Source organism: Arachis hypogaea, chromosome 18 (assembly GCF_003086295.3).
Source record: "Arachis hypogaea cultivar Tifrunner chromosome 18, arahy.Tifrunner.gnm2.J5K5, whole genome shotgun sequence".
Lineage (NCBI taxonomy): Eukaryota > Viridiplantae > Streptophyta > Magnoliopsida > Fabales > Fabaceae > Arachis > Arachis hypogaea.
The window spans coordinates 120,589,707-120,705,224 of NC_092053.1; the positions used below are offsets into that span (position 1 = coordinate 120,589,707).

Sequence of the window (115,518 nt, forward strand, 5' to 3'; positions counted from 1 at the left end):
CAAATGCTATCCATTGCATATGCGATTGTAGAGGCTGAGACTAAGGACTCATGAACTTGGTTCTTGAATTATCTTGCATTTGACTTTGGGATTGAGAAGATGGGAAGATCTACATTCATGTCTGACCAACAGAAAGTAAGTCCAGTTCACTAATGGCATCTACACATTTAGATTGTTCATTACAAAACATTATGATTTTAAATATAAAGTGTGACTAGCTATATGAAAAAAAAATATCACCTGTGTAGGGTTTGTTGCCAGCATTTCAGGATGTGATACCAGGTGTGGACAATTGATTCTGTGTGAGACACTTATACAACAACTTTAGAAAAAGGTTTCCAGGTTTACATTTAAAGGAAAAAATGTGGAAGTGTGCTAAGGTGACTCACTAGAAAGAATGGGAGAAGTACATAGCAGACCTCAAAGCTGTGAATCAGGAAGCTTTTCAGTACTTAATTGCTATTGCACCTAGATATTGGTCTAGATCTAGGTTCACATTTCATTCTAAAGTAGATACAATAGTTAACAACATGTTTGAGAACTTTAATTCTGCTATAGTAGATGTTAGAGAGAAGCCTATAGTTACAATGTTGGAGGAGATCAGAGTTAAATTAATGACTAGGTGGGCACAAAATAGGAAACTAGTTCAGAACTATTCAGGGGCAATCTTACCTAGATTAGAATGAGGTTAGAAAGAAGGTCTAGGTCAGCTGGGGACTGGCGACCATATTGGTCTGCAGCTCAAAAATATGAGGTTGTTAATGGTTTAGAAAAGTTTGTTGTGGACATAGGTACTCATGGGTGTTCATATAGAAGATGGCAGATGAGTGGCATACCTTGTGTGCATGCTGTTAGTTGCATCAAATTCAATGGACTTGACTTAGTAGCTTTTGTGGCCGACTGCTATAAAAAATAAGCATACTTGAAGTGCTACGAGTCAGTCATCCACCCATCGAATGGACCTGATCTCTGGGAGAGTACAGATTATGGTGATGTTATGCCACCACCGTATAGAAGGCCTAGTCACCAATCACTAAAAAATAGATGAACAACTACTAGGGAGGAAGAACAGAGCAGCTGCACTCACTTGTCAAGGAGGGGGTAGATCTAAAGATGCTCAATATGTGGTTCAGTTGGACACAAGAAAGGGAGATGTCCTAAACCTATTAAAGAGGTATGCTGATTTTTTTTATTTTCTTTACAGCTTGTCTGATGTTTACCTTAAGCCTAATAGTTATCCACTTAATTTGCATATGTTTATTAGGTCCAACAATCAAAGAAGCCTAACAAAGGGAAGAAGAAGAATTCAAGCACCAACTCACATCCTCCAGCTGCCAAGGGAGGAAGAAAGACTACATCCTCATATTCCATTGCTAAAATAGGTGTCAAGAGAAAAACTACTTCAGTAACACAACCATTATCTTCAACCCAATCTAACTCTGCAACACAGCCCAAAAGGCCTAGAGGCAGGCCCAAGGGAACCACTAAGCCTAACTGTTCAGCCCAAGAAGCACCCCAACCCAAGAAGCACCCCAGCCCAAAAAGTTCAGCATCTTCTTCATTCTCAACACAGCCAAACACCAAATCCCTTTTAGCATCTCAATCAATCCTTTCTACATCTTCAACACAGCCACCAGTCCAACATAAACATACAGTGAGACAGACTTCACGCCAACCAGTTGGACAATTTTCTATCAAGAATTCCGGAGCGCCTCATGTTTCTCCATAGAAATTGAGGTTGATGGCAAAGTTGCCTCCAAAAAAATGGGGATTACTTTAGGAAATTTGGACAATTAGGACATATTTTGGTATTTAGATAAAATGCATGTGGTCTTATTTTGAGTTAAGTTAGTATTAAATTTTAGTAATGTCATGTAGGTGCTGTTAGCTTGATTTTATTCTGGACTATTTGCATGTTGGTTATATTTTGGTTATGAGTAACTCAATGTTGTTCTGCATTATTGGCTTGGACCATTTACCCTATTGGGATTTAGTTGGTTGTAAAAAACTATGTTTATTATATATGTTATTCTAATGTTTACTATGTTAATGTTACTTAATTTGTTGTTTATAATTTGTTATGGAATTGTTCATTTATCAGTAGCAGACTTATAATAGGAAAATTACGCAAAACACAATAATGGAATCCATCTAATTGCCAAACTGAAATTCTAATCTCATTTCAGAAATCAACCATTATTACATAATTATCATTCATACATATTTGAAACAGATTCAGCTTAATTGAACTAGGGTACCTATCTAAATAATAAATCCTAACCCAATTTACTCATCTAATTCCAAGCACACACTGAAAATAACAAAATCCACATGGAATTCTAAACAAAAACAACATACTCTAACACACTGTTCAGACAAGATTCAATGGAATTACACACGGTTGTCTTGCTTTAGAAAAATTCCACAACAGCAAATAAATGAACCCAACCCACCTAATAAACCCTAACAGCAACGACCTTTAGCTTCCATTTTGCAACTTTCATTCTTGATTTTAGTGAGGAAACCTTTCTCCTTATTCTTGCAATTTTTGAGTGTTCTACTTCTGCCTCTGGGTCTGCTCAACGAAAGAAATTGCACCCTTCTTGAAGCTACACATATCCACCATTATCACTCTTCAATCCATCACACAAACGACTCAATTGAAACGAAAACAAAAAATATCAAAATAGACACAGCCACAGAATCTGCGACTAAGGTTCTCCTTTGTCCCTGAAGTTTGGAAACCCAGCCTCTCACCATGGGAGAAAAGTAGCGGTCTGCTATGAGGGGAAGATCGGCTTCGAGAAGAGGTTGAGCTTTGGGAAGCCATGGAATTCTCTCTCCAAGAGATTCACGATGGTGGAGTCTGCGATAGTGGATTTCACATAACTTTACCCCTTTTTTTTCAATTACTTATTTATAATATTTTTTATCATCATAACTACCGGTAACAAATGAAAGGGCATTTCTATTCGAAAAAATTAGAAAGAACGATTTTAATACCAAATAAAATATTAGGGATGATTTTAAATCGAAAACTAAGTTAGGGACGATTTTGATTTTGACCATAAACGTTAGAGACCAAAATAATACTTATCCGTAACATATAAGAGTGATAGAGTGAGTGAAGGAATGAGAGAGATAGAGAAAAGGAGAGAGAAGAAAGGAGAACTCTTTAATTTTGGAGGGAAAGATTTGATTTCAATTGTAATCAGAAAATAACGTGTGGCACATTTTGGTTGTAAAATTAGTAATATATAATAGAATAATAGATAATAGATATAATAGACTAGTCATTTTTTCTCTTTATATATGTATATATATTAAAAGTGAGAAATGTCGGGGTCATCAAGAATTTATTATTTTTAGTCATCACTTAGTCATCAACTCAATTCTTTTAGTCTAATTTCTTTAGTCTGGTAATCCAATAACATATTATATCCTATACTTTTAAATATTGATGGCTAATTGATTGTCAAAAATAATAAATTCTTATGGCCCTCTAATATTCCTCGTTAAAAGTATTAACCTGCTATCAAATTCAATAATTACTTGAGAACACAAATTTTTTTCAACCGGGTCTGATACCATATGGTACTGATTTGAGGCCGAGATTTGCATGCGGAGATAGAATCGGTGTAAATCCCGGATAATTAATAAATAATTAGCCAATAAATTAATTATTATTTAAAATAATTAGAAAATTAAATTGTATAGTTTAATGAGGTAGAAATAATTAAAATATGAAATTTGACACTAATTTAAAAAATTTAGGCCCAAAACCGAACCAACAGACTAAATCGGTCGAACCAAACCCAAAGCCCATTATATAAAACCAAACTCAGCCTTTTCCTCCCATTTAACACACACACACACACAGTAGGGGAAGGGGGAAAACGTGGAACCCTAAACCCTTTTCACCCTCAACCTTCAATCTCTTGTAACTTTCAATCCGAAGCTCCGATTGACAAGCCGTCAGTAGCCACGCGTTCGTCTCAGAATTCTCAAGAAAACCCACTGAATGATTTAGTAAGGAATTTGAGATTTTGTGTTCAGTTCTCCCCCTCTTCAATTCGTAATTTTTGGGTTTTGGATGTTGAGGGTTTTGATGTTTTGATGGTTTAGGTGAACTTTAGCGGTGTGTAATCACCAGATTTTGTCTATTTGACTCATGGATAATGGTAAGAAAATCCTAACCCTTGTGAATTGGTAACTTAGTGAGCTCAATGTTGATTATTATGATATTGTATAAATTAGATTGTGTATCTTGTTAAATTGGAGTTCAATTGGTGGATTGAAACGAAATTCTAGTAGTTGAACTTGTGGAATTGGCATTTAGAAGCTTGAAGCTTGTGAAAGAAGAGGTTTTTGAAGTATTCCAAGCTTGTTAAGGTTTAGTGATTGATGGATATGTTGATTTTAATTATGAAAATGTGTAGTAATGGATGATTGTAGTGATTGATGAGGAATGATGAATGTTTATGAAATGTATTATCAGTTATTGATGAATTATGTTGTTGACGACTATTGAAGGTTGGGTGAAAATTTATAAAATTGAGTATTGGAATGTTGTGAAAGGAATGAAATGGTTAGATAATTGCTTTGAGTGTATTTGAAGTTATTTTAAGGTGTGAACTTCTGTTTTGAAATTGAGAATTTGGAAAATAGAGGTTTTGAACTCTTTTGGTAAAAATGAATTTTTAACAAACTTCGACGGACCATAACTTGAGCCTCAAATTCTGGATTTGAATGAAATTTATTTCAAATTAAATATAATTTCAAGATCTTTAAAATTGTTTAAAGTTTGTGAAACTTGAAGTTTTGTAGAGGAAGTTATGAACCTCGGACGTTAGGTGTAGAAAACTGGTTTTTATGAGCAGCTTTTTGAGAAAAAGGAGGATTCGCGTACGCGAACATGCACACGTGATGCGAGATTCATTCACTGTCTTGAATTTCGTGCACGCGAACATGATCTCACGTACGCGGACCTGAAAATTGGGACGCTCGCATATGCAAGCAGTACACGCGATGCGAGCCCCCTGTTTTAGCCAAAAATGAGAATTTTGAATGTTTAACCAATTCTCTAGCTTTCCAAACCTCTTTTACACTTGTTTAAGGTCTGTTAGTGAGCTTTTAAGCCTTAGAATGAGGATGAATGTGTTAAATAAATTGAAGAGGATACTTAGAAGGGTTTTGCAAAGTATTAACTGAATTAGTGAGGCGTGCATAACGATGAATGAGAGGAGATTGATGAGGATGACGAAAGTAATAAATGATTTGTAATTGGATGAGATATATGTAACCCCCAGGTAAGAGGCAGTGACATTGTCCACTTGCTCTGAGAAAGAGATGAGGAAGAAGAATGATGAGAATTGAGTTTGATTATGAAATTAAATGAATATGATAAACGAGGCATGAATGAGGATGATTGATGACGAGTATGTTTGTGTTTTCTCTCTTGTTGAAAGGGTGATAGGGCACCTATTCCCTCTAATGGTGACAGGGAACATATTTTCTCTAATGGTGACATGGCATATATTCCCTCTAATGGATAGTCAATGTGCTAAGATATTTGTGTACAAAAGAGAGACAATGTCCGGGTTAGCTACCGAACATGTCAAGTTGGTTGGATAACCGACAAATGAGCTCGTTAGCCATAGGACAGGCATACATCATATGCATTTATTTGTTTTGTTTGGATGTGCCTTACTTGGATTTGCCTATTTGATTATCTCCGCTCAATTGCTGTACGCTCTATCTGCTGTAACTGCATTCTATCTGTGATTTCTTTGTCTGTATTATTTGTCTATGCAATTGAGATACCCCTTGTCCGGAAGAGGAGTGACGAGGGTTACGTTGTTTCACCAGAGTTTGGAGGAGAGTAAGAATTAAGGGGTTAAGTTATAATTAGACTAGAACCTAAATACCATAGATAGCTCACCTAGTTTTTGGTTTAAAGTATAACTCTAAGTTTTAAATCTGAGTGTCGGAGTTCTAGGATTGCCTCTGGCTTTTATGACCTTTTATATTAACTATGTGGGCACCTTTACCATACTAAGAACCTCCGGTTCTCATTTCATACATATGTTGCTGTTTTCAGATGTTGAACGCGAAGCACCGCACTGAGCATTCTAGAGACTCTTTGAAGTGAAGAACTATCTTGGGACTTGGTGGTTGTATTTGGTTTATTTTTATATATGTAATAGATTCTCCACCTTGCATTTTGTATTTGGTCCCTCCTAGAGGTTAATTTAGAGACATATTTTTTGACGGATTTTCCGTCGGTAATTAAAGACAGATTTCCGACGGATTTTTCGTCAGTAATTAGAGACAGATTCTCCGACGGATTTTCCGTCGGTAATTAGAGACAGATTTTTCGACAGATTTTCTGTCTGTAATTGGAGCCTTGGAAAACCATTCCAAACTCTGAATACAGACAGAAAATCAGTCTGAATTGCTGCTCTTAAATGTTCCTGTACTTTAAACATCTGGAGTAACAAAGGCATAAAATTTGTGGTAGAAAGAAGCATAATATAAGCAATATAAATTGATTTTGAGGATCAGTAAATTTAAAAAATCAAATACAATACTAAGGCTAGAACTTTCCAAGATTTAAATTGAAATTTCAAATAATATGATACTTTTGTTAAAACAAGATACAACACCCAAAAAAATATTGCTTTGACAAGTGGAAATGAAAATTGTAACAACTAAGAAAATTTTGCATTTTTGGGAATGAAAAATGAAAAATTATTAAAGAGGAAGCAATTAGTCAACAACCATTTGAACATCAACCTCATTCAATCATCCTGCTTGAATTAAAATTTCAACTTCTTTGGAAATAGAAAACAAGAAACTGAAGAAGCATCAAGAACATCAAGTGATCCTCACCATGAAGCAAAGCTATCAAAGCAATATTTTCTTGGCTCTTCTCCCCCTTGACTCTTCCCCTCTCCATTTTTACTCCTCCTCCTCCTTCACTAACTTCAATCATTATCCCTGAAGCTCCTACAATTTTCACATCATCTGGTTCAACTAACAACAAACTAGTTCTTTTTCAAGAATTAGTATTAAATAGTCTCTCACTACCCCATATATGTTGAACTTAAAAAGCATTGTAATGCTTGATATAAAGAATAAACATCACTACAAGCAACAGAAAATTTTTTAGATATATGCCAAACCAGAGAAGTAACACCATTTTTTATGTATAGTTTCAAAGGTTTTATGCTATTATAAGATAAAATTAGACAATTAGTAATACGCTCACAGTTAATGATCAATGACTTTCTTATGAGAAATCTGATCTAAGGTTAATTAGTATGCTAAAAGGATGAAGGAAACTCACTTGATCCATGTGTAGTTCGTATGCATATATGTATTTGATCAATTTCAACCTCCTTCACTTTCTATTACCAGAATAAACACCATGCTAGGTTCTATGCTGGCACTATACATTATCAATGAAATATATATATATATATATTAAAGGGATTAGTAAAAGTTTACCATAAGCGTAAATGCCTCTGAGGATATTCAGGTTCAGAAGTGGATGGAATGTTAAACAAATAAACTAGTTTTAAACTAACAAATTCCCAAATCACACTTTAGATCTACTCCTCTGTTTCTATTCCCAAAAAAAGCAAAAGGAGTACCTCTATCAACCCCAACAAATGTCTTAATTGCACAAAATGAAAACGAAAATGGAAATAAGGACAAGTTAATTCAACTAGTTAGCAATCAAGGTCCAAGAGATGCAATTGTTACCAGCCAAATTACTATTTTGAAATGTTTGCAAGGTTGTCAAACTACAAAGTTCAAAAGAAACTAATGACAGGGCTAAGGGCTAAGCCAATGTAAACTCAACTTCGATTAATGATGAAAACTCAAACGTTAACTCATAGCTAATGACACATATATTAATCAGGATTAGCACTTAAACCAGCTAATAGCATCAAATCAATCCTCATATGGCAAAGTATTGATTCATCCACAATGTCCTAAGCCAATTTTTATTTGAATTCCGGCATATCTCAAAGCATACCCAAAAATAAAATTGAAAAAAAATTCAAAAAACCATGAAAATAATTTCATATAGTCATTACGGGAGGGAAATGGATTGGAGAATAGTCATTAGCATGAAAACTTTCATTAATATTATTTAACCTGTCCCCACTCTCAACAAAAGACTATAAGTAATTTCAACTGACACCATATACCAGAACCAAGAGGAAACAATTTTGCTCTAAGAATATTATTACATATTTAAAGGAACCAATAGGATCAGTGAAGTGACTAAAGCAAAACAAGAAAAGCCAAAGTGTGGGTTTAGTTCATGTGATGCAACTCCTCTTGGTGTCATAATGCATAGGAACAGAAACTTTTCAAGTACAATACAAGGACACCATAGCTGTTCATAATTTTACCAATAACACCATATGTTCACTTTTTCATCAGCAGTTTTCCCTTTACACTTACTATTGCACTATAATTTCATTTTAACTGGTATTGAAAGAGAGGAAATTTCATTTTAACTGCAAATTCCTGCATATAATTTTATGCATCATGGAGGAACAAGGAGGTCATTAAACTAATAGTAACTTACACCAGTGGAAAACCAATCACTCTTGGGAGTAGGAGTGATTAAAGATCGTATGGCATCAATGATTGAGACAGCAGTTGATGCAGCCGACGATCTTCCCCATTTCTGAATAAGCACACCACCTCTCTGCCAACCAAACATATCCCTATCAGCTTTAGCTTGAAGAAACTACATATTGTGTTCTACATAGTTAACTACAAATGCTAGTTACAAATTTTACCTTTTGAACCTTTTCAGTGAACTCTTCTTCCAACCATTTATGATCCCTAATCACATCTATGACGAGCAGACCATCGATTTTGGCATTTAAGAAGTCGGGGACCTGTTAACAGTTTAACATCTCATCATAAAGGAGAATTAAAGATACTCAGTTCATGCACTCCAATATATCACCTAATAGGAAGGATTCCATGTGCCGCCATCTTTTTTTTTTCCCTCATTCTTCTCTACTTATTAATGTTCTTCTATAATAATATTAGTAATAAAAAGATGGATTAATGTATATTAGTCCGTATATATTAGTGTAATTGTAAGAAATCGGAATGTTTTTGTCAAAAACAATACCTTCCAACATTAACAGCTAGATCACCTCTAATAGTTTCAGGTGCAGATTTCTGCGGATCAGTGGCTCCAATTAATTTTCGGCCATAAGTTATGACTCCTTCTTCTTTTCAAACCTGTTTTATGAATTCAAGGAAAAATCAGACTAGTCTAGAAACAATAATATATTGTTTTGTGTTTTGTGTTTGATTCCGAAAGTAAGAAAAAGGAAGAGTCAGTTATAAATTGTAAGGTGTAAGCTGTAACCATTGCAATAACAGGACTAGAGTTTAAGAAGTCACAGAGCTTATTGAAAAAAGATCTTTCACTGAGATCATGGTAATGCTTCTTGGCAAATTCCTTTGAAAGAACCAACACTTTGATCCCAAATTATCTAAGCAGCAATAAGCAAAGTTTCACCGTGCATGACCAAGAACTCTCTTAATACTGCTATACACTTACAAATGATTTTTCTAATATCCAATAATAGCAAAATAAAATTAAAAAACTATCCACCACATTCATTTTTCACACAAATAGATCAGATATTGAAAATGACAATAACAATAAACTGATGAAGTAAATAATTACCCAGACTAGAATTAATTGAATTAAATTGATAGCAGAAAGAGAAATTAATGATTCCAATTAGCGAAAAAATTGAAAGATAGAGACCGAAAAAGAGATGAAGTGACCTATTCTGTGTATGTGTGATTCTCTGTAGAGAGTGAGAAGATTCTTTCCGCATGGCAGATTGGAGCCACAAAAGCTTAAAAATTCACAAAAGAACAAACATAAAAAATTTCAAATGAGAAGAATTTAAAAATTGAAAGCGATGCGAAACCATACCAATTTGAATTAGGACGAGTACAGTGATTCTTGAACCGGTGGATGATGATGACCAACGAATGGCTGTTGCTGAGGTCAGTGATGAGATCTTGCGACACGAGCGGCGACGGCAGCGGTGAAAGACACTACTAGAAAACTAGTTATTACAGACGGATATTTCCGACGGATTTTATCCCACGAAAATACAGAGGGAATTTCAGAGGAATTTTTTGTCGGAAAAATTAAAAAAATGGATTAGCATAAATTACAGACGGAAAACAAAATCCGTCGATAATTTTGTCGGTAAAATTAATTTTTTTTCCGTGGGAAATAGTTACAGACGGAAAATCCGTCTGTAATTAAATAGACAAAACGCAACATTTTATTAAATTATTACAGACAGAAAATCTGTCTGTAATTTAAACTTTTCCGTCTGAAATATTAGAATAAGGAGTTAGGTTCTCGAAACTCCCAATGCTTCATTTCACTTTTTCACGTTTTCCTTGAATTACTCCCTGCCATCTCTCTCCCTTGAAGATGTGACGTTTTCCGCTGTCGCCGCCGCCGCGGCTCGCGTTGCACGAGCTCCCTCCGTCGCCCTCATCACGTTTGCTCCCTTCAATGCCATCGTCGTACGAGCTCTCTCTGCCGTGCTCTTGTCTTATGAGCTCCTTCCGCGCCACTCTCGTCGCCGGAGGTTTGTCATCATCTCTTCTCGTCGCCGTTAGTTCAGGTAAGCCTCCGCCTCCTTCTCGTCCATATCCCTAACCCCTTCCATTGTGAATCTATTCTGATTTCATTATCCCTAACCCTAGTCCTGTCCCTTCCCTGTTGTTGCTGCTAATTTCACAGAAAGTTCGTTAATCCCACTTTCTTTGTCTCACTCACACTTTCCTTCACATTCTTAGTCGCTTCTTTTCCCTAACGAATTGCTGACCTTTCACTTACTCGCAAGCAATACGGTGTTGTATCATAGCTAACAGCGAAATTCAGTCAACAAAACCCTAATTGGTTGTTTCTTCTATTTTGTTTGAGGTTTTAAGGAAGAAGAAAGAGCGGAAAAGAATGGGTGAGGAGAATAAGGTAGTTGGAGAAGGTGAGAAGAAGAAAGAGGAAAGTGTTGGTGCCACTGCTATTGTTGGTGATGGAGAGGAAGAAAAGAATAAGAAGAAGAAGAGTAAGAAGCAGGGGTTAATTTCTCGAATTTGGAACGGGATATTCAGAAGATGTAGCGATGATTTCGAAAAGAAGCTGCAGTATATTTCCAAAGAGGAAGCTGCGGTTATGGCCAGGGTCAATGGGAGAAACTAGTCGTGGCGGAGAACTTCGCGCCAGATCATCATAATTTCTGTTATATTTGAGGTACATTTTCCATTGCTGGATGAATGGGTTTATCTTTGTGTATTTTTGTTTGTCATGAATCATTTCTCACATGAATAGATTTGTGTATTTTAACATGCCATTCTATGCTAGAATTTCTTTGAACTTGAAGTGCGAAAAACTACAAACTATGACTCATGATAGCTATTTGATGTGTGAGCATATTTCCTATCTTTTCCTAATGAATTTGCATCTAACTTGTTGAGTTTAATTAAGAATTAATTATATTTTAGCCACTATGGATGCTATTTTGAGTTTTGTGCAATTTTATTCATTTTAGGTAGCATTCGGATGGATTTGATGAAGTTTCTGCAGAGAAAGAGAAGAAACCAAGGAGATGACCAGCGAATACCGACGCGGACGCATGGCTCACGCGACCGCGCGGAATAGAGGAAATCGTAATGACGCGATCGTGTGCTTGATGCGAACGCATGGACTGGAATCTGAACAAATGACGCGAACGCGTGACCGACGCGTCCGCGTGACTCGCGAAAAAGGACCATCGACGCGTGCGCGTGACCGACGCGTTCGCGTGACATGCGCCACGTGCAGAAAATGCAGAAAGACGCTGGGGGAGATTTCTGGGCTATTTTGACCTAGTTCTTAGCCCAGAAATCACAGATTAGAAGCTGCAGAAGGGACAAATCAAGTGGTCCCCAACCCATCAGCTAAAGACTTGTTAATTAATTCGAATTGAAATTTAAATCTTATTAGAGGAAAAGATATTATTTTAATTTTAATTTTAGAAATTTGATTTTTAAATTATTAGGATTAGTTATAAAAGGGATCCCGGGTGGTTCCAAAAAAAACATTCCACAACATTATTCCATACAAATTTACATTCCATATTCCATGAGCAACTAATCCCCCATTGTTAAGGTTAGGAGCTCTGTCTATTGTATGGATTGATAATATTATTTTTCTATTTTAACTCATGTTTTGATTTATATTTCAATAATTGTTTTTGTTCTTTATTTTATGAATTTGGGTGGAACGGAAGTATGACCCATGTTCTATTTGAGTTCTTGTATAACTTGGAAAAGCTCTTTACTTGAACAATAGCTTGAAAACATATTATCTTGAATTTCTAATTGTTTGTATTTAACGGGATACGTGACATATAATCCCTTAATTTTTGGATAATTAGGATTCTTGTGGCATATAAACTAGAATTTGATCATCACCCTCTAATTGGAATTAATTGACCAAGAAATTGGCAGTTGATGAATTTTAGAGGAGACTAGGAAGGTCTAAGGAATTAGGGTCTAGTCACAAATAGTTTGCCATGAATTAAATCTTACATGATTAAAATTAGTTAATAAGAAAAGTCAATCCAGAAAATAGATAACTCTGAAGCCTTAACTGCTTTTTCAATATTTTATTCCTCACCTATTCACCTGCCTGTCTTCAAACTCTTCTTTATTATTTAATGCTTTTGAACTCTCAATTACTATTTTCTGTTTGTCTAACTAAGCCTATCAAATACTATTGTTGCTTAATCCATCAATCCTCGTGGGATCGACCCTTACTCACGTAAGGTATTACTTGGTACGACTCGGTGCACTTGCCGGTAAGTTAGTGGGTTACAAATACCGCACCAGGTTTTTGGCTCCGTTGCCGGAGATTAATTGTGATTAACAACTATTAGTTGTTTGATTGTTTAGATTAGACGTTTTAATTTTAATTTTATTTAAATATTGTTTTATTAATATTTCAAAAAAAAATATTAAAATTTTCCTTGTTTTTTTTTTCCGTTAGCAAACTCCCCTGCCCCCGTTTTATTAATTTTGTTTACTTCCGTTAAAAATTTTTTAAAAAAAATCTCGTCGATTTTTTTGTTTTATTTTATTTCTCTTTTCATTTTCATTTTTTTTCTTTTTCTTTCTTCGTTTTACCTTGTTTATTTTTTTTATTTTTTTTACTTTTTATATTCTATTAGTTTTATTTTATTTTTATCTAAAATAAATAAATAAATAAATAAAATTTAAAATTATAATAATAATAAAATAAAATAACACTAAATTTTTTTTTTAAATTTAAGTTTGGTGTTATCCGATTAATTTTATTTGAATTTTTCTGTTTATTTTTTCTTTTAAATTTTCGAATTTTTTTAGTATTTTTATTTTATTATTTTACACAGGTTACCTCACAGGGACTTCTTTGCACTCTGACGTAGAGAGTCCCATTTTTTCCTTGTTTTCTGTTTGTGTATGCGCAGGAACAGAGATAAAGAACATCTCTTAGACTTTGATCCTGAACCTGAAAGAACTTTCAGGCGACGTCTACAACAAGCAAGACTTTGCAAGACTGCAGAATCCACTATGGCAAATAATAACGCTAATGCCAATGTGGTAAATCTGAATGGGGATCATCAACAGAGGAGAGTGCTTGGCTCTTATTCTGCTCCTACTACAGATCTTTATGGAAAGAGCATTGTGGTGCCTCCTATAACTGCAAACAACTTTGAGTTGAAGCCACAATTGGTCACCTTGGTACAACAAAATTGCCAATATCATGGTCTTCCTCACGAAGACCCGAATCAATTTATATCTGATTTTCTACAGATATGTGATACTGTGAAGACAAATGGAGTTAACCCAGAGGTGTACAAACTCATGCTTTTCCCGTTTGCTCTGAGGGATAAAGCAAAGCTATGGCTAGATTCACAACCAAAGGAGAGTCTGAATACTTGGGACAAGGTTGTTACAGAGTTTCTCACTAAATTTTTCCCACCAAAGAAGCTGACTAAGCTTAGGTTAGAGGTTCAGACCTTCAGACAGAAGGAGGGAGAAACACTTTATGAAGCCTGGGAGAGATACAAGCTATTGACTAGGCAATGCCCTCCGGACATGTTCTCCAAATGGACCCAACTAGATATCTTCTATGAAGGCTTGGGTGAGATGTCCAAGATGAGCTTAGATACTTCTGCAGGCAGTTTATTGCACAAGAAGAAGACACCAGAGGAGACTATTGAGCTGATTGAATTGGTTGCAAGCAACCAATATTTATACTCATCTAACAGGAATCCTGTGAACTCTGAGACCCCCCAGAAGAGAGGCGTGTTGGAAGTAGAAGCTGTTAATGCTCTTCTTGCTCAGAACAAGCTGATGTCTCAGCAAATAAATTTACTTACTCAACAGATGGGTGGCATGCAAGTCTCAGCTATCAACACCCAAAATCCACCACAGGAAGTCTCCTATGACATGGCAGGTAACTTTATGCAAAATGATAATTATGATTATGCTCAACCCTCTTCTGAACAGGTGAATTACATGGGGAGTGGTCCGAGAAATCCCAACAATGATCCATATTCCAAGACATACAATCAGAAGTGGAGAAATCACCCAAATTTTGGGTGGAAAGATCAACCTCAGAGACCTCAGAACTTCAACAATAGTTCTCATTGCAGTTTTCAACAGAACAACTATAATAACCGGCAATTTCAGTCTCAGCAACAACAACCACCTCAACAGACAAATTCTAAATCCCAAAAAGATTCTAATTGGGAGATGATGAGTTTCATGCAAGAAACCAGAGCCTCCATTAGAAACTTGGAGGTGCAAATGGGTCAAATGAGCAAGCAATTACCTGAAAGGTCTTCAAATACATTCCCTGGTGATACAGTGGTGAACCCAAGAGAAGATTGCAAGGCTATTCAATTGAGAAGTGGTAAGGTAGCTGGTTCTGAGACCAAGGTCAATGAAGATCTAGTTGAAAAAGAAACTCTAGAGGAGAAGAAGGAAGAAGTAGAGCACGCCCCTCCTAAGCGTGCAGACAACCTGTTTCCTAACTCTCTTGACACTTATCCCACCTTACCAAAGGCCCCTGAATACAAGCCAAAAATGCCATATCCTCAGTGGCTTCAGAAGGCGTCCAAAGAAAAGTAATTCTCTAAATTTTTAGATGTCTTCAAGAAGCTGCAGATCAACATTCCTTTTGCAGAGGCTCTAGAGCAAATGCCTCTCTACGCTAAATTTATGAAAGAGTTGTTGACCCACAAAAGGAATTGGAAGGGGCAAGAAACCATTGTGTTAACCAAGGAATGCAGTGCTATTATTCAACACACCCTTCCTGAGAAGATGCCAGACCCAGGAAGCTTTGTCATTCCTTGCACCATTGGAGAAGTCGGCATTCAGAGAGCTTTATGTGATCTTGGAGCTAGCATCAACCTCATGCCACTTTTAGTGATAAAAAAGCTTCAAATTGAGGAGGTAAAACCTACTCATATTTTTCTTCAACTTGCTGATCTTTCTATTAAATTACCTGTGGATGTGGTTAAAGATTTACTTGTTAAAGTATGACCATTTATTTTCCCTGTTGATTTTGTTATATTAGACATGGAAGAGGAGGTAAAACCCTCTATTATACTTGGTAGACCATTTTTAGCTACAGGTAAAACCCTCTATTATACTGGGATTGATGTGCAAAAGGGTGAATTAACCCTGAGGGTCAATGAAGAACAGGTGGTCCTAAATGTTTTTGAAGCCCTCAAACACCCCAATGATTCTGAGGGGTGTATGAAAATAGATGTTATTGAACCACTTGTTCAAGAAGTACTCGAAACTGAGGTACTTAATGATGTTCTGGATCCTATTTCTGAGTGTGAATTAGTTGAAGTTGACGATTCACCACCCCAAAAGGAGCTGACGAACACGCCAATCAAGGAGGAGAAAGCCCCCAAGCTTGAGCTCAAACCCTTACCCCCTTCTCTAAAATATGTGTTCTTGGGTGGAAATGATTCATATCCAGTAATTATTAGCTCTTCCATGAAGCCTGAAGAGGAAGAGGCGCTTGTTTCAATGCTCAAGAGCCATCAAACAGCTCTTGGGTGGACCATTAGTGACTTGAAAGGGATTAGTCCAACCAAGTGTATGCACAAGATCCTCCTTGAAGATGATGCCAAACCAGTTGTGCAACCAAAAAGGAGACTCAATCCAACTATGAAAGAGGTGGTCCAAAAAGAGGTAATGAAGTTATGAGAAGCATGTATTATTTACCCTATTTCTGACAGTCCTTGGGTAAGTCCTGTGCAGGTAGTTCCCAAGAAAGGAGGGATGACAGTGATCAAGAATGAAAAAAATGAGCTTATTCCTACAAGAACAGTCACAGGATGGAGAATGTGCATAGATTACAGGAGGCTCAACACTGCTACAAGGAAGGATCATTTCCCCCTCCCTTTCATTGATCAGATGCTTGAGAGGTTAGCTGGTTATGCTTTTTATTGTTTTCTAGATGGATATTCTGGATATAATCAAATTGTAGTGGACCCTCAAGATCAAGAGAAGACAGCATTCACATGCCCCTTTGGAGTATTTGCCTACAGGAGAATGCTATTTGGACTTTGCAATGCTCCAGCAACTTTTCAGAGGTGTATGCTTTCAATTTTTTCTGATATGGTTGAAAAGTTTATTGAGATATGTATGGATGACTTTTCTGTTTTTGGTAATTCTTTTGAATCATGCCTTAAACATTTATCTCTTGTCTTGAAACGGTGTCAAGAATCAAACCTTGTTTTAAATTGGGAAAAATGCCATTTTATGGTTACAGAAGGCATTATTCTTGGACACCGGATTTCAAGTAAGGGAATTAAGGTTGACAGAGCAAAGGTGGAGGTAATTGAAAAATTACCACCACCAACTAATGTTAAGGCAATTAGGAGTTTCTTGGGTCATGCAGGATTTTATAGAAGATTTATAAAGGATTTTTCTAAAATTGCTAAACCATTGAGCAACCTGTTGGTTGTTGATGTTCCTTTTGTCTTTGATTCTGATTGTCTGCATGCTTTTGAAACTCTGAAAGCAAATCTTACCTCTGCTCCCATTATAGCTCCCCTTGACTGGGATTTACCATTTGAATTAATGTGTGATGCTAGTGATTTTGCTATAGGAGCTGTTTTAGGACAGAGGCATGGTAAGCTTGTACATGTCATTTATTATGCCAGTCGTGTGTTAAATGATGCTCAAAAGAATTACACAACTACAGAAAAGGAATTATTAGTTGTTGTGTATGCTGTTGATAAGTTTAGGTCCTATTTACTTGGTTCTAAGGTTATTGTTTATACTGACCATGCTGCTTTGAAGTACCTTCTAACCAAGCAGGATTCTAAACCAAGATTAATCAGATGGGTGTTGCTCCTTCAGGAGTTTGATATTGAGATAAAAGACAGGAAAGGGTCAGAAAATCAAGTAGCTGACCATCTCTCCAGAATTGAGCCTGAAGCAGGAGTACAACCACCCACAGCTCTGACTGAGACGTTTCCAGATGAGCAATTGTTCCTCATTCAGCAGGCTCCATGGTTTGCAGACATTGCAAATTATAAGGCCATGAACTTTATCCCAAGGGAGTACAGTAGGCAACAAGTAAAGAAGCAATTAACTGATGCCAAGTATTACATTTTGGAGGAACCATACCTATTTAAAAAGGTGTTCAGATGGTATCATCAGGAGATGTGTCCCAGATGAAGAAACACAGCAGATTCTTTGGCACTGTCATGGTTCTGAATATGGAGGCCACTTTGGTGGTGAAAAGACAGCTACAAAGGTCCTTCAGAGCGGGTTTTACTAGCCGACTCTCTTCAGAGACTCAAGAGCATTTGTAAAGCACTGTGACAGATGTGAAAAATCCACGAATCTCCCTGCCAACCATGAAATGCCACAGTAGGGGATTCTTGAGGTTGAGTTATTTGATGTGTGGAGTATTGATTTCATGGGACCTTTCCCACCCTCACATTCAAACAACTATATTCTAGTGGCAGTCGACTATGTGTCCAAGTGGGTGGAAGCTGTGGCTTTGCCCACCAATGATGCCAAGATGGTAATGAGCTTTCTTCAGAGATATATCTTCAGCCGGTTTGGTGTCCCAAGGACACTCATTAGTGATGGAGGAAGTCACTTCTGTAACAGACAGCTGGACTCTCTTCTGCATAGATATGGAGTCCGTCATAAAGTGGCAACCCCCTATCACCCTCAGACAAGTGGACAGGTTGAAGTTTCCAACAGGGAACTTAAGAGAATTTTAGAGAAGACCGTCAGTATTTCAAGAAAGGACTGGTCTAGGAAGCTTGATGATGCTCTCTGGGCATACCGGACAGCGTACAAGACTCCTATTGGCATGTCCCCTTATCAGTTGGTCTATGGCAAATCCTATCACTTGCCAGTCGAACTGGAGCATAAAGCTTACTGGGCAATCAGGTACCTGAACCTTAATTCAGAAGCTGCAGGAATTAAGCGAATGCTTCAGTTGAATGAGCTTGATGAATTCAGATACTCAGCCTATGAGAATGCCAAGCTCTATAAGGAGAGAACTAAGCTATTGCATGACAAGAAGATAGCCATCAGAGTCTTTGAGCCAGGACAGAGAGTGCTTCTATACAATTCAAGGCTCAAATTCTTTCCCGGGAAGTTGAATTCCCGGTGGTCAGGACCATTTGTGGTTACCAGAGCTTCACCGTACGGTCATGTGGAAATACAGAAAGAGAATTCTGACAGGAAATTTACAGTGAATGGCCAAAGGTTGAAGCACTATCTTGGAGGCGCGATTGATCGCCAGAGGTCCACTCATCTGCTCAACTAGCAGAGCTGACTGTCAAGCTAGTGACGTTAAAGAAGTGCTTGTCGGGAGGCAACCCGATAATTTCGTATCCTTAGTTATTTTTTTCGTAGTAGTAGTTTTCTTACTTATTTGATTTTTATTAAGTTCTTACTAATTTTCTGATCATGCAGCTATTTTATCACAGGAACCGAACACCTCAAGCTATTTGAAAAAAAAAAAAAAGAAGGGGCACACGACGCGCAAGCGTCATTGACGCGAATGCGTCAATCATGAGTGCGTGTACAATGAAAATTGACAGAGAGTTGCGCGGGAGTGGCGCTGGACTCATGCCTTTCACACGCGGACTCATACCCCACGCGTTCGCGTAGTTTTTGATTTTCGCTATTCACGCGGGCGCATCATCGACGCGAACGCGTGACCTGCAAATTCGACGTAAAAGAGCGTTTGGACAGAGAGTTGTGCCGGCTTGGGGCAAGAAGTGTGCTAAAAGCACAAATTTGGTCACGTGGATGCGTGACTAACGCATTCGCGTCAGTTGCACATATGGCCATCCACGCGAGCGCCTGCATGACGCGCACGCGTCGTATGAAAATTTGGCTCCCAAGCCATGCGAACAGAAAGTCACGCGGCGCGCGAATCGCTCAAAATCCAGGGCACGCGGACGCGTGCCTGACACTAACGCGTCATTATGAAGAATGTGCGACGTATGCGATCGCGTGCTGTATGCGAACGCGTCGTTTGCGCTGCCCAGTTTTCTTTCTCTCTCTCTCTCTCTTTCTCCCAATCCCTATTCTCTCTTGTTCTTTTATCCTTTCCTTTTTCTTTCATAATAATATTTGTATCTTTCTATTTTCAGTTCTTCTTTGCTTGAGGACAAGCAAACCTTTAAGTTTGGTGTTGACGCTTCACTTAAGGGTTTTCTGTTTATTCCTATGGCACCAAAAGGGAGGCGAATCATCTTCACAAAGGAGCACAACCTGAAGAATAAAATGACCTCTCAGATAACTAAGGTGGTTGAGTTCCTTTCATTTTTTTCTTCCCGCTTTTATTATTTATGTTCTGGTTTTCTGCTAGTTTGCTTTGTTTGCTGCATGATCCTTTATTAGTAGATTCATAGGTTATAGTTTAATTTTTCTGTTAAGTGCTTTAATTCTGAAAGATGTCTCATGTATTGCCCACTAAGCTTGAAATCAAAAAGAAAGAAGAACAGATGTAGTGCATGAGAATTTGAATTTAATTTTTAGAGTAGTCTCATTTACTTAGATGTGGTGGTATTTTCTGTGATTCTGAATGAATGCTTGAACAGTGCATATTTTTTATAGTGAAGTTTATGAATGTTAAAATTGTTGGCTCTTGAAAGAATGATGAAAAAGAGAAATGTTATTGATAATCTGAAAAATCATAATATTGATTCTTGAAGCAAGAAAAAGCAGTGAAAAAACACAAAGCTTGCGAAAAAAAAGAAGAAGAAGAAGAAAAAGCAAGCAGAAAAAGCCAAGAACCCTTTAAAAGGGCAAAGGATAAAAAGGATCCAAGGCTTTGAGCATTAATGGAGAGGAGGGCCCAAAGGAATAAAATCATGACCTAAGCGGCTAAATCAAGCTGTCCCTAACCATGTGCTTGTGGCGTGAAGGTGTCAAGTGAAAAGCTTGAGACTGAGCGGTTAAAGTCGTGATCCAAAGTAAAAAGAGTGTGCTTAAGAACTCTGGGCACCTCTAACTGGGGACCCCAGCAAAGCTGAGTCACAATCTGAAAAGGTTCACCCAGTTATGTGTCTGTGGCATTTAGGTATCCGGTGGTAATACTGGAAAACAAAATGCTTAGGGTCATGGCCAAGACTCATAAAGTAGCTGTGTTTAAGAATCAACATACTGAACTAGGAGAATCAATAACACTATCTGGATTCTGAGTTCCTATGGATGCCAATCATTCTGAACTTCAAAGGATAAAGTGAGATGCCAAAACTATTCAGGATTGCAGTTATAAACCCCACTATAAGAAGAGACATGAGCTTAATCAAACTCTCATTCTCATGCAAATTCACATCCTAAGCTTATATTAGTTTTTGGTTGCTTGAGGACAAGCAACATTTTAAGTTTAGTGTTGTGATGCGTGAGCATCTTTCCTATCTTTTCCTAGTGAATTTGCATCTAACTTGTTGAGTTTAATTAAGAATTAATTATATTTTAGCCACTATGGATACTATTTTGAGTTTTGTACAATTTTATTCATTTTAGGTAGCATTCGGATGGATTTGATGAAGTTTCTGCAGAGAAAGAGAAGAAACCAAGGAGATAACCAGCGAATACCGACGCGGATGCATGGCTCACGCGACCGCGCGGAATAGAGGAAATCGCAATGACGCAAACGCGTGGACTGGAATCTGCACAAATGACGCGAACGCGTGACCGACGCGTCCGCGTGACTCGCGAAAAAGGACCATCGACGCATGCGCGTGACCGACGCGTTCGCGTGACATGCGCCACATGCAGAAAACGCAGAAAGACGCTGGGGGCGATTTCTGGGCTGTTTTGACCCAGTTCTTAGCCCAGAAATCACAGATTAGAAGCTGCAGAAGGGACAAATCAAGTGGTCCCCAACCCATCAGCTGAAGACTTGTTAATTAATTCGAATTTAAATTCAAATCTTATTAGAGGAAAAGATATTATTTTAATTTTAATTTTAGAAATTTGATTTTTAAATTATTAGGATTAGTCATAAAAGGGATCCCAATAGGGTGGTTCCAAAAAAAACATTCCACAACATTATTCCATACAAATTTACATTCCACATTCCATGAGCAACTAATCCCCCATTGTTAAGGTTAGGAGCTCTGTCTATTGTATGGATTGATAATATTATTTTTCTATTTTAATTCATGTTTTGATTTATATTTCAATAATTGTTTTCGTTCTTTATTTTATGAATTTGGGTGGAACGGAAGTATGACCCATGTTCTATTTGAGTTCTTGTATAACTTGGAAAAGCTCTTTACTTGAACAATAGCTTGAAAACATATTATCCTGAATTTCTAATTGTTTGTATTTAACAGGATACATGACATATAATCCCTTAATTTTTGGATAATTAGGATTCTTGTGGCATATAAACTAGAATTTGATCATCACCCTCTAATTGAAATTAATTGACCAAGGAATTGGCAGTTGATGAATTTTAGAGGAGACTAGGAAGGTCTAAGGAATTAGGGTCTAGTCACAAATAGTTTGCCATGAATTAAATCTTACATGATTAAAATTAGTTAATAAGAAAAGTCAATCCAGAAAATAGATAACTCTGAAGCCTTAACTGATTTCTCAATATTTTATTCCTTACATATTCACCTGCCTGTCTTCAAACTCTTCTTTATTGTTTAATGCTTTGGAACTCTCAATTACTCTTTTCTGTTTGTCTAACTAAGCCTATCAAATACTATTGTTGCTTAATCCATCAATCCTCGTGGGATCGACCCTTACTCACGTAAGGTATTACTTGGTACGACCCAGTGCACTTACCGGTAAGTTAGTGGATTACAAATACCGCACCACTATCTCAAAAATCAAATTAAAGATATAAAACTCTGACAGTATAGGGATATGACAGAATAGAATGGAGTCATCTGATCAATGAAGGTGACCCCCTATATAGTGGGAAAAGACGTTCTTCTCTTATTGTTTTGAAATGTGACAATTTGGATTTAAACGATTTCATCTCCCAGGCCGTTGCTGTAGGTTTTGCAATCATGACAACTAGATCAATGGATATGAATTGGAAGATGAGAGCAATCCGGGGGGTTTTTTTTTTGTATACTATAGTTCACTTAGTATTGGTATCATCACCATGGTGGGTGTCACGCATCTCATGATAAAGGTTTGTAACTGAATATGCTTATTTCACAATAGGTTTAATATATAACTAATTTTTGTTTCACTGTTTTTGTCACTTTTATGGTTGTATCTGTTTTCCTTTCTTTGTATCTTGAGTTGTGAGATATGATCTAAGGTGTTAAGCTTGGGTTACTTTCCATGTTAAGAAGCTTGTCTGTTAATCATCGCTCCAAAGATATTTATGTATATGGTATCCTAGGTGTGTTACTTTCTTAAGAGATGTCCTATTCTACTATTTTAATTCTACTATTTTCTTTCTTTCATTCAAATTCTATTATACATTGTCCTAAGGTCGTATAATGAGACTGCATTTTTGGTTAGTCAAAATTATCCTTCATTTCCTTTTCACATTTGTTTTATCAGCTACTTTGGATCATATTGGTGGCATCCTGCGCTGCTCTATTAATTCAATCCATGGTAGCCAATCTTGGGGTCGTCACTGGTACTTAAATCAATTTCATTTTATAGATACTTTTCAAGTACGCAAGCAACTAGCAATTTTCTCTTGTTTTTTGTTCACTCTCTACTGCTTGCAGGAAAGCACTTAGCAGAGCATTGTAGAAATGAATATCCTTGGGCTACCAACTTTATTCTTTGGTTTATTGCTGAAATTGCCATAGTCGCCTGTGACATTCCTGGAGGTATTCAGATTCATCTAGCAATTTTCTTTTATCTCATTTATTTGTATAATTACCATGTTTTATAGGATACAACAGAGTCCATGACTTTAAAACATGCACAACCACCAACATAAAAGTTAGATCCATGATTGGCAACCATATATTTCCATGTTTTGAAATCTTGATCTCTCACTCTACATGTGCTGTAATTGGGACAGCCTTTGCATTGAACATGCTTTTCAGCATACCTGTTTGGATTGGTGTTCTTCTGACAGGACTCAGTACATTGATCCTCTTAGCTTTGCAGCAATATGGGGTAGTTTTCTATGTTCCATTCTTCTCTGCTATTATACGATAGGAAATTATTTGTATCCTGAACAAATTTATGGTCGTCATTGCATGTTATATTAGGTACTATCTATCTATATAACAACAATATGAGCCTGTTTCTATGTTGTTATTGAAACAGGTTAGAAAACTTGAATTCTTGATTGCATTTCTAGTATTTACAATTGCTGCATGCTTTTTTGCTGAGCTTGGATATGCAAAACTTGTTGCTAAAGAAGTTTTGAAGGGTCTGTTATCATGTTTGACACTTCATGACCTTATTTGATACGAGAATTTTTCTCCGTATTGAATCGAATCAAATCCTAACAAGTGGTAACAGGATCTATGTCATTTCATACGTTAGGCGAAAGAATAGGTGAAGGAACTATAGAAACCACAAGAGAAACTGTAACTACATATACTTAATTCACTTGAATGACAATTGGTTCTGTTGTGGAAAACAGCTGCAAGTGTTTGGGGTCTAGTAGCATTATGGCTAGCAGATGAGGAGTTCTTACCTTTTGATTATCAATCCTATGCTAAGGAGCTCCAGGTGTGTTAACTTTGTACTTTTTACACTCAGACTGTTGTCACTGAATTCGACGTGGCAATATAGTGCCATATAATCTATGTAGCCGACCTCACATTATGAGATAAGGATCGTTGTAACTGAATTTTATAAAGATATTCATGAAACCAAAATGTTTGAATCACAGCTTAATGTAAAGAACTTGGAAGATGAGATTTCAAATAAAGACATGAATTTGTCTCCTATATTGAAGTCAATCAAGGAGCTTGAGAAAGCAGCAATCAAGATAAATGACCAGAGAAAGGTATCATTTGGCCAAGTTTAAACTTAAAACAAACACAAGTTCTTAAAATAACAACTATCATATAATAAAGTGTTTTCTTTTCTTTTCTTTTGTTTTTCTTTTTGTTCAGGAAATAGAAGCAAGTAAAGGTTGGAGAACATGGAAAGAGTACCAAATGAAAGTGAGAGATGTGAATGATAGACTTATGATGGTTGAACGTGCATTCACTGGCAGAGATGGCCTCTTAGGAATGACATGGCATAAGCATTTGGTGAGTATATAGTTTTTTTACTCTAAGAAGCAAGTATTTTCTAGGCCAGTTCCCTCATTCTTCTTCTGACTTATAATATCACATAGTCTCATTAACAAATGCCATGTGAACATTAGATGAATTCTACTGTTTTGAATGAAACCAGGGTTCTAACTTCTAAGAAAGATGAAATTGAAGAAACCAAGCAAGCAAAGCAGAGAAAAAACATCAAACATGGTTGCTACTGTTGGAATAACATAATTTATTGGAGCAGAGATGATTGAGAAGGCAATTTCTTAGTAGATGAAGCTATTTTGTCCAAGCTAAAGTCAAAGAAGGCAAAGGTCCTTGTTGAGGTAAATCTATATTGCGCGCTTCAATTGAAAGGCAAATTCAGTTGCCAAATATTAGTATAGTTGTGATGTATGTGTGAAAACCATTTAGAAGGATGAATTTTTGAAACTCTGCTTTGTGACAGCTTCTATATTAGCAAACTCTATAAATAAAGAAGAGAGCTGTGTCAATACAAACTGTGTTTTCTTCCCTTTGCTGATTAAAATAAATAGAATATATAGAATATTATCTCAGTATTTCCATTAATCAATGTCACAAGGATCTTGTTTTTAAGATTTCGCGAGTTGCCTTATAAGCCATGAAAGTAATTAGGTACCTTGAAATATATTCTTTTTCTGGTTGAATAAGCCATTAAATTTTTTTTGTGCCAGAATTTCTTGTGCCAAAAAGGGAAGCATCAGTGAGAATTTCTTTGTGCAGAATTTCTTGTATATCAAGAATGCTGTTGTATCATCAAACTTAACTCCTTGAGGCACCAAATTTAAGAGAACAGTGGTTTTCTCTAGTTGATGATTTGCTGCATTAGCTCCAACAATGCGAACCTGGTTGCGACTCAACAAAAGACTGGCTGCAATTTCCTCAGCTAGCTTGAAAACCAAAGGGAAGAACTTGTATATTGCAATGCTGATGTGGAGTTTAACTTGAAGTGGCTACACACAACCACAAGGAGATCCAGGAGGTGTATTTGTCAATGGCTCTGAGCAAGTCACCATCATGCAATCTAAAAGGAATAGGATCAATATAAAATCTTGTTTGTTTAAATTGTTGAAAATGAAGGAACTAGTAGTGTCAATGAGTAACGTAAATAGTTATAGTTCTGTTAATAGTTTATTTTTTTGGGTATCTTTTTATTGAGATAGTGAGATATTGGCCAATGATGTTGAAAAATAACATCTAATTTTATAGGTATCATGTAATGAATATTATGTTTATCTATATGATTTTTGGCCTCTTTTTTTTTTCAATTTACAGTGTGTTTGATGGAAGAAATTTAAAAAATAAACCTAAAGTATTCATTTTGCAATGGAAAAATTTAAAAAAATTTCTATTTTACTTTACCGACGGATTTACAGACGGATTTTCTGTCTGTAATCATAGTGTGAGATGATTTTCCAAGGTTCAAATTACAGACAGAAAATTCATCTGAAAATCTGTCTGTAATTACAGACGAAAAATCTGTCGGAAAATCCGTCTGTAATTACAGACGGAAAATCCGTCGGAAAGTTCGTCGCCTTTGGAAAATGGATAGAAAATTTACAGAAGGAAAATCCGTCGGTAACTGGTAAAAATTCGTCTGTTATTTTTCGACGGAAAAAAAATTCGTCGGTAAATAATTTTCGACGGGGCTTTTACAGAGGGACAAAATCCGTCGGTAATTTCGTCGGTAACCCAAAATCCGTCTGTAATAAAGACTAAATCCGTCTGTAAATCTGTCTGTATTAATCAATTTTCTAGTTGTGAGAAGCTCGTGCAATGATGGAGAGAGCGTGGACGGAGAGAGGAAGAAGCTCTTCACTTGTGTGGAGTGTGAATGGAGCTCGAGAGGGTAAGATCTGAGTTAGGTTTAACTCAATATTTCCGACGGAATATTTTAAATTTTTTGTCTGTAACAATTTAATAAAACGCAGCATTTTTGTCCATTTAATTACAAACAAATTTTTCGTCGGTAACCATTTCTCACAAAAAAAATTAATTTTTTCAACAGAATTATTGACGGATTCTTTTTTCCATCTGTAATTTATGCTAATTCATTTTTTTTTGTTTTCGACAAAAAATCTCTCGCAAATTCTATCTGTATTTCTATGGAATAAAATCTATCGGAAATATCTGTCTGTAATAACTAATTTTTTAGTAGTGTATCCCATGTAAAAAAAAAATTTATTTATTAATTATATGAGTATAATTATATAAAAATATTTTTTATTTATTACGTAAAAAATAATTTTTTTAAAAAAATTATTTTTTTAATATTTTTTATTATTAAAAATTTATTAAATATGTTAAAAAATAAAAAAAATTATTATTTTTTTATTAATTTAATAATGTCTAATTAATTTTTTTAATATTTTTTTAAATAAAAACATTTTCAATTAATACTCTCAGGTCTTTAACACGTTCTCTTACAACACGTATTAAGTAAAAGAATTTTAAACCTGAATTACATTATAGCTGTCAATGGTCGGTGGTTTTCTAAAATTTGCAATTCCGAGGTGGACTTTGTTATAATACAGCTAACTGGTTGACTGTATATTCCTAATGCTTCTATTTTGACCCTTCTTTAACAATTCAAATGATGATCTCCGAAGCTTATGCAATTGCCACGGGAGCTGACCTATTAGTAGAATGTTCAAAGTCAACACATATCTACGAAGCTTCTTTGTTATTCATTATTCACAGAGAAAATCAAATATGATGCACGCACGTTAATGTAAATACAGAATATGATAGGTTACAATACCATATAAGACATATTTTTATATGTATTTAAATTTATATAAGAGACGAAAATACGATATATATAATAAGATATAAAATATTTTTTAAATATATAAAATATTTAAAATATTTTTATTTTAATTATTAATAATATATATTATTTTTAAATTTATTTTAAAAATATATATTAATAATAAAATTAAATATATACGCTAACACGTGAAGGTATTTAAGTGTGTTGAAATATATCCGACAAAAAATTTTTATTTTTAATAAGATACTATTAAGTACAGAAAGAAAATATGTATCGGACGAGTGTCAAAAAGTATCGTGTCAAAAAATATCGTGTCCAATATGTATTACACACGTGAACACGACAAATTAAGAAAGTGCATGTCTATATTTCATAGAAAATCAACAAAAAAAACTATATTTTATATATACTATTTTTACATATATTTTTCTAATTTTTTACTTTTAATATTAACAGCTATTAATAAAAAATAAATAAAATAAAAATTTAATTAATATGTATCCGAAAAACACATAATAAATTTATTATTAATGAAAAATTTAAATATTTTTATTTAATAAATACAAAACAAATATATTAAAAATTTAAATTTATTTTTATATGAACTACACATTCAAGTCTTTTTAATAATTAAATTAAATTAAATTAGTTTAACATAACAAAAATTAATTATAATTAATATTATTCTAAATTTTATTATTTAACTTGATTAGACTTGATTCATAAAAAGACTTGAATATATATCATTATTTTTTTATATTTCTAATAATTTTTTTTAATTTTATAATCTTAGCATATTCCTTTAAGACACAAAATAGATAAACTTATAAAATAATATATGCAAAAACTAGCTAGTACAAACATTATTTCTCAATATTGCTTTCATGATATGCATGCTTACGCTAGCTAGTTGATTATTATTACGGTTTTTATTTTTAATATGACCATTAGATATGTGTAATATGAAAGAATTAGAATTTAAGTGTGTTATTTACAAATATAGAATTAATAACGATTTACATTTAAATCGTTATATACGATTTAAACGGTTTTATAGAAGACAGAAAATATGAAAAAAAAAAAAAAGGTCAAAAACCATTTGATTAATGATTAACGGCTGAAACTAAAAAAAATAAAATTATCCATAAAAAAAACTTAACTTTCGATTTCGCTACGGACAAAATTTTGTCTTTTTATAAAATAGTTAGTTATATTTTGTGATTTTTTTTTCTTTTTTAAATCGTAAATGACAATTTATTCTAATGTCGATTCAACCCATGTCCATGCATTATACCAAATCTACATAATAACCTCTATTACACCGTTTACTTTACAATTTCAAAAGAAATTAGCCTTAGATTTATGCAAACAAATATTCTAAGGGTAGTTATTAAATTATTATTATCATAATAAAAATGAAAATTTGTTAGCTTCTTTTTAATGAATAAATAAATATATTAAAAAAATTTATTATTTAATTTTTTGAAAATATATTTTTTTTTCAAACATCACTTTAATTAATACTCCTAGAAAAATTGTTAGCAAAATGCTTATTACTTATATTTCCTTTTGTTTGAAGCTGCTTAAAATCCTTAATGACATAAAAATTTATGGAAATATTTTTTCCCCTCTTGCATGCATGATGAAATGCCGTGCCCTTCAACGTGTGTACATACGTGTAATAATAATAATAATAATAATAATAATAATAATAATAATAATAATAATAATAATAATAATAATAATAATAATAGGCAAAAAGGAAAAAGAAAAGAAATCATCACTGTGGAAAGAAGCTAACCAAAACAATTCAGACTAATTTTTCCTATATATTTTAACGAGGCCTGAAAATATAATATATAAGCTATGCCAGATTTTCCTGTGGGATTAGTATCAATTAAATTTTTTGCTTGTCTGTGTATTTACTAATCCATAACTAGTTCTAGATTCAAAACTTCACAGTAATTTTATAGAAAAACAATCATCATACTAAAAACTTGTGTGTAACTATATCTTTCCTTGAAAAACTAGACATACTAACCTACAAAAGTTAGAAATACTCAATAAAATTTAACTGAAAAGACGATCTCTATTGCTAATTTCATAGGTAATCATGTGGATATTATCACTTGTTCCTTTAATTAAAAGGTTGAGAGTTTTAAATTTTATCTTGAATATATAAAAGGTTAAATTATTTTATTGTTAATTTTTATAAATTTTTTAAATTTGTAATTAAATCTTTATATTTTAAAAATTTTTAATTGAATTCCTACAACAATTTTAAATTTATAATTAGATTATTTTTAACAATAAATATTACAAAAATATCTTTATCTATCTTACACCATTAGCAAATATGTCTTAGTTTCTCAGAATATTTTGTTAAGTTAAATGTTTTTAAAATGATAATAATGTTACGTTATTAAAATTTTGAAACTAGTAGTTTACACAATTAAAAATTTTTAAAGTATAGAGAATTAATTACAAATTTTAATAGATGAAACTATAAAGATTAATAAAATAATTTAAATTTATAAAATATTACAAAATGAAATCATTAACAATAATATTAAAAAACTAACATATAGCAACTAATTTTAACTAACACTATGTAATATATAGGCTGTCAAATAAATATAATATGAAGCTCATCGTTAAGGAAAAAACAGATTCTCTCTCTCATATATATTAAACCTCCTTCATGTACTTGAATTTTAAATATTTTTATTTTAAAAGTGATAAATGTTAGCTGTAATAGACTCTCAATAATTAATTACTTTGTTCAATAATGAACATCTTTGGGGGGAAAAAAATACCTAACTTGATGGGTTGCACCAAACTATAATACGTTAGAGAAAGATGATCCACAAAAAGTAATAAAAGTAAAATACTAGTTGTGTTTTCCTTTTCCTTAAAAGAAGCTATATAGTATGTGGAATATAATACAAGTTGAGCATGTGAAGAGTCTTGAATTCAATCTTGACGATACACATTTTATGAGAAGGATGAAAGATTCAGCAGTGGTCCCAAAAATCAAAAAGTGTTTCATCCTCAAACGGCATATATGAGTTATTATATATGGCTGGGTAATACGACCTAATTAAGGTTGGTTAAATACTTTCTGTTTTTGTTATAAATTTTCCGTTTTTTTTCTTGGCGGAGGGTGAATATCTGCGGTTATTCATAGATTTTAATTTCTATTTTTTTTAAATTTAACATCATCAACATAAAGTCACCAAAAAAGCATCATCAACGAACATAAATAGTAAATATCCAACAAATATAATAAAAATAAAATAAAAAAGTTTTTAATATATATAACTTACAGCATTTAATTTTAGTAATTTCACTCTTCGGAAAGATTTAACACATCTCTATAAAACAGATACCTTTATTTACGAAAATAAATCCTCATTTTCATAGAGATTTGGCTAACCTCCCCAATGATAGATAATTTTTGAGGGTACCTGCTTTTGCAAATTTCTTTTTGCCATCCATAATTCCAAAATCTACGTCCTAGATTAATCGTTGCATTTTTTGCATGCCCCAACCGACACACCCACACCCCCTTATTCTCTCCCCTTAATAATTAATACATATTCTTCATGCACACACATATATATATAACTCTAAAATTATGAGGTGTTTCTCATAGATTTGATCTATTCAACGTGTTCGATCATATGACCAATTTAAATCATTTGAGTGCAGAGCGCATAAGTAGGGGCGACTTATTCCTAAGTCCTTCTATAATAATAAATAGATAAATAAATTATTAGTATTGTAAGGTTTATAGACAGCAAGCCAAGATGGGAAGTAAACTGTATGTTTATGCCCCATATTTATCTACACCACTTTTATATATTTTTCATTTTTAGTATTTAAAGTGATTAATAAAAATGAGAAAAGATAAAAAAAAAATTTATGATTTTTACCATAAAAAAAAGTTGAACAAAAATTGTGGATAAAAAGTATAGTTCAAATATCATTTTTCATATGGAAAACATAATTGCAGGCTTGCAGCGGTGCGGAGAGACGAACCAGTGTGTAGAGTGGAGCTTCTAGTGAAGAACGTAGGAATGTATTTTCTCATAATAACTTGTCAAAAACTAACTCTTAACATATACAAGTGGTTTAGCCTCATATAGACACGGGTAAAAATCACTTCTAATTGAATTAGCTATATCCAAAGGGAGCACTCAGATAAAGACGTTAAAAATGTCTTTTTATAAAAATATTTTTTAATAATTAAAATTTAATTTATATAATCAATTAAATTGTGTTATTTTTATTAAAATTAGGCTAGACAAATTGATTTGACTGAAAAATAGTGAATCAAATCTTGAACTGGTCTAAATTAATATTATTTTTTTATAGAAAATGACTAAAATACTTTTATTATATATATTAATTTTAAAAATTCTAAATTTCAATCCTTTTTTTATTGTAGGGTTAGGATTTAGAATTTTTAAAATTAATATATATATATATATATATATATATATATATATATATAATAAGAGTATTTTAATCATTCTCTATAATAAGAGTATTATAGTCATTTTTTATAAAAAATAATATTAATTTAGACCAGATCAAGATTTAATTCACCATTTTTTCGGTTAAATCAATTTGTCTAGCCTAATTTTGACAAAAATAACATGATTTAATCAATTATATATGTTAAATTTTAATTACTGAAAAACATCTTTTAAAAAAAACGTTTTAGGCGTCTTTATCTGAGTGGCTCCCATATCCAAAATAACTTGCTAACTAATTGGAGGATTACGAAGATATTATGTGTATCTATACCGAAATTGATTCTTGTTGTTAATTTTTTGACCAACAAATTTAATTGAAAATTTTTTTGTAATTCTTTATACAAAAAATTTTTCACGAAAAATTAGACTATTTATATAGGGTATGTCTAAAATGAGTTCAACACTTATGTGCTTATTGAATAGGGGTGGCAAAACGGGTCGAACCCGCCGGGTCAAACCGCCAAAACCGCCAAAAAAGGCGGGCCGGGGCGAGATTTTGAACCCGCCATTTTTAAAAAATCCGCCAGATCCGCACCGCCAAACCCGCGGGCTTTGGCGGGGCGGGGCGGGCTGGCCCGGCGGGCTAGCAAAATTTTTTTTGAAGGACATTCTAGTCATTTACACTATCATATATATATGGAACTAACATGAGTTTAGGGTTTCATTTGTGAACACCCACAGCCACAGCACAGCAGCGCTGCCTCCCTCTCCCTCTCCCTCTAGCCCTCTTTCTCTAGTCTTCACGTCACCAAACAGTAGCCTCCGTCTCCCTCCGACGACATCCCCGCTTTTCCTCGCATCGGCATGGCGGTGTTGCTGTCTCTGTCTCTCCTTCACAACTAGATTGGAAAGCGCGCTCTCTCTCTCTCTAAACCCTCACCGAATCATCCCTAATCTCTCCCTCCCACTGGCGGCGACGACGAATCGGATCTCTCCCTCGCACCGGCATCATTGGCTCTCTCTCCCTCACAACTTTATTTTGAAGGCGCGCGACGACTCGCATTCCCTCTTCACAACTTTAAAATATTTTTATAAAAATTATATTATATAATATTATCTTTAATAAAAATAATTAATTAATAAATTTTGAATATAATAATATAGTTATTTGTCAAGTAATATAAAATAAAATTTTAATTATTTTATATTTTTAAGTTATAATTTAAAATATTATTTTAATATAATTTTTTAGTATTATAAAAAAATTTTGTATAATAATTAATTTTAATAAATAAAAAATATTCAGATATTTTGTATTTATATATTTTATATTTAATTATTTAAAAATAAAAAATTTTGTTGTTATTTAAAGTATTTATTTATGTACTATGATATTTTGTATTTATTAGAGTCCATCAATACTCTTCTTTTATATTAGCCTTTGATTTTAATCTAATAAAATCTAATGGTCTATATAAATGTGGCACATTCAATAAGCACATAAGTGTTGAACTCATTTTAGACATACCCATTTGTATAAGAGGTAAAAGAAAAAATTAGTGTGTTTCTATTATCATGTATATACATATAGTATGAGATTAGTAACTGGTTTTAAGATCAAATCTTATGAAAAAAATTACAACTTAATTTAAAACAGAATCAATTAGAATCTTATCTATATTTAAAACTCATCATAGAATAAATAATTAATTATTTAATATTCTTAATTATCATATTATTATATTCATAGTGCTAATAAAGAATATAATAATATTTTATTTGAATTAATATAAGTATTTATTTGATCTAATAAAAATAATAATTAAATAATTCTTTACCAAGAATTAGGACACTCCACTACAATAAAAACGCTGAATACCGTCGGATTTATCAGCGAATTTGACAATAAATTCGTCGGGTAAAAAGTTACCGTCAGATTTGATTTTTCAACGGTACGTAAATTTGCCGGTAATAATTGGAAGAAAAAAATAAAAATTGGCGTGATCATTACCGTCGAATTTAGAAAAAAAATCTGACGGTAAGGTAATTAAATGAAGCACGCCGTTCTGGACACAGGCTGTGCGGTACTGACAGATTTTTTCGATGGTATATCTGCTGGTAAAAGTGATCCTAAATTCAAATTTGCAAACCCTTTCCTTCCATTTTGCAACATCATTAACCTCACTCCATTCTCTCCCCTTTCTCTTTTCTCTCGCCGTCAGCCCCAATTGCCACCATTCGCTGCCATTTCGCCGCCATCGACCGCCACCACTACAAGAATATGGCCGATTAGCTACCACAAAAAAGATTCGTAAAATCATCACTAATCTGACGCAAAATATAATTTGGGACGGATTAGCTACCGCGTAGCAACTAATGCTTTCCTCGCTAATTACAAGTCGCAGATCAGTGAGGCAAACAGAACAGTCGTTAATTCATCGGAAAGTTTTTTAGCTACCGAATAGATAGTCGCAAATCCATCACTAAAGTAAAAGCTAATTCCATAGAAGAAATAGACTAAACAGTAGTCGCTAATTAGCGACAAACTCTGCTGCGACAAACTCTGCTGCAACAGACTCATCGCTAAATGCAAGCTAACTTCGTAGACAAAATGGAATGTTTAGTTGACACTAATTAACAAGGAATTTTTTCGAACCTAACTCGTCACAAGTTATCCGCTAATATGATCGCAAATCTGTCACATTTTGTAGCAAATCTATAGCTAATCTTTGAAAATCCTTAATCAAATTTGTAAGAATTTTGTCGCTAAACAATAGCTATTTTAAAGTGAAAGTAGAGTTATGATGTAGTCGCTAACTTGCTAGGAAATAATATGTAATCAATTAGTTATAATACTATCATAAAATATCATTGCAATTTCCTTTTAAACTAGTAACAAATCGATAAATATCTCATAAATATTTTAGTCGCAATAGAGTCTTTAATTTGTCACCATCATCAATAGTAAGTATGTCGCTATACTAAAATAAACCTCATTTTTTTATTTTAGTCATTAAACTAAAAAATATCACATACAGAATAAATTAATTCATCAAAATTATACACGTTTAAAAAAGTTCAAACCATGTTTCAAGAAAGTAAGTATTGAAGCTTAACCTGATAATAACCAAGCATTTGGGCTTGATCAAATGCCTACTCTATCTTTTCAATAGCTCGAAATAAGATGACTTAATTAGTAAAGTATGCAAGCAAAAGCGAAAAATACACATCTTGGTTCCTCATTTCACATTGAAAATTTAAAAAAAAAAAATCAAAAATGCAAACAACACCTAAAACTTGTAATATCAATTGCACAAAGAACATGTCCGCCAATTCCACCTTCAGTTTTACCAATATTGTCACTTATACTGTGATCAAACTGCAAAAATGTCACGAAAAAATAACATCAGTAAATAACAGCACATCAGTGAATGAAAACCAAAAACAGAATAATAAATTATTTAATCAACAATAAATTAATTTTTTTAAATTAATATAATTTATTTTGTTTTTTGAGTTATTAATTTTTTTCTTTTGTTTTTAAATTTTTATTTTGATTTTTTACAAAAAAATAAATTTAAAAAAATTATAAGATAGATAAAAATTTTTTTAATAAACATGAAAAATCTTAATTCACTATTTTTTATGGTTAATCGAACTAAGTCTATAACTATCAAAACCGAACCAACAATCAATCTAGTCAAATTACTAGATCATTGGGTCAGTGGTTCAACCGGTGGGTTATTGGTCGAACCGTTTAATCCAATAATAATTTAATAAATATATAAAATTATAATAAAATCAAATTTTAAATATTAAAAAAAATAAATGATAATAACATTTTATATTATTTAAATTTAATTTAATTAAATTATATGTAAATTATGATATAATTCATACTTTTATATAATAGATGAAATAATGAGTAAATATAATAAAAAAGGGTCGCACTAGTGTACAGATGTTATTCTGTACAGATATACAGATCTACAATCATCTTATTTCAGCATTTGACACGTGTTGTTCTCATGATCAGGAAGCAGCTGGCTCTGAAGAAGTTGAGGGCGCTGATGGAATGGGCAAATGAGCCGGCTTCGTTGGGTGAGATGGAACGGGGTTTTGAGAATCCTGCATTCCGTTGATTGGAGGCTTACAACGTGGGCCATGTTGGGGGGTTCAGCAAAAAAAGTGTAGGAAAGCTAGTAGTTGGGTCTTAGCTTCACTAGTCTGCTAACATTGAAGGAAACCCTATTAATTGCAAATACATAACTGACATAGGTAACTATTAAAAATAGAATCCCGTCTGAGTAATCCTAAAAACAATTATAACGAATTATTTTACGGGCATAAACATATTAAGGAATCAATAGTTACAAATGTTATTTAATCATTAAATTAATTTTTTTTCAAAGTATCCTTCAATAATTTTTATAATTAATAAATTATTATTTTTTCACAATTTTTGTTAACATTTTTTTTATATGTTACTATTAGTTTTGCGATATTAATGTATATTCTTCTTACATTAAATAAAAAATAGGGTAAAGTACTAAATTGGTCTCTTATGTTTGGGCGTAATTCTGTTTTAGTTTTTAAGGTTTAAAGTGTTCTATTTGAATCCAAAAAAGTTTCATTTAGCATCAATTTAGTCCCACAGTGAGGTCAAAGTTAAATAATTAACGGAATGTCCTACATAACAACAGTACAAGAACAAAATCGATAATTTGGAGAACAATACAGACTCTTGAGGCACAAAATCAACCATGGATACATCAATACATTTATTTATTATTTTTCTTACAATATAAATAAAATATTTTCTATAAAACTAAAGAGAATTATAAATAAATGTATTGATGCATCAATGGTTGATTTTGTGCCTCTGTAGTTTGTACTTGTTCTCCAAATTATCGATTTTGTTCTTGTACTGTTGTTATGTGGGATATTCTGTTAATTATTTAACTTTGACCTCACTATGGGACTAAATTGATGCTAAATGAAACTTTTTTAGATTCAAATAGAACACTTTAAACCTTAAGTACATGATACTATTACCGAGATATAACTACATTACTCATTATGAATATAATAATATAAATCTTAGGTATGTTAACATTAAAAAACAATTTAATTCTTTTAATAAATATTGATATTATGATATAAAAACTAATTTAAAAAGTATAAAGATTTAAGGGTATGATATTACATCAGTTAAGTGAAACCTATCAGTAAATTAAATAATTAAGACATAAATTTATCATGAAATATAAATTAATACAAATATGTCTACTAAGTTACGCACTAAACTGACAAACAGATTCACATACAATAATCACGACACAATAAATCAAAATAAAACACCACACCATAACATCAAGAGACAGACGAGACACGACAAGGCAGAACCAAGAAAGAACACTGACAGAGGGTGTAGGGTAGCGACTGTCGAGAAGCAGCGAGCAACTACCAGCGACGAACCGAGTCGAACTGAATTGGAAGTGTGTTTCAAAGTGTCTTAGTTTTCTTTTTTTGTTAGCCATTGTAAATTGTATTCCTTCGTATGTTTTACTGTTTGGTCAAGTTGAAATTGTCCTGAATTCGGACGTCATATACTATTGTTATTTTAAGTCACTCAGAGTTTTAAACTTTATTTTACGATGAATTCAAAGTGTCTTAGTTTTCTTTTTTTGGCTGTTGAAAGCTACGATGAATTCTAGTCAAATTCAGATTTGGTCAGAATCTGGATTTGTCCTAAATAGAATTGGGTAGATCCTATTCAAAACATTGGTGTATGTAATTATTGTTTGTGTTAATTATTGTCCTAGTATCTAAATTGTACATATTAACTAGTATGTAGTATTTATTAATTAAATAAAATCAATAACAAAGTATTAATTCAAAGTGAGTTCATGATCTTCATATTTAATTTTTATATCCTAAAGTAATTATTTTTAGGGTTAAAGTTTTTTAATTGTAATAGAAATTAGAACTTTAAATTTAATTTAAAAAATTTAAATATTTTTTAATTAATTTATATACGATTAAAAAATATTATAAAAAAGTTGAATTGTGCTTTTTACTCTAAGAATCAAAGACAACGTACATTATAAATACATAACTCTCCAATTTTTTATTCTAAATTTTTTCGCTCATGTAATTATTTCACTTAATTGTAAATTAAAAAAAAATCAAGTCAATTTTTCTACTGTCACACCCAAGGACCATTTGTATATAAACATTGTATAATTAGACTCTTCTTATAAAATTTTTCTTTGTTTGTATTTTTAGCTATTTTAATACATGTACCAATATATAAATTAAATACTATTAGACTTTAAAAGTATTTAGCAGATTAATAAAAAAAAATAGTTAAATAAGTATGTAAATAATTGAAAACATAATGCCAATTTTTAAATATACTTCATAATTGAATAAATAAAATGTTATTAGTATTATTATTAACAATTTTAAGCATTATATATATATATGGATAAAAAAATTTACAAGTAATTAAAAAGGATACAGAATTAGGGATAAAAAAATAGTAAGTTGAATTAAAATATGAGCAATGTTACATCACTACTAGCAAATATTATTATTTTTAACCAACAATAATTTATAATTATATTTATAGATATTTTACACACAAAAATATATACTTTACATTTATATTTACTAAAATTTTGTACACATAAATCAATACAGTTTATACATATATTTTTCAAAATTTATATACATAAAATAATAAAATTTATTTGTTAAAAATAATTTAATATTTGTACTAGCTAAATAATGACCAAAACTACTAAAAATTGCTAGTTCTCAAAAATTTCTCTCAAAGTATTAGTTTACAAATGAATTAAAGAAAATCATATAAATTACTTTTTATTTTTGAATTATACAAGAAAAAAGTTCTCTTCGATATATATTATATAGAATTAGTTATCAATTTTTCCCATCAATTAAATATGCCATAATTTTTTAAAAAATAATTATACCAATTAAAATTAAATTCATATTTTAGTTAATTAATATTTTTGTCTTAGCTAATTAATATTGTTATTGCCTATTGGTATTAATATAGTGTTACGGTGTTATTTCACCAAACGAGATACATGAATTAAGAAAGGGAATATTTACTGATTTATGAGAGTGAAAGCTGAATGAATAATGAGCTATTAAATGACATGCTTTAACTTCAATTCTGCTGTAGCTATGATCAAACTCTATAATGTAAATACGAACTTTGTTTTTGATATTGGAGTTACAACGGTATTTTTATAAAAATGTGGATTGATGGGGTATTATTCTCAAATGTGGAATTGCTTAATTAGAGAAGTAGAAATTGGACCGTCCGATTAGTAGATGGTACACAAATTGGACTATCCGATTTGTGTTAAAAAGAAATTAAATGAAATTGAGGTTCACTAATTGGACCGTCCGATTTTTATACCTTCCACAATTTTGTACAATACCAAAAATTATAGTGTTTCATTATATCACTACTCTTACTTCCATACCTAAAAAAAATAGTCGTCTTATACAACGTTCAATCATTATATCGCCAACCAGTATACTTACATATTTGAATATTTCACTATCTTATTTAGTCAACGTTCTAACAAATAAATAGAATTAACATATCTAAACTGCAGCTAAACTGTATTCACTTCAACATATTTTTATATCTCAACATTCCTGTGATACTGCATAAATTATATTTTTACTGTTAATCCAGTAGTGCCTACTCAGATATTTAATATTTGTTCAATCATATCTTTATTCATTACTTTTTAAATTATATAAAATTATCCTATAATAAATACAACACCAAAATAACTACTGCCTGCTAAATAAACTAAGTCTTCAGTGGTCACCAAAAATTTCGTGCAGGCGCATATATTCTTTCTCTTCTTTTTTTTTTTTTGGAGCCACTTAGCTAAAGACGCTTAAAACGTCTTTTTTTAAAGATGTTTTTAAGTAATTAAAATTCAATACATATAACTGATTAATTTATGTTATTTTTATTAAAATTAGATAAGATAAATTGATTTGGTCAAAAAATTGATAAACTATACCTTGAACCGGTCTAAATTAATAAGTTTTATAAAAAATAATTATAATATTTCTATTGTAAAAAATGACTAAATATTCTTTTATATATATATTTTAAGAACCCTAAATTTTAACTCTTTCCTTTTCTTTGTGTCGTTATAGGGTTAGTATTTAGGATTTTTAAAATTTAAAAAATATATAATAAAAATATTTTAGTAATTTTCTATAATAACGTTATTGCAGTCATTTTCTATAAAAAAGAATATTAATTTAAATCGATTCAAGATTTGGTTTACTGATTTTTTGACCAAATCAATTTGTCTTATCTAATTTTGACAAAAATAATATAGTTTAATTAATTATATGTATTAAATTTTAGTTAATAACAAACATCTTTAAAAAAAACGTTTTAAACTAGGGGTGAACACGGGTCAGTTTGGTTCGAGTTTATGATAAAATTAGAATCGAACCGATCAAAATGTAATTGGTTCGGTTTGGTTTGGATTTGCATTTTTTTGTACATATACCCGAACCAAACCAAACCGATTAAGAACGGATTGATTCGGTTCGGGTAATTGGGTACCCGATGACTTTGAAATTCATAAAAAAAACTAAATTTTTATCTTAAAAATTCAACAAGTACAATAAACATGTAACATCAATAGAAATAATCCAAACATGTTAAATACCAAATACATTAAAAACTAAACTCATTAAAATCCAAACATATTAATAATGAATAATCATTGTCTAATGGAAAAGCCATATCTATTTTTTTATTTAATTAATATATAATTGGGTTCGCGGGTTGGTTCGGGTTCCGCACCCCCAAAACCGATATCCGAACCAATCACTAACAAAAGCCATCGATTTGGTTCGAGTTAGACCCGATTACCCGTTGGTTTCAGAACCAATTTAATTAGTTCGGTTTGGGTTCAGACGGATAATCGGATACCTGCTACCTGTGCTCACCCCTATTTTAAACATCTTTATCAAAGTGTCTCTTTTTTTTTTCTGCCTTCAATTGGGTTATGCAAGCTTTTATTTATTTTTTTTCTTCTTTTTTCGGGTCAAGGGGTCATATACCCGTTACTTACTTACTGAAAACCCATCCCACCCTTTCAACCATGATTCTCTCACAGCCCACCTTCATCCAAGGCCTTGTATGGAATATGGAGTCCAGTCCAGCCAGGCCCAATTCCCCCCATCCAAGCACAGCACCTCCTTCCCAAACGGAGCTAATTCCCTCCCAACACGAGCTATTCGGCTTCGTGCACGCTTCACGTCACCTCTTTCAGCGAACAAGCGGCTCTTCCTGGACACCTGTCACCACAAAATAACTCCAAAAAAAATATCTGTATCCTCCAATCTGTACACTATAATTCTCCAATAAAAAATCTACTATTGGTACATATAAAATAATATGGTATATATATAATTATAAGCATTACATCTATTGAAGATTCACTTGTCACAATGAGATGGAGGCTAACCTTAGAGAGCCACTTTTTGAAGGAGATTCAAATAGATGCTTCTATAGCGATCCACACCCTGCTAGTCTACAAGTGGAGTGCGTGGGTCAAGATGAAAGTGTGGGATAACTGCCTAAATCGAGTTCGGTTTGTGATGAAACCGTTCGGTTTTTAACTATTTGACTGCCGTTGACCGAGTTAATTGCAAGTCCGATCTTAATAATGAACCGAATCGGATTGGACATCGGTTCACTGATTTTTCAGTCGAACCGGTCAGTCCGGTCCGATTTTGATAACTATGGCTAAGTCGTTTAGACTTGCATTTTTACGAGTTTGATTTTAGAGTCAAATATTTATCTATTTAAGTCAAATATCCATCTTTTACTCACTCTCAGGTTTAAGGATCGAACGCTAGAGACGCCACTTTTTGAAGGGGATTCAAATAGATGCTCCTATAGTTATCCACACCCTGCGGGTCAAGGAGGAAGTGCGGGTCAACCGACTAAACCGACTTCGATTCGCGACAAAATCACCCGGTTTTCAAGGGTTTGACCGTCATTGACCGAGTTAATTGCAAGCCCAATCTTAATAATGAACCAAACCGGATAGGATATCGGTTCACTGATTTTTTGGTTGAACTAGCCGACCGGTTCGGTTCTGATAACTATGGCTAAGTCGTTTAGACTTGTATTTTTATGAGTTTGATTTTAGAGTCAAATATCCATCTATTTAAGTCAAGTAAACGAGTTAGTCCGACAGATTTGACTCATTTTGACGATCCTAATTAATTCAAGAGCTAGCTCAAATTAATCTTTATTGAATGAATTCTAAAATGATTCTAATTAATAATAATCATATACAAATAAATCCTTATATATAACAATTTAATTATCTTATCTATTATATATTCTCTAGTATATTTTGTGATTGAAAATATCAATATTATGCTCCTATTTTTAAACTTGTCTTTAAAATATATTAATTTAAAACTTCAATTCAAATTAACAGCAAACTTTCCATTAAAAATAATAACTAATTTGTGATCTAACAGGAAAAAAAAATCTTTTTTAAGAAAAATCTTTTGATTTTAGTTGTTTGTAACATTTTTTAGAATTAACATCTTGCTAGAATACTGTAAATTATTAGTTATTAAAAATTAGCTAGCTAATTATTAGTCACAACTTTGGGACTTTAATTATTCTCTCATTTAAAATAACTTTAGATTAGTGACAAAATTATGACAAATTACATTAGCGTGCTTAGCAATTCCATGAATTTTCTATGGATTTATATAAAGGTTAGCGATTAATATTAACATGAAATAAGGACAGAATAAGGACTAACATTTTTTCTCACAAATTAGTAGCAACATAAAATAAGCAAGAAAAGTCTAACAGTTGTTAATCAGTCGCTAATTCCTCACTAAATAAGCTTTTGATTAGTGACTTAATTGCGACCAGTTACTTCTAAACTTTTCTCGGTTAGCTTTGGAGTTGTTAAAACTATGTGACGAATTTCCAACGAGATTAGCGAGTAATTTGCTACAAAATAGGTAGGATATAGCTTTTGCTTTGTGACAAGATTGCAGTTGCCAAATCGCTCGCTAAATTAAAATTGCGATAACTTAGCGACAAATGTATTTCGCCCGCTAATTAGCGACTTGAAATCAGCGAACGAAGGGTGTCAGTTGTTAAACGATCACAAATTTTTCGCTACTTAGGTACTAGGCACTCAATATCCGTATTTCCACTTTAGCGACTAATTAGCAAGGAACACTTCCCTAGCTGAATGATTTATCCGTTGCGATGAGTTAGTGACGACTGTTTTCTGTCGCTACCCTAATTTTGAATTTTTACAATATTATGCAACAAATTAGCGAGAAACTAGTTGCTCGCTAAAAATAAAAACTTTAGTGACAAATTAGCTAGGAATTTTTCCATCACAAAATGCATTTCAAGTCTTTGTGACGGATTAGCTAGTAACATTGTTTCTCACTAATTAGCCTTTTCACATAAAGTTTATTTAGCGATGAACTAGTGTGTGAATTGTTTCTCGCTGATTGTATATCAAACACTTGCGACGGAATAGTGACAATAATATCCCTCGCTACTTTACTTTTATTCGATTGAACCCTTAAGTGATTGATTTGCTAGAACATTGTCAGTCACTAATTAATTTGTGACAAATTAGCGAGAAAATTTTCTCCGCTCTTTTTTAGCTACAAAAGTCAATCTACGAGAAACTAACTTACTCGTGAATCTCTCGCTAATCACTCGCTTTTATCAAGTTCGGATATTTTGTGACCGCTCATTAATTTTGTCGTTAGTGCGTCACTAATTCCTCGCAAGTTAGTGGCAGATTAGTGACAAAAAATATTTCTCGCAAAAATTCGTCGCTAATTTGTCAAATTCTTGTAGTGCACTACTCCAGCCATCGTCGCCGTCGAGGAGTGTCCACCTGGAGCTTATTTCTGCCATGGAAGAGCTTGTTTCTCCCCTGCGAGTTGTTGCCTCTGTTTTTCGCTGCCGCCGCCGCTTGCCTCTGTCAACTACGATGCTACCCTTTCTCCTTCATCCAGGTATGTCATCTTCCCTTCCTTCTTCTATTTTTTTGACATTGTTGGCATTTTCTAAACCCTAACCCTACATTTATGCTTAATGTTTGCGTCACGGTCCTTCATTTGTGTCGTGCTACATTGTTCACTACCTCTGGCGCCACCGTTAGCATCGCCGGCGCACTTTTGACCGTCTCTGTTGCATCACTACATTCAATCTGTCTGCCCATCGCAATTGCTAGATACTCGATTTCTAGGTTCAAATAGCATCCTCCTCTTCCCCTGCAACTCATTTTGTCAATTTGCACCAGGTTCTATTTTCTTTTTTCTCTTGCAGCCAATGAAGTCTTTAGGTTAATTTTAATTTTGTTGTTTGGATTCCGTTTAAATTTAATTGGACTTAAATTTTTAGGTTAGCTTAGTTTGAATTAGGATTTTCAAATTAGAATTAGCTTTAGTTAGTAAATTTTGAACATGTTATTCTAATTCTTGAGTTCGGTAGTGTTTGATGATTTGGATGATAATTCTTAATTGATTTTAGACTATTGTGCTTAAAATTGAAAAATTCAGACATTTGATTTGTTTAAATTGTGCTAATTATTCTTGTTTAAATTCATGTACACTAAGTGTTCCGTGATATGCCTCTATAATATTTTAGATTTCGAATTGTATGTTTACTTGTGTATTATGTTGTTTTGGTCAATTATTAGTATTAGACATATTACAATGAATTAAATTATTAGTGAATTATGAAACTACCTCTTAACAAGTTTTAAATGATATAGTTGTCTAGATTGTTTAAACACAGACTCGAAGGCACAATGAGGAGGAAGAATCCTACAACAATAAGGCAAAATTTTTTTTATTGATATATCATACAAACAAACATTATTAGAGTTTTTTTTAATTCTGTTTTGATTGAGTTTCTTTTTTAATTTTGTTTTGATTTAAGATTTTTTTAAATTCTATTTTTATTTAGAATTTTTTAATTCTGTTTTGATTTATGACTTTGTTTAATTCTGTTTTGATGATTTTGTATTTGAAAATTTGTTTATAATTCTAATTTTGAATTCTATTTTGATGATTTTGTGTTTTAAATTCTGTGTTTATTATTTTAATTTATTAGTTTAAAAATTATTGAATTTGAATATTTTAAATTATATATTGAATTTTTAAATAAAATATTTTAAAATTTAAGTTTTTCGTCAGTTAAATCTGCCGGTAGTTATAAATTTAATTATTAATTAATAATATATTATCATCGGATTTACCGAAAAAAATTCGACGGTAAAAGTTATCAACAGAAATTTTCTGACAGTAATTAGCGTTGGACGAAAAAATCTGCCGGTAAACAATTACCGACGAGATTTATACCATCGGATTTATTTCGACGATAATTTCAGCAGTAAACTCGACGGTATTCAGCAATAAAATTAGTATGACTAATATTAGAATTTTCTTTAACCTATGACTATCATAGTAATTAATAATGTATTTGTTATACTTTAATTTCGGACAGTAAATACCCTACAGTGCTAGTTGAATGGATATTGGGTATGATTTAAATACTTGTAGAATTAATGATTAGTCAATATGAAATCTATCAACTATGGTAATGAGTTTGAGCTCTACGATTATAATGAATGAATTAAACAATACCTTGGCCAAGGGGTTTGAATGAATAAAGCGATGTATTTCTTAAGTCATTCACAATTCATTATAATAATGGTAATAAGTTAGAGTTTGACCATCAAACCGTACTCTAAAACTTAGACAAGAACTGAAAAGATAGAAGGAGCTATATTTTTGTTCTTATTGAGTTTTTAGTAAAAATATTATTACTTCATACTATTGGGTCATCAATGACTGTTGCTAGACGTCAACCTTGATTAGTAAATTTAGTATGACTAATCGACTACCACATATAACTAATTTACTCCCTTTCAATCGCATCCTTATATACTTTCTGTGACTATTAAAAAGGTCTTGAAGAGCAATTGTATAATTATCGTAAAAAAAATTTTAGCAACAAAGTATAAGATGATTAATGTCTAATTACTGATAAATATATCAACAACTATTTTTATTGCTATTAAAAGCAAAATAAATAATTGTTAAAAGTTATTTTTCTAGTAGTGATACAATATTTCTAAAAAACAAACCTAGCATTTATATATTTATTTACAATTCCGCTAGGTAGACAATACGGGTGCGAACAACGTAAATAACGGGTTGCACTCCAGACCGACTAAACATAAAAAAAAACATTCCAATGTAATTAACCATCTTTATTTTTAATTTGACTTTCACCTTTCACCTTCTTCATTATCTATCTTCACCTTCACATACCATAAACCCTATTTTCACTGCATCCATTTCACCGCCGCGCGCCTTTCGTATCACGCCGCCACCGCCAATAAAAAGAAACATCCACCTAGGAACAAAAAAACATCGACAATCTTATACTAAAAAAATTCATTTACAATAAAACGAAATATCCAACTAAGAGCAAAAGAAACATACAAAACACATCGAAAAAAAAAACAAATCACAGCGGCGGAAGAAGAAGAAGAACGGCAGCGGAGGGAGGATGGCGATGCGAGGGAAGACACACGGCATGACGCAGTAACACGGGAGAGGAGTGTGAGACAACAGCTGTGGCACCCCTCAAGATCGCGAGACAGCAACGGCGGCAGGTGGTGCGACTCCGCAGCAACTCTGCAAGGGAAGAGTGGCGTGACAATCGCAGCTGCGGCGCGAGGAGGCAACAATGGCGCAAGGTTGAACGGAGACAGCGGCAGCAGAATAACGAGGATTCAACGTGATCACGTCGCTTGCCTCCTCCTGCAATGTCGACGTTATGAGGAAAGAACGTAAGATAGCTTCAACAATTAGTGACGGCGCACTGCGGAGGTGGCTGGGGAGGCGCGTCAGGTTACGCGACGGAGGAAGAGGCGCGTCGGGCTGAGCGACGGAGGGGGAGGACCATCGGGCTCAACAGCGGTGTGAGCGGAAGAGGGGTAGGAGAGTTGAGATGGAATGGAGACGTGGTGTTACGAAGTGTTGAGAGGAGGTTATGTTGCCTAATCTTAATTATTCAAATTCAAAAATTGATTACATTAGTTATTTGAGAATATGATTTTATTTTAATAATTAATTCAAAATTCATTGATTTTGAGAAAGTATAAGAAAATAACACTTTTTTCTGAACAACGTAAACAATAGGTTAAAAAATGAAAGTTAATTTTAATTTTAAAAAGTCAAATTTTTTATTTAATTAAGTTTAATCAAAATTTTAAACTTTTTTTATTTTTGCCATAACCACTCTCTTGCAATCCTGTGCTATTGCTGCTACTACTGTATCGTGACCCGGTGCCCCTCACAGCTATTGTCTTGTTACTTGTTTGTTATCAACTAAGTTGGATGTTTATTTTATTATGTATGCGGATAGTTCTTTTCATTCTAAAGTAGATGTTTATTTGGGTATACCATTGATATTTTACTTGATTTGCTTGATTCTGCATGCACATGTTCCGCAGAATGTTTATTTTACTATGTATGCAGATGGTTCTTTTCACTAAGATGTGGATGTTTATTTGGGTCATACCATTTGGGTGAACAAAGCAAAGCGGCATGCGATGAAAGTGGTGAAGACACGACACAGTTGCATGGAAATAAGGGCCGAAGTGCAGCGTTGGAGCAGCAGCGAAACAAGGCTTCTGGCTTGGCAACAGTGCGACATCATGGAGGAGAGAAGAAGGCGCATGCAGCAGCGTCGCTTGTAGGAAGAATAGGGACGACGAGACAGATGGAAGAAGAAGATGCAACGGCGGCGTTGAGAGCAGGGGTGCGACGCAAGGAAGAAGAAGGTGCATCGATAGCATCGGTTGCAAAGAATACAGGAGCAGCGCGACGCATGGAAAAAGAAGGTGCAATGGCAGTGTGGCATGTTGCTTCTTCAGACGGTGGTGAGATGCATTAGTAATAGCACAACAACAAAAAAAAAAAGAAATAAAATAACTGCGATAAAAGGAGAAAAAAGTAAAAGATAAGAAACTAAAATTGTAATAAATAAATGAGATAGAATATTTTTTTTTGTTATAGTAAATCCAAAATACAGCTCGTTATTCACGTTATTCGCACTCCACAGAAAAAAGTGAAAGATAAGAGACTAAAATTATAATAAATAAATGAGATAAAATATTTTTTTTGTTATAGTAAATCCAAAATACAGCTTGTTATTCACGTTATTCGCACTCCACATTATCTACCTAGCAACACGCTTTAATTTTTAGTTTGTTATTTACGTTGTTTGGTTTTCGTATTGTCCCTATATTTTCTCATTTAATAAATAGCTTTTCAAGTTTATTCAATTATTCTTCGTTTTCACTCCTCATTCCATTCTACATCAAACATTATTCTAATTAAGGTTGTGTGTGCTCTCACCCACAAGACATGGCAATAATCAACATCGCATATGCATGCTTCTTGTTAACAACGTGACTATGTGCCTATAAATCCCCATCATCATTCCAACCCTAAACACAAACACACAAACTCTCTTCACACATCATATTCACTAACTCAACTCTCAAAGCTTGCAAGCTAAATTATTCATTCTCAATAACACACCGTAATACAATAATGAAAATCCCATCAATGCCATCATCACCCTCCTTCTCCTTTGTTCTCTTCCTTTTATTCCTCATTGTACCATTACTACAAGCCCAACAACAATCTCCATCAAAAAACGCCCCTCCTCCTCCTCCTCCTCCTCCTCCTACTTCATTGCCTCCGCCTGCTTCGGCTCAAAAACATTTTCCTCCTCCACCTCCACCTTCTTCTTCGACTCGAAAAGATGCTCCACCTCCTCCTCCTCCTTCACTGCCTCCACCTGCTTCGGCTCTAAAATATTTCCCTCCTCCACCTCCAACTTCTTCTCCACCTCCTCCTTATTTTCCTCGAAAATATGCTCCTCCTCCTCCACCTTCCCCTTCCTCTCATCCCTCGCCTTCTCCAGCTCCAATGCTTACCCCTCCTTCTCCGCCTTCAAAACACTCCCCTCCTCCGTCTCCACTACCACCTTCTACCTCTTCAGCTCCTCCCTCTCCTTCTCCAGTTTCTCCTCCTCCTTCTCCTTCCTCCAAAGAAGCCTGCCAGTCTACACTGTACCCAAAACTCTGCCGCTCCATTCTAAAATCCATTCGCTCGTCACCATCCGATCCATACAACTTAGGGAAATTCTCCATCAAACAAAGCCTCAAAAAAGTCAAGAAGCTCGCAAAAGCGTTCGATGACTTCCTCCACCACAAGTCGTCTTCTTACCTCAACCAAGCCGAGATCTCGGCTCTCGACGACTGCCGCGACCTCAACCAACTCAACGTAGACTACCTCCAAACCGTCTCCGACAACCTCAAATCTGCGACCTCATTAGACAGCAATAGAAATGAGGAATTGGTAGAGGACATCGAAACGTATCTCAGTGCGGTGGCTACTAACCACTACACTTGCTATGATGGGTTGGTGGCGGCGAAGAGTAACATCGCAGACGCGCTCGCGGTGCCTCTGAACGATGTGAAGCAACTGTATAGTGTGTCGCTTGGGTTGGTTACGGAGGCTCTGAACAAGAATAGGAAGAAGCATAAGACAAGAAAGCATGGTCTCCCTACTAATGACTACAAAGTTAGACAGCCTCTGAAGAAGCTCATTAAGGTAACTGTCTCCATCTCTCCCTCTCTAACATATTTGAACGGAAGAATATTAGGTAATTAACAAAATTTTATTAATATTTCATTAATAAAAATACTTTTACATAGAATATATAAAAGAGGAGAGATAGGGGTATATAAAATTTGTGATGTGTAGTCATTAATTAGTTATTATTAGTATTTTTAATGGTATAAGATGATATTTAATGGTGTAAAATTACTTTATTTTATGATTAAGTGCGGATCAAATTTTAATAAAAATGTTGCCCTAAACTTTCTTTAGACAAAAAATATGATATTGATTAAATCTTAAAACTCAAATTTTAAATGTAAATTCTAAATTCTAATAATATAAAAAAAATACTAACCTAGAACATTTGTTAATATTGATTAAAAAAAGTGTTAAAACTAAATTTTTTTTATTTTGGATATAAGACTGTGTATTTAGCTAATCTCTTTACCTCTCTCAAAATATTATTTTTTTATAATTTTGCATGAAAAGCGTATTCACGTTACTGTCATTAATTATTTATCTAAAAAAATAAATTAATGATAAACATGTACTGTTTTAATTATTCAAAATATATATTTTTGAACATAGAAAATAGAAAATTAAATTTTTTCGGTTAATAATTAGTCAAACAAATAAGGAAAAGAAGAGATAAATATGATAAATTTATCTTTTAAAAGATTTTTTTGACAAGAAAATTGCAACTTTTATATGAATAAAAAATCACTTTTGTTAGTTGGATCCAATTTTTCTTTGATAACAATCAACTAATAAAGTAGTGAATGACAAAAATATTATAGATTTAAATTATTATTGTAAAAAATATTAACTTATTGTTTACCTATAATAAAAAAGCCTTTGACCGGCTATTTCAGCTTCTAATAATAGAGTAGCAAGTGTGTGTAGTAATAAATAAAAAAAGAAATTCAACCAGATCCTAGAATACCTTGGATTCGGGTCAACCAGGTTTGTTTTGACTTTGTAAACCGTGTGAGATAATCTGACAAGTTTATAATTGGTCACTTGGAGGGTACTTGTTAATTAAGTTGTTAATTATGGTATTGGCATCACCACATGCACATGCATGCAACTCCCAAAATACTCTCCAGCTAGCATCTTCTCATAATAAACATACAAGAAACAAGATGCCATTATATAAATCTTAAACTTATGTACGTAGTAATTACTTTGATATTTACGTTGCGTATTTCTATGACATTATTGTTTAAATATGTTAAGATAAACAAATATAAAGTTTATATTATTCTTTCCAAATAAAAAGGTTAAAAATTATAATTATCTATATATTTTAGTTTAATAATGTAGTTTCCGGGGTACGAATTTATATTATCAAAACTACCTTTATAACAATAAAATTTAGAGTGCAATTTATTATCAAAAAATAAAAAATTTTAGTATAAGACACATAAAAAAATAATATAATATTTATAATATTCATAAATATAGTATCAAAATAAAATTATTTTATTCTTTTATGAGACAATTTTATATTTATTCTAGTTTTTTTATATATCATCATAATATTTATATTTTTTATTTTAATATATATTTTATATAAATAACTAATTTGATAAGTAATTTTGTATGTACATATAACATAATTGTAACTCTTGTGTTGTCTATCATGTATATAAATATGTAATTACGAATGTTATATATGTTATATAAAATAATTTTAAATATTTTATTTTTTACTCTCAGTCTAACATTAGAAGCATTATACTTTGGTGCAGTTTCTTCACACAACAACTAATAATAGTTGCAAAGAATCATCATTCAATTGTACAAGGAAAAGCGAAAGGATTCTTGAGGAAAGCAATAACAACAGCAAAGGAATTCTACTGAACAGCTATGTGATTGTGAGCATTGATGGGACAGGGAACTTCACTTCCATTGGAGACGCCATTGCTTTTGCTCCGAACAATTCAAGATCAGAAGATGGCTATTTCCTTATCTATGTCACAGAAGGGTGCTACGAGGAATATGTCACTATCCCCAAACAAAAGACTAACATTTTGCTTGTTGGAGATGGTATCAATAAGACTGTCATCACAGGGAATCATAGTGTCATAGATGGTTGGACAACTTTCAATTCTTCAACTTTTGGTAAGTAAATTAATTATTTCTCTTTTTTCTTTTCTCAAATTTCATTTAGTGTGTGTAAACTGTTGTTAGAAATATAACTATTTAAGTGTTTCTATTTATCAGTTTAAATTTTTTAGAGAAATAATTTCATAACATGATATTAGAATTTTATGATCGAAAAATCTAAAATTTAATTTTTAGTATCGCTTAAAAAAAATCATAAAATAAATAAAAAGCGAAAAGAAGATCTATACAAAAATTTAAGTAAATTCAAAAAAAGCTCTTACTTAAATGGATGTTAAATGGATGTGTTAGATTTTAAAACTATAAATAGAAGTGAAATTTTAAATTATGAAAAAAGTTAAAAGGCAATAATATTATCTTATATTAATCAATACTTTTAGCTATCAATCTAATACTTTTAGTCTAACAATACAACAACATACTTATGACTATTATCTGCTAACTAAAAACAATAAAGTTTACTGTTCATCTAGCTTTACTCTTTCATTAAATAGATTTGCTAACAAAAGTTACAAATATACGTGCACCAAAGATTTCTGAGTCCTTATATATGTCCTAATGCAGCTGTTTCTGGAGATAGATTCATGGCAGTAGATATTACATTCAGAAACACAGCTGGCCCTGAGAAGCACCAAGCAGTAGCACTTAGAAGCAACGCTGATCTCTCCACATTCTACCGATGCAGTTTTGAAGGATATCAAGACACACTCTACGTTCACTCTCTCAGACAATTTTACAGAGAATGTGACATCTATGGAACGGTAGACTTCATCTTTGGTAACGCAGCCGTAGTTTTCCAGAGCTGCAACATCTACGCAAGAAAGCCAATGACTAACCAGAAAAACTCCGTCACGGCGCAAGGCCGGACGGATCCAAACCAAAACACCGGAATCTCAATCCAAAATTGCACCATCCAGGCCGCCCCTGACTTGGCGGCCGACGTGGAATCCACGCCGAATTACTTAGGTAGGCCGTGGAAAGAGTACTCGAGGACGGTTTATATGCAGTCATATATTGGTGACTTGATTAGCCCTTCTGGATGGTTAGAGTGGAATGGGACCGTTGGGTTAGACACACTCTTCTATGGTGAATTTAATAACTATGGTCCTGGTGCTGGTACAAGTAACAGAGTAAAATGGAAGGGTTACAACTTGTTGAATGCTACTCAAGCTTGGAATTTCACTGTTCTTAATTTTACCTTGGGAGATACATGGCTTCCTTACACTGATATACCATACACTGCAGGCCTAGAAGATTAATTAGATTGCTATCATTTTACATACTGAATATTGAATTTGATTTTTTATTTGTTATATGCAATATGTAGACATGTAGCTATTGTGACGAGAAATCAAAGTTATCTTTTGAAAAAGGAAAGGGAGCAACATATTTTTAACACAAAATGATTAATGATGGTGCTGATATCGATACAAGAAACTATTGAAATAATGACTGGTTTATAACCGATTAAAATTTTATGTATGAGTATATGACCCAAAGAAAAGTTAGTTTTAGTGGCTGATTTAGCAACTAATAACAAAGATATACTATTTGGTTGCTAACTCAATTGTTAAATATGAAATTAAACACTAATTTAACAATTATGATGAAAGTTTGATTTTGTGTAAGTTTTTTTTTTATCGTTAATTCAGTCATTAAGTATGAAATTAGCACCGATTTGCAACCAAAATAAAAGTTAGACTTTGTGTATATATTTTGTCACTAAGTTTACCACTAATTATATATAAAATCATTGACTGATTTAGTGACAAAAAAAATGAGACTATAAAAAGTATTGATTGCTAAATTGGCAACTAACTAGTTGGTTCCACAATCAATCACTAATGATAAAGTTCACGACCAATAAAAATATTGGGTTCTAAAAATTGAGCTGCTGATCTTATACTAAGAGACTTGTTAACAAGGTTGTGAGAACTGAATCGATCAATGAACTAGTAAAGTGATTGGTTTAATGATTTAGTGGTCTAACTGGAGTTCAATTATGATTCAATTGGTTTAACTAAATATAAAATAAAATTATTAAAAATTTAATATATAGTTTCAAATATTTAAATTCAATGAATTGTAAGCTAATAAAATTCAAAATTTTACCATTTCACAATAAATTATCTATAATTTACCATTAAAAGTTTACAAAGAATTTCAAACATCAAAATCTATAATTAAAGAAAATCAATGACAAAGACATAATATTCTACCACCAAAATTGTAAAATCCTCTATTGATGAGTGAGGATTTGAGTTCAAAGAGAGTGCTACCAGTGAGTTAGGAAGAGCAAAATGAGTTCTGTGTTAGAATGATGAATCGCATCTTGCATCAGTAAGTTTGTGAGCTTATATACTATTTTTCTACAACTAGTTGTAACTAACAATTAACCATAGATAAACTATCTTCTAGAGTTAACTTAATCACATTACTAACTACTTGCTGCCAAGACAGTTTTAGTGTAACTAACTAACTACAAAATTGTTACTGCAAAACTATTGCTAACTATCAGTGACTATACTAGCAACAAAAAAAACAACAACATTAATACTCATCACAATTCATAATTATCACCATGTAAACTAATACAAGTGCTCAATATTAGTTAAGATCAATTATTCGGTATTCTTTAAGGCATTCCCATGTAAATACACTATTAAGGAAACTAACATTAAATCCTATATGCTACTAAGCAAACTTAACATAGGTTGATATAACTTAGAATTTCACATCCCCAAAAGAATAACAGAGTGAAGTTTTAGGGCTTTTCAACAATTTTCTAGTCCGCTTTATGATGAGGTAGATTATACTAAATTTTCAGTTGATCAATTACAATTTATTATTAATAATTTAACTAAAAATTCTGCAAAGTTTTTTGAAAAATATAGGAAATATAAAAATAAAAATAAAGTCTTGAAATTGAAGAATGACAAACTCAAAGAACAATTAAGCAAAATCGAATCCTTTAGTATTTTGAAACAAGAAAATGAGTTTTTGAAAACTGAGATAGAGGATTTAACAATGAAAAATTCTGCTACTGCATCAAATGATGTTCTTGCTGAAAATGAAAAATTACAAGAGATGATCAAAAACTTAAACATTGATTTAGTAAAGTTTGCTCAAGGTATTGAAATTTGGACAAAGTTTTGCTAATCAAAGGCCACTTTTCATAAAATTTGGTTTTGATTTTGTGGAGGAAAAAAGACCTGTTTTGAAAAATAATTTTGAAGTCTCCTCATCCAAAACCAAAAAGACCGAACTAGTTCTTCATGAAAATCAAAAGGACACTTATATCAAAAATAAGAATCCTCCTCTTAATTCTAAAATTCCAGTAAGAAGCAACACTTGTTCCAATTATCATAAAACTGGACATTCTTCTCCTCAATATTTTATTTATAAAAAGAAAGTTGATAATCATATTTATAATATTATTTGTGATTATAATGCTCTTAGACAACTAAGAAGAATTAATATCTAAGGATTCAAGTTAGTTTTGATACCTATACCTTCTTGAAAGTATTGTAAGTTTGACTTACATCCATCCAAAAAGAACTGCTGAACAAGGTGCTATAACTAAGGTGTAACTAGTTGCTGTAGATGATGCTGATCTTTTTTTTTTTTGAATTGACGAGATTTTTTGAATTTTTATCTCTCAGATCGAGATGTGATTTTTTGAGTAGATGATGAACAAGTTCATTTAAATGATTATGTGATTTCTGATTTATTTCAAAAACTTGTTTTATTGCATCAAATTAGTTTTTAATCAAATTACTTTCTGCATTAATCATTCTATTTATTTTGAAAATCTTTTCTAAAATTCCTTTTACAAACCATTTTCAAAATCCTTCCAAATTTATAGGGATTTTAATCTTGTATCAGTTATAAATGCCTCTAGCCTTCCATAGTCATTCCGCTGCTGCTACTAATGTTTGTACCTTTCTTTGTTTGTTTTTCTTCTTGACGACAAAAGGAGGAAAAAAATAAAGATTAAACTTATTTGATTTATGCTTTTTATGAACTTAAAAACTTATAGGGGGTGTGTGGTTGGAGGGAATGCAACTATATTCCCAGGAATTTTGATATGGGAATGATTTATTTCCATGTTTGGTTCAAGATCTAGAAAATCATTCCTAGGTATATTTTGTTCCAGGGAATTGAATTCCCACCAATTTAATTCCCATCTCTTCCCTGGTTATCTTTCATTCCAATCCCATTGGAATGTATATAATGAAACAAAAAGACTAAATTACCCCTGCTATTTAATACATATTTCAGCTTCTTCTTCATTTCTCTCTGAAGAAGGAAACGGCGAAACCCTAGCAGAGCTTGTTTTTGTCCCCAAATCAGTGAGACTTCACCAACGCCACCGCCACCGGAGCTGCGCCGGCGCCACCGTTACCCTAAACGGAAGACTGGTCTCCTTCTCTTCTTCGAGTTCATGTTCGCATTGCTTCTCTCTGCGAATTCTCTTTGAATTCTCTTCGAATCTCTCATTAAGGTTTGAGTTTTTTTTATGCTTTCTACATCATATTACACTAATTTTCTGCAATAGACTGCTAATTTAATTATTTATTTTCTATTTTGCTTGATTTCTTAGATGCTCTCTGTGATTATGTTGCATGCAAACATGGTGTTTGATGATTTGCCTCAAATAAAGAGTTTAAGCTTGTTGTCACCGATTTTGATGATTTGATGATTTGTTTTCTGCCTGATTTATTAACTGCTTCTGTTGTATAGTTTCAGCTCTTGAACAAAACTTGAAGATCACTTTCTGTTTGTTGCCGTTTTCTTTGAATCTTATATAATAATTGTTGAATTTTGATCTTTTGAATTTGTTAATGTTTCTTTCTTTGTCTTGTTCTGATGCCTAACTTCTTTGTTACTTTGATGTTTCAAGAACATTTGATTAGCCATGGCATTGCCATTAGTTTCATATTGAAAATTGGTTTCATGTTAAACATATTTATTTAGAGTCAATAATAATTTTAACTAAACATATTTGTTATTAGAGGTATTTTAGTACATATTTGTTATTAGGGGTATTTTAGTACATATTTTAGTACATATTTATTTAGAGTCAATGCTGTGTATTACAAGATTTTCTTTAGTTTTGTTTGTTACTTTGATTTTTAAAAAATTCTGTTGCTATTATTTGTTTTTCAGGAAGAACAGTACAAGCTGAAATATGTATTTCATGTGTTAAATTTAGAGTCAATAATAAGCCAATTTTAACTAAATTTGAAGCTGAAATATGTATTAAATATGTATTAAATATTTCATGTGTAAAAGGTTATTGGTTGTGGTATTCTTTAGTTTTTTCATGAAACAAGAAGCTGAATCTGCATCTTATAAGCCAAGTAGCTGTCCGATCTATGTTTCTGCTTCACATTTGAAAAGATTCAGATACTGTGCTTATGGTTTTATATCACAGTGTATTACACTGGTAGATCCACTGTCTGCTCATAATGCTTTTGCTGATATCACTCTGTGGAAATGTGAGAAGGACACACAAACAGGACTTCATGCTTTTCTACTTCTCAAACAATTAAATCAAGTGAAGCATATCAAATTTGAGGGTTCTGAGGTAGGCTTCTTCTCAAAAACCTCTTTTAACTTAGTGTTGACAACTTGACATGAAGGCCATATTGCATGTTATATAGTATCTTTGTAGTTTCTTTTGTAAAATATTGTTTTGTTTGGAATTTATTTTGTGAACATGAGCTGGAGCAAAAGCTTGTTTTGTATTAGATTCTATGTTAAAAACTTGCAATTGATTTTTGTTAATAAGTATCATGCATTTGAAACTTACCATGAAACTAGTTTTCTAAAATAGAGCTACATTTTATGGCCTCTTTACACTTCTCAAGCAGGGGTTTAGATGTAAATGTTTGATTGAAATTAATCAAAACAAAATTAGTTTAAGAATCATGTCACCTACTCTAAATGGGAGTTTATGATTGATACCATAAAACCAATCAAGCAATAAAATATGCTTCAATTGAGAACTTCCTGATATTAAATTGTAGTTTCCTATACCAATTGTATTAGATACTAGATAGTAACACTTTACTGATTAATTAGAAATCAATTATGTTATTATTTATAAAATAGTAACATGCATGAGTATTAATTCAGCTTGCTAGCATTAGGAGAAATATATGCTTTTATACATTTGTTTGTTTCTAGACAGAGATTTATTATTCCATCTTATTTTTATATCAAAGCTTTTATAGAAAATGGAAGAGAATACTCGACTTAATTCAAAACAAACTAAGCGTCAATGGACGCCACACGAAGATGCAAAATTAGTTGAGTGTTTGGTAGAGCTTGCAACTACTTCTTGAAAGTGTGACAACGGCACGTTTAAATCCGGTTATGGAAAACATTTGGAAAAAATGCTGCATGAAAAGATCCCTGGATGTGATCTTAAGGTACAGTTTTTTTACATAATACTTGTTTTCTTTGTTTATAATTCTATATTTGTGTTATAATTGTATAGTTTACAAAATATTTATGCTTCTATATTGAGATGCTTTACTACTGTGCTCTCATTTTATTTTAAGATGATGATGGGATAGAGATGAAAGGACCAGAAAGAATTTAGTTTGAATATATAAAAATTATAATTTAGACAAAATTGAAAAATCAAGGATATGTTAAGAAGGATGCCTTCAGATCTAGATACCATGCATGATCTATGAATGCGACTATATTATATTATCATCATTGATTTAGATTCAAATTATATGATCGTCAACTTTTTTATAAATGCATAATTTTAATTCATAGATGCACTTTGGTGATCTTTATGTTGTTGGGTTGTTGTGTTATTACGAATTGGTTCATATATATAGTCTTAAAATTGCAGTGTTAAATTAAATAAAGAAACTTTATATTCAACTTACATATAAACTTTACCTTATTCATAATAAGTTGGTTATTCAAAAACTGAATGATTATTACTGCTCCATACATTCACTATATTTAGTTATGCTTGGATGAATTGTGGTGTCATATACAGAGTAGTAATAATTCTAAATTGTTTTGCTATGTTTAGGCTAATCTACACATTGAATCAAGGGTGAAATTGCTAAAAAGACAATATTTTGCAATAGTTGAGATGATGGGCACGGCTGGGAGTGGATTTGGTTGGAACGACAAAGATAAAATGATTGTGGTGGAGCGACAAATTTTCAATGAATGGAAGAGTGTAAATTCTAAATAACTTTCTTAATACAAGTTTATTTATCTTAGCTTTTTAATATTAATTGCTTATTTATTTTCTTTTAATTTCAGTCTCATCCTAATGCTAATGGCCTCTATAATAAACCATTTCCACATTTTGAGGAGTTGGGAATAGCATTTGGTAGAGATAGGGCTCAAGGAGGCAATGCAGAAAATGTAACTCAAGCAGTTGCAACAATGGAGGCTGAGCGCGAAGCAACCTTGAGTGATCGGCAAGTGAATGAAAACACCCAAGTAAATTTGGAAGAGACCGAAATGGAATATGAAGCTGATTCTCAAGTACGTAAGCAATTGACTCTAATTTATATACATAGATTTACTTATTGTTGATCCTACTGCTGTGTATTTTCTTGGATTTTAGTGTGATTCTTCATTAGTTCATTTACTTTAACCTGTGCCTGTGACTAGCCTTAACTATTCCCATCATGTTGAGCATTTAGATAGAAATACTGATCTTCATTTCTGTGGAGTATAATAATAAAGAAAAAAAGGATATGAATGTAATTATGCAAACATAATTAGAATCAAGGTAGTTAATATTCTATTAGGTTCTGTTTAGTTAGTTAATGTTGTTAGTCTTGCTGGCCAAGGCAGAGATAATGCTTGTATATACAAGTGTAGAGCATGTATAATCAGTTAGGCTACTTGTTCTTCATTTCTATAAATATTGAATAATCTTCTGATGTTCCTGCTGGTGTTGCTTTCAATTTTTAGGAGCCTCCAATTCCTGGTGTTCTTGCTGCTTCCGGTGCTACTGTTGCTCCTAGTTCTTCTGCTGCTCCTAGTGCTTCATATATAGAAAGGAATAAAAGAAAAAGAGGGAGCAAAAATGAGGAAGTGATTGACATAGTAGTAGACTCAATGAGAGATATGAAAGGTGCTTATCAAGAACACACAGCCGTTTTAGTTGATATGGTTTCTTGTTTTAAGCATGAGAAAGAAAGAGCTGAGCGCAGAATGAAGCTAATGGCACTGTTGAGAGATGTTCCTGGTTTGAGCGGTGATGATAGAATGAAGGCTGGCCTTAGCATTCTAAGGGACAATAGTCTGATTGACATGGTGTTCCAACTTCAACCGGAGGAACTTTTGCCATTTTTGAAGAAATTGCTTTAAATATTGCTATTTTTGAATTTTTATTGAATATTATAGTGACTTGATAGGAAAACATTTGTGCCAATTGTTGCTGTTGTTTTGTGAGGAATATAAGTAGCTAAAACCCTAGTTCCTGATGCCATTATATCAGGTTTTAAGATCCATGGAAAACTAGTTAAAGTTCCTCTTGTTTTAAGATCCATGGAAAACTAGTTAAAGTTCCTCTTGAACTAGAATGTGTAGCAATTGGTGATGGCTTGATTCCAAGTAATGTTTGTTGAAAATTGATGGTGGATTTTGAATTTTTGTTGCTTTGTGTATAATTGATCACAGATTTTGCATCTTTGGAAGTAATTACAATGCTAGGAGAATAGAGAAGTCGCCATTCAGTTAGTTGAGGATCATCTGAGATGAACACTGCTCCTTTTACATTGTCATAGTCACTAATTTAATTTAATTAAACATTTGTTATTAAGGGTATTATAGTAAATTTATTAGTAGAGATAAAATTTAGAGTCAATAATAATTTAACTAAAGATATTTGTTATTAGAAATATTTTAGTAAATTTTAAAAAATTTAGAATCAATAATAATTTAACTAAAGATATTTGATATTAGGGGTATTTTAGTACATTTAAAAAAAATTTGAGTCAATAATAATTTTAACTAAACATATTTTTTATTAGGGGTATTTTAGTAAATTAAAAAAAATTAAAATCAATAATAATTTTAACTAAACATATTTGTTATTAGGGGTATTTTAGTAAATTTAAAAAAATTTAATTTTAGTAAATTTAAAAAAATTTAGAATCAATAATAATTTTAACTAAGATATTTGTTATTAGGGGTATTTTAGTAAATTTAAAAAATATTTAACTTTTAGTCATTAATATTTTAATTTGAATGATTAAGGGTAATTTTGATATATTACATCATATGACCAAGATATTTAAACTCAACCAAACAAAAATTTAGTCATTCCTAGGATTATTACATAATATTCCAATGTATTAAATTTTACAACCAAATATGGGAATCATATATTCCAAGTAATCTCATTCCTAGGAATATAATACCTAAGAATGAGATTACTTGGTAATAAAATTTAATCTTTAAACCACACACACCCATAGGTTTATCTTGTACTAGCTTTTGTTCTAAAACCCTATAATCAAATGCACAATGTTATGTCTATTATTTCTATGTGGTGGCATTTACGTTGGTTCCTTATAATCTTTGTCTAACATAATTATATATATATATATATTTTTTTTTTATAAAAACAATCTTAGTCTATTATTGCAACATCAGTATTATATCTTTTCTTTATTACAAGAATAATTTAATATTGTTTATTTATCATTATATCCCTACTTTTTTATTGTGTCATTTAAAATTATATTAATGACTAATTTAAATATTAAATAAAATAATTAATCTTCTAAATAACAAAACAACAGAAATCTGAGACCTCTTAGAGTTCATATGGAGTACATAGATTTTACTGGAGGCAGCAGTTCAGATGGTGGCACAAGAAAAGTGCGACCATCGGTAAGTCCTCTCTAATGAATATTGTATTTTATCACAATTTCTTCTTCCTTCCACAATTATGGTTCTGTATGGTTCTCTGTTCATTTTTCATAGATTTAAATCTATTTCTTGCACATAGTTGTCGATATTTCTTGCTTGGACATTAATGTTTCTTCTTCTTTTTGTTTTTTTAATCGATATTGGGTTTGATAGCATAAGGGAAATTGTTTTCTACAATTTCAACGCTTCTATTTTACGTATTTTAGAATTTAATAAATTTTAAAGAATATATAAAACCAGAACATTGCTATTATTTTCATATTAGTGGTCTCTGCACTTTGATTTATTAGAATACTATTTGTTTGATATTTTTTTGTTACAAATAAAATTGCTGAGTAGGATCTTGAAGTGGATGATAAAATGGAAGAAAGAGTATTTTTCCTAAGAAGAGCAAGAAAAGCAAGTTGGTATTTTTCCTAAGAATCCACAAAATTGTGTTGGGAATAATACATCATTCCCCCTTGAGAAAATACCTTTCACAGAGAAATAAAATAGACACAATCACAACACAAGAATTTAACGTGGAAAACCCCAATTACTGGAGAAAAAAAACCACGACCGTTGTCAAATGACAACCAGAGAATATCACTATGTGAAAATTGTTACAACACATAGACTTCTTTCTCTCTAACACCGGCACCCCAGTACACCCACTCTCTCAAAGAAAATATTTAACTACACCTCACAACACTCTCTAATCAAAGAGTATAGAGGAAAAGAAAAGTCATATACAAGCTTTAAGTGTTTCCGACTGGTGCAAAAAATATGGAGAACTTAGCCTCATATTTATAGCCTAGGCCACCCACTCCATTTGCTATCCTAAGCAATGTGGGACTAATTCAACCAAATCCTAACAATCTCCACCTTGATTGAAATAGTCACACATCTTCAGCTTCCATAGTCAACACCGACAATTCTTTGCTGCCATTGTCTATACCGACAATCATAGTTCAGAGAACTATCATACTCCACCATGAAAGTATACTCACTTGGAATTAGACTACTCCAAGCATTTCGCCTTGGTACAGATCGAAACCTTGCTGAAAATTCATGGTGCAACTTCCAAATTGACTTTTCCTAGAAGTTCTTCAGCCATCGACATAACTCCGCCACACACCTTGCATCTCAACGCCAATCAATGCCCGTGTGCAATTGTGGACCCGATTGCCACAACTTATCCTTATCCATGGCAATGCGGCAATACCATGAGGATACTTCTACACCTTGCGCAAACCTGATTGTATCAACACATCCTTGACTTGTATTTGCCACAAGCCAAAATTGATTCTTTCATCAAATTTCTCTATTTCAAGCTTCACAGCACTTGAATATCCTGACATTGTTGCAACCGTATACTGGAATAGTATAACTCAACTGTAGACCGTGCACTAGGAAGGGTCCCCAGGAAAGAGAGGTGGGTCACAATGGACACACTTAAATACCAAGTCTTTCCTTAGCCAGAACCTTTCCAAACTGCACTCTCACAGTGTCACACTGCCTTCCAGCAACAACAACAGCAACCAAAGATCAACCTCAAGCCACAGGACAAAGTTCTTTTCTGATGTGGAAGGTCAGACTAGGCTGCAACCACAGAGCATACTAAGAATAAATCCCACCGAACCGAAGCTCTGATACCACATGTTGGGAATAATACACCATTCTCCCTTGAGAAAATACTTTTCACAGAGAAATAAAATAGACACAATCACAACACAAGAATTTAACGTGGAAAACCCCAATTACTGTGGAAAAAAAAAACTACGGCCGTTGTCAAATGACAACCAGAGAATATCACTATGTGAAAATTGTTACAACACATAGACTTCTTTCTCTCTAACACCGGCACCCCAGTACACCCACTCTCTCAAAGCAAATATTTAACTACACCTCACAACACTCTCTAATCAAAGAGTATAGAGGAAAAGAAAAGTTAGATACAAGCTTTAAGTGTTTCCGACTGGTGCAAAAAATATGAAGAACTTAGCCTCATATTTATAGCCTAGGCCACCCACTCCATTTGCTATCCTAAGTAATGTGGGACTAATTCAACCAAATTCTAACAAATTGTAGATCCAAGGGTCGTCTAGGTGAGAAGGTAAAACGAAAACCACAACGATGTAGTATTTGTCGCATAGAAGGGCACAATAAAAAATCTTGTCCATTGGCAAAGGACATTCAGCAGACCAATGCAATTTCTTATGACATAAATGGGAACCCTTTTGAGGAAGGTTTGGATGCAGATGCAGAAATAATAAGAGTGGAGATTAATGATTTACATACCATAACATGTTAATTATATAACTTTTATTAATAAGAGTGGAAATTGATCAATATTTTGATTACAGGGATTTTGGGCATCTGATATTGAAGAAGATTATGAAGAACAATAGTTTTGGGCAGGAGGTTCTGATGCAAGTGCCGACGTGGAACTTAGTGCAGAGTTTTCATTGTAATATTATATGAATTTTTATTATGTGCTAATTGAATAAAACTTGGGTAATAGAATTTTGTGTATGAATTTTCATGATGAATTTGGTAATTCAATAGAACTTGGTGAATAAAATTTCGGGAATAGATTTCTGGGCATCATGTAGTAGAGTTTGGCTTGCTATCTAATGATTTGCTTTCTTGGAAGAATACGCGCATGATGCATGAAATGTGTGTATTTCATTTTGGAATTCAACATGAAAATTGTTTGATGCATTTCAAAGTTTTCACAAATAAAACGTGTGTATTTCATACCTATATAAAATGGGATCAGAGAAATATGTGCATGATGCATGAAAAGCTTCCTAGCTATGGCATGAGGGTATTATGACGGTGTAGTTATAATCATGTATGAATCTTTAACTAATCATTTTCAACTTGAAATGGCAAAGAACACATGATGATGAATATATTCCTAGATATCTATGATCATAATAATAATAATCCTTGGTACAGACTATTTAGATGATAATAGGCGAGCATAAAGTTACAATTATTTATTCATACTAATAACCAAATTAATACACAAACATAGTTGAGGATTATAACAAATTTTTCAAATAATAACTAAATATGCAAAAATGTTGATCTCCATACTATTCACTTTAAAGCGTAGCCCAGAAATCATTACTCTTCTTCTGAAAATCGTATTTGTGATCATTGCACATCCCTAACAAAAGATCTACTGCAACAGATGTACGAATATATTGCTCATTTATCTGCAAATATGGATAAATTAGTTAAATAATATGCTCAGCATGTATATAATTAATCAATATGTCTTTAGAACTTACAATGCCCAACACTGTGGGATTAAAGTTCTCTCTCATAGACAACCATTGAAGAACCCAGAGACCAGAGTCGTGACTAAAAGTTCAGAGGTTTCATATAGGATAGTTCAAGCAATTTCTTCCCTAGTTACTATCGTGTCATCCACATTAATCATGGTCTCGCTGAAATTTAGAGGTTTCATATAGGATAGTTTAACAACAATAATTCTACAAGTGTGAGCTGAAAAATGGGGAACTCACTTTGGATCTTCAATGCTTGTACAAAATGCATATGCTAATCCTTCAAGTTGAACAGACTTTAGCTGCATTCTACAAGTTGAATTTGCGCCTAAAAGCCTAAAAGAAAGAAACTTCTCTATTTTTGGGTTTATTAAGTCAAACTGACATATCATGACCATTCAAAACTAGTAATGTGAGATTGTCACCTTAATCATTGCATTATAGTAATGTGATTTCTCCATTTGGTTAGATTTGGATACTGGTGGCAAGAAAAATGTATTTAGGGGAAAGAAATATGTAAGAAAAATGCAAGATTATTTACTGACCTTTCTTGTTTCCATGGCTAGATTTATTCTATTAGCTTATAGTTGGTCTCATGCATGTCTTTTCATTGATCTTTTGTGTGGTACACTATCAATTTCAGATTTCTAAGCATATAAATATTATGAAACTAAACAGTCACAACTATAGATCTGTTGATGAATAAAGTTCAAAAATTAAAGAAATTACAATAAAATAAATTTTTTTTTGTTATTCTAAAAAATGAAAATAAAAACGTTGTAAGGAAAAAAATGGAAACCTTATTTAGGGAAGTGAGGAACGACTCTGATGACTTGAGAAATGGCTAGAAGTCTTGGGTCTCCTTTGAAGCCATAATCTTCTGCGAAGATTTTCTTTTCTTTTCTTTTCTTTTGTTTCTTCTTTTTTTATTTTCTATCTCAAGTGGGAAGTATGTGTTTCTGTGTATGTATGTGTGGCAACTTCAATGAAAAAGACCTCCTCCTCGAAGAACATCACATGACGAGAAGAACACAAATTTTAGAGGCAGGGTGGGCAGGGGTGCGAAATAGTCTCAATCCAAGACTCTGACAGTTGCATGCATTCATGTGTAGTCTCAATCCAGACCTTGCCAATTGCTGCTAGTGCCGGTTTTCATTGCGGTGGTGAAGAAGAAGAAGAAAAGACCCCATCTGCAAAACAAATAATAAGAGGAAAAAGAAGGAAATTATTTGTAAAAACATTAAATATTAGGGAGCATTTAATAAAATTAACCATATAAATTTGTATTTAATCTACACCGTTAGATATAATAATAAAATAATCTAACAGTTTAAATTAAACAACAGACTAAAGGACTAACGTTAATCCTAAAGATAGTTGGGACCACAACTAGAAAATGGTTTAATACAGATAGATTTACAGGCAGATTTGGTATATATTACAGACGGATTTTTGGTTACCGACGGATTTTGTCCCTCTGTAAAAGCCTCGTCGGAAATTATTTACCGACGGATTTTTTTCCGTCGAAAAATTACAGACGGATTTTTACCAGTTACCGACGAATTTTTCCTCTGTAAATTCTCCATCCATTTCCTGGTGACGATGAACTTTCCGACATATTTTCTGTCAGTAATTACAGATGGATTTTCTGACGGATTTTCTGTCTGTAATTACAGACGGATTTTCTGACAGATTTTTTGTCTGTAATTACAGACGGATTTTCCGACATATTTTCTGTCTATAATTACAGACGAATTTTTCGACAGATTTTCCGTCTGTAATTTGAACCTTGGAAAATCATCTCACACTCTGAAAATCCGTCGATAAATCTGTCTGTAAATCCGTCAGTAAGGTAAAATAGAATTTTTTTTTAATTTTTAGAAGAATTACAAAATAAACTTGTTTTCATACAAAATAAATATAAATTTAATACAAATTTTTATCTAATTTGTATTCAAATATTTATAATATTTCAAAAAATAAACAAATTCATCGTATTATCAAACTAAAAGAAAAATACTATAAATAAACAAGTCATAAACAAATTAAAACATTGTAATTCTATAACCAAATCAAGAAATATAAAAAGAGACATGTAGGAGTCAAGTTTGCTGGACTGAAATTTACATATTCTAATTCTTCAATTCAACATCATCCTTAATACTGCTTCTTTGCTTCATAGAGGCAAGTTTGCTGGATCTAGACCGAAATTTATTAAATCTTTCTATTTCTGGTTGTAATGCTGAAATATCTGTCTCAAACTCCCAATAGCGTTCATCATATGGAAGCTCTTTCCATTTCACATGATATTCCTACTCATCATCAACACCCCTGTACCAATCATATAAAAAACACAGTCCCCAAAAAATAAGCATTTGTTCACATGATATTCCTTCTCATCATCAATTTTCTTTTCATAATATATATATAGATATGGATGCTCAAATTGAACAATACAGATTCCAAACGACTAAAAGCCTTGAAATTTTAATCCCTTCAAACTTTCTTGTACCACAAAATAGTTCATGAAAAAAAAAATATATATATATATATATATATATATATATATATATATATATATATGCATGCTGAACTAAACATATGCATGCTAAACTAAACATGAAAATAATATGTAAATTAAAAGATTCACCCAACTGCCAACTGCCAAAAAAAGAGAGAAAAAAGTATATATATGTAGAACAAAAACTGAAATAGTGACAAAAAAAGAATGTATATATAATCAATTATTAGAAATTGTAAGAAATAATATAACTAGTTGCAATTCTACCTCCTTGGTTGTGTGAAAGGAAAGAGGGAGACCCAATTCACTCATCTGTTTGTTAAGTTCTAAATCCTCAGGTTCGAGAAGATCGTTCCAATCTGCAAAATACAAAGGAAAAAAACAAACGATATATAATGACTAAATAAACTCTCGTGGCACTAGAATATAAATTAATCTACCATGATTAAGTTTCTGTGCATGATGACAAATACTTACATTTAAATTGCTTATCTTAGATTAATCTAGCTATATATACTTTGTTTCATCAAGTCATGATTATAATTAATTTGCTATAACATGCTTATTAGTACCATTAAGGCCTTCCTAATACCTTTCATGATTCTTGTGATTTTCAGAAATTGATTAGTTTGGGGGCTCAAACTCTCGTGGTTCCTGGAAACCTTCCTCTTGGATGCAATTTCAAGTATTTGACAACGTATGAAACTTCAGATAAGAGTGAATATGATGAAGCTGATTGTTTGAAGTGGTTAAACAAGTTTACTCAATACTACAAGCAACTTTATGCTGAACTGAATCGACTTCAAGTGCTTCATCCCAATACAAATATCATCTATGCAAATTATTACCATGCTGTGTTGCCACTATATCAATCTCCAACACAATTTGGTACATAAGTCCTCAATCTTTTCTTATCTACTTAAGTACTTATATCTTTTTCAGTTCATGTGTATATATAATTATATATTATAAATAAACGAGTTTTATAACAATGGAAGAGTATTTATATTAATATTCGGTAGCTTTTATATAGCAAACTCGATTCTAATAATAATAAACATAAGTAAGAATAAATGAAAAGATGTGGAAATGAACTAGGGAGGGCAGTGAGGACCCTATTTATATCCAAATGTGGAAGGCATGATACCTGAGTTGCGTAAAAAGGATAGTAAAACCAAATAGAAAGATTGCAATTAGTACATAAATAATTGAGAAACAGTTAAGCTTAAACGATCATAGAGCTGTAGTGTTTGGTGCGGCAACATAGGTACTTATTAGTTGAGAAAAAGAAGCAACATTTATTCCACTAATAATAATTAAAGCTATCTTCTTTGTTTTAATGCTGCAGAACAAAAGATGCATTATTCATTTATTTGCAGTGGTTTTAATACACAACACAACACAGGATGATAACGGTTCATTTATTGGCTAAGTACACAGAATGATAACCCTTTTCAAGTACACAGAATGACTCAGCCATGCATTTTATACTTAATTTTCAATAGAGAAACAAGATAAGCATTAGCCAGAGGAGAGGTAAAAAATTATCAAAAAATTAAGACATCATATAATGTTAGAAGAAGTGAATCAGCTTTATTATACCAAATTCAATTATAAATGAGTCATTGACTTCGGAGATTTGATACATTGAATTGTTCTATATGGACATAAATAGAAGAAACTATTAGCCCCTAAAAATGCTTAGAACTTAACACTAGATTAAGAAACACATAATTAAAAATAGAACGCAAGAAATGGTTTCACAAATAGAAACACATGAGCACTATTAGTTTAATATTCAATTCTGTTTCAATCAGAATGAGTACCTTGAGAGCATATAATGGTGACTCCACTCCTTAAACCGGAACAAGCCTACCACCTGTCAAATCCTAACGAGATTGTAGCATTACACTTCTGAAGTTTTATCCATATTGAAAAACTACTAAACTAAACAATCAAGAGATTTTTCTTGGTCTCGTTAGGTACCTGAGCAAAAGAGTCTCTTAAGGAGTGAGCAGGGTCAATTGAAACCACCATAGTGGGGTGCCCATGATTCGCAAATCTCACTGCAAGGGAGGCAGCACAGCTTCTTGTAATACTTGAGTATAATTAACTAGCATGCATACCTGAGTATGAAAGGAACTCTCAACTTGGGGGGAAACTGTATCTCCAAAAAAGTCAGCTTCTTCAGCCATCTTCAATAAAGCTCTCATTACAATGTCCCCCAAATACATACCAGAAATCAACTTCTCAAATATCTGTGAACAATAGTGGAAGAATATTACAGAATTACACATGCTGGTTAAAGCTTTAAACCAATGACTATAACGTGATGATCTTGACCTGCTCTCCAGGGTTTAAGCTCTCAGCATCTAGAGCTACGTCATATTCTGTTAGAGGAAGATGTGAGGATTGGAAATTACCCTACTCCATGTTTATAACCTGCAGTATTTACATGTAATCAGAGCATGCTTTATACCAGCAAATGGTGACGCTAGCTCTAGTATGACAGTAAAGTAAAGATATTTCTAACATGCAAGACAATGACAGTCATAAATAGTATAACCTACTTACCATGTCTCTTGATTTTGAGAGAGGGCCATGCCATTTTGGAATAGCATTTGCACGTTCTACATATGCTGCATTTGTCCCTGTACCAAGGATCACAGCAGCAATGACATCCTGATTGTAGAATCTGCCTCCAGCTAGTGTTCCAATGGTATCATTAACCTAATGCAAAATCACCGAGTTAGTCTGGTGTACAGCCTTATTAGTCCAAACTTTCTATCAAACACAAACTTGAAACCATCATTCTCAAGTCCGTATATTAAAAATTATTAATCAATCCTGAAGAGAGGTTAGTGGTACTGACTAGAGCTGAAACTCGCATATCCAAGCCAATTTTTTGCATCGACTTGGTTAGTTCTCCCACAACATCTTCCCCAACCTACAAATCAGAACATAAAGGAAAAAACTATCGGCTTACATGCTAATGAGAGAACAGCTGACTAAAAGAGAAATTGGTACAAGATATCCCCCTCTTACACAAGAGTTCATGTAATGCAAATTTAAAGCATGTCAAGGCAAGCATTGTAATTTTGGACTTGCAACCGTTAATATAATAACAAAAAGGAATGAAGTCGTGTTTGTCTAATAGAAAAAGATGTATGGAAGATTCTGCAAATGCACCATAAACGATGGCAAGAAGAATTACAACAAAGTTAAATATATCATAATCGAGGTAAGAATAATTATCACATCTTCAATATTGAAACCCTTAGTCCACTTTATTGTAATAATAACAATAATTGTAATAATAACAATAAAGAAAGTTATGAACAAAGAATAATATTGAATTATTAAAAAGAACTAACCGTTCCATGATCTTTTAGCCACTCTCCTAAAGGTCTATTAGTATTCTGAGGATCATAGGGTTCACCATAAAAGAAGTTCGGAACAACCACATAGTAACCAGAAACTGTAATCTTGTCTGCAAGCTTCCTAAACAACAAAAGATGAACAATGTTATTTAGGATAGGAACACATTGAGATGGAAACAGAGATAATTGACAATAAAAGCAGATTGAATCAGATTAGCCTCCTGCTTCTATTGGTGGTAAAATTTATCAAAACCTTCAGAAATTTTAAGTGAAAGATAGCGAGGCTTTAATCTTAGCAAGTAACCTCAAACAAGAAAAGCTTCTACCTTCCCTTCTTGTCAATTTTTGTTCAGTCAACTGTCAAACAAGAACACATCCAAATAATTAGAACAAAGCAACAAAATTTGGTTTAATGAGGAGAAATAAGCTACAAGACATGTCCTGAATATTAACTCACCTCCAAATCAACATATGAGGGATTTCTTCCTATTGATTTAAGAAATTTGTCAAGACCACTTGCATTTAGAGCTGCAATTTAAAGAATCAGACTTTATATATCAGTGTAACTGTAGCAATGCATAATGGAACCAACAAAGGACCTATTAACTTCTGTCTTATGTCAAATTAGATAGGAGAAAGATAGCACTGGGGTTTAAAAGAAGTTACCAGGGTCACACAAGGGAAGCTGGTCTTTGCCAGAGAAGAAGTTACCAATGGAGTGAACTATCATTCCGAGCTTCGCTTTAAGTTTTGCCATTCAACAACAACCACCGAGTTTCCACCGAGTTGGGCTGAGTTTTTCACGAATCGCTGCAGACATGACCGACAAAAAAAAATCTCTTTCTTCGCTGATAGTAAAATAATTGATAAACCTACAACAAGCTCAATCAGCATCAACAACAACAAGAAGATAGAAATTGCGAAGAAAAATTGATAAACCTAAAATTGGCACAGAAAAATTGAGCCCTAAGCACTAAAATCACAATCCGATTATACCTGAAATTCACTAAGGGAGCAAACGCGACAAGAGCGGCGGCGGAGAGAGCTCTGTGACGACGATGATGAAGGGAGCAGATGCAACGAGAGCGGCGGAGGGAGCTATGCAACGATGGCGACCAAGGGAGGAGACGCGACGAGAGTGGCGGCGGAAGGAGCTCATGCGACACAGGGGAAGACAGAGAGATCGTGGGATGCGAACGGCGGCAATGGCGGAAGAAGCTCGTGCGACCAGAGAAGAAGCAGCTCATGAGGAAGAAGCTCGTGTGTGAAGTGTGAATTGTGAATGAAGCTCGAGACATTAGGTTAAGTTAGGTTTATATCAATATTTTTCGACGAAAAATTTTAAATTACAGACGAATTTTTCGTCTGTAACCATTTCCCACGAAAAAAAATATTTTTCCGACAGAATTATCGACGGATTCTCTTTTCCACCTGTAATTTATGTTAATTCATTTTTTTTGTTTTCCGACAAAAAATCCCTCTGAAATTCCGTCTGTATTTTCGTGGGATAAAATCCGTCAGAAATATCCGTCTGTAATAACTAATTTTCTAGTGGACCAACAAATCAGCCACCTTTCTATGTTATATGTATGCAATTTTAGTACAGGCTCAGGTTTCACAACTTGTACTCTTACTCTTGATTGACGAACACTCATAGACAAGGAGAGCTTGCTGAAATTTTCAAAGAAGTCTTCATACACTCTCTCCTTAATTAAGTTTAGTTATGTTTGTCATCAAAGGAGAGATTGTTGAGTTTAGATTCTATTTGAAACCTTATGATGACAAACACAATTGATTATTTCCTATTATAACCTACATGATGAATAATATAGGAATCAATCAAGGATGATTAATCAAGCAAGTTAGAATCATGCAAAACATCTACATTAATGGGAATATTATTGAAGATGGTATTGAGCTATAATTGCAAAGATTATGCACTATCAACATTGCAAAAAAGCTCTCCAAATTAGATCCTAATCAAAAGGAGCAGCTACACAATGCAAATTGAATAAGAAAAGTTTTTTCCTCTTAATGGACAACTGCTACACACATTATTAAAGAACAAAGATGAAAAGTTTCACCTTTGAATGCACAAATGGCTAGTTGATGAAAAGGAGAATTATCCCAACATTAAAGAGATATCAAGCTCTATATATTGATGAATCATCAAGGAAGAAGACAATCAATTTGTGCATATTATAGATCACGCAAAATAGCTTTTTATTTCTTTGTTTTTGAATGTATTCTTACTTCTCTTTTGTCTAGATTCAAGCTTACTTTGAGAGATACAAAAAGCCAAGAAAATAGTGTATACAAAAATTATTTAACCTTTGTTTGAGTCCTTAATTAGGCTGGGTTAGCACCTAGGTGATTTACTAAGTTTGGAATACCTTAGGTATTTACAAGAGTATAAACTATTTTAATTATAGTAAAAATTATACCATTGTTGTGATAGAGACTGGACGTAGATCACATTTCACTTTATAGCCAAACTAAGATATATCGAGGCGTCACTCTTCCCCTTCTATGTTTTCTGCATTTTCTATTCTGCATAATTAGGAGACAAAATCGCAAATAATCTCCTAAAACCAGAATTATGCATAACTTGTTTATTCAAATCTAAAAGTAATTTCTAGATTCAATCTCCCGTCTCAACTCACTTGAGAATCTTTACTGACCAATACAAAAGTTTGGGTAACAAAAATTTTGACAGCTAATCAGTCACTAATATTATAATTAATGATCGATTAAGCAGTAATCAATTAATTTGATAACAAAATCCTATTTTTAAGAAAACAAAGTACACCATAAAATAAAAGAATGTTATAAATATTTAATGGTAAAGATTCTTAGTGACAAATAACAGATGTTTTATTTTATTGAAAATAATTTTAATAACCCTCTCAAAATCTTATTTTAATATTTTTTAAAATCAAAGTTAATTCGACAAAAATAACTTCTTTCTAATTTTTTTTAATGACATAACTATTTCTTTAACTTTTGAAATAAAAAATAATTTCTTTAACATATAATAACTTCCCTTACTTTCTATTAGTTTCTTTCAAATTTGTTGTTTTCATGTTTTGACATAAAAACACATAGTTTTAGTTTTTTTTCAAAAGATTGATTATGAAGATTGAACCCTTAACCCTTGCCCCTCATTACACTGCTCTCTTTACCTCATTCATTTGCCTCCTACCTTGTTGGTCACTCCCCCACCTTTCTCAGTTCTCCTAACACAACACTCTCTCTCTAATAGGGATAGTAGTGGAATAGATAGAGACGAATTTTCATTTTATTCGGTCTCGTCCCGTCCTTCCTCAACTTATATACTACTCGACATATTTTTATGTGAGTTCTAAACTAATTAATGTACCTTAATCCTTTATTTTCTGTAGGTATTGGCTCCAACCCTACTTGTCTTTATAAAAACATTTTAAAATTTACATATTTATATATAAATTAAAATAAAAATTTAATATTTATATATAAATAAAAATAAAAATATAAAATTACTTTATTTATTTTTTAAATTTATTAATTTTTATATATTTATATTATATTATATATTTTATACTATACTATTATTATATAATATATACTCCGGAGCAGGTAAGAAAGTTCACCCCAAACGACCCCCGCCCCATCCCACCCCACTCAAACATCCACCCAAAGAAAACCCGCCCGCTCCAAGTCGGGTTATTCCTGATTGGGTAGGGGGCGACTCGGATACCTCTGTGGATTTGGATACTACTGCCAAGTCTGCTCTCTAATCATGTCATCTCCTTCACCATCTCCATCGCCACATTATCTCTTTTCCCTCCTCACTCGGACCATTTCTTTCCTCACCTTTACTCTACCGCATACACCATCGTCATATTACCTTCATCTTGGATTTTTGCTTCTTTTCCGTCTCCTATAATTGCTCATCAACATCACCTTGAAAATGTAAGAAACGGACGAGAAGTGAGTTGAATCGTTCTTTAACTCTTTTTTCTTTGAAATAAGAATTTAAAAGTTTTTCAAGTATTTTTTGGACTTATGTATAGCAGATATATATTAATGTGTTCAAATAACACGTTTGCTTTTGAACTTGAATAATTAAACGAGCAATAAATGTAAGATGCAAGGCTCAACAGAAGTATGTAGATGATATGTGTTAGTTCAACCTAAAATACCTACGTTTAGTCTTTAAGTAGTTTGAGAGTTTTACTAACATAAAGAGTATACAAAATATATCCTTTGAACAAAGTCTTTTTAGAATATGGCTTTGACTCAGATTGAACCACTTTCTAAATCTAAGCACTTTCAATATTCTGTTAACCATCTCAAACAAGATTTAGATTGGATGCCCCAACAATCTAGGACTTTAGATATTTTTATCTCAAACATTTTTAAACTAAGAAGTAATTCAGAATTAATACCCCACAAATTTAAGAACCTTAAATATTCTCTCTATTATCTTATGTAAGACTTAGATTAGACCGTAGTCTAATCTAGGAATTTTAGATATTCTTTTCTTAAATCTTTTTAAGACTAAAGATTACTATTAGATCAGGTTATGATAAAGAAATTGTTGAGTTCAAAAACTTCGAATGATAACCAAGGAGATAAAGAATTCATGAACTTTGCAACTTACTTGCGAATCCTTTTTCCAAGTATTTTTGAGACTGCTCGAAGATGTTACAGATAAACATAGACTAGTCTCAGATTTATAAAAGTATAATCTGATATAAGATATGAAAAAATACCTGAATAAAATGTCAATTTGTTTTATATAGAAAATATTTTGAAGGATAGAAATATTGAAATTAAAAAGACAATTTAATAAACTATTAAAATCGTCCATATTTTTTAATACACTGACAAAAATAACTTCTATTTTTAATTTGTTAACAATAAAAATATTTTTAAAATATTTTAAAATACAATAAAAATATCTAACATCAAATATATATTCTCAAAAAAATATTTTTGAAATTAGATTTTGATGCGAATTTTGACAAATATAATTAAAAAATTAAATATTATTATCCTTAAAATTTAATAATTTTATGCTTAGCATTTTTTTTTTGCAAATTTTTTCAATAACCAAAAATATTTTTCAAAAATAAAAAATTTTAGAAAATAATTTTTTGTTTAGCTTTTTGTACGTACTTTTTAAATAATTATATAAATATTTCTATAAAATTTTGGATCAATTATATAAGTGATTTATTAAATACAAAATTTGTTTACTATCTATTAAAAAAAACTAATTTTTTTATTATTTATATCATTTTTTTATAATATTTTAAAAATATTTTTATCGTTATTAAAAATAAAATTATTTTTGTTTAACGTTTTAAAAGTTGAAGACTATTTTAATAGTTTACCTTAATAAATCTATATAAGAGCATTATTTGTCAAGGTGGTGTACATTATTGAGACGGATCATAAGTCATTGAATGCAATAGCGTGCATGGCAGCCACGATATGTAGCAGTTAAAATGATTTAACAAATTACATCAAATTATGTATGTGTTAAGAAAATACCCATTACACACTGACTTCGTCAGTGCATCATGCATGATGCCATCAACCCTCAAAACAAGATCAGAAAGTGAGGATAAAAAATAATTCATATATATATACCAAACCAACAAATCATGTAAAAGGAAATAATATTTTTATAAACTTTTAGAATGTTGTTGATGAATAATAATTTCAGTTGGTAATAATCCAAATAATAATTTGGAGATATTATTGGGATATAATTACACTATAATATTTTTGTCTTTTGTCACGTTTAAAACCGTGATAGCAAATAATAAAAAATTGTGATCATTGCTCAATAATGATCATGATTTTTTTGGAATAAGTCGTAGTTGATAAATTATGAATAAAATTCGGATGATCATCATATAATTCAATAGTCATATATTTTAGAGGTATTACCTGATGTACTAGCTTAGTAATTAGTTAATTGATTTATTAGTTGTAGCAATAAGTTAGTTAGACAAGTAGCTTATAACAAAATTTTTAGTTAGTTCCTAATTATTTTAATTTAGTTGGTTAGATGAACAATACATATATCTGATTGTTGTAACAGTGTAAAGTGTGGTTCATCATTTAGTACATTGAGAAAACAAAAACTCTCATTTTTTCTCTCTGTTTTCATTATTGTTCGGTTCTCACACTCCCCTTGCGCACCTTCAACATGGTGCGGTGAGCGTGGAACCCAAAGGGGTGATAATAGAAGGAACAGCAATTAAGGAAAGAGAAGCTCAGAATTCAAATTGAAGCACACATCAAGTGCACGATCTGAAACCTAGTGATGGATCCAACTCAAAATTCAGAGCAATTCCGAATGAACCAAGGCAATTCCTTCCAAGGCCTCGATCCTCAAGGTATCGCGGCGTTCTTGAACCAGATCTCATCGATTCAGGCTCACCTCAACAGGAATGGCAGCAACCCTGGCCAAGATTCATCGAGCCACTTCTACCTTCATCCTTCTGAAAATACTGGTATTCCCCTCATCCCTACCATTCTTGATGGCAAGAATTACAGTAGTTGGAGCAATGCAATGTTGTTAGTCCTAAAATCGAAAAACAAGCTGAAATTTGTTGATGGAAGTTTAAAGAAGCCTGATAAGAATGATCCATTGTTTGAACTGTGGGATAGATGTAATACATATGTCTTAGCCTGGATTAAAATCTCGTTGAACCCTGAAATCACCCGAAGCGTGATGTGGAACAAGGTTGCATATGAGCTATGGGAGGACTTGAAACACAGGTACCATGAGGGTGATAGATTTCGAATTGCAGAACTGCAGGAGGAGCTATACGGAACAAGACAAGGAGAAATGAGCGTGAACAATACTTCACAAAACTGAAGTCACTGTGGGAAGAATTTGATGATTTCAGGCCAATTCCACCCTGCAATTGTGAATCTGTGTGTACTTGTGGATTAGGAGAAATGCGAAATTATAGAATGGAAGATCATGTAACTAGATTTCTAAGAGGACTTAATGAACAGTTTGCAAATGTTAGAGCTCAGGTCATGCTGATGGAGCCACGGCCAGATTTAAAGGCTGTGTTTTCCATGATGACTAGACAAGAAAGGCAAAACTAAATCATAGATGATACCATAGACCCCAAGATCTTATTACACTCTACCAATTTCTTCAACACTGCTGAGACCTCACAAGGCAGGGGGAAAGGAAAAGGTAGAGGAGGTAGATTCCAAGGCTCTGGGATAGGACAAACGGGAAGAGGCAGAATACTGTGTTCATACTGTGGTAAAGAAGGCCACACAGTGGATGTATGTTACAAGAAACATGGTTTTTCCCCTCATCTTAGACAGAGAAATCTGAACTCGAACGGAAGTTTGGGAGCAATGAATTTCAGTGCTGAAATAAATGGCGATGGCATTGACGATTCTGGCTATGTGGAAGAAAATGGAACTTCCAATGTTGACTTTACTCCAGAGCAGAAATCAGCCCTACTAGCTTTACTCAACAGGGAAGAGGCAAAGCAGATCCACAGTGCTAACCAAATTACAACCCTGGAACAAGTACCTCATCAAGGTAACTTGGTGTGTATATCATGCATTTTAAGTCAAGTGTGTTGGCTTTAAACATTTCTGCATCAAAACATGGTTCTTGGATAATAGATACAGGAGCTACTGTTCACGTATCCTATTTCCTAGAAGATTTTCAAACTCATTTCAAGATACCTCCTATAATCATTCGGTTGCCTAATAGTGCACAAACCATTAGCAATATAGCTGGAACTATCAAATTTTCAAACAAATTGTACCTCACAAATGCATTATACGTCTCATCTTTCAATTTCAAATTAATATCAGTATCAAAAGCCACAAAACATTTGCATTGTAAAATAAGTTTCACTAATGACGATTGTGAGATACAGGATTTACTCTCGAAGAAGACAATTGGAGCAGCTAGAGTGTGTGGTGGCCTTTATACCTTGAACTGTGATGCTGCGCGATCAGAAATTACACAGATATCAAATAAAACTCATGTAGACATGCCAATACTGAATATTTCAAACACAAAGCTATGACATTTTAGGTTAGGCCATGCACCATTTCATAGAATGAAAGAAATGAAGAAAATTTTCAGATTCATTCATTCTGACACTGATGTACAGCCTTGTGACTCATGTCACCTAGCAAGGCAAAAGAGATTATCATTCAATAATAGTAGCACAGTTTCATTAACTTCTTTTGATTTAATTCATGTGGATGTTTGGGGGCCGTTGGCCATTCCCTCTACGGGAGGACATAGATATTTCTTAATCATAGTGGACGATAAAACAAGGTTCACTTGGGTATTTTTCATGAAAAACAAAACTGAAGTTGCTGATCTCATTAAATTCTTTGTAAATTTTGTTAAAACACAGTATGACAGCAAAATTAGATGTATAAGGTCCAATAATAGAATTGAATTTTTGATGCACTCTTTCTTCAATGAAACAGGTATATTACACCAAAGATCATGTGTTGAAACTCCTTAACAAAATGGTATTGTTGAACAGAAACATCAACACATTCTTGAAATAACTAGAGCAATTTTCTTTCACTCAAATGTCCCCAAGTGTTTTTGGCAATATGCAGTTTCATATTCAGTTCACATCATGAATAGATTACCATCAAATTTTTTGAACAATTTATCACCTTATCAAGATTTGCATAACTCTTTACTTGACATATCTCATTTAAGGGTTTTTGGGTGTTTGGCATATGCCAGTACACTCCAAGCAAATCGAAAGAAACTGGATCCAAGAGCCAGAAAGTGTGCATTTTTAGGTTTCAGGGAGGGTACCAAGGGATATCTCTTAATTGATCTAAAGACTAGAGAGATCCACTACAACAAACAAGGCTTTTCGCAACGGTCAAAAACCGTTGCCGTATATTGAAAAACCGTTCCCTAAACTTTAGGCAACGCTTTGGCAACGGTTTTTGACCTGTGGTATATGCGGCTGTTGCCAATGCTCAAAGGCAACGGTTTTTTACCTAAGGCAATGGTAACCAAAAAACCGTTGCCAAAGTTACTGGTATAGGCAACGGTTTTGAAAACAAATTTTAAACAACGGTTTCAAACCGTTACTCGAGAAACAACGGTTTTAAACCGTTCTTTTTCATGGTACAACAGTTTAAAACCGTACCTGGATAGGCAACGGTTTTAAACTGTAGTAGTTTTGTTATCCACAACAGCAACGATTTTAAAGCATTACCGTTGGTGTCGTTTTTTGGTAACGGTTTTTGTACCGTTGCCAATTTATAATTGTCTAAGACAACGGTTTAAAAGTGTTACCATTGATTTTTTTGGCAACGGTTTTAAAACCCTTGCCATTTTATAGTCATCTAAGACAACGGTTTTAAAGCATTACCGTTGGTGTCAATTTTTGGCAACGGTTTTAACACCGTTGTCCTTTGTAACTTTTGACAACAATTTTTCGTAATATATAATTCTTTATTTACAATAGTAGTTTTCTCGTGAATGAAATTAATTTCATTTTTTTAAATTATTTAGAGTCAATAAATAATCTAAACTATTTGAATAAAGTCACTAAAGAAAAATAATTGAATATTTTTCATCAAATTTGACTTACAAAAATTGTTGTAAGATCCACAATCACATTCAAAATACCACAATACTATCATGACAACCTCGAACTATATCATCTAATGTAGCAAAAAATATAACAAAGAAGAGTTGAAATAGCTAACAATAATAATATTCTCACTTGAACAGATTCCCAAATGGCTTCTTTATCTTTAATCCCCTTCCAATTTGTGTAAATTAATGGACAAAATCTAAATTCCTTGCCACTGTACCCAAAAATTTGCTCAAGTTGTTTACAGCTTCATTAGTAGGACCAATTGCCTCTCCTTCAATATCTAGAGTAATTTCTTCTCTATCTTCCAACTGTCTTGCATGAATCTTCAAGCATTGTGTAGGTCCTCGTGTTTTCTTCACTGTTGTCTCTATACAAAGATACTAATTATATTCCATCCCTCTTATTGATTTATAAGATATTTAATTGAAAAAAAACTAAAGCAACAAATTATCGAATTCAATTCACAAATTGAAATTCAATTAACACAAATTTTTAGAAATTTCAGCAACATTATGGCAGTAAATAGGACGTTTCTGAATTTAAACAAACAGCAAAATCAACCCATATAAACTCACTAAAATCAAATCAGCACTAATAAAACAGCTCAGAATAAGGCCATCAGCATCATTGCTCAATCAAAACAAGGCATGAAATCAGCCATTAACAAGGATAAAGCAGCACTAAACAACAAAATCAACCCATATGAACTCGCTAAAATCAAATCAGCACTAATAAAACAGTTCAGAATAAGGCCATCATCATCATTGCTCAATCAAAACAAGGCATGAAATCAGCCATTAACAAGGATAAAGCAGCACTAAACAGCAACATCAACCCATATGAACTCACTAAAATCAAATCAGCACTAATAAAACAGCTCAGAATAAGGCCATCAGCATCATTGCTCAATCAAAACAAGGCATGAAATCAGCCATTAACAAGGATAAAGCAGCACTAAACAGCAAAATCAACCCATATGAACTCACTAAAACCAAATCAGCACTAATAAAACAGCTCTAAATAAGGCCATCATCATCATTGCTCAATCAAAACAAGGCATGAAATCAGCCATTAACAAGGATAAAGCAGCACTAAACAGCAAAATCAACCCATATGAACTCACTAAAACCAAATCAGCACTAATAAAATAGCTCAGAATAAGGCCATCACCATCATTGCTCAATCAAAACAAGGCATGAAATCAGCCATTAACAAGGATAAAGCAGCACTAAACAGCAAAATCAACCCATATGAACTCTCTAAAATCAAATCAGCACTAATAAAATAGCTCAGAATAAGGCCATCATCATCATTGCTCAATCAAAACAAGGCATGAAATCAACCATTAACAAGGATAAAGCAGCACTAAACAGCAAAATCAACCCATATGAACTCGCTAAAATCAAATCAGCACTAATAAAACAGCTCAGAATAAGGCCATCATCATCATTGCTCAAATAAAACAAGGCATGAAATCAGCTATTAACAAGGATAAAGCAGCACTAAACAGCAAAATCAACCCACATGAACTCACTAAAATCAAATCAGCACTAATAAAACAGCTCAGAATAAGGCCATCATCATCATTGCTCAATCAAAACAAGGCATGAAATCAGCCATTAACAAGGATAAAGCAGCACTAAACAGCAAAATCAACCTATATGAACTCTCTAAAATCAAATCAGCACTAATAAAACAGCTCAGAATAAGGCCATCATTTGACAACATCAAAGTAAATAGTAGAAATTAAGAATAATATCAGGAGTCTTTAACTCAACTGTAAACGTAAAAGTAACAACAATTGATGGACAAATTGCCAAGAGACAAGAAATCTATAACCTATTTTAACTCAACCCCAAAGCTAGCTCAAAGGCAAAGAATGTCTCACATTTATAAACCACCTAGAAACCTCATCTTTGAATGATGTTGGATTTGTAATGCTGGCAATGTTCATTACCTCACAAAAGTCACCAGAAATCTGCTTAGATTTTGCTTGTAAAGTCGTATGGTACTCACGCAACAAGCACTGGTCAAGAGTTTAAAATCTACCCTCTCGTATCTGCATCAGTTAGACGGTTTACATTATAGTAAGCAGCTTTTCGTATGGAAGGAAGAAAGCATAGTAATCAAGAACTCAAATGAGTTTTGACAAGAAAATGTTAGACGGTTTACATTATAGTAAGTAGCTTCTCGTATGGAAGGAAGAAAGCATAGTAATCAAGAACTCAAATGAGTTTTGACAAGAAAAAGAAACTCACTGATCTCAGGGAAACCTTCAAGCTCAATGGCGAAGCTTCTTTAAGTCTATTTAGGGTAGAAATGCACCATGCATCATTTGTTTCACTTGCCACTCTTTCTTAATGGAAATTTAAGTAATTAGATGGAAAAAGAAATCATGAACTGTTACCAGAAAGTTAAGCCACTCACAATAGATAGATGTTAATCAAGACTAGCTGGTACAAATAGAGTTAACAAGATAAGAGACTACAACTAAAAGCAACACTAAAGACATTTTAGCAGCAGAATAAATGAAATTCTAAGATAAAGTTGTGCTAGAGGTACATAAATTTAATGGAAGATGTAAAGCTCACCAAAGAATCAACAATCTGTTCCATTGTGTCATGGCAAAAGCATTTATCTACAATTTCAATCCTGAAGAAAATGAAAAGTAGAAAAAAGGGCTATCTTAAACTGTGAATCAGAATATAAGAAACAAAGTTAGTAAAGAGAGCATCTAAACAGCTATAGGAATTTTTCATTTTCAGAGAACCAGTTTCCCAATCAAAATCAGAACAACATTAGACATGTATCTTCTCAACACACTCTTACAGACTACAGCATACACATATCAACATGTTCTACCTTACTATCGTAAAATCAACAAGAGGCACAACCAGTCACACATTTAATCTACAACCAAAATCCATTACATATAAAGCATTCAACTATTCATAATAATCTAGTAAACTTTTCAGGCATTCAAAGTTTAAAATATTTAATTTAATAAAATATTCCCTACCTCGATGTCACAACTCACGAAAATCACTAAACACAGTAGCTCCATCAGTGGTTCCAATACCAGCTCCTATGGCAGCAGCAGTAGTGATTCTGGGCAGCTTCAATGTTGGTTCCCGGCGGCTGAGGACTCCGGCAACTTGCAGAACCTAGAGGCGAGGCAGAACAGAGCCGTTTTCCTCAAATCCCAAGTAGCAGCTTCCCTGTTTCCTTTTCCATTCATGTTCCTCTCCATGGCCATGATGAAACAACAAATTGAACGGCGGCGTAGCCAGGATGCAACGGCGGTGGCTCCCTTTCCCTGGCCCCTGGCTCATGCGTAGTTCTTTCTCTCCGCAACATGAAAGTGACGGAAATGGAAGCTTCTGTGACAGAAACGAACGCGACGGCGACGGCAGCGGCTCAGCGACCCCTCGACGGCTCCTTCTCCTTTCTCGCACGATGATGGCGACCGCTCAACGGAGGCGACGACGCAGTGGCGTTGCGGGGTTAGCGCGGCTTCTCTTCTCGCCGGCGCCGTCCTCTTCTCCTTCCTCCTCTCTTGTCCGTGTGTGTGTATGTGTTACGCTTATGAGTGGGGGTTGTGTGCTCAGTGGGGGGGTGTTTAGGGTTTTAGAATTTGGAAATTAGAATTTTTTATTTAATTTGGGAATTTAGTTAGGAATGAGAGATTTTATAAAAGGATATAGATAAAATAGATATATTGATAAAAATGGGTGGATAAAATAATAATTTTAAAATCTAATACACTATATTAAAATTATTTAAAAATATTATTTATCAATCTATTGCTGAATTTAAATAATTATTTCTAACAAAAAATATATATTTATTATAACAAAATAATTATTTATAATAAAAATATATAATATTTATTATAAATTTATTTTAATTTTATTTTTTTTAAATAATATTTGTTATATAATAATCAATAATAGATATATAATATTTATTTTAAAATTATTTTAATTTTATTTCTTTATATTAATATTTATTATATATTTATAATAAAAATATATAATATTATAATAAATTTATTTTAATTTTATTTTTTTAAAATAATATTTGTTATTTATTTATAACAATAGTTTTTGAGTATTTTATAAATTCAGTATTTATAGAAAAAATAGTTTCAATTTATATAATTATCTAAAATTATTTTTATTAGTATTGTTTAATTTGTACAATTATTTAAATAATATTAAAAAATAGTTGTTTCATAAATAATTGTTGTAAGGGTTGTAAAACCGTTCTTTAAAATAGTCAAAGAGAACGGTTTTATTTTGTTACTATAGCATAATGAAAAAATGAACTTCAACAACAACACTGTAAAAACCGTTGTCTAAGACCATCTAATGGAACGGTTTTAAAGTGTAGCATTTCGGCAACGGTTTTAATGCGTTTCTTTTGTACAATTCTTTAAACAACAATAAAAAACCGTTGTTTAAAGCCAAATCATGATAACGGTTATAAAACCGTTCTTTAAAATAGTCAAAGAGAACGGTTTTATTTTGTTGCTAGAAATTGATGAAAAACTGAATTCAACAGTAACACTTTAAAAAACCGTTGTCTAAACCTATCTAAGAGAACGGTTTTAAGGCGTTGCGAAATTTGGCGTTGCTAAAGGCCATATTTGTTGTAGTGATCTTTACTTCAAGAGATGTTTCCTTCTATGAAGATCATTTTCCATACTTAAGCACACACCCTAACCAAAGCACACATACTGCATCTTCTATTCAATTCAAAACTAACCCCTTTGACATCATTCTTCAACCTCACACAGCACACACTAATCATCAAGCATCACATGCATCCAACTCACACACTGAAACTTCCAACAATAATAATGATGCCCCACAAAATTTCAATTAAGCACATACACTACCAATTCAATCTCCATCACCTAATCAAACAAATATGTCACAAAATCACACACTTGCACCTCAACATGCATCACCACTGTCCCTGTTAAGAAAATAAACAAGAATTCGCAGAGCACCATTACATTTGCAAGACTATCATTGTCTAAATACTACCACTCCTCGGCTTCCACTTCGAAAATCTGAAAGGTACCTTTTATCCAATTATTTGTCATATGAAAAATTTTCTGCATCACATACTACATATTTTCTAGCCATATCTTCTAACATTGAACCCAAGCACTACAGTGAAGCAATTGCTCAATCTTGTTGGGTTGATGCTATTAAGAATGAACTCCAAGCTCTTGAGAAAAGTCAAACTTGGAAGCTCACTTCACTTCCACCCGGCAAGAAGGCAATTGGCAACAAGTGGGTTTTCAAAGTGTAATACAACTCTGATGGCAGCATTGAACGCTACAAGGCACGATTAGTGGCAAAGGGATTCACCCAAGTCCCTGGGATTAATTATCGGGACACATTTAGCCCTGTGATGAAGTTGTGTAGCTTGAGAGTTGTCTTGGCTGTGGCTGCAGCAAAGGGATGATTCCTCAAGCAAATTGATGTCAATACCGCATTCTTGCATGGCGATTTGGATGAGGAGGTGTACATGAAACCACCTCAAGGGTTGGACGTCAAAGCTGGCCAAGTGTGCAAGCTTAAAAAGTTGCTTTATGGTCTAAAACAAGCAAGTCGACAGTGGAATACAAAGCTCAAATCTGTTCTGGTTGAGTTGGGTTTTGTTCAGTCAAAGGCTGATTATAGTTTGTTTACTAAGCAAACTGAATTTGGATTCACCACATTGTTGGTTTACGTTGACGATTTGATATTGGCTGGAAATGATTTGGGAGCAATTAATGCTGTCAAAATAGTCTTGGATGATAGGTTCAAAATCGAGGACATTGGAGATTTGAAATTCTTTATTGGGATGGAGGTTGCGCGATCAAAAGAGGGCATTCTTCTTAATCAAAGAAAGTATGCTATGGACATCTTGAAGGATGGTGGTTTTGAGAACTGCAAGCCTGCTTCTACCCCTATGGACTACAGTACCAAACTCAGCAAAACTGAAGGCGTTCCCCTCTCAGATTCTATAGAATATCGAAGGTTAGTTGGCAAATTGCTCTATTTGACCAACACCTGACCTGACATTAGCTCTGCTATTGGAAAGTTGAGTTAATACCTTGACCACCCCACTACTTTTCACCTCAGTGCTGTCCATCAAATCCTCAGATACATCAAAGCTTCACCTGCCACTAGCATAGTGTTCTCAGCCACCTCTGATCTCTGTGTCACTAGATTTCTGATTCCGATTGGGCGGCATGTCATGATTCAAGAAGATCTGTGACAGCCTACTGCTTCTACATCGGCACTGTCCTGGTTTCATGGAAGAGCAAAAAGCAAGTGACAGTTGCTTGCAGTTTAGCCGAAGCTAAATATCGAGCGCTTGCCGCTGCTACTAAGGAGGCTATTTGGCTCAGTTTTTGAATGACTTGAGAATGCCTCTCACCAAGCCCATTAACACCTACTGTGACAGCCAATTTGCAATTCACATCGCCTCCAACCTGGTGTTCCACAAGCGCACGAAGTACATAGAAGCCGATTGCCACATTGTACGCGACAAGTTCCAAGAAGGTCTTATTTATTTTCTTTCCATCTCTACCATTGAACAGGTTGCGGACATCCTGACCAAACCGCTGCCTCCGGCCATGTTCTCCACACTCTTTGGCAAGTTAGGACTGGTCAACTTACACACTCCTAACTTGAAAGAGGGTGTTACTTGATGTACTAGCTTAGCAATTAGTTAATTGATTCATTAGTTGTAGCAACAAGTTAGTTAGACAAGTAGCCTATAACAGAATTTTTAGTTAGCTCCTAATTATTCTAATTCAGTTGGTTAGATGCACAATATATATATATATATATATATATATATATATATATATATATATATATATATATATATATATATAATTGTTGTAACAGTATAAAATGTGGTTCATCATTCAGTACACTGAAAAAAAAAACTTTCATTTCTTCTCTCTGTTTTCACTATTGTTCTGTTCTCACACTTTCTTTGCGCACCTTCAACAAGAGAAAAGTATTAGAAAATTTTATTTTTTAAGTCTATTTTGTGATATATAATAACTAATAATAACAAATGTAACGTGTTGTAAGGTGGATATTTGAGGTAAAGATAAGAAAATGAGCTTGCAAAAGGTACTCTGAATGGCTAGGAATTACACTTTCGTCTCCTTTTTGGATGGTAATGAAGATACCTATAAAAAATTTCGATATTTTAAAATAGCAAGAATTTTATTTGAGTATAGGTAAATTAAAATATCGAGTGATATTTACCTAAGACATTTTGGTATCTATAAAAAAGGTAGAGTAGAAGGACCTGTTCAAACTATTGGTGTAAAGCTTAAATTTTTAAAAATTAAATAATGAGTTATTTCTGATTTATTATATTTATATATAATTTTATTTTTTTAAAAAATATTTATAAAAATTAATTAAATTAAAGTTACAAAATTTTGAATTTAAAATTGAGTAGGATTCATAATTTTCATAATAATTGGATATTTTTTATTTAAAAATTAAAAATTTTAGTAATTAAAAAATAATTAAAATTTATTAATTTAATTTAAATAATTAATATTTAGAGTTTAATACTTTAAGTTTATGAACTAAGAGAAAATTAATTAGATTATTTCTAATTTTAATTTAAAGTACTTATTTGAAACTAATTAATAAGTTGATAAATAAAGTATTCTTAATTAAAATAATTATATTGGAATACGATTATTACTCTACTTTCTAATTTTATCAAAATTCCTGCTTGAAATATCTTTAGTATTGTCTATTTAATCGCATAAATTGTGAAAAAATTATTTTTGATGCTTTTACTATTAGACAAATTCTTATTAAACCTCAATTTTCTCAACAAAAGATATGACCAATTTTTATGTCCATACTTTTTTAATTTTTAGATACACTTTTAAAGCATGACAAAAGACATTTTTTTTTTATAGTGACTTACAAATGTGAAGTTATACGTATATATTTTTTATTATACCCTGTTTCATTTTTTTAAAGTTCTTTTTTGGTTGGTAAAAGTTTTAACTCTTAAGATGTGTATTTGGAACATAAAAGTATATGCATTTTTTCATGTTAAACATTATGCGTATTTTGAACATATAAGTATGAGTTATTTTGTGCGTTTAAAAGTTTGTGTATTTTAAGCGCATAATTATTTTTATTTTGGTGAATTCTAGCTAGTATTTTGTATTTATGGTGGCTATAATAGTTATGAAGTGTTCTTAAAATTAAAATTATATTTTTTTATATTTTGGTAACATCTTTTTTAATAACACTTTTTAGAAAGCGTGATCAAATAATAAAAAATTATTATTTTAATTTTACTAATATTTTTAAAAATATTATAATATAAACACACTAGAATAATTTTTTTATTTTTAGAAATTAAAAAGTTTGCGTATTTTTTTAGGAGACAACAGACAAGTATATCGGTGTATTTGTTTTAAAATGTGTGTACCAGAGAGAGTACTCGCACTTTCATTATGGTTTGAGTGAGAGGGATGCAAAGAGAATGCTGTACGTAGTTACTTTTCCCGTATTTATTAGTGCGTCGCATATCTATTTATTTTTTTTCCTCATTAAAAAAAATATATGTGTATTGAAAAAGCCAAGTATGGCAAACTTATAATTTTTAATTAGTCGATACATATTAGTTAATTTTTATTTTTTAAATTCTAAATTTTCTTTTAAGAATTTAAAATTTAAAATTTATGATTAAATTCTAAAATTTAAGATAAATAAAATAATTTTAAAAAATAATTAATATTAACTGGAAAAAATGGACTCCTTAACGTTATCTTTTTTTATTAGATGAAGAGCACTTCCCTCAACTTTAAGAATATGGTGATGATAGTGTTTCTAACTCTCTTTGCATAGTATTATTTAGTTATGAGTTTTGATTGAATTAAATTCATCATATATTAAGATTAGAATTATATTATATGACTAATAAAATTTAAGTTAAATTATTCTGTTAATTTTTATATTTTTTAAAATTTATAATTAAATTTATACTGTTTAAAAATTTTTAATTAAGTCATTGTATCAAATTTAAATTTATAATTAGTCATTTTTAATAATAAACATTATAAAAATATTTTCATTTATTTCACATTATTAGTAAATATGTGTCTCTTAACATATCTGTTAAATTAAACGTTTTTGAAATGATAAAAAGGTGATTATAAATTTAAAATTGGTATAGAGACTCAATTAAAAATTTTTAAAAAATAGAGATTCATTTACAAATTTAATAAAATTAAAAGAACTAACATAATAATTTAATTTAAATTTTTTTTTACCAACATTCTAAATTCTAAATATTAAATTATAAATCTTAAATTTTAAATTGTAAATCCTAAAATAGGCAATTTGTATTATATTCAAAATATTTTTGAATGATAGAAATGTTGAAATTAAAAAGACAATTTAATAAAACTATATAAGAACATTATTTTTCAAGGTGATGACCGTACTATACATTATTGAAATGGATCATAACTCATTCAATGCAATGGCGTGCATGTGGCAGCCACGACGTAGCGGTTAAAATGATTGAACAAATTAAATCAAATTATGGGTTAATCAAATACCAAACACACTGACTGAGTCAGCATCATGATGCCATCAAGTATCAACACACAAAACAAGATCAGCAGGTGATGATGAAAAAAATTGATATATATACCAAACCCATAAATAATGTAAAAGAAAAATGATATTTTTATAAATTTTTAGAATGTCCATGAATAATAATTTCAAGTGGCAATTCAGGTAATAGTTTGGACATATTGGGAATTTGGGATATAATCACACTACAACATTTTTTGGTCTTTTATCACGTTCGAAAATTGTGATACCAAGTAATAAAAGCTTTTAAAGACCATATTGAAAAATTTACCCTAATAAAATGATTAGAGACTAAAATTACGTAGATGTTTCTGATTTAAGTTTTGTTATACGTCTGTCCTAATTATATTTATGTAAATTGACTAAGAAATATTTTATTTATGCACAAAAGTTCGCATTCATATAAATTTTGAAATAAGTTAATTTGATTTAATAGTATAGGAGAGAGTGTCTTATTTTTTAAAATCCAAATTTCTTCTCATATTAAATCGAATCAATCCAATTCAATTTATATTAGAAAAAAATATATGATAAATTGAATTAAGTTAATTTGATTTACTGCTTAACATATTACAAAATATGATAATTTGATTTAGCAGGTGATAGATACTATAAATACAACTAAAACGTTTGCTTCTGTCCAGAGTGGCACTCACAACAGTTAGTGATAATAATTTTTTAATTTTTGTACACTACAAAGAGACAATTAAAAAAAAATGAAAGGAAATAAAACGTACTGATAAGGATCCAATAAGTATTTTTTTTATCAAACAATCCACTAGTTTTGCTGAGCCGCAAAGTACTATAATACAAAAACTAAGAGTCCATGGCATCATTAATCGTATGGAGAAATTATTTTATAAGATTTTCATTTCTATTCTACGAGATTTTATGAAGTACGACTCTTTTGTAATAGAGAGTGATAAAGATTTGTAAGTTTTGTTTCACTGTCATCCTTAGTTTTTCGATGTGAGAACCCATGAACCGTTTGGAGATATGGTTACTAGTTCAGGAGAATCGAATCGAAATCCTCAATTTGTAATATTACTAGGAGCTTCTAATTCAATGCTTGTAGTTGTCTCTATATTTGTGGCTGCAATTGCATGGAAGCAATGTTGATAGTATTTTCGTTCTTTGTCGTTGATTTAAAATGTGTTAATGATGACGAAATTGGTGATAATTGTTCTTTTGGTAAGTTTGCGATTGCGATGACTACTAGCGGAGGTTGGAGAACCAGATCTCATAGAAGATGCACTATAGAATGATAAGGATGTGAATCCCGTCATAATAGCTGAGGATAGCGATGAAAATTTAAGGAGTATTCTAGTTGGTCAAGGTGGCCCCTCTAGTTTTGGAACGCAATAACATCCGCCACACTTTTCGACTTTAAACTTCAAGGCCATGGCATAATAGGAATTTCTAAACATAGAATCCGAATTTAAAGACAGAAATTCGTATAATACATTAGCTCCAATTGAGTTTCAAGTTGGATATATAGAAGTTTTAGAGTAAAGAAGAAGTCGTGTTTATTAGTATCAAAACTTATGGCATCCGTCGTGGAGTTGAACATAAACTCAAAAAAATAATATTTTATGATTAATAAAAATATTTTTATTTTTTTATAGATGTTTAATTAATAAAATTGAATGTTTATTTTAATAATTTTATATAATTAAAAAATTATTAATTTAAAAAAATAAATATAAAATAAAAAAAATAAATATAAAAAATACAATATATGATTATGTACATAAAAATAAGTAAATTGGCTTAGTGGTAATCAAATTACTTCTCATCACAATAACAAATTGGTAATTAATTCTAAAAAAAAAAAAAAAAAAAAAAAAAAAAACTTAATTGTGAATATAAATTTTATTTAATTATATTATAATAAAATTTAATTATAAATATGAATTATATATTATTCTAGTGACATGTTTTTAATGTCAAGTGGAATATTTGATGCAAGAAAAAATAAAAAGAAAGAAAAGAGCAAGACACAAGCCAAAATATAAGTAGTGGAACCCCTCCCTGGTGTTCTTCACTCCCAATTCATTTTTTCCTTCGACAACTGTACCTTCACATTCTCAACGATCACTTCTTTCGTGTCTCTTTCTGTTCACTAATTTTCTCATTCTCTTTTATTCCATTTCATTTATGTTCTTGTTGTTGCTGCATGTTGGATTCAAATAGCAATAATTGAAGAGAAAACTGAAGGGTGTGAAAAATTAAAAAAAGAAAAAAAATGAGAAATGTAGATTACCATTCAAATAATAATAATGTTAGGGAGGCATTACTGCTGAAGAAGAAGCAATACCATGAGGATTGTCCTGGTTGTAAGGTGGATCAAGTCAAAGATACGAACCATAGTGTCTCCATTAAGAATCTTTTGATTATATGGATGGTCGTCTTATGTGCCAGTAAGTTTTTCTTTTTTCTCTATTTATTTTCTTTCTTTCTATTTGGGCACAATTGTTGCTTCCAATTTTTGTTTTGTTAATTCTAAGTTCGTCCTGAGTTCCTTATTTTCTCTTAGACTGTGTTTGGTGTTATTAGGTAAAAATTCAAGTGCAGTCAATTTCACGTAAAGTTAACTGAAGAGTTTCCACTTTGGTGTTATTATATATGATCATCTCTGTGTTTATAACTGAATTCAACTAGTTAGGTTGCTATATAAACTGCTTTCTAACTTTATAATCGGAATTACACCAGTAAAAAATGTGATCAACAAAGTTGTTTTTATAAAAAAATAATAATTAAAAATTATTAAATAATAATTTAGTCAAATATATTAAATTATTTAATAATTTTTATCTGTTCATTATATTGAGACCGAAGACAACTGCATGCAAGTACCAAAAATTATATATAAAAGATAGAAAAAGAATAGTTCTATGATTTATGGTTTTGCCACAAAGTTGCTTTTGTTTTTTTTTTTTTTTTTTTCCACTGTAAGGGCGTGCATTTGTGAACTCAATACTAAAACAGCACTAGTAGTATTTTTGAAGCAATATATAATTATATATAATATAATAGATCGAAGATCTGAAATCTCGGTTCTATTTTTTTTCCCCTTTAAAAAAAAATAGTTTTGAGAAAATTAAAAAATTACCAACTAAAATCATAGTTGTCGGTGGATTGGACAACTCCCAATTCTAAATACACAACACACTCACATACTCCTCACACATTTTATCATATTTTTCTTCAATTGCATTCTCTAGGGTTTGAATCCTAGACCTTTGAGGTGGGGAGGGGGAGATATGCCATTAGAGCCAAGGCTCATTGGCAAATCACAGTTTACTTTGATCTTTGTGTTAAATGATTGAAATTGTGTATCGAATAAGGACCCATAATTAAAAGTTTTAGCTAAGCCCAAAAATATTGTACACTCGATCTTCTACGCTCTAACTAGTTAGTATGAATAATAAGCATATGAGATTAGTTAAGATGATTATACTCATGGTGTCTTAACTAGTAATTACAAATTTCAATAATACAAAAAAAATGTTGAGAATGTTTACTACAAACTGGTTCTTATTGATCTTCATTTCTTGCTGCGTAAAAGTTGAAACACTTCATTTTTCTTTTCTTTTTTATTTTTTTGTAATATTTGATTACTTTTATGATGCCTTTTTCTTTTGCTCTATACAGCGCTGCCAATATCATCTCTTTTTCCGTTTCTTTATTTCATGGTGAGTTTTGACACTTTAACCATTTACTATTCTTACCTTCCTCTTTATGGTTGCTTTCATTTGTCATTTTGCGACATTATTTGGCTTTCCCAAAAAATATTTAGTTTTATTTTGTTTCTGTTCAAAAAGTGTGTATCCATGAATTTTTTAAATTTTAACTTACTAACAACGTCAAACATTTTACAAGTTGTCTAAATCTAATCATATTTTTTATTCACCAAGTTAATATAAAAAAATGTTACGTAATTAGATTCACCTCTTAAACCATATTAAATTAATAAAGTATTAAAATTAAATTCTTAAAATATTAACTTATGTTTTTGTAAAATACAAATAGATCGAGTATTAAAATACAACATATATCAACTTTCTTATAATGCAACATGTCGTTTATTGGCAGGTAAGGGATTTTAATATTGCAGAAACAGAGGCAGATATTGGTTCTTATGCCGGTTATGTGGGTAAGGTTACTTTTTTTTAGCATTTCAATTCTTTCCATTGTTCTATGATCTAGTATGAGTTCATAATTCCCGGAATCATAATGATGAAATGTTGCAGGATCAACATTCATGTTGGGCAGATGTTTGACTTCTGTTATGTGGGGAATGATTTCTGATCGATATGGCCGGAAACCTGTTATAATAATAGGGGTTATCACAGTGTAAGTAATCTATTTGCATGTTCAAACATTGGTATCCAACTTTTTCTTTTTAAAATATCTTTTATTATATACAATTTATAAAAAAAAATTATTATTTTTAAGATTTGAATCTAAATTTTAAGTTAAATTATAAATCATTTGTCATTTCAACTAATTTATTTTTTATTATTTTTATATGTATTTAGTTTATAAAAGAGTGAATATTATCTATTGATATACTATATACATATACAGAGATTCACATGCAATTATTTTTATAAAATAATTTAATTTATTTGACTAAATTATTATTTAACAACTTTAATAATCAATTTCATATAAAAATTGTATGTGAATTTTTATTATTATATTAAAATACAAATTAAAATATATATTAAAAATAAATTAAATATATATATTTATACACAAATTAAATATATGATGATAAATTTAATATTGATTTTTAGGGTATTTTGATAAATGAATTATATAAAACTTTATAAATTTAAAAATGATTTAATATTTTATGGTATCACTTTATCATGATATATAAATAAAAATAAATATTAACTAATACTAAATTATATATTTATTCATATCTAAATGCTAAAATATTTAGTAATTTTGATTATTAAAATAATAAATATTTTTTTTAACACAAGAATTTATTATTTTTTAACACAAGTGTCAAGAGTAGGACAAGGAGATAGAACAAATAGCAAAAAATAAAAACAAACTATAAAAAGATCTTCCCCCATCGTTAATGTGTCCGGTTTATTCTACAGAGTTAGTTAACATGTGTCCTAATTTTTTTTTTGAAAGTAAGAGTTCAATATTAAAGTGGAGCATTGTAGCCAGTTACAGGAACAATAACAAGCAAAGCAACTCTTATGTCATCTCCGGCATAGCCATCAACAACATGAATTATTTATAATATCATTTTTTAGCACATGAGAATGATTGCTTCACACAGTCACCAATTCCTGTTGTCTTACTCTGAAATATGGCATCGTTCTTGTGTAACCAGATAATCCATATAACTGAAAAGAATTCAATTAGCCAATTTTTACGCCTCTCTTTTTTCATTGGCACATGTGTCCTAATTTTTAAGAGTACTTAATATAATTATTTATAGTGAAAGATTTTAAATTTTTCTTTTAATAATATAAGAATTTAATTTTGATGCACTGTTAGTAACAAATAATTTTATATATATCTAATCATGTAATGTCATATTATAAAAAATAACTACTATTTTATATTTTTATTGACTGCATAAATAGTCATCTAAAAAAATGTATAAAATTAGATAATTTTATAAAATATTTTACATTATCAGTATTTCAAAATTAAATTCTACAAAATAGATGTATTGAAAATTTAAATTTTTTTATATTTAAATAAAAAATTTTAATTTATAATTTTAACATGTGTCATTAAAAAACAAATAACAAAATTCTTATGTTTCTCCACATTTGACAGGCTCTGTCCACCCAAATCACTCATTTCCGTAATTACTATCAACAATTTATTGAAGTTAATTATCATATCACATATCACTGTTTGTCAAAAATAAATCTTTTGAATTATTTTTTTAATTATTTAATAAAGTGTGTTTTTTAACCTTAAATTACTTAAGTGAAATTAAAAAAATATATGTAAGAAAATATTAAATAAGTCATATTTTATAAAATAAATAAAAAAAATTGAGAGGATTTATCCGATTATTTATCCTATTTAAATGGAGTAAAAGCCAATTACTTGTAATATCTTTCATAAAAGCAATTAATTCTTGAGTAGATACTATAAATGCAATGTATTAGGAGAATAAATTATTTTTTAAGCTGTGTGACGTGTTTTCCGATAATTATGATTTCAGTGTGATTTTCAACACATTGTTTGGTCTTAGCACAAGCTTTTGGATGGCAATTCTCATGAGATTTCTTCTTGGAAGTCTAAATGGTTTGCTTGGACCTGTCAAGGTACCTTTTTTTACAATAATTTCTACTTTGATAATTTGACATGTATGTTGAAAAATTAATCTACAATGAGGTAGGAAATAATTAAAACTTTTATCATTTAAACTTTCATTGACATGCTCCTCTTTCTAACAGGCCTATGCTACTGAAATTTTTCGAGAAGAACACCAATCTCTTGGACTTTCAACTGTAAGCTCCTCATAATTCTTTCGTCTATGAATAACTTTCCTTTGAGATTAATATTTGTGTCCAATAATATTTCTCATTTTGAAGTTTTGATGTTGTATTAGTTAAGTGTATGTTTCTAATGTTGTCCTTACTTTGTTGATCGTAATAATGATTTTACAATTTACTGAGCGTTACATCTGTTACAAAATTTAGGTTTAAATTTAGGTAGTTTGAATCTACCAAAATTTACTTCTTAATATAAGTAGTAAGAGCATTTCCATAGTTCGGTTTTAATTTTATTTTATTTTATTTTAGATCCTACAGAAAGTCATATTGACATGTTTTTTAAGAATTACATTTCATAAATAATTATTTAAAATTAAATATAAAATTTGTAAATCTAATATTTAGTTTTATTTTATTTTAAATTTTATACAAAAATAAATTTAATTAAAATTTTATCAAAATAAAACCGTTTTTTCTATAATTTTAATACAAAGTAAAACTTATAGATGTCAAATTTAAAACTCAAAAAACTATTAGAGTTTCTTTTATTGTATGGAAGAAGTATTAATTTTGACTTTTAAGACAAGAAAAAATCTGAGGAGTTAATATTTTTATTAAAATTTAACTAGCATTTAATTATTAAAAAAAATATAATTTCACATTATTAAATATAATTTATATTATTAAAAATATTAATAATAATTAAATGATAACTACAAATCACAAAATGTGATGCTCCTAACACTTCTGTTATTATAATTTAAGAAAAAGTTTAGGGAGTCAATAACTTTGTTAAATTTTGGCCAGCATATAATCAGCAAAAAAAAGTGAGTCATTAGATGAAATCTCACACCATTAAAACTATCATTGATAGTTATTTAATGACTACAAATCACAAAAATTGTTGGCCCTAACATTCTTCATAATTCAATATGTTTCTTTTTGTTCAGGTGAGTGCAGCTTGGGGCATAGGTTTAATCATTGGTCCAGCGCTGGGAGGTTATTTGGCTCAGGTACTGTATACCTTTTTTTTCCTTATCTAAATAATTTAATATTTGTGCTGAACAATAATAACTAAAATTATTAAAAACCGCTGGACCTCTAAAATTTCTAATTTAACCAGTATTGTCTAAAGAAATACATTTATTGTTTGAGGATAGAAAACATAAATTTTAGACGTAATTCGTATTTAATAGATATAGTTTGCATCTTCAAGTCTTATGTGCAAGCACATTTTTAATTCTTTTCCAAATTATGTAATGCAGCCAGTAGAAAAGTATCCAAATATATTTGCAAAAGATTCCTTTTGGGATAAGTAAGTATACTTTTTTAATTTTTATAAATCTCTCTGTTTCTTTCTATAATTTTATCCTTCAATTATGTGTGGATTTTCATTTTGTGAACACATATTGTTCTGCAGGTTTCCATACGTCTTGCCTTGCTTTGTAATATCAGGATTCGCACTTGTAGTTTCTATTGTTTGTATTTGGATTCCGGTATGAACCTTCACTTATTTATATCCTCTCTGTTTTACAATATTTGTCTCCTAAAATCTTTTAGATTCTGCGTTTACAAGTACAAGATATAATTCTTGAACTACTTTTATTCTTAAAATCATTTTTATCTGAATAAATATCCAAATTAGTATTAAAAAGATTTCAGATTGAATACTTTGATTTTCAATAAATTTTTACTTTTTAGAAATTTTATTTTAGTTTCCAATTTTTTATTTTTTAGAAGTTCTCAAGAATTTCTCCTATTGAATAGATTGGTTCTTCTCTTATGTTAAAAGAAGACTAATTTATCTTATAGTAATATTTTTTAAATTTAATTGTCTTCTAATAAAATTTATTAAAAATTTATTTGTCTAATACGTATATTAAAAATTTGATTGAAAGTGAAGGAAAAACTAATTTATCTAACAAGAGTAATTCTTGAGGATTTTTAAAATAAAACTTTGTTAGAAATTAAAGTATCCGATATAAAATTTTTTGAATTTTGTTTACTCTTGTTATCTTTTTCTGTTGGGATAGGTAGTTGATCATAATTTTAAAAGTGGATTAGACAAAAAAAATAATTATGGTCAGCTATGTATATTTTTTTAAAGGATAAATGGTCATTTTTAACTATGAAAGATTGAGACTCTGACAATATCGATCATGACTAATTTAAATAAATTTTGTAACAATCAAAGATTATATCCATTTGACATTTATAACCAAACGTTAGTCTATAAAAAACACCCTTAGTAACATCATCCAAATCCCTTTTTTCTCTTTGAATACTCTCCTTCTTCTTCTCATCTTCTTTACCAAATCCAAACCCTAAGTCACCATCTTTTCTCGCTTCATTTTCATTCCCATGGTCACCACTGTCGCCACTCCCAACACACCCTCCATTTCCATCATGACTTTTATTGTCATTAGTGTCTCAGAATGAATCAATCCACAACGAATGAAACCAATCGGAACCTTATCGCAGTGAGAATGTAACCGCTCTGTTAAAAAGTCGTTGACAAAGATAGCAAAGGGCATTATTGTACGTTCACAGAAAGAAGGCCACAGTCATTTTCTAACAATCGTCACAATAGCTTCAACTCTCGCTTCCTCTCAATAAGTCGTTATGTCTCTGCCTCTTGTCTCATAATTTTGAGTCTCTATTACAAACAGTTTTTAAAAAGATTATTGAATAATATATACTTGACTTTGTAATTTGAGTTGTTAATATTTGTTGTACCTAATTTCTGGGTTATAATTTAGGAAGAGTTTTAAATATATCAGAAACACCGATATTTCAGTTATTTCAACAGTTGATTTAAATTATAAAAAATATATATAACAATGGGACAGAAGAACCAGAGTTTCATAGAAATAATGAAATCCACAAAAAATTGTGCCTAAGATAAAGCTAGACAATGAAAAATACTTTTTCAGACTTTTTGATTTTGAGTCATTTAAGATTTTGTTTAAATTCTTATCTAGGCTAAATTTTCATATTAATTATGTCATTTTATTTTCTTACTTTTGTCTCGTTTCACTTTTATAAATTGGGACTTAGGATTTGATTGGGTAAAAGAAGATAAGAAGAAGAAAGAGAATATTCGAAGAGAAAGAAGAGATTTAGATGATATTATTAACACCAATTAAAAACTAAGGATATCTCTAATAGACTAATATTTGGTTAGAAATGTCAAACGAATATAATCTTTTATGGTCACAAAATTTATTTAAATTAGTCATTATTATTATTAGTATCTCAATTTTTCATGATCAAAAATGGTTATTTAATATTTCCTCTTTTTCAAAAGACAAACATTGACAAACACAGAAAGTAACAAATTTGTGATAAATGATATTTGTTCATTTTTGCGCCTTTGATTTAGAATTTGATGATTTTGCAGGAAACACTTCACAACCACAAAGATAGCAATGAGTTCATAGATGATGCCGAAGCTATTGAAAATGGAAGCAGTGGGAATAACAAAGACAACAATATGATCCATAAGAAAGAGAACCTTCTCTTGAACTGGCCTTTAATGTCATCCATCATTGCTTATTGTGTTTTCTCACTTCATGATATTGCTTATCAAGAGGTTAGGATTTCGGTTCATGCTACTCTTCTAATCTAACACAATTCCTTTTTAGATTCTCTTCTTTCCTTCTATTTTGCACGTGTATGAAAAACATATATTTTATCCTTAATATTAAAGAAAATACAGAAAAAATCCTAACAAATTTTAGAATTTAAAATTTATAATTTAAAATACAAATATAAAGATTTATAATTTAGAGTCTAGAATTTAAAATAAATAAAATAATTTATAATTATAATTTTTTCTAGAATTTTAGAATGGGTTCAATTTTCACTTATTAAATTCTGCAAGTTAAGGGTAAAATTTAAACTCCAGCTAAACGTTAAAGAACAAAAAAGTATAATTTTTCCTACAGAATATGAAAATGTGACATTTTAATTTTGTTCTTTCAACTTTCTTTAGGTTTTCTCATTATGGGCTGTGGCTCCTCCAAAGCTAGGGGGTTTGAACTTTACAACTGATGTCGTTGGTGATGTTCTTGCAGTATCAGGTATCAATTTGACATCTAAAAATATTTCCTACTCAATTTTTTCCAATAAAAAAAAAAGCAAAAGGGAGATGGACAACTAAATTATCAATGGAGTAGTGAATGGTCAATAGTATAATATGTGACTCAAAAATTGGATAATCTCAAGATGATATCACTCAGCCAACGAGTCATAGCTCAGATTTAAATTTTACTCCTAATTTATAAAAAAAAAAAAAAAATGATACCACTTAATTCCCTTTCTATCGAATCCTAAGGGATCCACTCCACAATAACCCTAAGTTTACTCCATTCTAGTTTTTATTTATCTATTACAGTAGTATAGTCTTTTTTCTTTTTTAAACATAAATTGAACCATTCTTAATTCTAGACATTATAATATTACAAATTTATCTGCATTATATACTCGTACACAAGATATTTTAAAAATTTCTATACACTATTTTATCTCGGCCAAATTTCAAATTTAGATGTTGTTACACATAAGACAAATAAATTGTCATTGTATCAAGGTCTCATACCAGTAATATAGTCTCTTATGTATAGTTGTAATAGCTCCTAATGGGTCCAATCCACTAATTAAATGGCCCACCGCTAATTGGGTCCATGTCATATATAAAATAATAGTTTAAATAAATTTTTAGTTACTACAAAATATTTGTTTTTTTTTTTTTTTTGGTAAAATTTAAAAATTTTTGGTTTTAGTCTAATTTGTCATATTAAGTATTGTGTAGCAAGTTAAATAATAACATGACAAATTGAAAGATTAATGTGACAAGATCTATTACATTAACAATCAATCTGTTATGTTAACATACACTTAACAAAATAAATTACGAAATAGACAAAAACTAAAATATTTTAAATTTTATTGGATCAAAATAAGAAATGAGTATTTTATACGAATCAAAAGCTTATTTAAACCTAAAATAATATATAATTGGCTGATAATATAAGCAACTTGATAGACAATGTATTAAAATTATAACATTTAACTGATATTAGATTTGGACTTTGCATAATTACTGATTTAATTTCTTCTGAAATAATGGTCAGGTATTTCACTCATCATCTACCAAATTTTGCTATACCCTTCTGTGGAAAGAGCTTGTGGACCTATTGGCATTGCTAGGATCTCAGCGGTCAGATTTCAATTTACCTAATTGTTTTTAATTATTGCAATTCAGTGTATCATATTTTTATATTTATATGTGTTCTTGGTTGGAACCACGTGCAGATTTTATCCATTCCACTTTTGCAAAGTTTCTCCTTCATGGCAATGTTATCAGGCACAATACTATTCTTAGTGATATGTGGTGCTTCAATTCTGAAGAATCTTCTAGCTGTAAGTTTACCTTTGTTATTTAATCATTCATTAATGACATTGAGGGTTTAAAATAATGATTCAATCCCTTGGATTCACAATAGTTGCTACTTTAGTTATTTGCACACTGCTAATTAACCAGAAATGTTTGGTAACCAAAACATATTAGGCAAAAATAGTCGAAATTTGTCTTATTTAGCATTTATTAATTGTCGCTTTAGCATTTATTAATTGTCGCGACAATTAATAAATACTAAATAAGATAAGTTCTGATTGTTTTTTTTCTCTCCCTAGCATTACCCCTAATTAAAATAGTGCATGCTATGGTGTTTATGGTTATGGTGATTATATAACTTTAACAATGCTTAAAAGTGTTGCTAAAATTAAAATATTTTTTAATTTGAAAAATAATTATAAAAATATTATTAAAATATAAAAAATATTATTTTAATTTTAACACCACTTAAAATTGTATAACCAAGATAACTATAGATACTATAAATTTCACCTATTTTATTATGTATTGTACTTATCCTTATGCAGAGAATCAAAAAGGAATATTTTTAATAAATATTACATTAAAATGTGAAAATGATAAACTTGTTGAACAAAGCAATTTCTTCAACGTAACAGATATTATGATATGGAGATTATTGTAATTTACATGAAAAATAGGTATAAAAATGTGTATTAACAAAAAAGACAAATTTGAAATTTCATAACTATCACTTAAAATGGTCATATATAACTAGAAGAAAATGTAAAACAAGTTTACGTTGTACATTAAAATTAAATTTATAAAATAACATGATTGGCTTGAATAGGCCTAAGAAGATCAATTTAGTAAAAAATTAATTTTATCCAAATTAGAAGTTTGACTGATTGTTCTTTTTTGTTGGACTCAGGTAACAGTAACAACTGGTTTGTTCCTCATACAAAACAGAGTAGTGGTAAATTTCTCTATAATTCAATTAACGTTATAGAGACTAGTTTTTCATGGAATTATTGTAATATGTTGATGTTTGGAAAACAGGAACAGCACCAAAGAGGGGCAGCCAATGGCCTTTCAATGACTGCTATGTCTCTATTCAAAGCAGTTGGTCCTGCTGCTGGTGGTGCAGTGTGAGTATCTAACTATTTATGATTTATTCTCTCTTTTTTTTTATTTAAAAAAATAAAAAAAAATCTAGGTAACACTTAGGGGCAACTGCTTTGCAATCGATCCGATTCTTAGAGATCGAATTTTGGTATTTTTTGCATGTACTTTTTAAATAGTTATGTAAATATTTTTACAAAAGTTTGGATAAACCAAGTTTGCCAAATATAAATCCCTCCCATCAATTGAAATTTCAAGCAAACAAGCTGCAAGAAACTATTTATCTTGGTATCTTAGCATTGACCCGTATCTCTTAATTTTATTTTGAGTTAGCCTCTAACCCTTCTGAGGTTCTATACTTTCATTATTCCATATTTTGACTTTTTTTACCGGGGTGTTAAGGGTGTCCGCGGATTGGATCGTATCGGATATGAGCGAAAATTCAATCCGATCCGCACAATTTTCATTGGATCGGATCGGATATGATATCCACACTTTTTAGTGCCGGATCGGATCGGATATCGGATATATCCGCATAATTAAACATTCTCTTTTTAATCATATTTCTATGTAAAAGAATTTGATAAAAATATTTCTTTCATACTTTTAAACTTATTTATTTCTAAGATATTTTTAATCAAACTCTCTCTAAATAACAAAAATAAAATAATACAATATATGAATAATAATTACTAACTAAAACATACAAACAAGTAAATATAATACCAAACATATATATATATATATTTTTAATTATTATAGTACGGATCCGCGGATTGGATACGCGGATGTAGAGCAGATATTCGCGATCTGATCCGCAAAGGGTGCGGATCGGATCGAATCCGATCCGATCAATTTGCGGATCGGATCGTATCCGCATTTTTCGGATCGGATGCGGATATTTACCGCGGATCTGCGGATACGATCCGATCCATGGACACCCCTACGGGGTATAGGACTTCATACAAAAAATGTTTGGAAGACTATAAAAAATATTAAAATAATTTAAAATTTGTTATTTTACATTTATTAATTATTTTTAAAATAAATAGATAATTTTAAATATAATAAATATATAATTATAGATATTATATATATAAAATTAAAAATATCAAATTAAATAAGATAATTTTATATTATTGTCTCTTAAATTACTCATTTTTCATTTTTGCATCTTATAACCTTTGTGAATGCAGATTAACTTGGTCACAGAAGCGGATGGATGCTTCTTTCCTCCCAGGTATGATTCTCAACTAACTTTTTAGTGCTTTTGATGGGATATGTTACCTGCACAAGTAAATGAAATTGAAGATTTTGAATGAGATAATTGACTATATTGATTGATGTGCCATTATATAGTAGATAGGGGTGCACAGACCCGGCCCGGCCCGAACGTCCGGCCCGGTCCCGAACACTTTTGGGGTTAATTTGGTGTGATTTCATCGGGTTTAGGGCCGGGTAAGGGTCTCAAAAATAGACCCGGTCATTATTTCGGGTCGGGTCCGGGCCATAGCTCGGGTCATCCGAAGTCGGCCCGGTAGCACGGTCATCATACACAATTAATATTTTGTATTATTAGTGATGGATAATGACTATTCTTATGTGGAATTTAAGTATTGTAAATCTTAATATTTTGTATTATTAGTCATTATAAGACTATAAGTTAATGTTTTATGTTTAGAATGCATAATATTGTGTTATTTGTATGGATTTAAATATTTGGTATTATTAGACAATATTAGTATTGATTGTGGTTATACTTTAGTATTGATTGTGGTTATGCTTTAATTTTGAAGAAGAGTTGGTTCTTGTTATATTTTTCTAAGTGAATTTTACCATGTTAAATAATGGTTGGAGTCTTGGAAATTTGGATATTTTTACATGCTAGCTTACAAGAAGGTATCAACGTAATGTAATGTTAACGGCCCGGTTTTCACCCGGTATAATTGTGGCCCGAAAGTGTATTGGTTTCATCAGGTCTAGGGCCGGATTCGGGTCTAATAAATGGACCCGGTGTATATTTCGGGTCGGGTCTGGGTCACATCAAACCCGGCTTCACCCAACCCATGTGCACCCCTAATAGTAGATATCGGTATAAAAACTGTTTTATGCCGTCATTTAATTACATCTGTTTAGATGATTATTTATACTGTTAACATAAAAAGTAGTAATTATTTTTAACCATTTTACACTGAGAATGTATTAAAATTAAATTTATAAAAAAAATGGCTAAAAATATGTCTTTCTTCTGTATCAGCTAAGTGTTTACTTTTTCATATGCAAGTAATATTTCTAGTTTTTTTTTTTTTTATCTATTATATAGTTGGAAATTATATATTTAACTGCAGGGCCCCATATGGTATTCTTTGCCTTGAACATAGTTGAAGCAGTTGGAATATTGATGCTGTTCAAACCATTCCTTGCTGAAAAGAAGAAAACACAGAGAGTTCAGTTAAACTAATAAGCCAATCAATTTTGTCATAGTGGAAAATGTGTGATGCTAGTTGCCACATTCATAGCAGTAATTGATAGAGCAAAATCAAATGAACTTATGAGAAGTGTGGTAATTAAAAGGAGCGAATGGTTAATTGGCATTTTTTCTTTTTCGCTCCTGCTTAAAAAAAATTAATAAAGCTTTAGTTTCATCATTGAGATTTGAGATTGTAAGCATGCATGCATGATTATGTATTAATTTAATCTACGAAATTACATGTATGCTTTAGTTTAATCTTTTGAATAAATTGAATAACAAAAATGTAACTTTGGGATGAGAAATTCTTATTCACTTCCTTCACACAAGGAATAAGTTCACGTTCATTCTAAAAATTGTAGGCAACACAGTTTTATCAAATGGAGTTGTCTATAATATTTATATTCATTATTAAGTGATTGGAATCCTTATGCGGATAATTTCCATCATGAGCCCAGCAATTCACCAATTTATACAACAATTTGAACAAAAACAGAAATTCATAATTTTCATAAGTCAAGCAACAAGCATCAAGATTCACCAATTTCATAAGTCCATCAACCACCATCAAGATTTACTAGAAGAAATGCAGAAATTAAGAATCAGTAAATAAGAAAAAAAAATACAAATTTGAACGAAACCGAAAGTAGGATGTTGTGAACAAAGGCTGCATTTGATTTTGAGAACAAAATATTAAGAACAAGACAAAAAATGAATATTTTTACATTTTGTTTGATAATAAACTAAATATAAGTTAGAACAAATTATGAAAAGTCTAATTTGCACTCATTTTTTTTGTGGCTGATTTTTTTTTATATGATTTACCATTGAGTTATGTTGGGTTATGATGATTAGGGGTGAATTACACTGTTATGATGGCATTACTTTTAGGAATCTCGGGGGGAAGAAATTGGATTGTCTAATTTCTTCCAGAGAGAGAAAGGAACACAAATCGGACGGTACGATTTGTGTGAGGAAGAATTTTCTGTTGCACGAAATCGGACCCACCGATTTCTGGTTGTCAAAGTTTTTTAAGTCCAAGAGTGCGCTAATCGGACCCACCGATTTCTGGGGGACAAATTTTTTTTTAATCCGAGAGTAAACCAATTGGACCCAGCGATTTGTGTTGCGAAAAAAATGTGGATTGATAGGACGCAGTCGGTCGGTCCGATTTGATTGTAACGCATACATACACAAAAAAAATCACAGAAACCCCATTTCTTCATCGTGTGTCTCAGCTCATGTTCTCCCTCTTCTCTCATTCTTCTCCTTCATTCTTGCAGAATAAATTTTAGTGAGATTGAGAGTAGTTGAGTACGTATAGTGTTATGGATGATAGAGTTGTGTTGAAAATTTATTGTTACAGGCAGATTTTATTACAAACATATGAGAGAGTTCAATTTGTGTGTGAAAATCCATTAGATGTTATTCCGTTCACATTGTCATTTGAGGAATTGAAATGTGTGATTTGTGAGAAGATAGATTCTCAAATATCTAGGAGAATATCGTGTATTTTGTACAGGTATCCTTTATCTGTGTTTGGTGGATTCGTTCAATTTCAGACCAAATACGTGACGGATGAAGCAAGTATGCATGAAATATTTTCAATGTATATGGAAAATCACCACCGAATGTCGTGCATCGAATTGTATATTGAGTTCGAGCAATCTGAAGCAAACCGTAATATTGAATTGGAAGATTATAATAGTGAAAGCGAGGAGGAATTTGAAAGTAACTATGAGATCGTTGGTCCAGGTGAAGACGAAGATGAAGCTGACGGCGCCATGAACACAGATGTGACAGAAGTTGCAAATGCACTAGCAAACTCGCATCCATTTCAGGAGCCTTCTTTCATGCGGTTGTTAGATTTGGAGGCTATGCATGCACCGGAGTTTTCCCAATATATGAATGTAGGTATGTAAAGAAAGATAGCTTTGTGATACTCTGAAGTACGAGATCAATAAGGCCAGATGAGTAATATATGTGATATGTGGATAGTAATTTGTGACCATAGCATTTGATTACTTTTGATGGTTTTCAGTGGCTAAGAGAAGGGGGGGTGAATCTTAGCCCCTTTTTCACTTGATAACACTTGCTAGTCTTTGAAACAACTTCTGGAGACTTTTTGATTTTTTGTCTCGTACCCAACCACGAGACTTTTTCTTTTTATCTCATGACCCGGCACGAGATATTTTTCAGTTTTATCTCCTGTTCAGCAGAAACAGAAATGGAGTAGAAGAGAGAGAAAATTACACCCAGATATATCCTGGTTCAGCTGCTAAGTGCAGTACAGCCTACATCCAATCTCCATCACAATGATGATGGAATTTCACTATAATCATTCTTGATTACAAACACCAATTTTCCCTAGGAACTACCCTTCCTATCCGGGACAAGTCTAGAATCTAAATCCCAATCCTGAACTTGACTTGGTTACTGCCAAGCTTTCAACTGCTAAGTGCTAACCCAACTTGCAAGGGGATTTCCACAGAATCATGAAACACAACACAGATGTACAAAGGACCTCTAAGGACATCTATGGCTTTTTCTTTTAATTTTGTACTTTCTGCCTTTTTCCGCTCTATGGCTTTTTCTTACAAACCTCACTATTTGCCTTTTTCCATGAGACTCAAGACAGACAAAATTAAACAGAAAATTACAAAATAGAAAACATTGAAGGAGAAGAACTTCTGTTAGCTTAGGTAGCTACGAGAACTCTGTGTCTTGCACTCTCACTCCTTGCTTCAAGCCCTGGCTGTTCTCCCTTATATAGAGGGGGAAGCCTCCACGGTTGAAATAAAAAAAAACAAGCTAAACTTCTTCTTCTTCATGCAAACCAGTTCGGCCAGAGAGAGAGAGGAGAGATAACCAAATGCAAAACCCAACATACAATTACCTCTAATCCTTTCTTGGTCACCAATCTTCATCAATCCGAGCCCTCCATCTTGCCTTGCCCTCCAAGACGGATTCCTAGCCCTTGATGAGTTATGATGATGACAGCTTCATCTGCTCCAACTCCTGTGGTGGTTGAGCAAAATCAGAGACAAGCCATCTCTCCAAGGATCTTCTTCTACTAACCGAAATCTTCTTCTTCCATTTTTGGTATGGAGAAGCTGAGATCTCTTCACCAAATCTTACCATAAATGATGAAAATCTCAGCCACAACATACTTTTTGTTTTCTTTTTCTGGCCATCATTACAATGGTCTTGTAACTTGCTTCTCCTTCTTTTCGGTGGCTAGGCTTAGCTTCCATTCTTTCTCTGTAAGGTGACCGAAAATGGAGAAGAGAGATGAGAGAGAAGAGAGAGTTGAAAGAAAAGCAATTAAATGAAATTGAACAAATTAATTAAAAATGAGTTGCTTTTACTTCTTTCTTTGCTGAGTAGCGTGTAGCATTAAGACCATCAATCAAATCAATGACAATTTCTCTCTCATGGTTCCCAATATAAGTTAATTCAAGTTAATTGAATTTGAAATCTACTACATGAGATCCGTTGGAAGCATAAGGCAAAGCATCTGCTCTCTCTCTCTCAATTGGTTTCGGATCAAGCATTGAGTTACCAACCAAAATTTGAGTTGGGCTACTAATAATGTTAATAGAATCTGGCCCAGCCAAGAATAATAATTCAGCCACACTTCTTTGAGTCCTTTTAATTGAGTCCTTGCACTAAATTTTTTTTAATTGGATCCCTACACTTTTTTTTTATTTAGGTCCCTATACCAATTCTTTTTTTTAGTTGGGTCCCTGTAAAATTAAGCCAATTACTACTAAGAGGGACTTAATTAAAAAAAAATTAGTACAAGGACTCAATTAAAAAGAAAAAAAGTATAGGGACCTAATTGAAAATTTCACGAAACTATAAGAACCAACAGAGTAATTAAACCATTATTAAATAGTAATAACAACCTAATTAACACAATTAATCCATACAACTTAATTAACATAGTCCATTACAAAATAGTTACAACAACTTAGTTAACACAATCAATCCATACAACTTAAATAACAACATCAAACACTTTATTTCCTCGCTGCTCACTTCACATCTTTGCATAACTTTTTGCACTTCTTGGCAATCCTGTTAAAAGCGGATAGGGGTATACCGATTCGCACTCCGACATGGAGGATCAGCTCTAAGATTGTAACTTTTACCTTTTTCACTTGTGGTTGTACCTATCAAAACACAACATATGTAAGATGCAAGTAATCATGTAGCACTTTATTATGTAATACAAATAGAAGTTCATCATGAATCTACCAATAAAAATTCATTATCAAATAGAAATTCATTATCAACATTTTATTTTACCTGCACTAGGTGCTGGATCATCGTCGCAGTCTTCATCATTTTGAGCGGCCGGCTCATCATCGACAGCATCGTCGTTGTCATCATCCTCATCCTCTGGATGGTCTACTAGGTAGTCATCAGTCTCATCATCAACTGCCTTATTACTCTCTTGAATCAGACTCATCGGAATACGTCTAGGTTTTCACTCTGTATAATCCCTCCCGCCGCTTCAGCACTCCTACTCGAGTCAACAGACATTCTGGCTCTAGAATTATCAGAGGAAGTGCGAACCCGAGGTCTCGAATCCAATGACCTTCGAACTGGATTAATACCACCCGGATGTACTTGATGGTCGGTGGGAATATCAACATAATTACCTGAATGTGAGTGACCCGGCCCCGGAGCCATGAAACCAAGCAGCTAACTGAATGAAGCTTGCTCCCCTGACTCAAACTATGGACTACCCCAATACTGTTGATGTACCGGGACTGACGCTGAAAAATAATCAGACGGATGCGTGTCAGGAATATATGGTGCAAAATACTCAACCCCCCTATTGTGCCGGTGGCGGTGGTGGTGGAGAACCTTCTGGATTCTCTTGAAATACAAGGTTCGACAATTGCAAGTGGGCACCGAATGCTTCTCGGTACCAATGCATGTAAATTTCAAATGGATAATGTAAAGGCACCAAGTCATCAGCAAGAATGTGACTATACCGATTGGTCCACTGCATCACCCAAAAAGAGTGGGTATCGGCCCAATCTTGATTCTTAGGCCCAATTAGAACTTCGCTGTGTGATGCACCTAGATCCCGCTCTTGATTAGGAACACCCTGTCTCAAGCCAAATTGCCTCCTGACTCTATCGGATGCATGTCACTCAATGCATTCAAAAGATATTAGCGGCATCGTGGCACTCCAAATAACCGAATTATGACGGATGTCTAAAGGAATCACATCTGGGTCAATGCCTCCAATGCCAGAAGCCTGCCAAACAAACTGGACACATCGAAACAGTCAGATGATTACAAAACAATTAATTCACTGACCAAACTAAATTCGGTACTAGTATTTTACAACATACATGTTCTTCTTGTAGATCATCTAACAACCTCCTGTAGTGCACAAGCGAATTATATCGGTAGGCATAGTTTTCACGATCCCAGTTACGCCACCTGCCATCAGACAATCCATTAGTTAACTTATTTTGTGGAAAACAAAATACAATTTCTAGAACTTCTTTCAATGCATACTTTAATCAAAATTACCTGTTTGCAATCGGAAACCCTCGAGGGTTGCCGGGAATCGGCGCAAGAAATGGTAGCCGAATCCAAGCCCAAGTAAGCAACAGTGTCAGTGGACCGTCCATCTCTTTGCAGTCGACACGAGTTACCCTACACAATGATCTATACAAGTGTGCCAGGCATGCCGAACCCCAACTAAATTGTATGATCCCAGCAAAGTTACGGAGCAAAAGTAAAAATTTCCAGTGCAGCGATGCACCCGACTTATCTCCAAACAGAATTGTCCCAAATAACAACATTATGTAACACTTTACATATATCTAAATGTGAACATCATCAGTCAACACTATACGATCTTTCAAACCTCTAAACCACGTTAATTTTATAAAACTTCTTCTACAGTCCGTCTTCCTCGGTACAACCCCAAATTGATGCAAGCACTCGGCCTCCAATGCCTCAAAACTACTCATGGTCGGTCCTGTAACCGGAAGACCATTTGTCAGCAGACCGAGAATTATTGCCACATCCTCCAAGGTCACGGCACACTCACCAACCGGAAAATAAAATGTGTGAGTCTCAGACCGTCATCTCTCAATCAGAGCATTAATCATTGCTGACTGACATTGGATAACTACAATCTGGAAAACATAATAAAATCCAGTGTCGCATAAGTGTGACTCAACAATTTGGTTGTATGGATCCGGCGGCTTTAAGTGATCACATATCAACATCCGTGAACCCTACAATATCACATTTCCGTTATAAGTACCAGTATAATATAACTATATTAATAAAAACACAATTATCTTTACATGTCCATTATAACTAATTACCGGCATAATTGCATTTCAAACATACATAGTAAATCTGTTATACAAAAATCCTTCAATCATATTTATTACCTTATAACAAAAATTAATTAACCTTAACTAACTAATCAGAATAATTTCACTACTGATAAATTATTTATTCATAGAACAAATATTTTTTTTTTCTTTTAACCTCTAATATTATTATTATTATTATTCATAAAACAACATACTAATTTTCCAATTTAGATTTAGTGTTTACTAATTTATGTTAAATTCAATTATTAATTATCATAAATAATTTATTAAATTTATATTATTAATCATAATAATTTATTAAACTCAATTACTAATACTAATACCAATAACAATATCTAATATCTACATATCTCATTCTCCTTCTTTCATTCACATTCATTCATTCTTTCATTTCATTTTATTTCATTTTAACCAACAATGATAAATAAACCCAAATCAACGGTACAGAGACTTATCATACATACATATATAATCCCTATTTTAATCTCTATTTCTAACCACTTAATAGTAACAATATCATACACACATACATGATTAATCTCTACTTAGTGCCATTATAATATATATTGCTAATAAAATCTAATATTATCACTATTATTATTATTATTATTATTAAATCAAATTATTAAAAAATAAAAATTTACATAACTAGGATGTCCAAGATAATTAACAATATAAAGCTCTAGTTGATTTACTTCTTTGATTTTTGGTCTTCTTGGCATTTGTCTTTCAATTTTTTTCGAGGTTTGTTGTGGTCCAACAATGGTGAATAATGGGCAAAGTTGTGAGGTTGGGGAGCATGAAGAGAGGGATATGAGAGTGAATGAAGGAGGGGGGAAACACTCGTATTTGGGGTATAGTGCAACGAAGCCAACCAAGGAAGCCATCTACATGCGCGCCACGTGGAAGGAGTACGCAAATCGGACCCACCGATTTGTGTACCGTCCGATTTCAGTGCTGCCAATCGGTCTGTCCGATTACTTCTGCACAGCCATCACAATTCGGTGATACACCATAGACTCCCATATCCCTGCTATACACCATTATTCCCTCCATATTAAAATTAAAAAACTCTTTCTGTCTCACAATTTTGGAAGAAAAGATAATGTTAAAAAAAATGTAATTATAAAAAATTGATAGGAATAAGAAAATGAAAAATAAAAAAAAAATAAATTATATCTCTTACTATTGTTTATGTATTCTTCTTAGTAAGAATGATACAAAATATATTAAATTTAATATTTTAGTAGTCAAAACACAATATCTGTACAAAAAACAAATGAAAAGATTAATTTAGAATGAAAAGATGTTACAAATTCACAAGTATTTTAGACAATTTCATTTAATGGAGCTCTCCAAATAATTTCCAAGATTGCATGTATGATTAAATTTAACCTAAGATTTTTTTTTTTTTTCATTTTTCTTCTTTATTTTGCTACATCTTGTGTTGTTGCTTATTTCCGCTCTTTTTTCATTCTTTTGTATATTATTGTTACTATTTCATTGCTGCTGTTTCGTTTTCCAAAATGTTAGAATATACTTGGAATTAAATAAAAATAAGTTAGCAATTCAATCCAATAAAAGAGAATCTAATAAGAAATATCAAACAGTTTTACTAAAATCATGTGAGGGGCCTTAGAAGTTAGAACCTAAATCAATCTAAATTAAAAATCAATAAGAAAACCCTGCAATATTTTGAATTGAATTAAATTTTATTTCTAACAAATCCTAGCTATTGAACTTAACAAATCCTAGCTATTGAACTTGATGTTATGAGAGTGATTTCATCGAATCACACTACATTCGTTCTTAATATATAAAAGTAGATGGATAAGTTTATCGACATTACTTTTAAGACATAAGACATGTTTCTTCTTCTACTAATATCATGTCAGCAATATTATTTGTTTGGCAAAATTTTAGAATTTTCTACTCAATTTTTGTCAAATTACCTATTATTTTCAAATCAACAAAAAAAATATATATATACAAAAAAAAATAAAAAAACATCATAATTAAAAATTAATAGTGTCTAATCAAATTTGTAACCTACAAAGACATTTAATCCATATCCCTATATTTATTATATCTTACCGTTATAAACAATACAATAAGTTTATAACCCCCAATAATTAATTTCTATAAATAACTCATTAAATATAATAAACATCCATATTACAAATGTCATAATAATATTATTAATCATAATAAATTTTACGTTACAAATATTCAAATTTCATACTATTTGGCCTACTTATATAAGTCTCTTATCACTATTCCTTCAAATAATATCAAATTTAGTATAAAAAAATTATTTTCGAACTACACAATATCTCAAACTTACTCAATGGAGCATCATTCTTTGGACAATATTATCAAACAAACAGACAATTGGTTTATCAAAATTTGCATAGTTCGTCTATGAAAAATATTAACAACTACAAATGAAGAAAAGACACTTTGCTTAGAAATGATTATATTAGATAAAAAGGAGACAACTACATTTGTGGCACATGTAATCAAACACCACAATATCCAACAACAAGGTAACTCTATATACTTTTTATAATCCCATCTATCAAATTATTAGTTACTAACCTAATACTTAGTTTAGATCAAAGTGCTACAACAATTTTTGTACTATTTGATGGCGAAGAAAAAAATTGTTAGGCACAACTGCTTCAAATCTAATGACACTTCAGAAAAATAATGGCATTGAAGCATCACTTGAAAAATTTGTAGAACCTTACACGTATATTTAAAGTCAAAGAAAATGATTTTAATCTCAAAAAAAGTTATCAACAATACACTGTTATCAAAACATTTGTTCTAACAAAAAATACTAACCTCAACACCCACTACAACAAATAAAACAGGTAATACTCCAAAAAAATCACTTATTTAAGACATCATTTTTATTTCTAATTTAAATTATTCATTGATTATAGGAACCAACTTTGCCAATACTGATATCATCAGACGAAGATCACACCCATCAAGAGATCAAGAAAAAAGAAAATCATACAAATTCAAGACACATCTTCAAAAGAAGAACATACATGCAAAGATGGAACAAACAATATAATAAAAAGTGCATACAACTCAACAATTCATAAAGAACATGTCTTTTCAAGAACCTACAACAGAAAGAAGAAAGCAACAACTCTAACAACAACCAATTAAAAAAAAAGAGGACGAACGCCACATAAGAAGACTAAGTCCATCAACTAAAACAAATGCAAAAATCAAACCA

General features: G+C 31.9%; 6 protein-coding genes and 1 long non-coding RNA gene across 25 annotated transcripts; 5 read left to right on the forward strand and 2 right to left on the reverse strand.

Moving 5' to 3' along the window:
* Positions 1-11,191: 11,191 nt before the first annotated feature.
* LOC112773077 (probable glutamate carboxypeptidase LAMP1) lies at positions 11,192-26,095 on the forward strand. 2 transcript variants are annotated; one of them, XR_011875893.1, is made up of 6 exons: positions 11,192-11,332; positions 22,617-23,227; positions 23,322-23,721; positions 23,875-24,565; positions 24,675-24,815; positions 24,961-25,324. XR_011875893.1 is itself a non-coding variant. In XM_025818118.3 (4 exons), exons 1-3 carry the CDS (start codon positions 24,434-24,436, stop codon positions 24,973-24,975), a joined length of 288 nt encoding a protein of 95 aa, XP_025673903.1. In that variant the 5' UTR covers positions 24,068-24,433; the 3' UTR covers positions 24,976-25,150; positions 25,520-26,095. The 2 variants fall into 2 exon arrangements, 1 of the variants encoding a protein (XP_025673903.1); XM_025818118.3 differs by lacking the exons at positions 11,192-11,332; positions 22,617-23,227; positions 23,322-23,721 and adding an exon at positions 25,520-26,095 and having other exon boundaries at positions 24,068-24,565; positions 24,961-25,150.
* Positions 26,096-48,703: 22,608 nt separating this feature from the next.
* Positions 48,704-53,501, forward strand: LOC112769011 (probable pectinesterase/pectinesterase inhibitor 25). Its single transcript, XM_025813403.3, has 3 exons — positions 48,704-49,892; positions 51,653-52,025; positions 52,593-53,501. Exons 1-3 carry the CDS (start codon positions 48,825-48,827, stop codon positions 53,285-53,287), a joined length of 2,136 nt encoding a protein of 711 aa, XP_025669188.1. The 5' UTR covers positions 48,704-48,824; the 3' UTR covers positions 53,288-53,501.
* A 3,871-nt stretch (positions 53,502-57,372) lies between these two features.
* On the forward strand, positions 57,373-60,531 carry LOC112772468 (uncharacterized). The gene is made up of 5 exons (XM_025817419.3): positions 57,373-57,618; positions 58,259-58,465; positions 59,092-59,244; positions 59,331-59,558; positions 59,994-60,531. The coding sequence occupies exons 2-5, from the start codon at positions 58,430-58,432 to the stop codon at positions 60,390-60,392; spliced, it is 816 nt and encodes a 271-aa protein (XP_025673204.2). The 5' UTR covers positions 57,373-57,618; positions 58,259-58,429; the 3' UTR covers positions 60,393-60,531.
* Positions 60,532-67,164: 6,633 nt separating this feature from the next.
* Positions 67,165-72,811, reverse strand: LOC112770968 (hexokinase-9). Of its 18 annotated transcripts, none has more exons than XM_072224102.1 (14): positions 72,137-72,431; positions 71,807-72,012; positions 71,598-71,668; positions 71,445-71,497; positions 71,135-71,261; positions 70,633-70,707; positions 70,335-70,490; positions 70,104-70,202; positions 69,911-70,018; positions 69,747-69,826; positions 69,587-69,639; positions 68,353-68,465; positions 68,028-68,119; positions 67,165-67,570 (listed from the first exon to the last, which is right to left on the reverse strand). In XM_072224102.1, the coding sequence occupies exons 2-8, from the start codon at positions 71,895-71,897 to the stop codon at positions 70,185-70,187; spliced, it is 591 nt and encodes a 196-aa protein (XP_072080203.1). In that variant the 5' UTR covers positions 71,898-72,012; positions 72,137-72,431; the 3' UTR covers positions 67,165-67,570; positions 68,028-68,119; positions 68,353-68,465; positions 69,587-69,639; positions 69,747-69,826; positions 69,911-70,018; positions 70,104-70,184. The 18 variants fall into 18 exon arrangements, with proteins under 18 accessions (XP_072080203.1, XP_072080201.1, XP_072080202.1 ...); XM_072224100.1 differs by having other exon boundaries at positions 69,587-69,649; XM_072224101.1 differs by having other exon boundaries at positions 69,747-70,018; positions 71,807-71,950.
* Positions 72,812-77,459: 4,648 nt separating this feature from the next.
* LOC112770370 (uncharacterized) lies at positions 77,460-78,017 on the forward strand. The gene has a single exon (XM_025814737.1). It carries the CDS (start codon positions 77,460-77,462, stop codon positions 78,015-78,017), a length of 558 nt encoding a protein of 185 aa, XP_025670522.1.
* Positions 78,018-81,167: 3,150 nt separating this feature from the next.
* Positions 81,168-84,377, reverse strand: LOC112773108 (uncharacterized). The gene is made up of 4 exons (XR_003187798.3): positions 83,789-84,377; positions 83,361-83,421; positions 83,028-83,121; positions 81,168-82,828 (listed from the first exon to the last, which is right to left on the reverse strand). It is a non-coding gene; the product is annotated as an uncharacterized lncRNA (long non-coding RNA).
* An 8,094-nt stretch (positions 84,378-92,471) lies between these two features.
* Positions 92,472-106,130, forward strand: LOC112772576 (protein ZINC INDUCED FACILITATOR-LIKE 1). Its single transcript, XM_025817542.2, has 17 exons — positions 92,472-92,848; positions 94,083-94,123; positions 94,524-94,584; positions 94,682-94,784; positions 96,643-96,745; positions 96,878-96,931; positions 97,867-97,929; positions 98,182-98,231; positions 98,337-98,412; positions 100,317-100,508; positions 100,911-100,998; positions 102,052-102,137; positions 102,233-102,340; positions 103,225-103,269; positions 103,353-103,441; positions 104,612-104,655; positions 105,764-106,130. The coding sequence occupies exons 1-17, from the start codon at positions 92,674-92,676 to the stop codon at positions 105,874-105,876; spliced, it is 1,491 nt and encodes a 496-aa protein (XP_025673327.1). The 5' UTR covers positions 92,472-92,673; the 3' UTR covers positions 105,877-106,130.
* Positions 106,131-115,518: the final 9,388 nt, after the last annotated feature.

Coding starts and splice junctions, on each gene's coding strand:
- LOC112772576 (XM_025817542.2), top strand. CDS start 92,674: ATGAGAAATGTAGATTACCATTCAAATAATAATAATGTTAGGGAGGCA. Junction 96,746..96,877: donor GTTTGCTTGGACCTGTCAAG/GTACCTTTTTTT, acceptor TCTTTCTAACAG/GCCTATGCTACTGAAATTTT. Junction 103,442..104,611: donor CCTGCTGCTGGTGGTGCAGT/GTGAGTATCTAA, acceptor TTGTGAATGCAG/ATTAACTTGGTCACAGAAGC.
- LOC112769011 (XM_025813403.3), top strand. CDS start 48,825: ATGAAAATCCCATCAATGCCATCATCACCCTCCTTCTCCTTTGTTCTC. Junction 49,893..51,652: donor CTCTGAAGAAGCTCATTAAG/GTAACTGTCTCC, acceptor ACTTTGGTGCAG/TTTCTTCACACAACAACTAA. Junction 52,026..52,592: donor TTTCAATTCTTCAACTTTTG/GTAAGTAAATTA, acceptor GTCCTAATGCAG/CTGTTTCTGGAGATAGATTC.
- LOC112773077 (XM_025818118.3), top strand. CDS start 24,434: ATGTTTGAATCACAGCTTAATGTAAAGAACTTGGAAGATGAGATTTCA. Junction 24,566..24,674: donor AGATAAATGACCAGAGAAAG/GTATCATTTGGC, acceptor CTTTTTGTTCAG/GAAATAGAAGCAAGTAAAGG.
- LOC112772468 (XM_025817419.3), top strand. CDS start 58,430: ATGCTGCATGAAAAGATCCCTGGATGTGATCTTAAG. Junction 58,466..59,091: donor TCCCTGGATGTGATCTTAAG/GTACAGTTTTTT, acceptor TGCTATGTTTAG/GCTAATCTACACATTGAATC. Junction 59,245..59,330: donor TTTTCAATGAATGGAAGAGT/GTAAATTCTAAA, acceptor TTTTAATTTCAG/TCTCATCCTAATGCTAATGG.
- LOC112770370 (XM_025814737.1), top strand. CDS start 77,460: ATGGATCCAACTCAAAATTCAGAGCAATTCCGAATGAACCAAGGCAAT.
- LOC112770968 (XM_072224104.1), bottom strand. CDS start 71,897: ATGGCAAAACTTAAAGCGAAGCTCGGAATGATAGTTCACTCCATTGGT. Junction 70,708..71,134: donor GGCTAAAAGATCATGGAACG/GTTAGTTCTTTT, acceptor TCTGATTTGTAG/GTTGGGGAAGATGTTGTGGG. Junction 70,491..70,632: donor ATATGCGAGTTTCAGCTCTA/GTCAGTACCACT, acceptor ATTTTGCATTAG/GTTAATGATACCATTGGAAC.